At 48.2% G+C, this 141,251-nt stretch overlaps 1 protein-coding gene across 1 annotated transcript; it reads right to left on the bottom strand.

The window, feature by feature from the left end:
- Positions 1 to 37,637: 37,637 nt before the first annotated feature.
- On the bottom strand, positions 37,638 to 136,139 carry LOC142574327 (uncharacterized). The gene is made up of 13 exons (XM_075683439.1): positions 135,901 to 136,139; positions 113,976 to 114,153; positions 107,910 to 108,038; positions 106,563 to 106,694; positions 95,239 to 95,308; positions 93,611 to 93,730; positions 92,247 to 92,363; positions 71,565 to 71,693; positions 64,949 to 65,011; positions 54,851 to 55,040; positions 51,191 to 51,358; positions 42,226 to 42,363; positions 37,638 to 37,875 (listed from the first exon to the last, which is right to left on the bottom strand). Exons 1-13 carry the CDS (start codon positions 136,114 to 136,116, stop codon positions 37,708 to 37,710), a joined length of 1,818 nt encoding a protein of 605 aa, XP_075539554.1. The 5' UTR covers positions 136,117 to 136,139; the 3' UTR covers positions 37,638 to 37,707.
- Between the last annotated feature and the right edge of the window lie 5,112 nt (positions 136,140 to 141,251).

Raw genomic sequence — 141,251 nt, 5'->3', positions numbered from 1 at the left:
GACATGACGATTACTGTTGTGTGGCAAATATTCACCCCAAAGGGTGTACATCTCCCAAGACCAACTCGACGTATTGGCAGGCTGCGCTACAAATGCACTGGGTAAGTGCTGATTTTCAAAGAGCGCTTTTCACACTAACGATCTGGCAGCCTGTGCCATGAATTCTGCGGATGTTCGCCACTCTTCAACGAACATCTGAGTATGTGCCACTGAGTGTGCTATTCTCAGCGTTTGCAGGTATCGGCGCGCCACGCTTCTTGTCTTGGAGGCCGCGTGCAGACTTCTTGCACTGCCACTAGATGGCGCAGCGCATTGAGAAGCGTGAGGTGATAACTTATTTGTTCTTTAGCAGCGTGTTCAATGGGGCTGGTTGGTTCATCTTTAGAATAAAAACAGGAACAGCGCAACACAGGACGAGCGAGTAAACAGGACATTTCGCTCGTCCTGTGTTGTGCTGTTCCTGTTTTTCTTTGTTCTTACTCAGTGTATTGAAATATCAATAGCAGAAAGCAGACCGTTGTATGTGGCCTTTTTAGACATTACAGGAGTCTATGACAACGTAGACCGCAACATTTTGTGGGATATTCTGGAAGGGGAAGGCTTAGGTGACGATTGTCTACAGTTTTTGAGAGATTTACCTAGAAAATACAGTTTGCGTCGTATGGGAAAGGATGAGGAGCGAGGAGAAAGTTGATATCAGCAAGGGACTGAGGCAGGGGTGCCCTTTATCTTGGCTGCCGTTTATGACGTACACGGTGTCAGGATTGGGGGCCCAATCCCATCGCTCGTGATCCGTTGTCAAGACTGGAGTCCGGCATGAATTCGAAGGTAGCTGGCGCATGCCGTCGTCCAACTTATCCACGCTGAGGACGTTGATGAAAGGAAGTACTGCTTCTCATCGAGAATGAGGAATATGGGTTTATTTACAGTATTTATATCAGTCAAACATGACTGTTTGAGAAAGTACATCAGTCTGCTTGAGATGACTGCTTGAGAGAGAGTGTCTCAGTCCAACATGACTGCTTAAGAAAAGTGTGTCGAGCATCCGCAGAACAGCAGTTTTTAAACGCTCGGTCCTCCCGCGATACAAGGCGACGCGAATGTTCGTTTAGTCATCGCAAACTAGCCGCCTCTCCGCAGGACGGTTTACACACAAACATGCACACACACACGTGTTCATGGTCCGAGACCGACACCACACGAATTTCATAGAACTCGGAGCCATTCCGGGTAGCGCGTTGTCTTGCGTCTTGGTCGGTGCGTGGGAAGGAGTGTCCGTCGTCGTTCCCGCGGCAGCTCCCCCGCCCGTAGGAGATCAGGTCCGCTTTGTCGGTTTGCACACAAAGCCTGCTTCGTCGAACTCCTTCAGTCACAACGTATCCTAGCTGAAGCGACGGAGAGTGGAGGATGCGCGTATTGATATCGACACAAAGTCGACTTAGTCACGCCGTGGCTAGAGGTTGGCGGCGATTCTCCCGGGATGTTGCCTCCACAGTCGCAACTGGTTGGCAAAACTTTGCACTGCAGCTGGGCGTTCTTAACAGCGCCTCCATGGCGCGGAAAATCTCGACTGTCTAACGCTGACAACCGCTGGGCAGGAAGAGAACGGCTGGTGGCCAGGGGGTGATGTCTTGGCTCGCAGTAACCACTTGTGCAATGATGTCATCGCCCCAAAACATCCAACAAGGACAGGCAACTGCAAAATGAACCCCACAACACGGCTCTGCGCCGAGATGACGTACCTTGGCTCTCACTTTAGACCCGCTAGGCTTAAACAAAAAAAGAACATAAGTGCAGAAACAAAAAAAATGCTTCATTTCGCTATGCCAATTTCTGAAGCAATATCGTGCTGACAAATTCAGCAATCATGGAGTCCTGCTAAATGAGCGGAGATCTTGGCTTAAAAAAACTAACACTAGTAACCGTAAAATTTAGGCGGGACCCTCAAACGCAGAATTCAAATTAGCCTGCTCAAACCATCCGCATTGCTATGCAACTTTCCCTTCTTATATCCAATGGAGAAGTTGTACTCTTGGAGAGTGAGGCTCCATTGGAGCAAGCGGCCATTTTTGTGTGACATTTGATTGAGCCACGTCAGAGGACAGTGGTCGGTCTCGAAGATGAACTTCGCTCCGTACAAGTAACACGACAACTTCTGGGCGGCCCAAACTAAACAAGCGCATTCCTTCTCTGAAGCGCTGTAGGCTTCCTCTCTTACATTTAGTTTATGGCTGGCATAGAGGATAGGATGTTCCTCGTTATCGTCGCCGACCTGACTAAGTACCATGCCCATACCTCTGTCGCTTGCGTCGCATTGAACTATGAATTCCTTTTCGTAGTCTGGTGCGCGAAGCACAGGACGAGAAACCAATAGCGTTTTCAAACTTTGGAAAGCGTTCTCTTTGTCCTTATCCCAGTGTACGTTACTCGGAGCTCCCTTTCGGAGGGCGTCCGTTAATGGACTTGCCATTTGTGAGTAATTCGGAATGTACCGTTGATAGTACCCCACAAGTACCAAAAATGAACGAAGGTCGGTTTTCGTGCGCGGCTGAGAAAATTCTCCCATCGTAGCTATTTTCAGCTCGGCCGGCAGTCTCGTGCCCTGGCCGACAACATGGCCCAGGTAAGTAACCTGCGAACAACCAAACCTACACTTTTCCGCTTTCATCGTTAAGCCGGCTTCCCTCAACCGTGAGAACACCTGTTTGAGGTGCGACACGTGTTGTTCCCAGCTGTCCGAAAAAATTGCTACATCATCAAGATAGGGCAAGGCGATCTCCTGCAAGTCTTTTAGGACAATATCCACTAACATAGAGAAGCTAAACGGCGCGTTCTTCAGCCCGAAGCTGAGTGCGAGTGGGCGAAAAGTGCCTACAGGTGAGATGAATGCGGCATAGCGGCTGGCACTTTCTGAAAGGGGAACTTGCCAGTACCCCCGCACGAGATCTATAGTTGAAATGTATTTAGCAGCGCTAACTCTTTCAATTCGTTCCTCAATGTTGGGTATCGGGTACAGCTGATCCCTAGTGATGGCATTTAACTTCCTGTAGTCAACACACGGACGAGGGTCCTTGTTAGGGGTTTCTACCAGTATTAGCGGTGACGTGTAGTCACTCAGCGGGCTCAATAACTCCCAACTCTAGTATGCGCTGTATCTCTGCCTCCATAATCTCTCTCTGTCTTGGAGACACCCTGTAAGGCTTTGATCTTACTGGTTCGGTTGATGTCAGCTCAATTTCGTGCGTTATTAGTTCGGTTATACCCGGCCGATCGCTGAATCTGTCGAGATATTCCCCTAACACCTCTTTTAGCTCATCTAGCTGCTCGGGTCTTAGAGCGTGCGAGCTTACCGAGTGTGCAAGTACTTCTAGGCCGATTTCAGAGTTGGAGGTCGCCCTATACTCCTTAAACTTGGTACTAGTGCCATCCTGCTCTTTGATGGTATAGTTGACGACTCCGCTCCGCTCTACATACGGCTTCATCAAATTACAGTGATATATCCTCACTTCCTTCCTGCGACCGGGCATTTTCAGAGCATAGTTAGTATCTGAAAGTTTGTGCAACACTTTAGCGGGCCCGTCCCAGTGAACTTCAAGCTTGTTCTTTCTTGAAGGTTTGAGGACCATTACCTGGTCTCCGGTGTTAAACGTGCGAAGCCTCGCATTCTTGCCGTAATAGAATTTGGCGTTCTCTTGAGCTACTCCCCTGTTCTTTCCGACTAGTTCTTGGGTTGCGCTTAGCCGTTCCAACAGATTTAGCACGTATTCAACCACTGCAGGACTGTTTCCTCTTTCGTCGAAATCTGATCAGCGGGTCAAGCGCGTCGGCTTTTATACAGCAGTCGTCGAATGTTCCAGACTAATCGTTCGGACCCGCGTGCCTTCCACAAAGTTCTACACCATTCGCGTCACGCGATGAAATCAGATAACACAAGGTTCGGCGACAACAGACAGCCGGGTAGAAGCATCGATAACTTTCCAGAAACTTCAGATACATGCAGGCGCGTCCCGCGCTGTGCGATTACATTTGTTAGGCGGCGAAATGTGTTCGCCCGATAAAGATAAGTACACGTGTCAATATGCCACAAACGAAAAGCCTCACGGTCCTCTTCATTCACCTATTAGCTACTTTTTACAGAGTGCACAATGTAAAAAGGCTATTCTTTGAATATTTAGCGCCACGGAGAGCAGCAAAAAAAAAAGTCTGGCATTGAGTCGGCGGCGCACTGCTGCCTTGGGAAGCTTCCGTAGCCAACCGGGCCAACCTAGAGTTACTGTATATGCTACCAAAGGTAGCACCTTTGGTAGCATATACAGTAACTCTAGGCCAACCTAAAGCCCCTTGTAGGCTGGATGGATGGATGGAAGGTAGGAGCGTCCCCTTTGAAACGGGGCGATGGCAGTTGCCACCATGCTCAGATTTTTATTTTGCCTTTTATTTTTATCTGTGTTGTGTGTTATTGAATTTCTCGATTTTCTTTAAATACGTCTTCCTACCCTTTTAACCTTATGTCACCTCTCTGCTTTTGAGCCACCAATCCTCCAATCGCCTTTTGCTAATTTCCACCGCATATTTATTTACATGACTATCATCTCTGAACCCTAGGGCCTCAGGAAGGGTGACTGTGGCCGCATCGACATCGGGATTGATACCATCACATTCTAGTATGAGGTGTTCGATCGTTTCTACATATTTACCACACACAGTACATGTGTCTTCTTCTTCGTTAAATTTCTTTTTATAGCTCCGTGTTCTAAGACATCCTGATCTAGCTTCAAAGAGTAGGGCACTGCCTCTTGAGTTATCATAAAACACTTCCTTCCTGATCTGCTGTTTCCAGTATCGATATAGTTCTACACTATGCTTCTTTTTCATTGAATTTATCGAATTTTTACCTTCCGCATTTTTAACCTGTCGTTTAATGCTCTGTCCTTTTTCGTCCTCGTGTCTGGCATACTTACTGGTTAGCTTCCTAGTTCTTTTCCGCCATTGTGAGTCAACGCTCTTTCTGTATAGGTATTTAAACACCTTAGCTGCCCACCCGTTATCATCCAATTTCCTCAGACGTTTTTCGTATAGGATTTTACTCTGAGCTTCCCGTGCTTCGAATGATGCCCAGCACATATCTCCCTGTACTGCTTCGTTTGTGGTTTTCCCATGGGCACCTAGTGCTAACCTTCCCACAGCTCTCTGATTTACTTCTAGTCTCGACTGAACCTCTGCCCTTAAACACAGGACCGCATTCCCGAACGTAGGCCCCGGCACCATTACTCCCTTCCAAATGCCTCTCAGTACCTCATACCTGTTGTAACCCCACAATGCCTTATGTTTCATTATCCCGGCATCTCTTCGCCCTTTTGCTATTAGAGACTGTTCGTGCTTTTCCGTGTACATCTGCCCTTTGTTTATCCATACCCCGAGATACTTGTATTCGGCCACTCGGGGTATTTCGTGGCCTTGTATTGTAAGCTCCTGATCAGTTGTATCGTTGAAAAACATCCCACCGGACTTAGCTGCACTAAAACTGAAACGTAAACTGTCTCCTTCGTCCCCACAGTAATTAACCAGAGTTTGCAAATCTTCCTGGCTATCTGCTAACAGTATAATATCGTCCGCATACATTAAACCCGGTAGTCGTTGCTCAACAACCTTTTCGCCTAATCTGTACGACAGATTATACCTTAGATTGCTTCGTTGTAACCTTCTTTCCATGCTTATCACATAAAGCATGAACAGCAGCGGTGATAGAGGACAACCTTGCCTTAATCCATTGTGAACCTCGACAGTTGTCGTACTCTTGATTCCTTCCCATGTTATTTCAACATTATTTTCTCGATATAGTTCCTGTAGAAAATCAATTACCTCATTACCGATACCTTCAGCTTTTAATATGTTCCACAGGAGTTCCCTGTTCACATTGTCGTATGCACCACTTATGTCCAGGAAGGCTAAATACAGAGGTCTATTTTCCGCCTTAGCTATTTCTATGCACTGGGTAAGCACGAACAGGCTATCATCTAAGCGCCTACCATTTCTGAACCCGTTCTGAAGTTCTCCAAGTATTCTATTACATTCTACCCATGACTGCATTTTTAATTTCACCGCCTGCATCGCCAGCCTATATATAACTGATGTTATCGTAATTGGTCGGAAAGATTTTATGTTCTTCTTATCACCTTTCCCTTTATAAATCAAATTCATTTTACTCTGTTTCCAGCTGTGCGGAATTTGCTTATTTGTTATGGCTGCCTCCAATGCTTTTATCAGCGTTTCCTTGCTTCTTGGGCCAAGTTCATTAATTAACTTGATTGGAATTTCGTCTATCCCCGCGGACGTGCATTTTGGAACATTTGCTTCCGCCTTTTTCCAGTTAAGACTGGTCAATTCTAAACTGTTTTCTATTATGCTATTCTGTGTTGCTCCCTCACTTGGGGCGATTACCCTATCGTCTTTCTTAAATGACTCTGCTATAACTGAACCGATGTAGTTCACAGCGTCATCTCCCTCTAAACAATTTCCTTCGGCATCGTGAATCTGTTCCTCTTTTCTGTGATTAGCTTTACCCAGCCAGCTTATATGGTTCCAGAATTTTCTTGACCCCCCTTTAGTTGCGTCGGGAACTTCAGCCAGCCAGCGATCAGAGGACTGCTTTATTTTAGCCTGGACGAGGACCTGCACTTGTTGTTTCTTTTGTCGATAATATTCCCATTTTTGGCCTATTTCCTCTTCAGATAACTGCGCCCTCTTTGCTTCTCTGTGTTCCCGAGATGCCCACCGTCGTTGTTCGATGGCCTCTCTAATTTCCTTATTCCACCAATTTCGTGGCTTCCCCTTTCCTCTCCAGCAGTTTACTCCTTTTACCTCTTTTATTTTTGTACTAATGAGTAGTTCTAACTGATTATAATCCCACCTTTCCATGGGATGTTTCTTTATTGCTTCCTCTATGCCAGCCGCTATTTGCGCTATTTGCGCGTCATTTAATTTTGCGTACTCTTTTTGGCTTCCCTGCATTTCTCTTTTGAGTAGGGCTCCCAACTGTAGACTAATACGCTTATGATCACTTTCGAGGCTGTACTTCCCCTCTTCGTCTATTTCCATTATTGCTAGCTTGCTATACAATCCCTGCGACATTAAGCAGTAGTCAATGGTCGTTTGTCTGTTACGGGACTCCCACGTGATTTGTCCCTCACACTTAGTTTCTCTATTTACTATAACTAGGTTGTGTCGTTCACAGAAGTCTAGCATCAACTTCCCATTACCATCTGTGTATCCATCCAGATCCTCGATGTGGCCATTCATGTCACCCAGCAGACAAATATCGGCCCCTTCTCCAAACTGCTTTATATCGTCATCGAGACACTTCTCTAGATCTTTGTTCTCTTGCCTGTATTTGTCCCCTGTCCCTAAATAAACTACTCCTAGCCATGCCTTTTTACCGGCAATTGTACCTGATACCCAGACATGTTCTTTGCAAGTTAACTTTATTCTTTGCCAATTTGTTCCTTGGTGTATGAGCATACCTACTCCTCCTCCCTTCCTCTCCGTTGTTGTTCTATTGCTCCCTTCCCAGACGTAGCCTTCAATAAGCGGTGGGTCTTCTAGATCCCTGAGGTGTGTTTCGCATAGCGCGTATACACCTACTTCTTCGTCCTTTAACTGCTGTTCTATTTCTAACCACCTCGCTCTCTTTCTACCGCCTTGCATGTTTATGTACCTGATCCTGGTGTTAAATTTATTTGTAGTTTTCTTCCTGGACCTCCTAGTGGCCATTTTATTGGCGTCAGCCTCTATTGTTGCACTTTCTACACTGTTTCTACCTACCCCTACGCCCTGAGGCGCAGTGGACCCCCTAAAAAAGCTACTGCCCGACCTGCCAGGCGCCAGCCGATCTCGGCTCCTAGCCTTCCATTAAAGTGAATGCCATCTCGTGTAAAGCCTCCGCCAAAGCCTGCTCTATGCACTTCTCTGTTTATGTCTGCCACTTCAAATCCTTTCTCCTGGCTTAGCTTTCTTATTTCACAATTTACAGCCACAACGTCCTTGGCTATTGCTCCGTTCCTTCCTTGCACCTCCGGCACTGTGCATACCACGATCTGGACTTGCTGTGCTATCGCCCTTAAATCGTCAACTCCCTCCGCTAATCTTTCCACTACTTTTGCAGCTTCACCATTCAACACATCATTTAGCCCAGCCGCTACCACTACCAAATTGCGCTCTGCAACATTCTGAGAAAGCTCGCTTTTTGTTTCTCTCAGTACTGCGTCCATTGTCCTGCCTGGGAACGTCCCGACTGCTACCCGCTTATCACCCTTTGCACGCTCCATTATAGCTCTTTTGCACCTCCTCATATTTGAATCACCACCGATAAGTACTAGGGCATTCTTTCCCTCCCTCCTAACTTCCAGGTTGTGCTTATCATTGACTATGAGCTCATTCCTTGGGGTTAGCTTGTTCCCCTCCTCTGCTCGCGCTCGCTGGCGCCCCTGTGGCTGCAGCGTCGCCTCCCGCGGGGCGTGTTACGCTGCTTCGCTATAACTACGCCGATTCACCGGCGGCGAGCTGACTACCGCTTGCTCTGCCACCCTGCCCCCGACTTCGCATGTAGGGTCTACCCTACTTTCTGTGCTTTTGCCACCGGCTTGGTGTCCCGATCCATCATTCTCCGCTGCGCTCGTCTCAAGCGCATCGAGACGCCTAGGTAGCTCTGCTCTCCTTTCCCTCTCTTCTCCAAGCTCGGCCACGGTTCTTACTAATTGCGCGGCCTGCACCGCTTCCACCTTGACCAACTCGGCGACTTTCGCCTGCAAAGCTAACCGCCTCTCCCGCTCCTCCCTCAGGTCTGCTTTCAGCTCCTTGAACTTGGCTGTCCAATTTCCTTCCAGTTTTTGGACTGCTTCCCTGACCCCTTCGCACAGCCTGCACGTAAAGCTTGGCTCCTCCGCGTCTGCTAAGCTCTGGAAACTGGTCTCGTCGAGGGAGCACCAGCGCAGGCACTCGTCGCACTGCACTTGCTCCGCGTCCCCCGCGGCCTTCCCTTTCTTTGGTTTCATCGCTAGGCCTACGTCCTTAGGCTCAACGAGCACGTCCGCCAAACCACTTCGAAGAGCTAGCTGAGATAGTTAAATAGGCCTATCAAATAGGTCCCGCCTAGCACCTAGGCCTAACGAGGGAAACCGCCAGACCTAGACAAAGCCGGTACGTTTACCACGCTTACCACGATTTCAAAATTTGCGCTCCTGCTCCATGCAAAATAAAACACTTCAAAAACATCAGCTAATAAGAAGAAAAAAGAGTACTTAGCTACGAACGAAGTCGCTGAAGCCTCGACACAGGAGCGTCCGCACGCCCAATTACTATTTAAATGCAAAAAACCAGCAAATAAAAAAACAGAAGCAAGCTCAAAGCATGCACAAAAACTTATGATTTCGTCGTCGCCACGGAGCCCCGAAAAGCACGTCCATCCGCCACAAAATCCAAATCCAACCGGGCCAACCTAGGCCAACCATGGCGGCAGCGCCACCTCGCGAGAGGAGACGGCAGAGGGTCACGTTCTCGCGCCGCTCCCAGGCGGAGTTTTACAACTGGTGGTGGTGGCGGTGGTGCCCCCCCTCCTCCCCGAAAAAAAATCCTGGGTACGTGTCTGATGTGTAGTACCTTCGTGCAATGATGAATAATAGAAGTTACGTTTATGCTGTAACTATATATGCTTCAGAATTACCTGCAAGGTATACACTTTTTGTGCCTATATGTGAAACAAGCATCCTATAAAACACAGGAAGAAGTAAATATAGTCGAAAATGTTTTAACGAATAAGCGAAACGTCTAAAGTAAGCAAATTTAAACATTATTTGGATGTACACTTCTTGGAAAATCTGTAGATATGCTAACGCCACATTATTAGAAGTCTACAAAACTGCTTGAAGGATGTTTTTGAGGACTTTTTAAACATTTACTTCGATTTGCCAATATATTCGACATTAGTTATTGCAAATAATTGATAATAATAACCACAAGCGGTCGCACACAACACAGGCCACACAAAATTGGTTCCCCACAAACTCCCTCTGAAGCCTGGCTGTCGCTCCGGTAAAATGTTCCAAGTTTGCAGGATCCTAATATGGTTAAAAAAACGCCGCAGCTGTCCTTAAAGGGACACTAAAGGCAAATATTAAGTCAAGGTAAAGCGATAGATAAGTGGTCGAGAATCTCTTAGGCGTCCATATTATCGCCAACAGAGCCTTAATAATCGAGAAATTGAGGTTAATGTAGGGATTAGAGACTCCGAGATATTCAAGTACTTGCCCGGCGACGAAAGCACTCCTCCGTTAAATTCTGTCTATATAGTCGGATACAACTCAAGTCTGCAGTGAAATTGATGGGATTATACTTACTTGCTCGCTTACTTGTACGGCCGGCAAAATCCTTGAACACATAATCCTAAAACGCATAGTGTCATTCGTAGAAAAAAATAATTTAATTGTCCCTAATCAGCATGGCTTTAGAAAAGGATTGTCTACGACTACTCGATTGAGACAATCCACGACTTAGCGCTTACATTGGACAAATGCAGTCAAACCGATATGATATTCCTAGATCTATCTAAAGCATTCAATCGAGTTTCCCATCCAAAGCTACTTCAGAAACTTATCCACTACCTCGGTGATAACAACATCACCAAGTGGATAAAAAGTTATCTTGCAGGTCGACGACAATATGTATGTTTCAAATACTACTCTTCGGATTGCGGCGATGTGCTATCTGGCGTCCCACAAGGAGCCGCTTTAGCTCCTATCCTCTTTCTTCTTTTTATCAATGATTTACCCATTAATACTAACGCCACAGTAAGAATGCTTGCAGATGACTGTGTTATCTACAAGGAAATAACCTGTCGTGATGATCAGATAACCTCAAACAGTGCACTTCAAAATATAACACAATGGTGCCAAACGTGGCAGATGGTGATTAACACAGAGAAAACAGTTTGTATGACAGTGACGAATAAAAGAGCGCCCATGAACTACCCGTATTATATACAAGGACAGATGTTAAATAAAGTAGAAGAGTATAAATATTTAGGCGTCATAATTTCATTAGATCTTAAATGGGACAAGCAGGTAACAGATATTGTTAATAAATCACTGGCAGTTCTATACTCGTTAAAACGCTCGCTTAGATCCGCATCAATAGATACTTAAACGCTTAGCATACCTGTCACTAGTTCGCTCTATACAGGAATATGGAATAGTATGTTTGTTTCTCTTCCGAAAGCAGTCCATAGCAAAATTTGGAGAGCGCACAAAGGAAAGGGATTAGATTTATTTTTAATAAGTGTCGCCGTCTTGACTCCCCCACAGAACTATTAAGGCGAGCTGAACTTCCCACTATACAAAATCGAGCTCGACTACTTCGTCTTAAGTTTCTTTTCCTTCTTCTTAATGGCAGTGTGAAAATCAATGCGAGTGACTACTTGCTACAGACAGGTACACGTAGTTCTCGAACAAAGCACACCAAGCACTTAACAGAATACAGATTTCACAACGACATATTCAGGTACTCTATTTCCCACATGCAATCCGTGAATGGAACATGTTGCCCTGATGACGTTTTCACCTGCACATCACTCGAAACATTTATCGCCAAGTTATCAAACAATGATCTGTAGCTACGATCTGCACATAGGTGAGCTGCGTCGTACACTGGCATTCTAATTCACTTAGCAGTGCCTTGTATTCTGCCCTGATATAAGCACCTGCTGAATCTTGTCTCTTGCGCATTGCGCATCCAAAATATTTACATTTTCTTTCTTTCTGCTTCTTCTGTGTGCTAAACCTTACAACATGGCGTTTACTACCATTTTTCCCCGCTCCTGTTATAGAAATTGTATAATGATTATAGAGCGCATATTTACTCCCTTGTTCACCCAAACTTATGTATGTCCGCGCCTACTAGAACTGTGTTCTTTTGAATATGTATCCTGCCCCTTACCTGCAACAGCCTCAAACGTGAGGCTAGCAGTATGTTCAAATAAATAAATAAATAAATAAATAAATAAATAAATAAATAAATAAATAAATAAACAAACCCCACCCACGCATTCGTAACCGCCAGCCACCGTTCCTTCGCGAGGCTGCAAATAGTTCGTACTTCAAACTTTCCCTGTTACCTAAACAAGGCGACAACCACAAAAATAAAATTATAAGCACGTAATTTTGTACGTTTTGACTCGTCTATTATAGTGGAAAAGTGATAGCCTAGTTCTTTATTGAACTGAAATAAAACACATGCTTCACTGCAAATCAGTTGGCGGTGAAGTTTGATGACAAACGGGGTCAGCAGTGAAATGAACTGTGCCGCCGACTTTTGAAGTGCGAGAAGCTCAGACTCCATACACTTTGTCCGTGTCTCTTGCAAACCTCATCGCTTCCGCCAATGAAAAGACTTCAAGAATAGCAGATGCTCTGGAGCTATCAAGTACGACACCATTTTGAAATGGTCGAATGACAAAGATTTTGCTTGTTTTTGTGATTGGCTGGTGGAGCAACAATCCTGCGCAATCCGTGTACCCTGGTTGCCAACTGCTGTTTTTGAAGTTGTATCCTACCATAGCATTCAACTACTCGTTGCAAAAAAACAATCTTGTATTGTATTATCAGACGAAATAAAATGCTACTTGTCCAGTTCTATTTCATTTTAGAGCGCAGCTCTTTGGAACCCGTTGCCGCGTTTCGCGTCGCCGTCGGCCTCGCCGTTGTGCCTCGCCGTAACCAGCGCCATAGCCGAGGCCAGCGCGCTGCCGTAGCTGCGCGCGTTCCTGGCGCCATCTCTCGCGCACGGTGCGAGCCTTTCTCTCCCGTTGCCCTCCAAATCCGGATCGCGTGTTCTCACCTATCCTCTCGTCCCTTTCCTCCACTCAGCGCCGTTGCGGTGACTCTCGCCGCTACCGTCCACTCAGCCCTTGCCATCGCTTCTCCCGCTGTCTCGGCACTGGCGCAGTGCCGGCGGCGGGCGCTCCTTGCCGCCTCGGGCGTGATCCACGGCTCTCCCCGCCTCCGTCTCCGCATCGCGTGGCTGTACGGCTCTCAGCGGTGTCTCTCGCTTCCCCGTTAGCGGGGCGCGTTTCTCAGTGGCATTTGTCGCTTGCGCCTGGCTGCCCTACTCCCGCCTCCATTCTAGCCCTATGCATACCCTTACCTGGCACAGTGCCGTTGCGATGACTCTAGAGACAGTTATAGCGTTTCGTCCTCTTACTTCTACTTCCCACCCCAAACTTGTACGGCCACATTGAGGCCTGTATGTGAGTGAATGAGTGTGTGACCTCTACTGAATACCACTGTTCTCCACCCGTTTCTTCATCCCACCCCCCTCTCCGCGGCGGTAACCCACTATAAGATGGCGCGTCGCCGGAGCGCCGGCCCGATAGCGGCGGATCGCTGTGTGTGCTCCCAATCCGAAACGCAGAACCGCCTCCGTTCGGCACTGCGTGTTCTGTATGCGGTTGCCTGGTGTTGAAATAAGGCAGCAGCTGCGCTCAAAGATCGCATTTCTAAGAAGCGTAATCGTCGGCCATATTTTTTAGAAAAAATAACTCATTGAAATTACCCTTGGCAAGGACGCGGGCGGTCGAAAGGTCGTTTTGGCTCGACTTCGCGCCGCCCACGCTTTCGTGTTTCAGTAATTTCGTTATCGCGTAGTGCGGCGCTGGGTTTGCTGGCTCGCGAAACTCGCACAAACTACAAATAGCAGAGAATCCAACTTCCATGTGATGTCGCAGGATGCCCGAGTGGTCTATGCCAATTGACCGAAAAGCAGCTGCAGCGGCGAATCCACCGCTCTGTCTTGGCTCGGTGCCACCGTCTGTCGAGTGCTGCTTTACTGACCGTATGCAGCGTCATCACTTCCTTCACCACTCCCCCGGTTAGGTAGCGGGAGGTTTGAAATTGAAAAAGGCGTTCGAAACCTGTAGATGCAATTTTCTCGTAAACTAAGTCGTTTCTTGGCACGAAAGAAGCGTTGCGAGGTTTCTGGAATGGTATTTAAACAGTCTATGCACGTCTACTTAGTAAACGAGTAAACTTAGTAAACTTAGTTACTTAGCAAACTTCCCACTATACAAAATCGAGCTCGACTACTTCGTCTTAAGTTTCGTTAAGCCTTCAGTGTCCCTTTGAAGTATTCAATGGAGAAATGCAAGCTTAATTTGCGAAAATCGGGCACTACTTAAAAGAAATTCGCAGTTTCGCCCGAAAGACGAAGCATCGATTGCGATAGCAAATCAGTAGACAGCCATAATAAGAAAGGGTAGTAGTTTTATCGGCCGCGTTAACTTGTAAACACTCGTTTACGAACTAAATAAACAAATTAGCGTGCACAGGCAAGCATGCACTCATCGCACTCGATGATCGCGGACACTCGCTGACGTGAGAAAGCGCGGCAGCAGCAGCGAACGAACTGACCTTGGTGCTGTCTATCGCTTCAACGCAAACTGATCGGCGAGTACGCAGCACAAGCAAATCTACGAGCCGTTAGCCCACCTAGGCTCTGTCCCCAAAGCAGATCGCTTTCAAGAGAAAGCCCGCGCGGCCGCGCCGTATGCAGTTGCTGCCGAAGTACAACGCCCCCTCCTACTCCCCCCTCCCCCCCCCCCCCCGCCCTGGTACTTTGCGCGCGATGAAAGACGGCGCGCTTCCTCCCTTGAGCGCGCGAGATAGCGCCGCGATCGTCGGCTCACCCTCGCACGCTTTTACTCGCACATACAACATACGGCGCGCGGCGACTGTGTTATCGCCATTGGATTTAATACGGAACATCACGGCGACGACAGACATGCACCTGGAGTGTACATATAATTGCTATCGCAATGATAACCCCGAACACCAACATGGCTAACTGTAGCCAATGGTCAACAATATCTAGAATTTCTCGAGAAAGTCTCACCTGTATAATCGTTTCAAAAGTTCATTACTTAGATCTCAAGAAAATAAATCGTGACACTATCTGTCGGAAAAACAAATGCAAGCGAGCGATAGATGACTAGAAAGCGATAAATTGCCGGGACCTGATGGTTCGGGGCCACCTTTTACAAAGCTTGCAAAAGCCGTTTAGCTTATGAAGCAAAAGAAATGCCAGCATCGTTTCGAAAAACGCACACGGTTCTAATTCCAAAATTCGATGGCCCTGTAAAGTTCATGTTATTAAACTGCTACTGCCCGATAACGGTAGCGAATACGGATGAAAGCTTTAGCTAAACGATTGCAGGGCGTTATTAAAAGCATAGTAGGTTCCTACCGATCACGTGGCATCAAGGGGCGTAGCATCGGCACGAATATTCAGTATCGCACAAAGCATTTTTCAATGCTGTAATTCATATGATGACCGATTAGCCATGATGGAACTAGACTTAAAAGAAGCTTTTGACAAAATCAATCGCGAGATTCTTTCTTAAATACTAAATCATGTGAAAGTAGTATCTGTTATTTTAGAAGGGGTTCAAATGGCTTATAATAATTGTTATACAATTATTGTTGCCAACGAAACCCAGGTAGCACACAAAGTCTTGAAAACGTCGTATTAAGGGATTCAACGTCTGAAAAGGATTTTTGACCAAAATCGACGCATCAAAGACGTTCCAAACAAGATAGCTTAAAAACGAGGGGTGAATACGTTTTGATAACGTTGGAAGCCAGACAGCTTAAAAACGAGGGGTGAATACGTTTTGCAAACGACTCAAAACGCCACGCCACGGCGCGTCAGCCTCTTTAGCGGCTTCTACAATATTCAACAACCCATCAACGCGATCCAACCTTGCGCAAGGTGGCGATACCGTCGTCAAATCATGTGACCAAGGTGGCCACGTGATTCGTGATGCCGGGCAGCCGGGCGAGCCGGGGCATAGTCGCGTCGTCATGGCGTCGTCACCGCACCGCACTCGCATTGCGCTGTGGTGTGTTTGCGGCTGTTCTGAACGTGCTGCCGCTGCCCTTTGCTATGTAAGTGTTGCAGTGTTTTGCTGTCAAGAAAACGATATTCTGTGATCAGTTTGGGTTGTGCGATATGTTTGTGTGGTTTTAATTTGGAAATCAGTAGTGTTTTCAATTGTTATTTGATCAAGGCGGCCACGTTATTCGTGAAGCCGGGCATAGTTACGTTATCGCACTCGCATGGCACTATGGTCTGTTTGCGACTGTTCTGAATGTGCTGCCGCTGCCCTTTGTCATGTAAGTATTGCAGGGTTTTGCCGTCAAGAAAACGACGTTCTGTGATTAGTTTGGGTTGTGCGATCTGTTTGTGTAGATTAATTTGGAAATCAGTGGTGTTTTCAATTGGAGGGCGCGGAGTGGAGGGCACTAATCAGCTCTTCAAGTTCACTGTCATGTTATGTGAGGCGCCTTTTCACTGACGCTGTAATTAAGGCGTTAAGGGCAGTATAAGGACGAAAGTTAGAGGGACGAAATCGTGCCTGTGTGTCCCTAGCGTCGGGGTCGGCCGCTATGCGTGATCCTAACAAGAAAGCATTTTGCAGAATGCGAAGAAAGGCGGCAAAATTTGTCTGTGCGCACCTTGCCGATCTCCGCAATAGAGCCATCATCGTGGTATTTTAGTCTCCCGTTTAGCAAGAGTGTTGCAGACAAGGGAACTGGTTCAAACAGGCTTTTTTTTTAATGATTCACTACTAGTGCGGTATCCCAAAAGGTGAGGTCAAGTGCTCACCCTATTTTCTTCCCTCGCGCTACAGCGCACTGACAGAATTTTGCGTGCACCATACCGTGCTTTTATCGTATGCGCTTCAGGTTCTCGATTGTGTTTTCGCCCCCTTTACCCACGTGATGGGTATTTCATGGTATTACCGGGTACCACATGTGTCCATATATTGTGTCCAATATATGAAACGGCCAAATTCGATTTTATTTGACGCCTCAAATGGTAGTAATGTATTGAGTCCCTTGTAGCTTTGTGCTTGTTATCAATTTTACTATTTGGCGAATGGATACAGCATGTACGCTGCATAACTCGCTTGTGGATACTGCATACGTGAGTCGAGTATGCCCTTGGTATAAAATTAATTGTATGCTATAGGTAGTACGATTGTTTGCAGTTTGGGACATGTGTCGGAATGTACGCTGTGCGCCCTTCGCGCTTTACGGCGGCCTGCCGAGTTCGTGCGGGTGCCATGTGTGCGCATGGAGTTCGCGAAGCGCTCTCGCAGTTTTTTTTAATATATATATACATGTGTTCTGTTCGCGCGCTTCGCACAACAGGGCATGTCGCAGTTCTTTGTCCTTGTGCAACACATTTTCCTAGCGTACGTCTGTGCATTATTTGGTACCGGGGCTCTTTTAGCCGCTATCCAGTCCGTTACAAATCGAATTTCTCGGTCGTGATGGCTCCTCTGCGCAAGCTACGAGAGTGAGCCAGTCGCATCGATAATTTCGATCCGGATAGTGTGACACCGGTTTTACACATGGCTCCCACATAGGGAACACTTTAAGTTCAATGCTACTGAGAGAAGAGCAAGTTCATATATATGCCAGTGGTGGTATGTGGGCAAGTGTTTCTGGTGAAGCCAATACTTGTGCATTCAAAACATTTCAATTACCAGCGTAGTGCATCAATGTGTCTACTTCGACAAAATAGAGCACCAGTGCAGATATCTGAACATACCTGTCCAGGGCAGCAAGTGTGTCTAGATTGAAACCACTACCAGCATGTGCGGCAGTTCTATTTCCAGCAGCGGGACTGCACAATAATCAGTAGGGTGCTCTCAAGCTGTTTATCTATGAAGCTCTGCCTGGACTGTGTGCCAAATATTTTTGGACGTGATAGTGGGTGTGAATTGGTAAACATCAGTGGAACTGTGCCTGGACTTTGTGGCAAATGTTTTTGGATCTGAAAGTGTGAGTGAACTGGCAAAGAATTTGCTCTGGGCTACATGTGTTAAACGTTTTTCTCATTCAGAGTGCTTTTTTTTCCTTTAGGAGACTGGAGATGTGCGCAAAGTGGGACATGTCAGTGTGCTAATTATTGTATTTGCTGGCTTGCACATTATTCGTTGCAACTTTGTTTTTGCCAGAGAGGTACAACTTTGCCTCTTGTAAAGGGCTTTTTAGATAAAACACTTACTATTTATTATGACCATTGCTTCCTTTGTTACACAAATGCAGCTTCCAGTGCATTCCAGTTTATTTCCATGTTTATGTAAGTTTCTAATATGAGGCTTGCATATTCATTTCTCACGTTCTGGAGTGGCAAGATGCAGCATTACTGTCTCATCGTTCGCTGTACTACAGTAGTGTTCACTTAATTGTTACACTGAATCCCCCGTTTAAGTATTCTGTACTAATTTCACTTGATTGCTTTTTTGTTGTATGGTTATTTTTTTCTCGCCATTACCTTCTTTGATATATCCTAAAGGCAGTATTTCCAATTTTGCATTGTTCCCATTTTTTTTTTATTTCTGTCACAGGATTGTTTTATGATGGTATGCGGTGGTATTTCTTTTTGTGCTCTTTTCAAGCTTCTAGATGATTGGTAACATTGCTTGGAGGCAGTTACCATCCAATGCATACTCTTGCATTTTTCAGTCTACTTCTTCCATTCGCTCCGATGTCACTTCTGCATAACTCTAGTCCATCTAATAGCACGCGCACTTTACTATGATAAATTAGACACTTTAGTACACTCCAGGTTTTTCTGTTAATTTTTGTATGTGTACTTGGAATTTTGTTTATGTGCTAGTGAATGTTCACTTTCGAGTTCATTACGAATCCTTTCTGCGACTTTTGTCATTGTTGATGTACTTTTATTTCTATTTGCATTTCTCACACAGTTTGTTCGAACCTTGCATAAGCATTACATTTTAATAAAGTGTTCTTGCTTTGTCACAATGTTCTCATTTCATGCACTCTTGGCATGAAGGGCTTGGTCTGGCCACCTGCCAAGACGTGGCCATTTGTTCTTTGCAGGATGTCATTCCCATTATGGTTGTAAGCATCGTAGCTTACTAAAGGCGGTATTAAGGATTTATTATTCCTAACAGGCTCATTTTCGTGCCACTTGGTAGACGATGCGCCGGCCATGCGGGGAACAGTGCTTGGCACTGCGCCATGGCTCTTACAGTCAACACGGACGCTTCTACTCATCTGGGGCGCGATTGGAGATCGTTGTTCGAAACACCCGATCAGTTTCACCTAACGCAATTGGCCTAGGCCGTGCCAACGGGTGCGGCTGACGACATCTGCGCGGCATAGGCCAGTCGCGTGAGGCGAAACTAAACGCGTGTTTTGAACAACGATGTCTCATCGCGCCCGTCACCCGCGAAAATTAGCTTCAGATGATCGTAAACCTTTCAAGACCGCTTCTAGACCAGCTTTTTGATAACGTCCTAAAAACGTTTAGAAATTGGTTACGAATAGTTTTAGCAAAGGGATTACTTGTGTCTTTCCCAATCCTATTTCTAGACCAGCTTTTCGAATACGTCTTGCAGACCTGTTCTAGATCGTCTCAAGAAAGCAATTAAGCCGGACATTAGCAGAGATATTCGACGTTTTCCCGCCGAAGTTCTCTCATTCGTGTCTTCTTTAACCCGTTTTTATCGTCTTGGATAAACGCTACGAAAACGTTACGTATCTCTTTTGTGCTACCTGGGAAGAGTGACTAACAGTTTGCAAATTTTACGCTCCACAAAACAAGGAGACCCAATATCCAGTTGGTTATTTGATATTTATGTTGAGTGTTTTTTTGCATGAAGATAATACTAAAGGAAGAAATACTTAATTTCCGTTTAATGTAAAGCGAAATTAAAATTATTTATTATGCGGACGATAGAGCTGTTTTTTGTTGTGATAAGAAGAGTATGCAGAACGGCAAAATGTATTGATATGTCATAAACAAACTGGTAGCGCTGTAAATTATGAAAAATGCGCGGGCATACGGCGTGGTTTTGGGGAAACCAGACCTGAGTGGTTTGAGGGTATGCATTGGACTTGCTCACCCGTTAGGTATTTTGGTGTGCCGGTTGAACACTACAGGGATCTGAAGGACTTTTTTGAATCAGCGGACCGCACGAGCTCGAGAAAAGACGCAGAAGTGGGGTACTGATAGCCACCTGTCGATATTTTGCCGTTCAACAGTGTGTAATCTGTTCACTGAATCCGAGGCGTGGTACATGATACACATGTTAAGTATGTCTCGAATGAGCATGCAAAAACTGCATATAATGCTGGCAGTTCTCGTGCTGGGACCAGTGTGGGAACGCACCAGTAGAACTAATTTGTTATTTCCAGTGAAAGATGGTTGTTACGTTTAGCACTTGACCAGGTTTTTTTTCTATTTTACAACACACTATAAATAATTTCAATCAGCAACACTGCAGTCGCCAACCGCATTTTGGCTTTCTGGAAGGAGTGTTCGTGCTCCGAGGGCCAGTAGATGGGGGGTGGGGGATAAACTTTTATTGCAGAACCAGCACTTTATGATGGCCGGGCCTAAGCCTCCCATGAGGAGACGTCGAGGGCTTTCCTTGCCGCCGCCTCACGGGCGTGCTGGGTTGCCCAGCTTTGGTCGTGGAGGGCGGAGCTCCGCAGAGCCTCATGCAACCTCGATGAGAGGGTCGTGGTGTTAATATGTGTGTACTGTGCTGGGCACTCCCACAGCATATGCGGAAGCGTAGCCAGGTGAATGCCACAGCACCGGCAGTTGGGGGTAGTGTAAACGTCTGGGAATATAAGGTGGAGGCGGGCGGGTGAAGGGTACGTGTTTGTTTGTAGCAGACTCAGGGTGGTAGCCTGCGCCCGGCTGAACTTGAGGTGAGGGGGGGGGGGGAGGTTCGGCGACTGAGGTAAAAGACCTTAACGAGATCGTTATAAGTGGTCAGATTGTCCCTGGTGTCCAACTAATCTCCACTGACTCCGGCGTGGTTGACTAGGCCTCGCGCAATGGAGTGGGTTAGCTCGTTGAGATTGGGGAGGTGTGAGTGGACAGGGCCCGCATGGGCCGGGATCCATGTCAGGGAGATCATGCTGTCATCAGAGTGTGGTGCCTAGCAGAGGATGCGAAAAGCTTGGGAAGAAATGTAGGCGTTGTATTTTAGTCACGACGCAGCAGGTCTGTACGCGGCTGAAGGACTAGCGCACATAATGGTATGAAGCGCCTGTGAAAATTTGAGCCCCAGAAACTCGCGCAACTTTCGGAAGGAGGTTGGAGAGGGGAAGCCCTCGACTGCCCGCACCCGTGATTCCAGTGGCTTGATGCCCTGGGGTGAAATGAGATGGCCGAGAAAATTCAGGGCTTCAACTCCGAAAATGCGCTTCTGGGGCTTTAGGACCAGGCCGTCTTCATCCAGTGGCTCAAATAGAAGGCGAAGGTGCTCTTCATCTGTGCGACTTGCAACGAAAATGTCTTCAAGGTAGACGAAAATGAACAGGAGTCCGCGCGTAACCTCGTTCACGAACCATTGAAAAGTTTGCGCCGCATTCTTCAAACCGTAAGGCATACGAACGAACTCAAATAGGCCAAATGGAGTAGTTACTGCTGTCTTCGGACTTTCACTGGGTTCAACGGGAATTTGGTGGTACGCGCTCATCAAATCGATCTTGCTGCATATTTTGGAGACGGGCGCCAAAGTCATGTACGTGTAGAAGGGGATACTGATCCGGAGTAGTGACGGCATTCAGAGCTCGGTAATCATCGCCAGTCGCCATTGTCTCTGGAACCTGATGGAGACATTTGCTGAAGGAAGGACGAATAACACCGAGCTGAAGCATGTGTTCGAACTCACGGCGGGCTTCTTCCAACCTCCCTTGGCCGCGCGGCGATAGGTGGGCCGGTGGTGGGGTGATAGGATGCGTCACCTTGTGTCTCGCAAGCAGCGCATCGTTTCGGGGCTTCGTGAGTTGCGGGTACTCGGCAAGTACCTTGTCGAACGTTGGGACCGGCCGAAACGTACGGATGCCAGGTGAGGTGAGGTTGGATTGCAGGCCACATAAATCGAGGGATGCCACGTTATCCTTTAGGCGCCCATCACGAACACTCACATCTAAGTTGAAATGGCCGAGGAAGTCTGCTCCCAGTATGGCAAAGCTGACGTCGGGGATCATCAACAGGCACCTGTGCGAGCGCCGGAGTTCGATGTCTAGCGTTATTAGTCGGTGCCCATATAAGACGAGATGGCAGTGGTGTTCAGTGCGTGGGACGTGGATGTGGACTTGCCGCGTTGGCGATCTGCGGCCGTGGCGGGAGCGATAGACAGCTCGGCTCCGGTGTCGACGAGGAGGCGGGTGCCGGTGATGTGGTCAACTGCGAAGAATAGCCGGCTTACTCGAGGGTAGATGTCGCATGCCACCGTTAGCGACTGGCCGGTGCGTTTCCCGTCCACGAAATTGGCTGAGTGCAGCGACTTGCTTGCTCGCGAAAACGATGGTGGTGCCAGCACAACTGCCGTCGCGGGTCTCCAGGTCCACTGCGAGGCTGTGAAGCCGAATGGCTGCGCCGAAGTTGGTCGTGAGTGTTGCTGCCAGTCATCAGCTTCTCCAGTGCACTGGTAAGGCGGCCAACTGTTTCCTTCAGGCGCGAGAGTCGGTCTCCGGGCTCCGAGATTCTCGCAGCGGCGATAGGTAGCTGTGCCGAAGAAGAGCATTCGCATATGCGGTCAACGAGTGCAGCTAGACAATCGAGGCTTATTTCGTCGGAACCCGCCAGTACCATGCGTGCGGACTGTGGAAGGCGTTGCGAGAACAACTCGCCCAAAATTGGAAGCTGGCTCTCGTTTGCCGAGTGGTCACCCAGCAACTGACGTAACCGGTGCAGGGGTTGTGACGGTCGTCGGCCACCGAATTTCTTGAAGAGGAGCTGTTTGTGCCTACTCTGTTGCGATGGCTCTAGGCGCTGCAGGACCGTGCGTTTCAGGTCGTCGTATGCGGTGGCGGAAGGCCTACCCACTAGCAAGTCGTCTATGCCATCGGCGATGTCGACGATATCTATGGCATCGGCGGGGATAGCGCGGCGACGACGTGCAGGTACTTTGCTGTCTGTGATCTCTGCAATCAGTGACAAGAAAACTGGGGGACGTCGTCCTCTGCAATGGGGGACCCAAACCCCGCCCAGCAGTTGGGTCCTGAACAGCCAGTTCATTATAACGGTGACGTGAGTGACCGCTTCGACCTCAGAATGGTCCAGATTGAGTCATCTGATGGCTCCTCTACTGATGAGATGGGCTCGGACAGCGATTTTACCGTGGTGTCAAGCCGACGTCTGAAGAGAAAGATACGAAGAACATCACCGACCAGTCGCCAGGCGACGAAAAAGGCAAGTGGCAAGCAATCACACACTATTGCATATGTACCAACAACAACAGACAACCTCAACTCACTGAACAGGCAGAGCCTGTCGGAATATTTTGAACGAACTGCCCATGGTCAAGTAGAAGAAATACGTATAAACGCTCGAAAGAACATCCTCTCGGTGGAAGTCAATACACCGACAATACTGGAGACACTGAAAAATATCACTCAGTTGGGAAGCGTCCCTGTTCGCGCATTCCCCACATACGGCAAGGAAGCGACGACAGGCGTCATCTACGATGTGGACATTGATATTACAGACCCTGACCTGGCCAAGCTACTATCATCGTCGGCTCCTGTGCTCAGCTTTCACCGTTTTGGACGTTCCCGATGTGTGAAATTAGTGTTCGAATTGGAAACTTTGCCAACACACGTCAAGGTTGGATATGTGAGGCATCCGGTACGTCCTTACGTGCCGAGGCTTTTACACTGTCACAGGTGTATGAAACTTGGGCATGTCAGTGCAGTTTGCAAGAGTGCAGTAACATGCAAATGATGTGGTGGACCTCACGGAGACAGCAATTGCAACGTTGCTGCGAAGTGTCCAAATTGTTCTGGTGCTCACGATGCAACGTCAAAAGAGTGCCCAAAGATCAGGAAGGAAATGGGTATTCTGAAGAAGATGGCTAGAGATCATTCAACGCACAGTGAAGCGGCAAGGGCTATCCGCCACCGCAGGCGTCGTTCACGACACCGACATCAACGGGACCGCAGCCCTCCTAGCGTTGGAGGAACGACAGCTCAAGTGCAGCATGTACCCCCTCCTCGTCTCAGGAATGAAGAAGCACGTGCCACAACGCCTTTGTATGCTGCGAAAGTACAAGGCGACTCATCATCGGCACCAAACACATCGGAGACTCAGCGGCCCTCATTACCATCCAGGTCTGCGGGAACGCCCTTATGCGCCGCTCCTACACGCACTGAAGAAAATGAAAAGATGGATGACATTGACGTCACGAGTACGTTGAAAAATTTGATGGGCTCCATGCGCAGGATTCTTTCCGGCCTAAATATCCCGGCTGCCAAGGCTGCCGCAGCTGCTTGAAGTCTTGGAACCACTGCTAGTGGTTCTTCACTAAGCAAGTATGGCGATAAAGAACGGATGCGTCAATCGCTTGTTGTGCAATGGAATGGTCGAGGTCTGCGTGGTCGTTTTTCGGATTTCCGACAGCGGGTATTTAAATACCAATTTCCAGTTATTGTTATCGGTGAACCTAATATGGTTTCTTTTTTCCGTATTTCTGGATATGTCCAGATGTGGTCTCGTAATGACCAAACCTCGAGCAAAGTATTAGTTTGTATACGTCACGACCTGGTGTATTTCAGACATGACGTCCCATCGCATACTACTAATGATTACGTATGCCTCACCATAAAACAGAGATGTCGCACGGTTACAGTGATTGGAGGATATACCCACCCAAGAGCGAGGATCGATTGCTCGCACCTGATGTCTCTGCTGCAAGCATCGCAAGGTCCTCATATTGTGATTGGTGACTTTAACGCGCACCATCCCCTGTGGGGTAGCACTTCGATGAATTCTCGTGGCAAATATTTGGCCGACTTTATGTGTAGTCGGGGACTAAATGTGCTCAATGACGGGTCTCCTACATTTATTCGTGGCACGTCCTACAGCAGTTGTCTTGACCTAACGTTTGTATCAAGGAGCCTTCTGTCTTCAGCATCCTGGTCGACGGATCTAGAGACTCATGGTAGTGACCACCTCCCCACTTACGTTCACTTTAGCTGGTTTCGCTGTTCAGCCTCACGTTGCATTCGTCAAAAAGACTGCATTTCATTTAAGACCTCTGTCGACAACGCCTGTCAGAGTATGACATCTCCATCCGAAATAGAGGACATCATTGCCTCTACCCTCGGGACAAAACTAGAGAAGTCAGCATACCGAGGCACAGATCATCGGTCGACATACAATATGAGGCCCTTCGTGCGATCCGTCGCCGCGCGGAACGGCGATACAGAAGAACAAAGTCGCCGTCACATCTTTCGAGCAGTCGCCGAGCTCAACGACATGTTCTTCGACATCTGGAGAGGCTTGACAGACAGCGTTGGAGGGCTTTCTGTGGATCCCTAGATCCAAGACAGCCTCTATCTAAGATCTGGCGGGTCATACGAAGTCTCCAGGCAACTCCACAACAAAGACACAGATTCCATGCAGTGGCTCTACATCAACGCCGGACCGAATTGGAGGTTGCAGAGGACTACTGTAAACTCATTGAGGACGCATCTAATGCAATGACTTCATCCCTTGTCACCATCGCATCCCCGTCACCTGATGAGAGACTCGAAGCACCGTTTACGATGCAAGAGCTTGACGATGCGCTTTCGGTTTCTCGACGCTCATCGGCACCAGGACCACACGGAATCACGTACGCTGCACTCTGCCATCTTGGCACCCAATCACGACGTCTTGTATCTTCTTATAATACGACGTGGGAGACAGGGAATGTTCCAGATTGTTGGAACTGTAGTCGAGTTGTAGCGCTGCTTAAACCGGGAAAGTGCCCTAACGAGCTTTCCTCCTACAGACCGATTGCCTTAGCCAGCTGCGTCGGCAAAGTAATGGAAAGAATAGTCTTGTCAAGACTGGGATGGTTTCTAGAGAGAAATAATTGCTTTCCTGATTTTATGCACGGATTTAGAAGAGGCCATTCTTCGATTGACGGAGTTATCGACTTGGTCTCCACTGTTGAACAGGAAAGAAGTCGCCGTCGGTTAGTTGGAGCTGTTTTTCTGGATATTAAGAGTGCATATGGCAATGTACTCCATTATGCAATCCTTGATTCACTGGAAGATTTAGGCATCGGTGGTTGACTATATGCATGGATTGTTAGCTACCTCAGTGGCCGCACGGTGTATACGCCTCGTGCACCGCCTATAGAGGCGCCACTGAAAGCCACCTAGCGGACGCTTCCAACAGTACACGCGGGAGCAGTAGCAGACGACAACACTTTGCAGCAAGGATGGCTGCGATTTCTCCTTTGTTCGAGTGCCAGGCTGCTTCTTCTGCGGTGACAGCTGTAGGGAAGATGCTGACCTCTGTGCGAGCGGGTATGAACACGATGTTACCGGTGTTTGGGACAACATGGTCCACATACGTGCAAGGTGTGTCCCGCAGACAAACGCCATGAACCCCATTTACATGACGTGGAGCTCATGTTCACTAGCCAATAAATTTTGTTGAGTGATGCGATCTCTCGATGTTTTTTTTTTTAATTCTACCCTTGCCGCAATGCTGCTTCTGTACCTGAATAATAAGCACCCGTCGTTAGTGCAGACTTATATCAAACAAATCCGCACGGTGCAATCTCTGCATATGCCGTTGTGATTTTTCTGCCGATGAATACATGTAACATCGCCGAATAAGTGCAGTCAAAGTCACCTCAAGAAGAGTAATTGCCAATTTATTGATGGAAACGCGTGCACTAGCCAACGAAGTCACCAAACACACGGGTTAATAAAAGCGCGTGTTAGTGCTGTACCGCCGATGCAATTCTGCTGCAGACGCCGATGAACTACCGTTCCCGCTGCAGTTTGTGCAATTTTAAATTCCCCAAGGGAGCTGCTTGGAAAGGTACAAAGCTAAAGACTGACTAACTTTTCAAAACTGTTTTTATATTACTAGAGAGAGATGCCACATGATATATTTAAAGGCAGAGCAGCACCAGTCAAAGTAGATGAGCGCTGGCGGCAAGGCCCGGTTTAGTCGTCTGCAGCGTAAGTATAAGAAAGAATTCAGTTGACTACAAAACTCACATGCAAGAAGGGACTACGTTGTGAAACAAACAAATCACTCGGCGCGTTAAGTTTGCTCAGGCAGCATCGAGGTGTGATGACTTCCCAAACGGGACGCGAACTTTTCAGAGAGAAATGGAACAAAAATACCATATGCAGCAGCTATTAGCAATTCTCACCTATTTTCTAAACACATTTCCAAAAACGCAAACGATATCTAAAATGCCCTCGGGCGAAAAGAATAACGCTGTTAAAGAAGCACTTCCTTGGTATCATTCCTATAAGACAAATCGTGATATATACACTTTACAAACAAGGCAGGGTGAAAACTTCGCAGCTCAAAAGAATCGACAAGAGTTATGCATGGAGCAACTAGCAACAGTTAAACATATGTGAAGCCACGCATAAAATAGATGTAAAAACATGAAGTGCGCGACAGCTGGTGCAAGGATTAACCGCGCCACATGAAACCAACAATTTCAGTTCTTGCAAACTTCAGTAGCTTTAACATACAACGCAATGCGCTCGTGCAGCCGTGCTGCCTAGCTAGCTCAACGCGGTAAAGAAGCGGAAAACAATATAAGCGGCAAACAGCATTCCGAACTTTAGCGAAATGCCTTTAAACCTCATGCTACACTGCAGACGAACTTCGTTGCTCACGCGTCTAACTATGATCGAGTGGAAAAAACCACCGACGAGACAAAGGAAAGGATGAGGACAAGAAATTTCCCTTCGAAGCGACGATCCATTTTTGCTACCGTTGCTCCTGCTGATGAGGCTTTGCCGGGAATGATTAGAACCGTATCGCCAGCACGTTTTCACCGGTATATTTGAGCCCCCCACCCTGCAACAATTCTTCTTCGACATTCCCTGAAGCTGTGGCCACCCCACACGTGCGAATGGTGTTGCCTATCTTGCTCTGAAAACGTGAATAAGACAGAGAAGCACGATCAACGACACAACAAACTACGGCGCGCGCCAGGCTCCTCTCCCGCGTGTTCTGCGCAAGGCCGCTACCAGTGGCGCGTCCGTCGGCGTGTACGGCGCGTATATGTCGACAAGTGATGGCGACACCGGAGAGTACCATATACATCGAGGTGTTCAACAAGGGGGAGTTCTCAGTCCAACTCTTTTCAATGTTGCATTGATTGGCCTTGCATCCGAACTTCCTAGCACGGTGAAGATTAGCACATATGCCGACGACATATGCATATGGGCATCTGGAGTCAGCCGTCCCCAAATGCGTGCTAGGCTTCAACATGCAGTGACAATCACAGCTAAGTATCTTCGGGCCTCCAACTCTCAACAAAAAATGTTCCATGATTACATTCACACGAAAACGAATGACGACGTATCCGATAATTGTTAACGGCGTAGCGATACTTGCGGTTACACACCACAGATTCCTTGGCTTAGTCATAGACCGGGGATTATCTTGGTCAAGACACGTCGCCGCACTGAAGTCAAAGCTGAAGAGTTTTGTTCACGTCCTTCGCGTCGTGGCAGGAACAAGATGGGGCCCCTCGGAGTCGTAATTACTCCAATTGTACCGAGCACTATACGTAGGGTATATAAGGTACAGCATGCCGGCGCTCTCAAGCATGGGACTTAGCTGTGTGCGCGCGCTGGAGAGCATTCAAGCTCAGGCATTGCGCACATGTTTGGGCCTTCCACGATGCACGTCAACCAAGGTAACAATAGCGGAAGCTCGTGCTTGTCCTATTCGGCTATACTTGCTCTGCGAGCCTCTTCGAATGTACCTTCGCGTGTTGACCCGACACAGGCACCAAGCATCCTCTGTCATCGCTCCCTACCACACATCCAGGTTCCAGCTTTTCAAGGAGTATATCGCGCCATCAGAGTGTTTTGCCGTCAAGATTTTCTCCAGACTGTATTCCGAGAATACCCTCGTGGGTTCTGCCTAAACCTGTCGTTACATTGCAGGTCCCTGGAATTACTAAAAAGTCATTCGTTGCATCTATTGGCCTCAGGTAACTCACCCTGTTGCACATTTCTACAGAATACGGAGATACTGTACACGTGTATACCGATGGCTCTGTCACACCATATGCCTCCACTGCTGTCTTCGTCATTCCACATATGATCATCGCTCGGCGGTTTAAACTAGACCATAGCTCAACATCAACTGCCGCAGAACTTGTTGCTATCCGGGAGGCACTTCGATTTCTCTCCGAGGAGCCTCCTCACGCATGGACGATATTCTGCGATTGCAAGCCAGCTCTGCAAACGATTGACTATGTCCTCAGACGGGGCCCGTATTATTCTATGGCTATAGAAATTACAGAGAGTCTCGGCCACGCAACTAGAAATGGCCACAATGTCACCTTTCAGTGGATACCCTCACACTGTGGCCTGATCGGGAACGAACAGGCAGACGCTGAAGCGAAAACTGCTTTAGATAATGCTTGTGAAGTACGCATTCCGTTCTCACGAACAGACACAAACGCCCTACTTCGTCGCGTAAACCGCAACTCTACGTTGGAACACTGGACCCAACCAGATCGACGACACAAGCGATTACACAAATGGGACCAAGAAATGAAATTTTGTATGCATCACAAGTTCAAAAGAAGCCACACGAGCATGGTGCACTGGATTCGCCTTGGTGTCGCATTCACCAACCGTTATAGAGACAGGATAGGTGCAAGTGATACTAGTGCACCGGATTCGCCTTGGTGTCGCATTTACCAACCGTTATAGAGATATGATAGGTGCAAGTGATACTAGCCCAAACTGTGAATGCTGTGAGGTGCCAGAAACACTTGAACATATATTTTGCGTGTGTCCCGCGTACGCGCAAGAACGACAGCAACTTGTCTCTTCCATTGCAAAGATCCATGAGAGACCGCTATCGGACGAGTTTCTTTTAGGTCCTTGGCCTAATGCAACCAGCGCAGCCCTGGTAACAAGAGCCGCTATAGCTTTTCTCCAAGCCACTGGGCTGGACGCACGGCTTTAGAGATGCCACAACTCTGTGAATTTGTATATACGCATCTCTTCCTTATACCATCATCACTCATCAGCCCTTTCCCTCCCCGTCCCTTTTCCCCAGAGTAGAGTAGCAGGCCAGAGCATGTTATAGCTCAGGCCGACCTCTCTGCCTTTCTGTAAATAAATTTCTCTCTCTTCGGAAGTGATGCGCCAGAGTTAAAAACAGGCCTCTACCTGCATCAACCAAACTCGGGTATTCTTGGGCTACAACTTGCGAAGCTGAAGTTCTGCGGCGATGGCAGCATATGTAATCGTGGCGTTGTCTCCCTCAGCAGGAGTAGAACCAGCGTCATCCATGGCTAGTGTTAAAAAAAAAACGTAAATGTCCTGGGTCACTACTTGATGGGGGCTCGGTTTAACGGAGTCAATGAATAAACGCTTTGACAGCTTGAGAACGGAGAGACCTGTCCTTGTTCAAAAAATTGGCAGTGGCTTAGCTCGGCTATATGCCAAGATATACGTAGCGAAAGCTAAGGCATAGCTTGTTTAGCTTTGGTTAATCTTGATCGCAAGTCCAGGTTAGTCTGGTTGTCTAGCTATGTTGCGGCCTTTAGCCAGTCGTTCGGCGCGCTGTTCGTCTGTTTCCTGGGCGATTAGTTTCCTCTTCCCCTCGTTCCGATGTCGATTCCAGGCCTCCTGCTTAGCAGAATTGTCGCCGTCCATACTGCCGCGTAAACTGTTGTTGCTGCGCACGAGAGCTCTCCTTTTCAATCCTCCCACATGTTATCAGGCATGCGATGCAGCTGGCGCAGTGATCGGAGGCGAACGTAACGACGAGGAACGCGGTGTGACGAGGAACGCGGTGTGATGTCATGTGCCTCCTCAGAGCACGGCCACGGCGAAATCGCAAGTTCGCGGCCAGTAAAGTTTTCGCTTTAAAATAAAAGCAGGTTTGCCGAGTGGCTGTGGTGGCGCCCCAGTCGGGCAGCTGCCTAGCTTCTAAGAAAGATCAGGGGTCAATGACCCTTACGGTTAGGCAGGGCGAGGTAAACTGCATTTCCGGAGCGAGGGGCAATAGCCCCCACAGCTAGGTGACGGACAGCGGCATGCTACAGCAGCATGCGGTGGGTCGTAGCTTGCGACCCCCCACCGCATTTCTATGTCTATATATTTACCCACAGCATTTTATATGCCTATATTTACAAGTGAGCTGCGAATCGCAAAAAAGGCTAGTACTTCCTTGGCGTGGCTAAAGCTTTCGTTCTCTGCCCGCTCCCGTACTTCGAATGCGGTCGACACATGTGATCCATCAATGAGCGTCACACTGGCTGCAGCGCAAGTCTTTCCAGTGGTGGCCCTCGCGGCCACGCACACAAAATAAAAGACAGGATAATGCTGCAGCTTAATTTGTTTGCTTGTTCGTGTCTCTTCCTTGTCGTGCTTGTCTGTTTCTTTTTTGCGCAGTATCTTTTTTATATGCACCATGAGCCAATTAGCCCGGCAACAAGTTTTATGGATCAATCAGCTCTGACCGACGTTGCGCGGCATGCATTTTGCACATCAAGCGCATATCTCACTGTGGTGGTGGTGCAGGCACACACCTTGCACGAACATTAGTAAATGCAGCGTTAACATCGAGGGCGTGCTATGGCATGCGCTGCTATCAACTGCCAAAGGGACAGAAAGCCAAACTTGAAAGTTAGCACAGGGATGCCATCCGCGTCTTCACCACACTACCTAAACATACCCGCGTAGGACTGCACAGGTATCCCAACCTTCCAACACTTGAAATTATAAACGCTTGCAACCAGGGACATGATGTGAGAAGAGGATGGAAAAAAGAAGGGCTAGAATTGCGGCGCTACGAGAAGCAACTCTCCTAGGCAAAATGCGTCCCATCTCGCGTGCCACCATGGGTTGTAAAAACGTTTATTAAAACAACCATAAGAAGTCACCATAGGAAGACGTATGCGCATGCGCGCCGAAGCTGTTGCCCAGAGCCACCAGTAAAGAGGGCCACAGCCAGAAGAGAACAAGTAAGGCTAAGGGCGGTACGCATCAACGGATTGTTATCCACACTTCCATGGCGCGGGACAAAGCCTCAGAAGTGGCAGCGCACGCGGCAATGATGACCCGTGATGGAAACGTAAAGCAAGAAACAACTATGCTCGTTCTGTACAGATGTTGAGGAGCCTTGCCGAGCTCGAACTACAGGCGATCAAGGTCACGCTTTGATATGTCGCACTAGGCTTAAAAAAACACTGACATCAATCAGACATAACGCCGCAAGCGCCGCAGCTTTATTGCAGCCTGCGTCCGTGTGTTCCGCTGCTCACGTGTCATGATGACCATGGCAGTGCCGATGAAGGCACGATGAAGATGACGATGAAGTTGGCGCTACATCACTGGCACGATGAAGATGACGATGAAGTTGGCGATACATCACTTCTCCCCCTCTTACAGGTCCAAGCGTTCAGGAGGCCGTCGCTGTCGGGTCGATCTTCGTAACGGTGGCGGGCTATCCGTCTGGGCCACTTCCGGACTATGTCGCGACGTGATTGGAGTGCTATCTGCAGGGTTTACGGCTACCCTCTGTGTCGAGAAAGAGTCTGAGACAGTTCGACGTCTCACCTGGTCCAAGTGTCGCCGCTGAATTCCTTTCCCGGAATCAACAGTGACCATTCTGGACCCCAGTTGATCTCGCACTACTCCTGGTATCCACCTGTGACGACTTGTTCGGAAATCGCGCATCCAGACTGGGTCACCTGCCTGAACTGGAGATCCTCCAACTCGTGGTTGGATTTCTGGTGACCTTTCATCGGGAGCAATACAGTCCAGTTTTGTCCTTATTTGGTACCCCAATAAGAGTTCCGCCGGCGACTTCCCATCCTTGACGGGCGTTCGGCGATATCGACATAAAACCCGCGCTATGCGTATTCTGAGGTCTATTCCGGGGTTCTTCTTTAGTCCTTCCTTGAGCGTACGCACAGCTCGTTCGGCTAACCCATTCGACTGTGGATGATAAGGGGCTGTTGTGAGTTGTTGCACATTGTTCCGTGCCAGAAACTCACGAAAAACTTTGCCCACAAATTGTGGTCCGTTATCAGAAACAAAGGTTTTTGGAAGGCCGAACCGTGCAAATATTGATCTTAGCGCGTTGGCCGTGGTTTGCGAAGTGGCAGTTTTCATTGGAATGGCTTCCATCCATTTCGTTTCCGAGTCGACGACGACTAAGACCATTTGTCCGTCCAACGGGCCTGCGAAATCTGCGTGCAGCCGGCTCCACCTTTCCCCGGTGGCTGGCCAGGCCAAAGGTATCTGTGCTGGTGGCATCGCTGAAGCCTGCGCACATGTGGAACATGAGTTCACCAGTCGCTCTATGTCGGAATCCAGTCCCGGATACCAAAACAACGTTCTCGCTGTGGTTTTCATGGCTGTCATGCCGGGGTGTGTCTCGTGCAAAAGACGCAACACACGCCTTGCCGCTGCCAAGGGTAGAACAATGCGATGTCCCCAGTACACCAAATTATGGCTGACTGTAAGCTCTGTTCTTCTGTTGAAGTACGGCCGGAGATGCTCATGGCCCTGCGGAAGATATGACGGCCATCCCTGGGAAATCCATTTTTTAACCTGCAGAAGGCTGGTGTCTCGATTAGTCAGATGTTCAACCTCGCGGGCACAAAGCGCTGTTTCCTCAAGAGAGTGGGCATACAAAACGTACTCGTCGGCAGCAAAGTCCCGCGGCTCCTCCATTACTGGCAAGGGCAACCGACTGAGGGCATCAGCATTGGAATGGTCACTGCCCTTCCGGTACTGCAATGTGTAGTTGTAGTTGCCAAGAAACAAGGCCCAACGCTGTATTCTTGCGGCCGCCATCGGTGGTATGGCTTTACCTGGATTGAATAAACCAGTAAGAGGCTTATGGTCTGTTACTAAGACGAACTGATGTCCGTACAGGTAGTCTTTAAACCGGGCGACGCCGAATACCAGTGCCAAAGCTTCTTTTTCTAACTGCGAGTAATTGCGCTCGCTCTTGGTAAGTGTCCTGGACCGGAATCCGATGGGGTAGTCAACACCATTCACGCGGTGCGACAAAACGGCCCCAATGCCTACTGGTGATGCATCGCACTCCAGCCGCAGTGGCTTATCCGGGTCGAAGTGAGCCAGAAACTTGGAAGCCACAATTGCCTGCTTAACTTGCTGAAATGCTTTCTCCTGTTCCTGGCTCCATTGCCACTTGACTCCTTTGGATAAGAGAGCATGTAGCGGAGCTAGCATGGTGGCCAGATTGGGCAGGAACTTGCCATAGTAATTTATGAGACCGAGAAAAGCTTTCAGCTCACTCACCGAGGTGGGCTTTGGGGCTTCAACAACTGCTTTGATATTGTCGTCCTTCGGTCGCAGACCCTTCGCGTCGATACGATGACCGAGAAATGTGACTTCGTCTTGCCGAAACTTGCACTTTCCCTTGTTCAGTCGGAGACCATACTCCCGCAGCCGCTGCAGCACGGCTTTGAGCCTAGATGAATCATGTTTTTTCTCGGCGATGATAATGTCATCCAGGTACACCTGCACTCCAGGAATATCCCCCAGCAGTCCGTCCATTCGCCTTTGGAATATGGCTGGAGCAGAACTTACGCCAAACGGTAATCTGTTAAAACAAAAAAGACCCTTCTGGGTGTTGAGGACTGTTATCTTCTTTGCTTCCTCATCCAATGGCAACTGGTTGTAGGCTTGACGCAAATCCAAGGTCGTGAATACTTCGCCACCGTTTAACCTAGCAAAAATGTCGTCCACTCGAGGCAACGGGTATTGTTCTACCACAGTGGCCGCATTCACAGTCATACGGAAGTCTCCACACAGTCGGAGGGACCCATCGCCCTTCAAAACGGGTACCACAGGGGTTGCCCATTCAGCGGTTTTTACCGGCGTCAAAACGCCTTCCGCGACCAGCTGATCCAACGATTCAGACATCTTATCTCTGAGAGCGTAGGGTACAGTACGGGCCTTAAAGAACCGTGGACACGCGTTTTCTTTCAATTGAAATGTGACCGGTGGTCCTTTGCACAGGCCGAGTCCCGGAGCAAACACGTCGGCATATTCGTCAAGCAGCTGTTGCAGACCTGTGCTGACAGCCTGTATTCCAGCCGGTTGCAGATTCGCTACCACATTCGACAACATTGCCACTCCAACTTCATTAAATGCCTTGATAGTGTCTCTGCCGCACAAAGATGGTCCGGAGCTGTCGACCACTATGACAGTACCAGGAATATCTTTCCCGTCGCACGTAGCGGTCATGCTAATCTGGCCGACAACTGGAAGTTCTCCCAAGAGACAAGAGAGCTTGAGCTGTGAACTCTCCAACGGAGGCCAGAACTGCTTGTACTTGCGGAACACCGTTACGGGAATGACGCTTACAGGTGACCCCGTGTCCACCAACATGGTGAGCGGAACGTTATTCCAACTGATGTCCTTGTAAATAGGCTTAACCTTGCGGATACTGGCTGCGTGATGGAGAACCGCTGTAATCGTGTGCAAGGCGTCGTTGTCGTCCGGGCTTGTGTCCGCTCCGGCTGCCATGGCGTACGAACCCTGGCGCCGTTGTCTTGCTGGATAAGATCCCTGCCGACGGTCACTATTTGTGCTAGACAGGCACATCCGACGTAGATGTCCTCGTTTTCCACACCGGTGGCACACCGCGCGAAGGTGTTTGCACTCATCCTCAGCATGCGATTCTCCACACCTTCCACACACGTCGCGTTGTTCCGGCTTGGGAAGTCGCTTCGAGGAATGGCTCTTTTGTCGGGCAAAATGTACCTCTGAGTGCGCCGAGGTCATGCTCCTGGCATTTTCAACAGCTCTCTGTGCCGAGACAGCAAAGTCTTCAGCCTCTTCTAAGGTGAGCTTCCGTCGCGTCAGTAAATGGCGCCGAACGTCTTCATCCAGCACTCCGCAAACGATGCGATCCCTCAACATGCGCTCCAATGACGTGCCGAAGTTACACTTCTCAGCTAGGCGTCGAATGTCCGCAATGAAGTCCTGAGCAGCTTCCCCGTCTTGTTGCGAACGCATGAAGAAAGCATAACTTGCAGCAATCTCGTTGACCTCCGGAGCATAGTGATCTTCCAGATACCCGACGACTTCCTCATAGCTCAGTTCATTCACCTTTTTTGGTTGACACCGGCCCTGCACCACACGCACTGCACTGTCCGTGAGCGAAGCGATGAGCAGCGCTCGCTTCTTCGTTGGGTCCACGATGCTATGAGCCTCAAAGTACGCCTCCAGGCGAACGCGATACGTAGGCCACGTACCTTCTGCATCGGCAAATTCCGGTGGCCGTCCAGCACTCATGCTGACGCGGGTCTTCTCACCTAGCGACGCTAGCCTCGTCGCCACTGATATGTCGCACTAGGCTTAAAAAAACACTGACATCAATCAGACATAACGCCGCAAGCGCCGCAGCTTTATTGCAGCCTGCGTCCGTGTGTTCCGCTGCTCACGTGTCATGATGACCATGGCAGTGCCGATGAAGGCACGATGAAGATGACGATGAAGTTGGCGCTACATCACTGGCACGATGAAGATGACGATGAAGTTGGCGATACATCACGCTTAATCGACGAGAGTCGTCCATATACCCCCTGGCGAGAGAGTTATGTGTATACAGACTATACGGCCGCGCTGAGAATACTATCCCGTTTACAAAGCATAGGCAAGACTCCATACTCCGTCATGTATCTCCCTAAGATAGCAGAAAAAAAAAACTGCGACTCGGGTTTCGGTGGACTGGGTACGGGGCCACGCGGGCAACCAAGGCAAGGAGGCAGCCCATGCGCTGGCGAGCGAGTTGATGCATTCTCACTCTTCTGGTGCAGTCCAAACCCTACCTGCTCCCTCCTCAGCAGAGAGATCCAGATCGTGAGCAGGATAGAGCATTTGCCGCGCTACGCAAGAGGATACGGGAGACAATCGCACTTAACGAACACCTGTTACCGCAAAGCCTCCCGAGATGCGCGCACGCTCACAAAGCCCGCAGCGGCTTTGCGCTCACTGAAAACGCGCTCGACAAATGGCGTTCTTACATACCAACTTGACGAAACGCATGCAATTGCAGCCATTGAGCGTGAAAGGCTCGACGTGCCAAGACGGACACCGGTCAACTATATGTAGGCCGCATGCTCTGGTGTTGTCCAGGACTGCAAGACGCCCATAACCGCCGTCGTAGCACTGCAAGAACTCTGTCGAAATCGGCCTATCCGCCCGCGGCGATGGCCATGGCTACCCTACAATCCCTGTGAGGCTTCACTCTGGAGACTGGCGAGGCCGGCCGTGTCTATTATGGGACGGGGAGAGACTTCGCCGCCGGGGTCGTTGACTCGTCTTCGGCGGCCGCGGCGGTGGGGTTCACTCACGCCCCTCCTCTTATACCCATCCCACCTTCCAGCGTAGGAAAGAGCGTCATCTCACTTGGAACAAAGTTCATTCATTCGTTCATTGAGCTAGTTTCTTTTTGTTTTTAGTTTGCTTTTATTGTCCCTTTCAGATTTGGTGCTTCCAATATATGGGATAGTTTGTATTGCGTGCAATAAACACCGTCATTGGCTGCATCAATCGCTACGCGTCATCTGTGGGTGAAGAAGCGACGCGCGTGGCGTGATGCGGGGCGAATCTAGACGCCGTGCTCGTCGTCAGCACCAGCGAACAGGTCACTGGCGTTGTGTCCGTAGCGGGCCACCTCGACCGGTATCGTCCAGCCGAGCAGCCGGCTGCCCAACGTGTTGGCCCCGAGCAGGAGCGCCAGCATGGCCGACACCTTCGTCAGGATACCCGGCAGTACCTGCGGCCGGTGTGGCGTTGAGCCATGTGAACAGGATCACTTAGGCGCCTCTTAAATGTGTGCCCATTTTTCAACAACAAGGAGGTGCGGTGGACTATTTGTGCCTACTCAAAAAACACTCGAGAAAGTCCAAGCCACGGCAGCAACAATACAGTAACATTGTTCGTTGCTAAGGCAACAGGTTCTCAAACTCCTAAACTGCGAACAAAAAAAATAGAGAAGGAACAGTAGTGAACATGCTACGCAATCGAAAAGAACACGACGGGACAAAGATGGAATTCGCAACTGATATTTTATTACGAAAAATGGACACACGGTGGTTTTAAGTTATAATTGTAGTCCTTGAGCTAGATTATTCATAAAAGCGGAAATTACTTGCACGAGAAACAAAGACACATTCATCTAACGAAACAAAAATCACTAGTTAAGTTAATGATTAGTTACTTTACGGCACAATTTGCAATTTACGATTGTGGCCGGGGAGCTTGCAAGGCGTATCCACTTGGAATGAATTTCCAGAATGGCACCAGTTTGGAGATATCCGCCATCAAACTTGCGGCAAAAATGCACTATTGTTCCACTGACTTCTACAGCAAGGCTGTATATGGCTGCGGTTCCATGTATTTTTCGTCTGCGTCAACAAAATCCATCATCAAGGGGTCATACGCAAGGAAAAAATGCAATGGCTCATAGCCCTGTAAGGCAGAGGCTACAAGCACTCAGCAAAGTGAAACGAACAGTGCTTACATTCTTTCTCATCACGCATACAACATAGAGAACAGCATGTCGAAAACTGTCATCATTTAATTAATGGATTATAAGCAATGGCTCGTAGCCCCGTAGAGTTAATGGCTACAAAACATGTATGTACATTTGTCCTCTTTGCTCGCAAGATGAGAATGCCAGCGACTGTGGCGACGGATGTCTGTGTCGCACAAACGAAAGACGGAATGGTTTTTATACACTTGTGTATATATCTCCACTCGAGCGATATCGAGAAGTTCATGCCCAGGAACCTTGCATGGGTTAGCTGTGATGACACTTCCCCTTTGATCATCGTTGCAGACTTCAATGTGGGCATTTCAAAACCAAACAAGAAATGGTTCGCTCAGTTTGTGGTAGAAGAGTTTGGTTTGGTGTGCCCAGACCAATCCAAGTCTCTCAACTACTCAACAGCGGTTGTGTATAGATTTAACTTTGACCACAGTTCTGTCTAAGGTTGCAACCGAACCACTCAGTGTATACCGCAGTAATCACAAAGCTATCGCCACTGCCATTACCAAATGATGAAAATAAATACATTTACCCTTGTCTAACCCCGTGTGATGTGCTATAGCTTCGGCTGGTCATCCACCTTTACTGAGTGGAATGGATAAATTTTTGTTGTATATTTCCTTAAACTTGAATAAAAGTGTCATGCTTACTACTCCGCTCGTTTCGACGCCTTGGCTCTTACACCTCTATCTAGCAGCAGTGGGTCCAAAGAATTGTTTCAGTTTTGTTAACAAAGCGCTCTTTTATGCATTGAGGCACAAAAGTAACTGTAACGGCCACGTATTGCGTCTCACACTTTGGGTAATACAGGGAAAACACAGAGAAGGCGGGAGACGGAAATTGAAGACGATGAGCAAAAGGAGAACAAGGTAAAAGCGAGAGCCAATATTTCGACAAGTGGACTTGTATTGTTCAAGTCCATGTCGAAACGTTGGCTCCCGCTTACGTTTTTGTCGTCAATTTGGGAAATAATATCTCAAAACTGGTGTCATCTTTGAAATTTATTTCAAATGAATACGCCTTGCAAGCTAATCGGATATAATTCGTAAATTGTAATATGTGGCGTAAATCAATTAGGAAGCTAGGAAAAGTTTGTAACTTGGTTGAATATGTGTTTCGATTTTTCGTGCTAGTAATGTCTGCCTCTACGAGTAATCCAGCTCGAGAACGACAATTACGCCATCCGCCATAAGCGATCTTGAAAATTTCCGTAAAACTCCGCACATAGCTCCATCAAAGGGATAACATTAAGGCCGAGAATGTCGAGCACAAGACCAAGAAAATACCTAAAGATTATGCAGATTGAACGCACGTGTTACAGTTTATGTGAAGTGGTTAATGAAATGCTATAAATTCGCCCTGCGTTATTGGCAAAAACGAAACTATAGCGCATGCGCATGCGCACTCGTGCTACGCAATGTGTCCTCTTAATGACGCCGTGTTTCTTCATTACTTATTTATTCCAAGTGTTCCGGCCGCTTCATGCTGGATACCCCGTTGTGGGTACGGGCCATATAGCCTGGAAACCATCGTCACGTTGAACCCGCTGTGATCATCTCAAAGAGTTGGTTGGTGCTGGCAGGAGCGAAATATACGTGCAATTGTTTGCCGAATTGGCCGCATATAGAAACGGGTGGCTGTGCTGGAGGACGGATGTTCGAATACCGCTGGCGGCCGCGCTTCTTTATCGTCTTTTAAAGAGTGAGGAGGACTTTACTCGGCAAGAAGCCGACCTGCGACCAACCTACGGACTCCAGGTGAAAGCACGGAGTGGTAAGCAAAGAAAGCTTCGTTAAAGAAACACTAACAAATTAATTGCGGTTACCCTCCGAACAAGGCACATGGACAAGACATGCGTAACAAAATGGAAGGAAAAAAAAAACAAGAATATAGACGACGCTTTGTCCCGTCGTGTTCCTTTCATTTGTTCACTGTCTAATTATTTTTTTATGCACGCACCAAGTGGCCCTTGCTGTGTAGGACCGATAAAATTCAGTGCGCCTTGCCGCAGGGCGGCGGCCTGCCGAAGAAGTCCGCTATTCTATTTTGTCGCGTGCGATCACGAGCGAATGTGCCGTTCAGCATAGCATAAGTGCGTCACCGTGTGCGAATCGCTTCTGTCGAAACACTGAGGCGATCCGTTCGTTTTCAGTGCGCAGTGTTCAAGCGCCGGCGCGTGCGCGTGTCCCCAGACTGCGTCCCTATTCCCTATATGCTTCGCACCCTTTCGCGCGCCGTTTTACAAACTTTTGCGCGCCGCTTTGGGACTGCTCGAACGTGACGATTGCGTATTAGCTTAAAATTGCAATTAAATTCTGGGATTTTGACGTACCAAAACCACAATCTCATTATAAAGCGCGCTGTACTGGGCGACTCCGGATTAATTTAGGCCCACCGGGACCGGGCCCACCGGGACCGGGCCCACCAGAACGGCCACCTAAATCTAAGCAGCACTAGCGTTCTTGCATTTTGCCTCGATCGAAGTGCGCCGCGAATGGAGCCCGCAATCTCGTGCTTAAGTGCGCAAGGCCATAGCCGCTAAACCACCACGGCGGGTTCCTTTGTTTAGTGCTCGACAAAAGCAGGCACCTCATATCGCGGGCTGCCTCCATTTCAGCGAGTTACGCACACCGAGACCGTCGGACGGAGAGCTGAAATAAGGCAAGGAGGGAATAGCGCGAAGGGCCTCGCCAGAAATTATTCAGATACTCCGCTGGAGTTGTCTAAGTATGACTAAGCATTGTGCCACTTGCTCATCTCCAAAGCATACGACGCGCCGTATGTTGTTTACCGCGATTGACGAAGTAGCAAACGGTTCATTAATTGATTGTCTTTATTGGCATTGTGATCTGCTTTGCCTCTTGATCCGACCAGCATGAACCCACATCAACTATTATCGGTCGTTATCAACCTTATCGGACCCGATCCGATCCTTAACAACCATTATCAGTCGCTGTCAACCTTATCGGACTCGATCCGGCCCCTTTCAGCCATTATCGTTCGTTATCAACGTCACTGGAATCGATTCGACCTTTATCAAGCCTTATCGATCGTTCTCAACCTTATCGTTCTGGTTGCGACCCTTATCAACCACAATCGTTCGTTATCCGAATTGATCTGAGCATTATAAGCCCTTATCGCTCTTTAGCACCTTATCTATCCCCGTCAAGCCATTATCAACCGCAATCAGACCCATATAACCCCTCACCACTCCTTATAATCCTTATCAACTCTATGAATGCTTATCTGTTCAGATATATTCACTTTCTGCAAGCGTGGGTGTTTAGCCCAGTGGGTAAGACACTCGGCTTCTCAGCGTGGAGCCGTAGGTTGGAAGCTCACCAACGCCAGCGCTCTTTCTTCGAATTTATTCTGTTTTCTTTCACGGAACGCACGGTGTTTCGCCTCACGGACGGACGGACATATTTCCGGGGTGGCTCGCCTAAGAATGCTTACGCATTAAAATGTTGGCAGTTTCGCCCGAAGCTGAAGCATCGAAAGCAAGCTTTGTTTTGCAACAGCGCTCACAGACACGACGCAAAGACGGAGAAGGCAGCGGGACAAGCGCGTCCGTACCGTGACGTCAGGTTTCAGGTTGGCCAGGTCGTGCACGATGGCCATGGTGACGGACGCCGTCGGCAGGATGACCCCGATGGACGAGGCGGCAGTCAGCGGCACCGCCAGGTAGGGCCACGAGCACTTGCGCTGCCGCGCCTGCGGCAGCAGAGCGCGTACAACCTTTTTTGTTTCGCGAGGACTCGACACCACACAGAAACGAGGTAGAGCGGAAAGACACGTAGCAACGCTTATTTAGTCGCACAATTAAACCGCACGATTTAACTATTTCTTTATTCAAGAGGACAACGAAACGCACAATTATTGTTACAGAATGAACGCCCCGGTATGAAGGTTAACCACTGTTACTGTAGAGAATGTACAAGCAGAACACTGCTGTGTGTTGGCAGTGTTGGTATACCAACTTGTATGACATTTTAACGCCAGTAGACAAGGACAGAAGGGAAACGTAGGAAACACGGTTAGTTAACTTCAACTGTTTGTTCTCGGGAAAAATTCGTACATTTATGCACCATGCACCATCGCGCCAATCCTGATAAAGGATGTCGTACACTGCTCCTTCCTAAAGGGCCGTCTTTTTATCGAGCAGGTCGACAGAGGCACTGCTAACACACTATTTGTCATATCGCGCGCGTCGTAGCATCTGCCTTTCGTCCTTGCCTTCTGCCTCTAGAATGTTATCCACAAAACAACATGCTGTTCTTTTACAGGCAAGTATACTCGCTACCAGAACGCACTTTACACCTCATAAGTGTTTTTTTTATCCCTGCCGATGACGAGTTGGTAGAAAGCGAATCGGCTGTTAGTCTAATTGAAATTTCTGATGAGCCTCTCGACAACTTTTTTACATCAGATAAACCGTTCCTCGTGTTCTGGCGTCTATGAAGCGGGAATCTTTGTCGTGTGCTTGAGCACGTGAAATACTTACAACGGTTAGCTCCGCTGAACGTCTATTACAATGGCAGGATAAGCGCAACAGTTCGGAGTAAGCGTTTTGACGACTTAAAATCATTCAAAGGTGGTCGGTTGCTAAAACCAGATGTAACGAAAACTTATACTATTACCGCTAACATTTTTGCAACCGTATTACCCACGCACCCTGTATACTTTGGTGCCGTTGTGTGGACGACAGAAGCCATTACTCTCTCATTCGTGTGTCGCGCGTACAGATGGCGCCGTTGTCACGCCACGCGCGACGCAATCGGAGTTAAATTTTGCGTGGCGTTCAGAGAGGCGTGGCTCGGCAGTACGTCTGTCGATCAGAACGGGAGTGGTCGCGTTTGAAAGAGCTCACCGTGTCGTAGTAGGCGTAACTTATCAAACTCGAGCTGGTGCTCATCGGAAATTATAAAGGCCCAGAAGAGTGCAGTATGTTGCCAAAATTTCGGACTTGCTCGATTACGGCCCCTCCGCGCGAGACACGTACGGTGCATAAATGGCGTGAACAGATTCGGACAGCCAGACAGAAGGATATACAACCCTTCTGGCCACGTCCGAACGTTTCCGTCTCCACAGCGATCTCAAGGACAGGGGATTGAGGCAAGCGCTGGAGCCCCAGCCATCTACGAGTGCGACGGGCTCTAGCGGTGCAGGGCAGGCCCGGGTGCCATCACTGTGTATGCGTGTGGAGGGGGACGGGGGGGGGGGGTGGTAGGCAATTTTTTTACGCTACTGCCCAAACAGCTTCTGCAAAACAAATGGCCCACTACGAATAGGGAGTGAGCAGGATCGCAAAATTAAACCAAAGACCTTCACTAGTTGTAACATAAGTTGGGAGGAGGAAGAGGAGGAAAAAACTTTATTTTGCAAAGGAATTTGGGACCTCCCAGGCCCCCTGGGTCCCCGCACGACCCCACTGCACTCAAACGTTCATGTTTGACATGTCCATGACGCTGGCAGCCCGGTTAGCGGCGATCTTCTGCCTTGCCGGGTCAGTGGAGCGTAGTGAGGTCTCCCAGTCCTCCCAGGTTTGGAGTGGTACCGGCCCGCCGGGGGGAGGAGAAGCCGGGCAGGCCAGGAGTATATGGGTGAGGTTTGCTTTCGGCGCATTGCACAGAGGTCAAGAAGGGGGGATGGGTCGGTAGTGGGATAGGAGGGATGGGGTAGGTAGCGTGCGCGTTTGCAGGCGGCGCCATAGGTGTTGCTCCCTGGTAGTGAGGGAAGATTGGGGGGGGGGGGGTACCGGGTATATTCGCCTCTCGGCACGAGCATTCGCGATGAAGTCAGCGAAGGTACACGCACGCTCCCTCGAGAAACCCCCCATGAGGTCCGCCTGTGCCCGGTTTCTCGACCCTCGGGCTAAAGAATCGGCGGCCTCATTGCCAGGGTTTCCCGAGTGCGCGGGCATCCAGATGAGCTCAGCGCTGCGGGAGAAGGGAGGGTTCTGGGTCAGTATGTGGAGGGTGGCAGGGTGAACTCTGCCCCTAGCATAATTTAGCAGTGCAGCTTTAGAATCACTCAAGATGTAGGTAGCATTGGAGCTGCCGAGCGCTAGCGCTATAGCGATCTCTTCCGCTTCCTCTGAGTCTGTTCGCGGGGGTAGTTCCTGTATTAAGGGAGTGTTCGGTGTGTAAGCAACCGCTGTGGCTCCGTGCTGATCACATGCAGCATCTACCCATATTGCATTCTGTTCATCGCCGTATCGTTTATGAAGGGCTGCTGCTCTGGCTTTTCGTCGCTCACGGTTTTGGTCGGGGCGCATGTTACAGGGGAGCGGTCGAATGCGTAGCGTTTGACGAATTGCCATGGTAAGGGCTTTTAGGGAGTTATGATTAACAGGAATGTTAACTTGAAGTTTAGAAAGTATATGTCTTCCGGTAGGGGTGCTGGCTAATCGGAGATATTGTGCCTGTAGGTGTGCTTCGGTTAGTTCTTGTATTGTGTCATGCACACCTAACTTCGCCAGGCGTTCGTTACTGGTGTTTTTGGGCAGACTTGGTAGCTTGCCTTGCCTTGGTAGCTTGACTTGGTAGACTTGATAGCTTTGGGCTGCCTTGGTAGCTTGCCTGATTAAAGAATTTATTGTTTGGGTTTCGGTTGCATTGAGCCTAAGATAGGGGCAGAATACAATACTTTACTCTTGGTAAAAGCTTGTACCACTTGCAGAGTATCTGATTCAAGCAGACCGTGAGCTTTATTTGTTACTCTGCGTATTAGCTGCGTGGTGGCTGCAAGTGTACTCTCTAAACGTTTGATTGTTTCGGTATTTCTGCCATCTTGTTGCAGGTTGAGGCCCAGGATTCGAATAGTATGGACCTGTGGGACCTCTCTATTGTGCACGTAGATTCTGATAGGAGTATGATACGTTTTACCCTTTGGCGGGATCAAGAAAAGCTCAGATTTCTCCGGTGAGCAGGTGAGGCCTACCTTGGTGACTTCGTCCTGTATTAGCATTGCGGCTGTTTGCAGTGTTTCTTCGATTTGGGCGTCTGATCCATATGTAGTCCACAGGGTGATATCATCCGCGTACAGAGTATGGTCAAGATGGGGAATTTGCTGCAGCTTCCGTGCGAGCGGAATAAGTGCTGCATTTAAAAAGGAAAGGGGACAGCACGGAGCCTTGCGGTGTGCCCACATTCTTTAGAGTGTAGCGGCATGTACGAAGGTTATCTACGCACATGCTGGCCGTTCGGTTCTGCAGGAAAGCCCTTATGTAGTTGTATGCTCGTTGGCCAACACCTAGGTATAACATAGCTTTTAGGATAGCCTCGTGGCTGACGTTGTCGAAGGCCTTCTTCGCCAGTACCGCTTTGGTGTGCGTAGGTATGAGGGGGTCCAATATAGCTGTCGTGAGTTGAAGCATGGCATCTTGTGTGGATAGGCCAGATCGGAATCCAATCATTGAGTGTGGGTATTGACCGGTGTCTTCCATGTGGCTGTGCAGTCTAGCTAGGATGACTTGCTCAAAGAGTTTGCCTAAGCTAGAAGTAAGGGAGATGGGGCGCATATTTTCTGGTGTAACAGGTTTGTGGGGTTTGGGTATTAGAATAACCCTTCCATGCGTCCACTCCTTTGGCAGTGTGCCACTCTGCCAATGCTTGTTGAAGATACTGGTAAGTTTTCGCAGAGAGTTGTCATCGAGGTTCCTAAGAGCGGCGTTTGTTATGTGATCTTCGCCTGGCGTGGTGTTGCGGAGTCTATGAAGTGCTGCTCGGACTTCTTATATAGTTATGTTCCTGTCCAGTTCAGTATTTGGTGGGCCGGCGAACTCCGGTAAGGGATTTGAAGCGCCCGGCGAGGTGTGTAGGCTCCTGAGTGTCTTTAGTAGCGCCTGCGTGTCGTATTTATGGTTGTGTGTTAGTCGGGCGACGATATTTCTAGTACGTTGTTGACCTTTCATGGGGTCAATTAGATGTTTTAAAAAGTGCCATGCTCGAGCGGTACTGAGATTTCCTCTGAGGCCTTCGCATATCTGCTGCCAATTCTGCCTAAAAAGTTGTTGGCTATAATCCTGAATTTGTTTTGCAAGCTCAGATATCTTGTTTTGGAGCTTCTTATTGCATTTTTGCTGAACGTATCGTTTCATGAGACTTTCATGTGCTTCTATCATATGGGCCAATTTTGAGTCCATAACGGGGACTTGTTGTTCTGGGCTATATTCCTTGGTACACGCCGCTTGGTCCTCGAGGACCTGTGCTGTCCACGTTCGCGCGTCCACCGGCCCAGTTTCTTGGTTTGTTTCCCTTTGTTTTCTGAATTTATCCCAGTTGATTAACTTATGCTTTATTCTTGTACGAGACGCTTGGGGACCTGAGACTTGAACTTCGATAATATAGTGGTCACTGCCTAAAGTATGTGTTGTTCTATTCCATTCCAAATTCTTGATGCGTCTGCCCATCGTGAGGTCCGGACTTGTGTCCATCATTCCTGTTGTACTTTGTCTGGTGGGGCAATCGAAATTATTGTACACCGTGAGCTGAGACTGTTGAGTTTGTGTCATAAGAACCTCCTCTCTGCCGGAAGTTTTCTGGTATCCCCAGTCGATGTGTGCGCAGTTAAAGTCTCCAGCCACTATGAGTGGTGTTTTATTTGCCTCTGCGGTTATTTGCGCTATTAGGTTAGCGCAGCGCGTTGCTGGCATGCTCGGTGGATTATAAATATTGGCGATGAGCAAGGAATACTGTTGAATGTCGACTGGGATTACTTCAAGGACTACGTTTTGGACTTCGTGTGGGAATGTAAGTTGTGTGTGCCTTATGAATCGCTTGATAAAGGTGGACACAACTGGAGCAGTATCATTTGGTGAGTGATAAGCAGTATATCCCGGGAGCGAAACACTAATTTTAGGGTCCTGTAGCAGAATTAGGTCTGGTGGGTGTTCCTCATTTAGTATGAGTTGGATTAGCGCTTCTCGTTTACGACGTATGCTACGACAGTTCCAATGCCAGAGTTTTAAAAAGGGAGGAGTAGTCTTCAATTTAGGTGAATCACCTGCCATTTTGCTGGCCAGAAGTTTTGGAAGTGGAAGGGGGGTGGGTGATTTGGGGTAGGGACGCCGCCTGCATTTGGTTGGTTGTCTCCACCACCATTAAGCTCATTTGTGTGCTGAGCTGTGTACAGAAGGTATCTAATTTGTTCTCTAAAATTTTGAAGCGTTCGTCAATGAGGCAGTCCATACGAGTTTCGAGTGCTGGAAATCGAGCCTCGAGTGTTTGTAGACGATTTTCTCGGAATTGCTGAAATTGAACGCGCATCTGCTGTTGAAAGTCTGCTAGTTTCGCTGTTAATTTTGCCTCAAGTTTGGCTTCAAACTGAGCCTCCATCTCAGCTATTTTGTCTGATGGTTCAATCTCAGCTGTTTCGTCTGACAACGGAAGAACTTCTTTTCTTTTTTGTAGGTGGTGTGCAGGTTGAGGTTTCTGCGGGACATGAACTCTGAGTGTCTAGGGATAAAGGGTGACCAGGAAGTGGGTGCAAGGGCTGGGTGATAGTTTGGGTAATGGGTGAGGGGTTAGGTTGGGTGATGGCCTGTCGTAAGCCTCTTACCTCCTCTCGAAGGCGGGCCAACTCCTCGTCCCGGGGGGCTGATTTACGGGCGATTCGTTCTGCCCATGTGAGCTCCTGGGGGGCCTTCGTGGGGGCTGATGGATTCCACTCTAGGAAATCTTGTGAATGTAGCTGCCATCTTCCGGTTGTGCTCTTGTTAACTGAAGGCTTGGTTGTTTGTTGTCGCTGTGTTGCTTTGCACCATCCTGTTCCTGTAAGGTGCTCGCCGCAGCACAGGATGCATCGGGGCACGCACTGACGTCTTCTGTCTTCGCCGTGATCTTCGCCACATCTTGGACATCTCGGTATTTTCTCTTGTGGGCACACATCATGTCTGTGTCCTGGGGCGCGACAGTTCGTGCAGGCCTCTGGTCGCGCCCTATATGGCGTACACAGGTGCACTCCCCCAAAGTAAATAATTCTACGGGGTACGGGTCCCTGAGCAAAGGTTATAAGGATGGACTTAGACTTGCCCATGCGTATTGCTAGTAGGATGTCTGCTTCTGGATTTCTCGCTTGTAGATCTTGTAGAAGCTCTTCTTCTGTTTCATCCCAAAAAGCATTAGCAATCACGCCTCGTACTGTGTCCGCCGCAGGGACTATGTACGCTGCAACCCCATACGCTTTCGCGTTTAGGGTAATGTTTCTGATTTTAACCAGGTTGAGGGCTATTTCCTGGTTAGTGGTGGCAACTGTGCACGTGTTGTTCGTTGGGTGCAGGCGTAGTTGCATTTCTTCTCCTATCGGTATCTTAGCCGCTTCGCAGAGGCAGCGCAGCAGCAGCTGCGGCTGAATCTTGGGTAAGAAGAGGCCTCTCTGCGAGCGGAAAACTACCTTTATCGCATGTTGCGGCAATGGAGCCATTTGGCGACTTCTGCGCGTGACTTGTTGCGTTGCACGCATCTGCGCCGGGTCCGGGCGGTACCTCGGACGCCACGTCGACGCGGGGAGCGTTTCGGTGCGTTCCTCACATGCTTTCTGTTTTCTGCGTACCCCGTTCATATCCTCCCTTGGGGATTTTGATTGGGACTTGCCTTCATAGGTTCCGATGATAGTGGTCCAGTCTGCTGGGATGTAGTCCTCCTCCGGGAGGGTGGTTCCTTCGACGTGTACTTCCGTCATTCTGGGCTCTCGGCGCCTGGCTTGGCGCGGCCTGTACGGTGTGTCGGTCTTCTCTGGCTGATAAGTCGGGTTTGCTCGGCGATAGGGTCACCAAACTTGCAGAGTGGCCTCCGCGCACATTTCGGTAGTAGTACAGCAAGGTTGATGAAACTAGGTGAAGATTCACTAAGCGCTGCTTTTACGGAGCCGCTGGCCGTTCCGTGAAGCGTCTCCCCGAAGCGAAGAGGACCCAGCGGCCAGTCACGGGAGTAAGGCGGTCGGTGGGAAACGGCGAGAAGGCCGCTTCCCATATGACTCCCGGCAAAAGCGGCCCGGGCAAGGGCGGTCGGTGAAGGTCGCGTCGTCTCGGTGGTTGCGGAGCGCGCCGACAACACGTCCGTTCACTTCGGCCGACCGATTGGAGCTTTCATAAGTTGGGAATGTAAGCTTTCCGTAACCGTTAGTGAGGCGCGGCGTAAGCGTCCCTGGGTGAAATACCGTCTTTTGCGTCAGCTTTATTTTGCGGAAAAAAAAAACTGCTGAAGTTTGAAAGAGCGTGTCCAACTTTGTAGAACGTGCTGGCACTCGCCAGACAAAGGAGCGCGAGAAGTGGTTGGTGACGTGCCCTAGAACCTTCTTTTTTTTGTGCAGTCTCCAACTCGCAATACACCAATGCTATTAAATATACCTGAAAAAAAAAAGTTTGAATATAGGTATTGTGGTTTCACGTGGGAGACTGCGCAATATGTTCCTTTTTAATTAATTTTATTAGGGCACTGTATTATATGCGTGTATATTATCGTGTTATGTATGCCATTATTGTGGTATATATTGTAATACTGATGAAGCAATTGCGATGACGAACCCAGTCAAGGTGAAAATAACACAGAGACGTGTCGGGACCCGTACGGGTTCCTTGATCACACTAAAAGCGGGCAAGAGCCGCAAGTCGTTTTTATGCCAAAATTTGACGTAGAGAACGGGAGTAGTTGGCAGGCAGATTTCCATCAGTCCTCTTGATACTGTTGTCCGTATTTGAATAAATATAGATTATAACAAGAGTCGCGTCATCAGATTCTTTTCCTTAGCTATTACAGCAGCGTTTTCCCAATCGATGCGGTGACCGCGATTATCGGCGTGTTCCGCAAGGGCGTTCGAGGCTTTTTTTCTCGTTGGAGACGCCCCTTTGGTGCTCTTTTATTCTGCTCGTGAATTTGCCGGTTTCGCCAATGTAACTGCAGCTGCACTCAGCGCATGGTACCTCGTAGATGACACCGGGGTAATTCTTGCTCTCAAGCCGATCCTTTAACGTTAAGAAGCTGATTTCTCAGCTTGTTGGATGGCATGTGTGCTATTCTAAGATCGTATCTTGAGAATACGCGGCTAAGAGCTTCGCTGACGCCAGGCACATGTGGGACGCCAGCGCACTTCGTGAAGGACTTGCCTTGAGACGGCTTGGGATGGAGGACACGAGCTTGCATTTTGTTAATAAACTTCTTGGGCTACCCGTTCCTGGATAATTCGTGACGCATTGTCTTCAGTTCGTTCTGCATTTCGTCGTCATTTGAGCAGATGCGTGTGGCCCGCGTCACGAGAGATGAGACGACGGATTGCTTGTGCCAAGCCGGGTGACATGAATTCAAGTTTAAGTATCGGCCGGTATGAGTCGACTTCCTATGCACGGCAAATGAGTGTCTCGCTCCACTTCGCCGCACGAGGATATCAAGGAAGGGGAGGGTGTTGTCACACTCGCATTCTTTAGTAAATTGTATGGCTGCTTCTGCTGAGTTGAGAAGACGCAGGAGGCGTGAAGCGTCCTGCCTTTGCACAATGCAGAAGCAGTCGTCGGCGGCGTACAAGTGGCGTGCTGTACACTCACCAGAATGGCCGCGGCGGGCAGCAGCAGAGCCACGGTTTGGTGCGCGCCCAGGAACTCCGTGAGCAGGCAGGAGACACTGGTGAGCGCCAGCTGGATGACGACGGGCCTCTGGCCGCCAAGGGAGTGGGCCAGCCGGACAGACGCCGTGCCGGCAGCTCGAGCGAAGCTCTGCGGGGGGTTTATGACCAGGCGGATCAGGTCAGGGTACGCATTTGTGTGGAAGAGCGGATTTGTGCGGGTTAGGTGAAGCCTACATGCAGATAAACGGCGGTCTATTGGAGTAATAGCAAGGCTGACAATGGCAGCTCGGAGACTTAGTCGACGGCGCCTGGAAGGTTATAGATTTTTGCTGAATATGTTGGGGAATGTGGGGACATGGCCTGAATTCGGTTGATGTGTAGAACAAGCGCAATTTGAAATGATTAATTTGTCGAAGGGCTCTCTTCCTCAGCCATATTGTGGACGAGTTAGATGGTTAACATCACAAAAAACAGACATATCTCAAAGGGGACGGTTGGAAAAAGGAATCGGATGGCTAGTACGCTGTTATGCGATTCCTTTTTCGTCCAGTGTTCCTTTCAAGCTGTTTATTTTCTGCATACATAATTAGGCTCGTGTATAGCGATCGAAATGGTCGGATTTTGCGTTTATGACGTAGTCTGTGGTCGATTATTTGTATATGACCGTCATTTTTAATTGTGGTGGCCAGAGTGTGCCAGAACAACAAGCCTCTATTAACATACGCCAACATGGTCGCACTGTCGGGTTCAAACGGCTCAATATACCGAAATACCTCTTAGCTAAAGTAAAAAAAGAAAGTTGGAGAAGAAAACAGCTGACCTAGAAAACTGAAGCCGCAGACAGAATGTCGTCTTCTACAGTGTTGAGGGCATTGCCAAGTTTGAAACAGAGGACAAATCAGAGCATCTCTTTAAAGATATTCTTGTAAAACTAATCGGGATATTGAACTGAAATAGACTGAATGGGCGCACCGCGTGGGAAGTTAAAACCGTAAGGTAAAACAGGCACTAATTGCAAATTTTTTATCATTCAAGGATAAACCAAGGATCATATTGAACACCAAGTCAAAGATGTTCCTACAGTGTCTACCAAGACTAATCAGCCGAAATGCGCGCTGTCAGGAACAGGTATGGGGATGCACTAAAGTTAAGAAGGCGGAAGAAAATAATAAAGTAAGGCTAAGCTTTAATGGGTTGCTCATAAACGGGAGGAGGGGGATTTCGTTGGGATACGGAAAAAGAAGTGGTTGTCCCACTCTCGAAGCCATGTCCCACAGATAAATATGCAAGACAGGAAGACAGGGATCCAGTTGTCCTATTAGCTAACTGTAGGAGCATAGTGAATAAAGTGGATGAAGTTATCGGTCTAGTTGAATCTCTGAAAGAAGATATCGTATTGGGCACCGAGTGCTGGCTCAACCCATTAATTACTGATTGTTAAGTATCTACGCGAGACTATGCAGTCTACCGCAAGGATAGGTACCGCCTTGGCGGAGGCGTTATTCTGCTTTGTCATTCGACGCTACAATTTTGTTCACTGGATATGGATCACAGCGCTATTGTGGGGCAAAATTATTCAATGTCAACTAATAACTCCACGTTCGTTGGTGTGGTTGACCGACGCCGAACTCACATACGGGCGTGTTACGGGATCTGTATGAAGCTTTTTCTGAAGCTTCTGGCGAAGCCATCTTACTAGGCGGGGATTTCGATCTGCCAAACCTGTGCCGTGGTGTGATAAATGTCATGACATTGGCACTTGTAGCACCGCAAATACCGAATTGAGAAAAATTCACCGACGATTAGGATTGTCCCCACTGCGAAATTCGAGCGCAGCTCTATATGTGTTTTTATTTAGAGATATATTGGCTAGCGCGCACAATTTGTCTCGTGTGGGACGTTGCAAAGCGAAGGAAGTATGGCGCGACTGCCTCGCTAATCGGAAGATCACGAGGGAGCGCGTGGGTGACGCGTCGGCGCGATTCACAGCAGCCGCCGCAGACAAATCTACGCTCATGCAGAGCATTGTTCCCATATATGGTATCGGTGGCGTCATCGGTGAACAGACGACCGGTCGCTACTCTGGCACCATTTCCTAGCCATCGTCGCCGCAGAGGCCATTTTGCCCCGCACTACGCTTTTCTTCTCACGCTTTCGCCATACCCTGCTCTTCCGCTTTCCGCCTCATGGTTCCGCTGCCCCCTCCTCCGACGTGTTCCTCCTCGCGCTCTCTTCGCTAACGCCGTCTTTCATCACCCGCTGCGCTCCGGGTTCGCCCTTTCATCCTTCGATGTGCTTGTTCACTCGGTTACGCCGACGCTCGCCGCAGGAACAGGCGCCTAAGAGCTGCACTCTGAAGGGTTGTAGACAGATTTGGCCTGTTGCAATACGTGGACGAGCCAACACGCGGAAATATTATTTAATATTCGCTGTTTTCTAGTTGACCTTACTTAGTCAGCTGTACCACAATCATACCAAGAACCACTCATCTGTAGTTGCTACAGTTAAAAGCAAATATCAGCGGTCGATATTTAATGAGAATAGAAGAGTGTTCTTCTACAATAAGGGAAACTATCAAAGCATAACCGAGAAACCTTTTGACTACCTGCCACTTTTTGAATGACTGGCTGAGGAGACGGGTTTACCAGTATTCTAGGGTTAACCTTCAAATGCATAGTGGTTGAACTTACACACATGCACTACCTAACGTACATTCTCCCAACATAAAAAGCGTAAAAAGCCTTGGGTAAGGACCTACCATCTTAAGATTACCTAAAAAAAGAAAAGAAAGTGCTTTCACAGTATAAGAGAACAAAGAGGGACGTTCACTGTGAGAAAATGGTGCACTCGACGCGGGAATATAAGATGAACAGTAAGATCGCAAAAGAAAACTAAAGCCTGAATGATAGATTGAACCCTAATAAAAATGAATGTTGCTTTTTCCTTCCCACAAACTTGAGGGAATGTTGATTCAACATGTTTTCTGTGATGTATCAAGAGTTATTGAGCGCGCACAAGATCTGGCCAAAGATATAGGTTTGCCGTGAGCCGTTATGGAACGGAGAGCATAAGCGTGATAAAGCAAAATTCGAATTGTGAATCACCGTCTCTGGGACGAAGCAAATTAAGGTTAAGCCTGTTTGTCCAGATAGTGAAGAATAAAGCTCTAATTATTAAAGAAATATATATAAAAAGAACCATCGTACTTTTCGAAACGAAATGATCATGTTCTAAAAATGCCATACCGGCCCCGGATGCACCGGTTCTCCGACTCCTTTTTTCCGATCACCATCGCACATTCGAACAAACTGCCTAAAGTACGGGTGTGATGCGAACGTGTTAAAAGAAATTAAATTAGATTATGGGGTTTTACGTGCCAAAACCACATTCTGATTACGAAACACGTCGTAGTGGGGGGGGACTTCAGAAACCTGGACCACCTGGGTTTCTTTAACGTGCACCTAAATCTAAGTACAGGGGTGTTTTCGCATTTCGCCCGTGAACATGTTGGCTTGTTTATATCTATGATGTAAACCGCCTGCTGGATCGCCTAGGGCAATGCAGAATAATTCTCGAGTAAAGAACACGAAAAAAAACAAAAGAAACAAATATGGCGACTCATCGGTGCACCGGCCCTCACCGGCCAGGCGGCGTGCGCGGCCAGCTGGCATCCGACAAGCAGCAGGGCGCCCCAGGGCAGTGTGCGCACCACACGCTCCACGGGCGGTGCGACTCGTCTGCCCAGCGCCCTCGGCTGCGTGAACACCGACATCCAGCCTAGCAGCGGCACCAGCACCCCGTAGTCGGTCACCAGCTTCTCCTCCGACGTCCTGCATATAGCGAGCAGGGTATAAGCACACCTAGGAGAGCAACCTAACTGTTTCCAGTGAATGCAACGCAGTCATCCACTGAACGGCCATCTTTACATGCCAGGCCGTTCGTTCCCTTCTTTAGGGCTTTTTCCACGCGCACAAGACAGATGAAACTCTGTAGTCTGGACCTACACCTTCCACCCCATACAAAAAACTCAGTGCCCTTCCGCTCTGTGAAGAAGGATGAACACCGAAGATGTGTATGTGGGCGCCTTAATGGCGAACTGCACCTCCATCGCGGGTCGGTCCGGTATTGCACTATCTTCGGGATCGGCCCACGTATGGGGGGTGCTTAACGTCTGCTTCACCTCCGCCGCGGGTCGGGTCGGTATCACTATTTTCGGGATCGGCCCACGTATGGGGGCGCGCTTAACGTCCGCTTCACCTCCGCCGCGGGTCGGGCCGGTATTGTCACTGTCTCTGGGATCAGCCCACGTAGTGGAGTTTTTTGCTTACCACGGCAACGACACGAAAATTTCCTTGGACGGTAGAGGTATACAGCTTCGCTGTAAAACCTGCGTTTCTGCGCGCACCCCCGCCCCCCCATGCTCTTATTCCACCTGCAAATAAAATAGACGCAGCTAAAATTTACACACAGACACACACACACACACACACACCCACACCCACACCCACACACACACACACACACACACACATATATATATATATATATATATATATATATATATATATATATATATATATATATATATATATATATATATATATATTATTACTAATATGGATGAGATAGTTCAAGTGGCTGAGGAGTTCTATAGAGATTTATACAGTACCAGTGGCATCCACGACGATAATGGAAGAGAAAATAGTCTAGAGGAATTCGAAATCCCAAAGGTAACGCCGGAAGAAGTAAAGAAAGCCTTAGGAGATATGCAAAGGGGGAAGGCAGCTGGGGAGGATCAGGTAACAGCAGATTTGTTGAAGGATGGTGGACAGATTGTTCTAGAGAAACTGGCCACCCTGTATACGCAATGCCTCATGACCTCGAGCGTACCACAATCTTGGAAGAACGCTAACATAATCCTAATCCATAAGAAAGGGGACGCCAAAGACTTGAAAAATTATAGACCGATCAGCTTACTGTCCGTTGCCTACAAAGTATTTACTAAGGTAATTGCAAATAGAATCAGGAACACCTTAGACTTCTGTCAACCAAAGGACCAGGCAGGATTCCGTAAAGGCTACTCAACAATAGACCATATTCACGCTATCAATCGAGTGATAGAGAAATGTGCAGAATATAACCAACCCTTATATATAGCTTTCATTGATTACGAGAAGGCGTTTGATTCAGTCGAAACCTCAGCAGTCATGGAGGCATTACGGAATCAGGGGGTAGATGAGCCATATGTAAAAATACTGGAAGATATCTATAGTGGCTCCAAAGCCACCGTAGTCCTCCATAAAGCAAGCAACAAAATCCCAATAAAGAAAGGCGTCAGGCAGGGAGATACGATATCTCCAATGCTATTCACAGCGTGTTTACAGGAGGTATTCAGAGACCTGGATTGGGAAAAATTGGGGATAAAAGTTAATGGAGAATACCTTAGTAACTTGCGATTCGCTGATGATATTGCCTTGCTTAGTAACTCAGGGGACCAATCGCAATGCATGCTCACTGACCTGGAGAGGCAAAGCAGAAGAGTGGGTCTAAAAATTAATCTGCAGAAAACTAAAGTAATGTTTAACAGTCTCGGAAGAGAACAGCAATTTACAATAGGCAGCGAGGCAATGGAAGTGGTAAGGGAATACATCTACTTAGGGCAAGTAGTGACGGCGGATCCGGATCATGAGACGGAAATAATCAGAAGAATAAGAATGGGCTGGGGTGCGTTTGGCAGGCATTCCCAAATCATGAACAGCAGGTTGCCATTATCCCTCAAGAGAAAAGTATATAATAGCTGTGTCTTACCAGTACTCAACTAAAAGGGTTCTACTCAAATTGAGGACGACACAACGAGCTATGGAAAGAAGAATGATAGGTGTAACGTTAAGGGATAAGAAAAGAGCAGATTGGGTGAGGGAACAAACGCGAGTTAATGACATCTTAGTTGAAATCAAGAAAAAGAAATGGGCATGGGCAGGACATGTAATGAGGAGGGAAGATAACCGATGGTCATTAAGGGTTACGGACTGGATCCCAAGGGAAGGGAAGCGTAGCAGGGGGCGGCAGAAAGTTAGGTGGGCGGATGAGATTAAGAAGTTTGCAGGGACGGCATGGGCACAATTAGTACATGACCGGGGTTGTTGGAGAAGCATGGGAGAGGCCTTTGCCCTGCAGTGGGCGTAACCAGGCTGATGATGATGATGATGATAAATATATACACACACACACACACACACACATATATATATATATATATATATATATATATATATATATATATATATATATATATATATATATATATATATATTCGGATTCGGAGTCTCGCATCCGGCAACATCGATGCCTTCAGGTAGCATATGTGGGTTTATTGACCAGTTGCCTTCACCCAAAAAAAGATCATGTTCTCGTGACGCCTGCGGCAACAAGGATGTTCCACGTCCGCCGCCAAGGTCTGTGAGCGGTGGCGCTGGCTAACACTCCCAGGGTTCTACTAGTACACATAAATACCCAAGAAAGTGGATGGGGAAAGAGCGCCGCGGTAGCTCAATTGGTAGAGCATCGCACGCGAAATGCGAAGGTTGTGGGTTCGGTTTCCACCTGCGGCAAGTTGTTTTTTCATCCACTTTAATTTCCATTAATTTATCGTTTCTTCATTCCATTTATTAAGCACAAGTAATTTTCCCTTTGTTGTCCTTGGTGTCAGTGTTTGTTGGCTATTCATGTTATGACCAATAAATTCGGGCCCCTCGGTTAACCCCCTTTCTTCTCGTTTATATATATATATACCTCGTGCTCAGCAGCCCAACGCCATAGCCACTAAGCAACCACAGCGGGTGACGCACGCTCTAGGCACACATTTAGTCAGCCATAACCGTGGAGCCGCCGTGGCGTCGGGGAAGCGTGCTTGTCTCACACCCCGGCGGGCTGGCCTCGATTCCCACCCAGACCGAAATTTACGCAATTTTCTTTTCAAAGGCATTCATATACTTACGAGCCTCCCTGATAAATATGACGTCAATTAGAGTATTTCTTGATGTGGCTTTAATCTCTGCCGTCGGCTAGCTTTGCTACCATCATTCGGTCACGCCGCCGACTACAGCTTGATTTTCGCGTACTGGGGCATATAATGCTTTCGCATTAAAAGTGTAAGTGTCACAGTGGTGAAAACCTATGCGCACCCTTAATTTTGGCCTGCAACTGGTGCTCAACACTGGGCGTACGCATGCACTTTAACCACGCCGGGTGCACAACTGATCCCTCACGATCTGGCACCTGACTTGGCAGTCAACTGTCACAAAGTGCGTGCCCGTGCCCCTCTCGAGTTGGCCGCCATTGCCGCCGTAGCCGCAACGCCGCTTGCACGGCGATGGGGGAGAGCGCTCCCCATTGGTCCCGAGCCCGCCGGACCGTTTCGTCACGTGGCTAGCAGGAGCGTGACGAGGGACGAGGCGAGCGTACAGAGCGGTTTGGAAGACGGAGCAGCGTGGCCGTGCACCGGGAGACAGCTGAAGATGTGGTCGGCAGGCTGAAATCTCCAGGTCGAAGTCTTCACCGGTCGAGCGACAGACGGTGCAAGTCTGTCAAGATCTTCGGCAGCAAGGTACCAGCAGCCCGACACTCTTCAGATCGGGATCTCGGCAAGCACGCCACAGATAAGCCTCGTGTTCCAGCCCGCTCTCAGAACTTTCCGCCGGACTCTTTTTTTTAATCGCGTTTCATCTTTCGTTTAATTATTCATCGCGTGTTAATTCTTCTATGTCTTGTTAGTGTAGTGTCTGCCGCATTTATTGTCGCGTGTATTTTTCATTTGTGTCGCGTTTTTTTTTGTTATTTCGCGAGTGTTAGGAGTTTTCACGTGGTGGGCTTCATGTCACGCGAGTGGCGTCAGGGCGTGCGTTGTGTGACCCGCACGCCTTCCGTGGGCTAGGCCACACTGCTTGTAGCTTGTATATTCTTTTTTTTTTCATTATGTCTCGGACATGATTTTATTTTATTAAATTGAGTGTGTGTTGTACGTCGCCCTCCGTCTCATACCTCTGGTTCACGGTCGATCAGGCGTGGACCTTATCGCCGGTCAGCAGTCGAACCCTCAGTAAACGCACGCGCGGTGGGTTTGTTGTCGCCCCATCCCCTCCGGTTCGGAGAGTGCGAATAGCCCACCACCAATCCTTGACATCCACCCAGTCGCAAATGCACCGCTGTCCTCGTTCGTGCGCTCTATCTTTAAGTTGGCCAGACATGCGGCCGCAGGAGCTCGCTGCTTTCTGAGCAATGAAACTTCGTCGTTGCGTTAGCGTTTATCTTACTTTGTTAAGAGAGTACGCGCCCTCTCAACATGGATATATGTGCGCTAACGACTGTGCTTCTAACGAAAGCTCACAAAAATTACTATGTTCGCCCACCACCACCGCCTTCTTTTCCTGTGCTGGCAACATCTACGGTAACTATACCCTAGTGTTCTGCTGCGGGGGTACTCGTTCGTTGCGACATGGATGACTACTTAGATATAGATGTCTCTTTTGACTGCACTATCTGCTCGCGACCAAGCAATGAATTTGCCGTCCCACGCTCCTTACTGCGCTCCTATACTCCTGCATATGCTGTCCTAGTGTTAAACTTATCAAACAGCCCGCTGCGCCTACACTCTGGAACTGTGTTCTCGTCCGGGGTAGCCTTTCAGCTCTGCTCCGTCCTCGCAACAGTACAACATTGTGCTTCTCCGTTGAATGGCGAGGACTCCGTCGACTGGAATGTGTCCCATTTCGGCTCAAACTAGACGTCATCCGAGAAGTCCGATGTCCAAGCATTGCTAGTCAAAAGTGTAAAATATGTTAGAGCGTGGTATCATATCTCGCTCCTTCAGTACTTCGTTGTCTCCAGTAGTTTTCATGAGAAAGAAGGACGGCACTACTCGATTTTGCGTAGCCTACTGTCGCCGCGTAAGCAGCATTACCAGGCCGGATGCACATCCTCTTCCCCGCCTCGACGCCGCCTTATATCGGCTTCACTGGGCCATATTTTTCACTACACTCGACCTCCTCTCCGGCGACTTGGGGGTCGGGCTTGACAAGAACGGCGCGGTAAAGAATGCTTTTATTACACAGGACGGCCTGTACCATTTTAACCGCCTTCTTTTCGGGCTCTCTAATGCACCTGCTACGTTCCAGCGACTCACGGACCGACACTTGAAGTCGTCGATGGCGTTGGTGTACTTAGATGACATAATTCCTTACGCTGCCACGCTTTCCCGAACACCAAGTCGTTTGGAGCTCGCCTTGCGCACTCTAGATGACGCTGGGCTCCGCATAAAGCCTTCAAAGTGTTCCTTCGGCTATTCAGAACTTACCTACTTGGGTCATGTTGCGAGTGCCCACGGCATCAGCGCTGACCCTTCGAACCCACTAGCTTTAGCAAGCATTCCGCCTCCTACAACGGCCAAAAAAGTTAATTTTACCCTTCGTTTCCCACTTCCGCCGTTTCATCCCTGGCTTCGCCGTTCGTGCTGCGCCCCTCAATTAACTTATGAAGAAAAATCGGGAGTTGCATTCGGGTCCCAACCAGGAATCAGCCTTCCAGAACATTAAGGTGGCCCTGTGGCAACTCCACAGACACTCGCACACTATCAAGAGGACGCCCGTAGCATCATCCACACTGACACCAGTGGTCAGGGCCTTGGAGCGGTTCTACAATCCGACTCCGAAGGGAACGAGAAGCCCGTTGCCAATGACAGTCGTCGCCTCAGTGAACCAGAGAGTCAGTACCACGATTCAGAACTTGAGCGCCTCGCAGAAGTCTGGGCCATTGAGAAGTTTCGGCCTTATATCTATGGAAAGGATTTTACTATTGTTACATACAAAGTAGCGCTGCGCTGGCTCCAAAGAAGAAAATACGTAAATGCGAAAGTTGCCCGGTGGGCCCTCAAACTTCAAGGCTAGAGCTTCACGGTCGTTCATTGTAGTGGTTCTTGTCACGAAGACGCCGACTACCTTTCACGCAACCCTGTCGTTACTAACTACTGTGCGCCGGCGTTTGCAGTACTCGATCTCCGAGCAGCACAATCAAACGATACCGAAATCTGCGACATCGTCCAGCGCCTCTCTGGTGATACCAGTACACCTAAGCGCCGCCTCGAATCACTTTCAGGCAGACCGAGATTGGCATCCTTTATCATCGACGTACAGGAAGTGACCCGTACCTACCTGTGGTATCTGTGACCATGCGACCATCCATACTTTTCATGTGTCACGACGCCCCCTTTGCTACCCACCTCGGTCAGGAGAAGACTCTGGCTCGCGGTAAGGAAAGGTTTTGGTGGTCTGTCATGCGCGCCGATGTCTGCCTGTACGTGTCATTTTGCACCATCGGCCCTTAAAACCAAGCTCCCCTCCTAACGAACCCATAGATATCGAGAGCATTGATCATATGGACCCGTTTCCTTGCAGCAAGCATGACAACAAGTTTCTCATTGTGGCCACGGACTACCTAGCTAAGTGTGCAGAAGTTAGAGCCGCCCTGATTCTGCAGCCGCTCATGCCGATACCTTTATTAACGAATGCCTCATATTCAGGCACGGCAGGCCGAAGTTGCCATTTCCGACCGTGCCACGACATTTATGTCGTGCGCTTTCAAAACTTTGTATGAACATGGAATACGAAACGCTGCAGCGTCACCTCAACGTCCACAAACAAATTAACAAGGTAAACGCACCATAAAAGACACCATTTCATCCTACATCTGTCCCACACACGACGACTGGGATCACTACGGCGTAGATGCGGTATTCGCTCTAAACACGTCCCAACAGGCAGTCACCGGCGCCACACCGTTTCAGCTACTCTATGGGAGGACGCCAAGGTTACCGCAAGAACCCCTTCTTGGCTTCGAGACGTCTCTGTAAGAACGCCCCGCAACAGTGGACTCGAGCGAGTCCCTTTAGCCAGGCTCGCCTTCGAACTCTGCTAGCAATACTGCACCCCCAAGCGCAATTCGATATGTCTTCTCAGCAAAGTTTTGCTCGCTCTTTCCAACCGGGCGATGTATAGTTTGACGGGCACTGCATTTACCTCGGCGCTGCGAAAAATTCTTACCCCGTTTTTCTGGCCCATATCTGTGTTGTGGAAGCCCTGGGTCCTGTGTCGTTTCGTTTAGTCGCGATTACCGAACTTGATGACAATCGTCGCAAACGCACTTTTCCTACTCGTGCCAGCCAGATGAAGTTTGAAGTCCCTCGTGAAACCTGTACTGAACTCCTGTCTTACTCCTGTGCGAACTCGAAGGGAGAGAGGGCGGCGAGTGTAACGGTAGCGAAGAACGCCCCAAGCAGAGAAGGACAAGTGGAAGGATAGAGTAGCAGTGGGTCTGGGGAATGTCATCATCATGATCAGCAGCAGCAGCAGCGGCGGCGGCGGCAGCAGCAGCAGCAGCGGCAGCAGCAGTGGTAGCAGCAGCAGCAGCGGCAGTAGCAGCCGCCGCCGCCACCGTCTGTTTTATCTCCACTACAGGACGAAGGCCTCTCCCTGCAATCTCCAATTACCCTTGTCCTGTGGCAACCGATTCCAAGTAGCGCCTGCGAATTTCTTAATTTCGCCAACCCACCTAGTCTTCTGCCGTCCTCGACTGGGCTTCCCTTCTCTTGGCACCCATTCTGTAACCCTAATGGGCCACCGGTTATCTAACCTACGCATTATATGACTTGCCCAGATCCATTTATTTCTCTTAATGTCAATTATAATATCGGCAATCCCTGTTTGCTCTCTGATCCATACCGTTACGCCTCCATAACGCGATCCATAACGTTACCGAACGTTACGCCTAACATTATTCGTTCCATCGCTGTTTGCGCGGTTCTTAACTTGTTTTCTAGCTTCTTTGTCAGTCTCCAACTTTCTGCCCCATATATCATCACCGGTAGAATGCATTGATTGTACATCTTTCTTTTTAATGATAATGGTAAGCTTGCAGTCAGGATCTGACTGTCTGCCGAATGCGCTCCAACCCATTCTTATTCTTCTGTAAATTTCCTTCTCATGATCAGGGTTCCCTGTGACTAATAGATCTAGGTAAACGTACTCCTTCACAGACTCTAGAGGCTGACTCGCGATCCTGAATACTTGTTCTCTTGTCCAGCTATTGATCGTTATCTGTCTTCTGCATATTAATCTTCAACCCCACTTTTATACTCTCCCTGTTCAAGTCCTCAACCATTTGTTGTAACTTGTCCCCAGTGTTGCTTAACTGGACAGTCTCATCTGCAAATCTAAGGTTGCTGAGTATTCACCGTTGATCCTTACTCCTAAGCTTTCCCAGTTTAATAGCTCGAATACTTCTTCTAATCATGCGGTGAATAGCATTGGAGAGATTGTGTCTCGTTGTCTGACCCCTGTCTTCATAGGCATCTTCCTACTTTCTTTGTGGAGAATTAAGGTAGCTATGGAACCTCTGTTGATACTTCACAAGATATTTACGTAAGCATCCTGTACGCCTTGCTTACGTAATGCCTCTGTGACTGTGGGTATCTCGTCTGAGTCAAAGGCTTATCGTAATCTATGACAGCCATATAGAGAGACTGATTGTACTCTGCGGATTTCTCGATTACCTGATTGATGACATGGATTTGATTCATTGTAGAGTATCTCTTCCTGAAACCTGCTTGTTCCTTTAATTGACTAAAGTCCAGTGTTGCTCTTATTCTATAGGAGGTTATCTTGGTGAATATTTTATATATTGGTAGTAACCTAATGAGCCTATAATTGTTTAATTTTTTAACGTCTCCCGTATTGTGGATTCGTATAATGTTGACATTCTTCCACTTCTCTGGGACCCTTGAAGTTTTTAAAGAATTATGTCTAGACCATATTTCAATAAATCGACTGGTAGTCATCATCTCCTGCCGCTTTTCCCCGTTTCATGTCTTGCAAGGCCCTTCTAACTTCATCGCTAGTTATAGAAGGAGCTCCTCTAACCTGTTTGTTACTACTTTGAATGGAAGTATCGTGGGTGCTTTGGACGCTGTACAGGTCAGTATACAATTCTTCCGCTGATTTCACTAGATCTTTGAGATTGCTGATGATATTACCCTGTCTACTTCTCAGTGCGTACATCTTGGTTTGTCCGATGCCTAGTTTCCTTCTCACTGTTTTCAGGCTGCGTCCATTTTTTACTGCTTCCTCAGTTTTTCTCATAATTTCGGATATCCCCTATTTTCTCCTTGTTATTTAGTTTTGACAATTCCACGAATTCTATCTGATCTCTTGAGCTGTACACTTTCATTCTTTGTTGTTTCTTTATTAGGCCCTTTGTTACTTGGGAGAGCTCACCTACTGGTTGCTTTGGGATCTTACCTCCTGCTTCAATTGCTGCTTCTGAAGCCACCCTAGTTATGGTATCATTCATTGCCTCTACGTCATCTTCATCTCTCTGTTCTAATGCTGCAAATTTGTTTGAGAGTGCCAACCTGAACTGGTCTGCTTTTACCCTTACTGCGCCCAGCTTGGCCTTAATATATATATATATATATATATATATATATATATATATATATATATATATATATATATATATATTTGCGCATAAACGACATGCTCTAACGCAATAGAAACATGCCGAGTCCGCGCAGCTTTTGTCGCGTTCTCACACACTCGTTCTTTGTTGTGCTACGAAACAGCACATTTAGCGAAAATGGTGGAGATATTTCAGTCTGTCGCATTCAGCACACTGTGCGTTTGCTGCGTACCTGAGAGAAATGTTGAACATAACCCAGAGGGCCAGGCAGAGAATCGGGAACAACTCGTAGTACCTGCAAAAGAGGGATTACAGAGGCGTGCCAGAGATTTTTACCGCAATCGGGAAGCAAGAACAACAATTGGCACGCCGCAGAGCTCGCGCTTCACAGCAGCTCGCGAATCATGTTATCTTTATGAGCATAAGCGCAAAATGATATTTGATACATATGGCCAGATCGCACGAGCGTTGTACTAACACATCGCTTTGTTACTAGAAGTTTCGGCTCTAGCTATTCCAAGCGACATCGACCGCAACAGTAGCGACGAAGAACTAAAAGAGTAAAGGAACGTGTAACGTGACGGAGGTGAACCTTCCCTTTCGTTTGAATACGTATTCGAGGAGATACCTAAAATTTATGTTTTGCGCACAAACTGTAGCGAAGTGTATAGGCTGGGAAGATGGATTTACTTTTAGGGGAGGGTCTATAAACGTTTTCTAGACATGACATCAGCTGCTGCCCTGTAATTGTAATTTACTTTGCCTTGTCTTACTTTATTGGCGTTTTGCGCTTCGCACACTACGATAACAATAATGTTTCTGCGGCATGCATTTCTTGCGTTTTTGATGATTGCGCAACGAGATGAACGCGATACATTCCTTGGATTGATTCCTTAGATAAACTGTACACCCTGATTCACGTGCTGCGAGGCCAGGGTCCAGACAAGTTGCACTAAGGTTACTTCTCTTTGACCACAGTTTTGTTTTTCTGTGGAAGAATTACGGCGACCATATCATCGAAAATGCTGTCATCAGCCGTGGCGCCACCCGTCGGGACCTGTTGTCTGGGATCCGCATTAAATATGCATCAGGAATGCACTTGGAAGGCCGTCGCCCGTGTAAGCCGACGCATTCCATCCCCGACAACTAGCGCCCTGCAGCCCAACCAAGCGGCCGAGAATGCAACTAAAGCTGTAGCGGTCGCTCCTACTGTAACCCGCCTGTCGGGGCAGGCCGCACCTTGTTATTGCGATAACAGTTATATGGAGACTCCAGGCGGATTTCTGCCGTCGCCGTGAGGTTCCATGAGTGAAAGCGTGTGAGCGTGAGCCGGCGAACGCGGTTCAATCTCGCGTGCACGAACTAGGAACGCGGCCCGGATGCGTGCCCTCTCCTGCAGCGCGAGGCAGTGGAATGAGGCGAGGGAGGAGGGGCGTTTTTCTCCGGCGGCTGCTACGGTGCCTCGCGCCACGGTGCCCAGCGCTTCGTACAGAGAGGAGACAACCGCGGCGCCTATTGCAGCGTTGCCACGCGAATCGCGGACGCCGTAGTAGACGCCTTTGGCGGACGCCGCAGGGATGCGTTGCCGGCGCTCGTGTGTCTTGAAAGCGGACTGCGACGTGGCTATAGTGCCCGCTCGCGCGGGTGTCATCTTCAAAGCGACCAGCGATGTTTGCAGAGTGCGTGTAGTGCTGGTAGCTTCGTATGCGCTGTGTTTTCGACATTTCGTACGCGCTGAAGCGAGAGATGCGCTAAGGTAAGTTCAATTGCTGCTGTGGGCGCAATTTCTCACTCCAGCATTTTGACTACGAGTTTCCGCGCTCATCGTGCGAGATGTGTTCATGTTTACCTGTGCTGCTTAATTTAGTTAAAACACATTGACGGGCGAGTTGGTTTGAATCCATGATAGAATGTGTCATCGCGACTGAACAATGACGTAGAAAGAAGCAGACACACAAAGACCGCGTTGTCTCCGTGTTTCTGTTCTTTTATACGTCTTCGTTGAGTCACGCTTACGCATTCTGTCATTGTTAATTTAGTTAGTAAGCGATTGTTTACAAGTTTATACGGCCGATAAATCTACTATCCTTACTTCATACAGCAATCTACTAATTTACTAATCTGCTAATCGGTGCTTCGCCTTTCCGGTGGAACTGCGATTCTTTTAAAAGCAATAGCTTTACTAACCTCGTCAAGCCGAGTTTCGCCGTAGCAGTCAATGTGACCTTCATTTGACAGCAGCTGTACCGTAGCCGTGGCAACGCTGGAGGCGCATGCGCTCTCCGCATCTGGGTCGTCGCCTGACCACGTGGCTCACGGCGCGCCTGGCTAAAAGGAGCACCGCGATCGCCTAGTCAGTGCGATCTTGACCACTGATGAGTGCGAGGGCGGGCCTCTCTGAGCGTTGCGCGAAAGCGGGGTTGGCTTTGAGCCGTCGTCGCCAAGCGGCATCTGACCACCCCGCGTATATTGCCCGGCGAACTGCTTCACTGGAGAGGGTCCGGAGTGCAACAGGCGTCGCACCGTCGAGATTAATGTAGCGACCGCGTTCGCGCCCTGTCCGTTTGTGTTTCAACGCTGCGCATGTTCGCGGCGTCACTTTGCATGTCTAACACTTGCGCTTTCCCTGTGGCACAACAGGCGTCGCACCGTCGAACGATGCGTGTCTGCCCAAGCCTAATCACAGTCATGTCTAGCCACCTACCTAGACACAGCCGTCATACCTGGCTTAACGATGATTGTGTACTTAAGTATAATAATTACAGCTAAATGAAATGTTAACCAATTGAAAGCAAGACTGAACAAGGCTAAGCCAAGTATTCGCTTTGCATATCCAGGGTTGGATGAGTTAAGCCGCAGCCAACTTTCTTTATAGCGATAGCAATTATATGGACACTTCAGGTGCATATTGTGCCGTCGCCCTCGCCGTGAGGTTCCGTATAAAATCCAAGGGCGATAAAACCGTCGCCGGGCGCCGCATGCTGTGTGAGCGAGTGAAAGCGTGTGACGGTGAGCCTACACACAGTCCAAGGTTCTTTATCGCAGATGTAGGTTAAGACTACACAGAACTTCGCCACGTCATTTTTTCCATATGTTTTGGTGCAGCAGAGACACTTGGTTAACGTGACTTGTTTAGGGCAGTTGGGTGGATCGGGCTCTCGCAATTACCCTCTTCTGCGCCTCGGTTTTTCGTGCACACATTTTGTTGTGATGATTTAGCATGCATGAAAAGGACGCTCAACTGCTTTGCACGTGCACCACGAAGAGTAAACATCACCCTGTCCAACCTAGCTGACGAGGCGGGCAACGCGTGGCATGGACGCGCAAGAAAGCGTCTGCTTGCTGTGCTGTCTCGTGCTGTCTCGTGTCCCCCTTCTTCGTGTGTTGTTTTATTCGGCGCCGTCTTTGTAATCATGCTTAACCAACTAGCCCGCCAACACATGCTCAATCTGCTTCCCGCGAGTGGGCGTTTCGAGGTGCGCACGAGGTGCTTTCGCTCAATTCTAAGGAGCCGCATGCCTCGCGGTGTCGGGTCACCGTTGCCTCTCGTGAAAAAAAAAATTCCGGCTTCCAATATTGTCACCGCAGCCGCCGGGCACGCAGACAGGGAGGTTTAAGCGCTGGAATTGCGGTAGTCAGTGGCCGAGTAAGATCCACAACAACCAATGAACGCGGCATTCGCGTTCCTGTATAGCATGTCCTGCGGTGTCTGCTCCTCTGTGCTTGGAAGCCCTATGACAGCGATAGACCACGTGGTTGACGTAAGCCAATAGAAGGGCAGGCGACGCGGGGAAAAGGGTTCTGATACCGTAAAACTAGTTTTTTCTAGTGGTTCTATGGGCGGAAAGCTACAGTGGCCATCTAGTAAGCGCAGAGTCAGTGACACTCGGTAGCTCGCCGAGTCTTTTGGAAGCCGATGCGGGGCCCATGGATCGATCGATGGACTCGTTTTTTACCTGAAGGCTGGGATGCGCATCGATTCTCCAGATCTGTGCTTCTTGGTAAGAACTGGGTAGGGGAGCACGACATCGTGCACCATTACACTATCTTTGTCAAATCTCACTTTGCTTCATGAAGAGTTTTCCAATGCCTTCTTCAACTTTTTCAACGCAGTTCCATAGCTGCACCCTTTGGGTCGTATCTTGCCACACAACAATATTCGTCATCTGTCTTGTCCGCATTTCCTTCCTTTAAAGGGAAGCTGAAGAGTCTGTCGAATTCAATAAGACGCTCATATACGGATGCGGGAACATTATAAACCATGTAGGTAAATTTTTGGGGTTTTTTTTCAATTAGGAGCGACGTAATCGTTGGTTAAAATTGCGCTGTAGCTCCGCCCCCCGTCGAATGCCGCGCGCTGCTGCTGACGATGCGAGCGGAGACCGGAAACCGCGGTGTCGTGACGTCAACTCTAGTGTTTTGTTCCTTCGCAGCCTGCGCGACCGTGCCTGACCGTGCTTGTTTCTGCGTGCGTGCCATCGTAATCTGCTTCGATCGACCCTGCATTCCTTTGTTGGTGCGTCTGCGTGTATGTAGAGTGGTCTCACGTAGCCGACGGAATTCGCCGCCTTTACGACTTCGGTTACGAGTAGCGTGCGGATGGCGCACAGATGAAGGTCACTACACGTACTGCATGAACCGGGATGCTTTTCACGCGTTTAAACCGTCTTTGTAGATTGCCGACAGCTTTGGACAGCGCACAAATGCCGACGATCGCATCCCCGCTTACGTTCCACGAGGAGGCATGCAGGAACACAACACTACAGTTGTTTGACCGGAAACGAGCTCGCTAGATTGGCGAAAGATCGGCGAGATCACTAGATCGCTTTGCAAAAAACATACTCACCAAAGAGCATTTCCAACACGAGGAGATACCAAGACTTCGCTTTCGTTCGCGTCGAAAGCACTGCTCGCACCAGCATCGTTTGCTTCTTCGAGAGGCCGGCTCTTCGCAATCGGCTCGTACAGCTAGGGAGTAACGCCGAACTCCTCAGAAAAACGCAGTCTCTCTAAATTTTCCATTACCTCTTATTTTTCCATTACAGCACCAAACTACCTGGCACCGCGCTTCATGTGTAGCGGCAGCGGTCGGTCACTAGAGTTGACGTCACGAGGCGCCCGACCAATCACAGGCGGAAACGAGACGCGCGAGCTGGGCGTGTCCGCTGCTGCACTTTTCGTCGAAATAAAATATATTTGCGCTTTCTTTCGCTCAATTTCGATACGATATTCGAATTCGGAGGGTTGAAAACCATTATGTACACATGTTCGCTCATTTTTTCTGTTAAACCTTTCAGCTTCCCTTTAATGCTGCGAGCTCGGTACTTCCAAGTCACGAACGGCATGCGCATTATCAACACGACAGAGCGTTCTCGACAGGAAAGTAGCCAGTGCAGCGTTTTCAAGAAAGGAAACTTAAGGAAGACAGATGACGATTATTGTTGTGTGGCAAGATACGACCCAAAGGGTGTAAATTTGTTAAAGAATGTGGTAGCCATTCCGTAACATCTGTTCAGTACGCCGCCTCTTAATGCACCTCAATGCGCCTTCACCCACCCTAATCCACCTTCATCGACCTTAATCCAGCCTAGTCCTCCTTTATGCACCTTAATTGCGAGGGGGCCTCCACATGTCTGTACTCCTAAAACCCTTTCATCCGAAAGTGCGTCAGACGGTTACACAGCACAGTCGAGTTTTCTGGCTCTCTTCTGCATCTTGAGCTTGCCTTAGTTCTGTGCAGTTGCTCAAATTTCGAACTCTATTACACGTTCTAGGAGGTTTTTACAGCTCATTATGCCTTGAGCATTCTACGCTTTCGAGGATGCCTAGCCCATTTTTCCATGTGCCGTTTCATGCGTAGTTTATTCAATATATTCGTAATATTAATCTTCCAAGTACAATTTCACTATTTGATATTCCGAAATGCATTTCATTTTTCAAGCACAATGCGGAGCTGAGCATAGCGAGAAATTGGGCTACTTGGTGCTCGTTCGTCTTGTTATGCGCGGAGTACAACTGAACACTAAAAACTCAGTGCCCTTCCACTCTGTGAACAAGGATGACCAGCGAAGCTGTGTATGTGGGCTCCCTAATGGCGAACTCCACGTCCGCCGCGGGTCGTCCCGGCCTAGCACTATCTCCGGGGAGTTTCTTGCTCACAACAACAAGAACATTTCCTTCGAGGGCACAAGTATACAGCTTCGCTGTGAAAACGAAAGAAAAACGAAACGAAAACGAAAACGAAACGAATGAGGGACGGCAGCGTGCACACTTCCAACTGTTTAATGTAACTTAAAGATCTGGCGATGCTATCCCCTTCGCGTGATTTCGAGTGGCTTGGTATGCGCGACGCGTCAAAGGCCGAAATGTATCCTGGTTGACTGACTGAAAAACATTTATTTACAGAAGTTTTGTACAGGGAGGTTGCGGGGGCTGTCCTTAAGGGGCTGCCCCTGACAAACACTAGGCGGGCTCCCCCTTACAGAAGCCCATTGGCATCGGCCGCCGCCCGGGCCCACTCGACCAAGGCCCGTTGGGCCGTCAGGTCAGAGCAACCGAGCAGGCCTTCCTCCCAGCAACGTGCGAATATATCGAGCTTGGAACAGCGGCAGAGACGGTGTCAGCCGTGTGCTTCGACGCTGCAGAGTCACGCGAAACGCCATAAAAGCGATCGTATCCCAAAGAGCGATAGTATGGTGGCTAGAGTAGCGACAGCTTCTACGCGACGAGACAAGAGCACAGCGACATGACAAATCCTGGAAAGAGCAACTTTGAATTTGATGCACACAGTTCTCTTGGTATTTTGGCAGCACTAAGGGATATAAGAATGAATGAATGAATGATCTTACCTCTGCAAGGATGTTTGTTTCGCGTCAGTGGTGTACCGCAGACTAGACCCTTCGGCTGCGACACTTCGGCCAGCCTCGGCGACGGCAGCGCAAAAGATCCTGGCTGATTTGAAGTCCTCTTCCGCGTCACTGGGCAGATAGATGACAGACCGCGAGGGAATGAGTGTGGCAGGAAACAACACAGACGCGCGGTGCAAGAAAGCGCTGCCGTAGATGTTGCAGCCGCAGGGTCCACCACAAAACAAATCTGGGCGTCTACTCTTACACTAAAATAAATAGAAAAAACGCTCTTACACGAGTTGTTCGTGAGAGCGACCAATGAGGCGGTTAACGTTTCATAAGTGCACACAAGTTTGTAGGGATTCCGTGATGGAGGGCTCCGCATTAATTTTGAGCGGCTGAGTTTCATCATTGCGCACCCCAAAGCAGGTTACGCGAGCGTATTCGCATTCGGCCTCCATTGCGATGCGGCCAGCGTGAACGGGGATCGAACCCACGACCTCGTGCTCAGCAACACACACTCCATAGCCACTGAGAACCCGTTGCGGGTGTGGACACGTCATAAGCGACGACGGCCGGTCCATGGCATAGAGCACTTACGAATGAAAAAGCTATGTGAATTCAGCCCCTCGAGACGGCTCGGCGCGTTGTGACTGCGAATATATCCGCCCAGCCAGAACCTTAGGGGGACGTCCAACTTCCAGAATAACTGTAGTTCAGTCGTGTTGAGGGCGTTGACTGGCCAGTGTTGTATACTAGAAAGAGAATATCGTATTGCTGGTGGAAAAGAAATTGGCAGTTTGGGCGGCGGGAGTACGAAGCATTGACAGACATGAATAGCAAGGTTTGCCATTGCACCTGAATTCTGTATCTGTATATATTCTGTATATAATTTGTATATATAATTCTGTATATAAAGTATCTGTTCTGACAGGAACATTTGTCTGCCCCAGAAATTCGGTGTATCTTCCAGAAATTATCTATGCGTGTGAAGTTGAACTATTGTTAATGCTTCATATTTGCTATAGTACAGTTTAGTGGATTCTTAACGTCCCAAGTTTCCTATTTCACACAGTGCCCGCTTTCGAAGCCTTTGAAGAGAGTTAAACTTGATTGTGCAGTGATGGACCAAGTTAAGAAGCAGTAAGTAAATCGAAGATGTATCGCATAAGATCACTGTAAGGTGTTGTGTTTTACATTTATTGGTTGCATATATTGCAGGTAACGCGAGGAGTATCGTTTCTGAGAAGATCTACATGCGGTAACCAATAGACGTTTTCTTGGAATATGATTCCCAAGAAGTTGACTGTTTATGAATGTTCGAAGTTAACTTTTTTCAAACTGTAGATATATAGTTCCGGATAAAATATCGTTCCTGTGGGTTTTAATAGCAAATAATTTGTCCTGTTTATGTTTCACTGCAGTTTATTGGCGTTCAGCCAAAAGTTCACTTGCTCTAACTCAATGCTAGGTTGCTGTACCTGCTACGTGTCTGTACCTGAGAAGAACACGTTGATATCAGCCGCGAATAATGCTGTCGCGTATTGTCACGTATAATATTGACAGTACAATATTAGAACAGCCTTAAGTACTCAGAATACCATTAACGTACAGTAAATATAACAATTAATCATAAGATGTACCCTTGTGTCACCCTGTATTTAAGCTACTGGAATTTCAGAACTAACACCGGTTATTGCTGTGTGCAGCGTTCTTGATGTGAGGTAGCGGATAATTAAATATAAAGCGACGCCAAAGATTCTATAAGGATCTAGCTGTTTTAAAATATCATGGTATTGCACGCAATCGAAGGCTTTCCTGTAATCGTGAAAGATAAAGTACTACGAGTCAGCATTCGCTCTGCTACGTAGTCAAGAATTTGTTCCTTTAGTTTGAATAAAGCGGTTTCCGAAGAATTACTCTTGCAGAAATCATATTGATCACGTGCTACTATATTATACGCGTTTAGGAACACGGATATCCTTCCGTTAATAATTCGCTCAGCAATTTTCTATACAACAGAAAATACATAGATTGGCCTGTAGTTTGTCAAATCATTAACCAGGCCACGGACAACAGACATTCGGGCTAGCTTTATTTTATGTGGGAATACCCCGTTGGAAAGATTATAGGTATGTACAAGAGGTATGCTTGCAATTTCGCGGACGGCCTTCAGAGGCCTCACTTTTATCTCATCTGCACCAGAAAGAAGCACATCGCCGAAGTGCTCTAAGAGGACGCGACTGAATGCATGTCGTTGGTAATAGTTTGAGCATGTCACAGTATTTTTTTATTGCGGTAGCAACTATATGGACACTATAGGCGCATTTACACTGTAATCGTCGTCGTCGGCGTGATGTAGCGTATAACGTCCACGTGCGATAACACCGTGGGCGCGCGCCCTATGCTGTAGGGGCGAGTGAAAGCGTACGAGGGCGAGCCAAGGATGGCGGCTCGATCTCGCGCGCGCAATGGAGGAATGCGCGAGGGGGAAGCACGCCGTCTTACGAGACGTTCATTTGAGGGATCGTCACTCGTTTGTGCACAGGCCCGAGTGAGAGCGGGCGCGAGAGGGAAAATCTGGGGGCTTTTGCTCCTTGAATATATCACTCTGCCTAGGCACCTAAGGAGGAGATTTCTTAGCGCGTGTTGTATGCGTTTGTCCCCTAGACATACCGGCATTGCGGAGTGCGGTCGAGTTCTTCGCCGCTGGCTGCCCGCGCGATGCTGCAGAGCGCGCACGCCCCATTTGGAGATCGCTGTGTCTGAAGGGGCAATGTTCTGACTGGTGTTGCATAAATCGCGGGTCGCTTTTTCGTATGGACGATAGCTTGGACTTTTACAAGCACTGCTCCAGGAGGGTACATGTAAACGGAAAACGGAGGACTCAGGAGAGCACCTGAGGTTATATTAAAGAAGGCGGCGCAGGATCTGGATCCAGGGCAGCCAAGTGGTAGCGGGGGCGTCAAAGCTGGAAGCAGGGCGGCCCGTAGTCTGAGGCCGCGGAGCCCGAAGCGTGCCAGGGGGTGTTCGCATAAAAAATGCGTCTGCGATAGCGGACAGCCGATCTTATACACCCCTTGCAAGCGCAGACATCGGCGGCGTCCTGGAGGCGTCGTTCGGTGTCCCGGAGGCGCCGCCAATAATGCGACATAATGACACGTTGTTACAAGTATAGTAAAAAACACGATTGAATAAATATAAATAGGTCCAGTCGCCTACTTGCGACGCTAAGTTCAGCACCGCCGCGCCCCGTGAAGTCTGCAACACCAGTCAGAACTTTGCCTTTGAAGGTACGCCGGACAGACTTTCTCGCGCCTGCGGCGCTGGTGCTGGGTCAGTCATCGTCACCGGCGGCCTTTCAGCTACTTGCGTTCAACCGCTGTTGCTAAGGCGCTGTGCTATGCCTTCTATATTTTCAATATATGGGGCCCAGGCTCTACTACAGTTGCTACTGCTCCAACAGAACCATCTGTGATGTTATTTACAAGGTACATGGCCGTAAGGTGCGAGAAAGCTACAATCCGCCACGACTGACTTAGCCCGCCGCTTCACCTATTGTACCGCACCCGCAGCCAGCGTCCGAGCGTAAACAAACTCGACCCACTCCGCAATGCCGGCACGCCTTGGGACAAAAGCCTACAACACGCGCTAAGAAGCCTCCTCCGTAGTAAAGCTCCTCCATCCACGCTCCATTCACGCGCAAGAGCGGCGGTGGCGCGTGGATGGAGGGGCTTTACTCTGTGTTACCTAGGCAAGGTCATACATTCAAGGAGCAAAAATCCCAGATTTAGAGTCACTGGAAAAATTTCCAGAGTACCGCATTCGTTTTCCCCGTGCCGCCGACGCGTTCATTGGCCCAACCGTACCACGTGACTTTGGGGTACCACATACCTTCCAAGCGCCGGGCGGGCCGGCTGAGTTATGCCCCAACCACTGGCACGCGCTGGAAAGCTTCGGCGCGCGCCGAAGGGTCAAATGCGTCAAAGCGTCGGTCGGGAACTCGCTGAAGCGGAACGTCGCGCAGCGATTATGTCTACTGCCGATGCTAGAAGTTTGCCGACGCGCGGCGAAGCTGCGCCGGCGTGCACCAATGAGAGGCTGCGACGCCTCGCAGGCGTCAACCAATCGGAGGCTGCGGAGCCTCCGGCTGCTAGGCCTGTAATGGCCGACCGTGCGGAGACGCCGGCACCAACGATCGTCCGAGTTTTTTGGACGCACGACGCGCGCGACAGTGTTCCTGAAAGACAGTGTTGTGATAGTAGGCCGACAACGACACGATCAACCGACCGACGACCGTGGGTTGTGGCAGTGCGACGTGGATCCGAAGCGACTTCAAACGACGCCGACTAACCAACCTGCCCACTGGGTTCCGCCGGGCTCGGTACGATCGTCTGCTAAAACAGCCAACCGAATCACGATTGCCGCAACGCCTGTGCTTGTTGCATGTGCATATTCTTGTGCTCAAAACGAATGGAAACACGTTTACGAGCTCCGAAGTCTGGATAATCAACACTCGCCTATTGCCGATGTTGTTTACGTTACGCGTAGGCCTAGCGAGTCCATCGAGTTCGTAACTGGCGAGTGAACGAACTCACCTGAGAAACTCTGTCGAAGGAAATGAATTTTCAGGTCCGTTTGGTGCTGCAGTGATTTAAAATATGGCACTCTTGACTTCGTGTGACCTGTGATGTGGTGAATGAACCGTGTCGAAGTTGGGTTGGTCAACCGCGGCGTGTTTCGTGAGGTGTCGGTTGACTCAAGTTTAACGGGCAAGCTCTGCGCTGTTTCCAGTGGTAAAGATAACTTCCGAAAGCGAAATACACTAGTTGCCGAACTATTGGAAGTACTTACATAATCAGCCGTGCCGCCTGTTTCAGCTGACACTGCGCTCTTCTATTCGGCATGTGAATCCAGTTCAGTACAAGTTCACTGTACTCATTCACTCACTTCTTTCTAGTGCGTCCGTCTTTTGGGCTAGTCGGGCATAAATCGCTCGTGAAGCGATCAAGAACACTGACGCACTGAAGCATACGTGACAACGCAGTCATGTTTGAGTCAGTGTGTCGTTATAGTTGAGCACTGCAAAAAGAAATTATCTGTTTGCAACGTGTGCCCTGTGTGCAGTGCATAGCAGGACCTGCATCATGCAAGACCTATGCATGTAGCAGCGTATACCACGATTGCTTCGATGCCCGCTTCAGAAGCAGCAAGTACTGAGTCAATGAAACTGTAATTGATTTTTTATCTCACTTTTTGCTTATGGAAAGTGTAGATGGTGTGAGTGCATTGTGGGGAAGGTGAAAAGGTGTCATCAGTGTTTTGTGCAGTCAGTATGCTTAAACTGCTGGAATCCCTTCAGCCTCTACTAAAATGTTTCTTGCTGCGATACTATAAATTGTAGTCAGGACAAAGATCTACTCAAAACCAAGTTACTAATGCATCTGCGGAGAATGTGTTTGATTAACAAGTTAACGCTTCCACAACAACAATATGCCGATGCACAGCATATGTGCTTACAATAAATACATTCCGTAAAGGTGAACGACTGGGCCTACAATATCAAACTTTGTAGTAGCACTGTAAAAAGGGCTGCCATGCGTATCAGCTACAACGAAAGTGCTGCACGTCCAACCTTCTTCCTTGGAGGCACTTCTATAAAGACTGTTCGGGCCCTTCCCATTCTGGGTGTAGCATTTAGCTGTTCTCTCAACTTTTCCGCATATGTCACCAACACTGTATGTAAGCACCGGCCCTTTCTTGGGTTTGTGTCCCGTGTCTCCCTTCCCTGATGACCTAAGGTTTTCCGAGCACTCTACACTTCTATCATTCTGTCACGATTTGAGTACTGCTCATCAGTATAGTTCCCGTACCAAACTCGTGACGCTAACAAGCTTAAGCTTGTTCAGCGCCGGACAATACGCACCCTTTACTCCCGTGTTTTCGGTTGTCACAAGCTCATGCCAGCCTTCGAGGATTGCCTCAAACCCCTCAAGTAGCACACCCTGCAACACCAACGCAACATTGCACTAGTCTATACTGCAGGGTGTTTGACGTCTCTCTGGACAGCACTAATCTTTCTTCAGTTTGTCTGAACAAGCGGTCAGCACAGCCTGAGCCCTCATCACGCCTCTATGGCCCGACACCACAACTCCATGATTATATCTGGCATGCAGAGCTTTCTCTCCACCCCCCTGGCGATTTGGATTCTCCTTCCTTGGAACCAGACTTCATTGGCACTCCTGTGTGTTGTGCACCTGTCGAATGTATGCGTGTGTGCCGTGCTGTGTTATTGAGCAAGTGTGTGTGCACGTGGAGGGGAAGGAAGTGTCTTCTGCATCCTGCAAATTCCTGCTTTAGATGGCTGGTTATCAGATGCTCTAACATACAGGCATCAGCCTTCTTTTTAGTCTAGTGTGCAAAGTTACCACTAATAATAATAATATTATTATTATTATTAGAATCATCACTTTGACCACATTGATTGTGTTGAAGCCAGCGTGACACATAATTAAAAATATTTCTGGAGCTTTGTGGGCTCTCTCTTCTAAAAGGAGTGCCAAAGATGTACGTCTTCTTCATGAACATAGTGGTGTTGTCTCGAACACTGCTGATGCCTTTGCAGAACATTTCTGTTTGCTACATCGTGTGAAATATGCTTCAAGTAACCTTCCTTTTCAGTCTGGCACAGTGTATGCTAACAGTCAATGAAAACCTCGTTTCCAAGTATATGAAGTGCCTTAAACTTTCCCTTTCTTGTGGTGTTGATGGCATTTCCTCCACAGAGCTTACCCCTTTGAGACGCTGTCTACACAATTGGGCACAGCAGGACTCTTAAATGCTTCCAACACTATGGCATTAAGTTATATGCACAAAACGCACCATGTGAAATTTTGATACACCCTACATGATGCTCCACTCCTTAGGGTCGATGAAAGATCTTGGTGTGTACTTCGACAAAATGCTAAGCTTCTCTTCACATAGATAATTACACAAGATGCCCTTCACGCTCTTGGAATTGCATGCCGTATATTGCATGATTTCCACTTACCTGTTGTGTTTCTGAAATTCTGCTGTGTGCCTCCAACTACTAGAGTATGCCTGTGTAGCAGGGGGGTGCAATGAGCAAATCTAATTCTGACCTCATTGAACGCATCCAGAATAAATTGATGTCTATCTTCAAGCACCACTTTTGCCATTCTGGCGACCACAGTTGAGCCTTCTCAAATATACTTCAACTCGCACCTCTAGATTCAAGTCTTAATTAATCGCACCTTTTGTTCCTGTATAAGGTGGTCCATGACATTATACATTCCTTAAAGCTTCGTGATCATATGCATTTGTTTGTGCCGCAACAGTATACCAGGTAGCATTCCACATTCGTAGCCTGGGCTTGTTACAAGATTGTGCTAATAAGACTCGACTCCAAAACATACTTCAGAGTTCATTTCCTGTGTATTGTGTATCTGTAGATGATCACGTAGGATTAACTTCCTTTTACTTTTCCGCATTTCCGTTTTTCCCTATTTGTTTCTCTATCTTCCATTTTTTTGTCTACTACATTCATGTTTTCTCTACATTTTGTCTCACATAGTGCTCGTTAAGTGCACCAGTACAAAGGCTCTCTAGCTGTTCCTGGGCACTACAATAAAAATTTGAATGATTGATTATTATCGTAGTATAAAATTGTGCTTTTTAAGTATGTACTAGTATACTATTTTAGTGCAGTAGCTTTTGTACAATTAAAAAAAGGGCATGAATTAAGAAGAGAGTGAGAAAATGATAGATGAAAGGTAGGGAGGTTAACCAGGACTGAGCCCGGTTGGCTGCCCTACACTGGGGAAAGGGAAAGGGGGACGGAAAGATTAAAAGGAGAGAAAGTCCACTGGGGATATCAGTCGGTCACTTCGTTTGGATCACAGACGCTGACTCAATCCGATATCTTTCAAATATCGCAGCAGCGCTTTTGTGGCCTTTTGTAGCTACGATATGCGAGGCCATGGTCCCAAGATCTTGTTCAAGATGAACGGCTTTCCATCTAGCTGATTGAGAGCTCTGCAGAGGTCTTGCCTTTCATCTTCAAAAGATGGGCAGTAGCACATTAGGTGTTCTATGGTTTCCTCGACACCGCAGGCATTGCACTCGGCGCTATCAGCCATTCCAATGAAAAATGCATATGCACTGGTGAATGCGACGCCCAAACGTAAGCGGCACAGCACTGTTTCCTCATTTCGCAGAAGACCTGGTAACAGCCGCAGTTGCATAGAGGGATCGAGGGAATGCAATCGATGTTGAGTGAATTCAGGTGTGTGCCACTTTTCCAATGTCAAAAGAGTGCGCTAGCTTGCCTAAGTGTTGGGCTGCGTTGGTCCGCGATAAAGGTACAGAAACGAGGGTTGCTCCTTCGTGGGCTTTCCTAGCAGCTTCGTCAGCGAGGTCGTTGCCGGAGATACCGCAATGACCACGCAGCCACTGAAACACGACGTCGTGTCCTTTCATGATCATGTGATGGTGCATTTCTTGCATCTCCGACACGAGTTGTTCACATGACCCGCGATGAAGAGATGACAGGAGACATTGTAAGGCCTCCTTTGAATCGCAGGATATTGCCCACCGATTAGCCGGTTGGTTATTAATATAATCAACGGCACCTCGGAGGGCAACAAGCTCCGAACCGGTCGATGTTGTCAAGTGAGAAATCTTGTATTGGATGCTTAGTGATCGTGATGGTATAACCACTGCGCTGGTGAAGCTGGTCTGAGTGGAAGAACCATCCGTATATATGTGGACTCGATCAAGTAGAAAGTGTGCAAACAATCCAGAGCTGCTTGCTTCAAGGCCAAGGTAGGCAGGACGGTCTTCTTTCTTATCCCTGGAACCGTAAGACACACTTGAGGTTGTTTTAAACACCACAAAGCTGAGGTTGAACGTGCTGAGGGTGTGAAGCCCGATGGTAAGGAGGCACGATGGATGCTGACCTTGTTGGAGAAGGACGCCTGTGGTCGTCGTTCTGGCATGAATTAAGAAAGTGCAATAATATGCTATGTGCCTGATCATATGCATTGTGCTATTAATTTCTTCCGAGTTTTAATAATGGCTGGCTACTTACTGTATGCAGTTTTGTGCAATAAAATATGCCACAGCAATTATTGCGTGCCTCGCTGAACAAATTGAATATATCTTTCTCAGTCAAAACATCATAGCAGGCTGAAAACAATAAACTGCAATTTTTCTTTTTGTGGTGACGAAGTGTATAAATTGTGAAAATAACCTGTTTATATATTTCTTATACTATGCAAATGAGCTGCTCCCATGCATTCGAATAAGTGCTTCAATAGTACGACTTGGCAAAGGGCAACGAAAGACTCCTATTAAAACCCTCTAATTCTCAAGCTTGTATTATCTGACGGTATGTCATTTCATTAATGTAAAGAAAGGCAAACTTGATATGTGGAAACCAGTTACAATAGAACATGGCCCTTACACTGTGAAAATGTTTTGTAGCAATACACTCAATGTGGAGGCCTCCGGATGCGGTGTTGATGCATCAAAACAATCTAGAATAATAGAGGTGCTCCATTGGCTAGATTTGGCAGAATCAAGAATTGGGGGGTGAGAAGATACGAATTACATACATTTTAGCTATTCTTTTTTTTTTTTTTTGTGAGTGCTACAGGTGTTTCAATTCTGTTTTGCTGATTTTCTCAGAACCCACTTTTTCACGTTTCTCTCATGCACCAACAAGCATAATTATATTGACACGGATGCTTTATCTGTATCCGGTTACCGTATTTCACCGTCTAAAAAATGTTAATCGTTATCGCTCGGTGCAGGATGCGCCTGAACGTATCGGAAGTTTCGCGAATGTTATCGATGGTTCTGTCTGTTGTCGACGAACCTTGCTGATCTGATTGCATACGCGACACGAATTGTGTTGTAGTTTCTGGAAGGCGCGCGGGCACCAGCGAATAGGCTGTAACGTTCGACGACTGCCGTATGCAAACCGACGCGCTTGACCCCCAGATGAGATTTTCTACGATTGCAGACATTGCTCGCCGCTATCGTTGCGATTGAGCCGGCACTATTTATTTACCGTCACTACTACGTGGCAATATTTCCAACACAGATTTTTTTCAGTTATACATTGCACGCCTAATTCTTACATAGTTGGCTGTGCAATAAGCTACCAAAAAATGAAATGGTGCAACAGTTTTTGATATATGGCATCGTCGTGCGGATGTTCGCAAAGCGATCTTGCAGACAGACGACGCGCGAGCGCTGATGTCGATATTTTGTACACTATTGTTACTTCAAAAATAAAAAAAAATGTTGCGACAGGTGTATATTCATTATTCAAACGTGTTTTTTATATCCAAAAGCACATACAGATCACTAACTTATTGTTTCAAGCTTATTTTACAGCAGGCTGTTTTAGGCCGGACTTTGACGGATGAAGACGGAATAGCCCAGCAACAGTGCGCCGCAGCCGAGGAGCGAGCTTCGGCGCAACGCTTCGGCGCGCGTCGGAGCTTGTCTCGAGTGGTTGCGCGCCCTTTGTCTCCAGCCGAAGCGAAGCGACGCGTTCGCTTGCCAGCGCGCGCCGAAGCTTTCGGCGCGTGCCAGTGGTTGGGGCATTAGAGCGCAGGCGGCGCAGGTTCCCTACATTTCTTTTTTTTTTTTTTCGTGTGTGTGTGTTCCGATTGTCGCGCTCGCGTTTGACTGCAAGGGAATCATGCCTGGCTGCTGCGCCTTCGGATGCAGCAACCGAACTGAGTCTGGAAAGACATTTTTCTAGATTCCGACCGGGAAAAATGACCGAGAGCGTCGTTCTGCGTGGGTACACAGAATCGGCCGAGAGAGCTTCAAGCCTACAAAAAACACCCGCGTGTGCGACGTACAAGTACACCTTGCTTGTGCTTTTCGGCACTGTTTTAGAAGATATTTAAGCGAAGTGCACGCGGTGTTAGCGATGCTACGAAAATAGGAGTTCATTGCGAAATCGTTCGCGTCTTGCACGCTTGACACGGGTACACGTGTACGCGTTTGTTGCTCAACACACGCGGCTATTCCGTGCTCGTGGCACGCGAAGGCACACTTGTCGCGCGAGAATTCCGCGTCCTCGCGCGAGAATTTCACGTCCTCACGTGCACCAGGTACTCGCATGATTTCTCCGCGTACGTGAGCGCGCTCTCGCCTCGAGTCACTCGACCAATATGGCACTTGTTTTTCGCAGATCGTGACGATCGCAGTCAATAAAAACATGGTCAATACCAGGCCCACGATACTTCCTTTTTTACACTTATCCTTTGCTCCTTTATACATACGCATTTCGGGCTTGAAACCAATGGCCAGGTGATATTCACAACACATGCTTCAAATTTTGAGCTTGTAAGCCGAGCACATGCAATGAAATGAAGTTAGCATACAGATTATGTTTTATCTTGAAATTCTACGGTGCATACCCAAATAATGTCGTTGATGCATAAAAGAAATGCAACACAACAGAACACTCAGTAGCTTTAGTTTCACTCTGTCACTATGCATGTTACATAAGCCGCTCTAAAAGCACAAGAATTGTATACATCGCCTATGTAACTTAGAAAAAAAAATGCTGCGTCACGAGCGGGCGTTTCTGCTTTTTTTTTTTTACGCAGGCAGCAAATCTTGGCAGTCTAAGAAAACAGTCATAAATAAGTTGAGAAGAGTAGCTGCTCATGGGAACGCACTAGACAGCCGCGTTCATAAATCGCAATGTAGCAAACTCTCGCTCATTAGCAGCACAGAAGTACATCATATACGTTGCTGTAATCACGCAAGTGGCTCGTATTGGCCTTCTACAAGGTTTAGTGCGCAAAATGGTCATCGAAGTTGGTTTTTACGCCCGCTGTGCACAGATCGTCTTACGATCATGGCCAAACACCGGTGCGCACACGGCAGTCGCAGTGTGTCGTGCGTATACGGCTGACGAAGTCGCCCGGCAGAATCGAGAACTCGCGGTATCCGTTTAGAAACTAAATTAAATGTATCCGATTTAGCTTGTGAAATTATACAATGAACGTACGTGCCTGTGACACTGTCAGGTGTTAGTTTCCTCCTGCCTGGAAACATTCAATAGAAGCCGACGGCGGTCCACGATGTTCATGCCCAAAAGCACAAGCTTGCCTCATTCCGGCTCGAAGTGACGAAATGTTTCCTTCGTAGCTCGCTCCACGGAAGGGAGAAAAAAACGCGTGCATAAGCTCCCGATAGCAGCGCTAAGCTGCTGCCCACAATCGTAGCACAGTTCCAGCAGTAAATACGATCGGCGTGCAAAACAACCACCGGGTGCATTACTTCACACAAAATAATATTTTATTTTCGTTCTTAGCAACCATTATCTCCGGGCACAAAATATTTGTGATTCAGTAAACACTACCCGCCGTGGTTGCTCAGTGGCTATGGTGTTGGGCTGCTGAGCACGAGGTCGCGGGATCGAATCCCGGCCACGGCGGCCGCATTTCGATGGGGGCGAAATGCGAAAACACCCGTGTGCTTAGATTTAGGTGCACGTTAAAGAACCCCAGGTGGTCAAAATTTCCGGAGTCCTCCACTACGGCGTGCCTCATAATCAGAAAGTGGTTTTGGCACGTAAAACCCCAAATATTATTATCAGTAAACACTCAACCCGATGTGTCACCGAATATTAAGCTCTTCCAACACGGCGGCCTTCCCGCGACGCATTCGGCTTGGAAGGTGTATGGCGGTGGCCGCTCAATGTTGCCAGTCAAATCCCGACCTTTGCGGTACTCTGAAATTTTTTCCAGTGACTCTATCAGTGGACTCTAGCCAGATTGTCTCTCTCGCGCCCTCTAATACTCGCGCCTGCGCACGGAAGACTGGCGATCCCTCAAATGAACGTCTCGTCGCAGACTTCTACCGCGCGTTGTGCACTGGGGAGAGGGCGGTATGTAGTACGCTTCCTCCCCGCCAGTGCTGAGCGCGGTCGCGCGACTCTTATATTGAAAGCGCTCTGCGATGAGTAGAGTCAGTCAGCCGTGCAGTCACGCGGGCCCTCCCTTGAGAGCGATCTGGGATGAGTACAGAGTCTAGGTAGGCCGAGGGTCATAACTTCGTGTGCGCTATGTTCTTGCCGCTTAGTTCGTGTTGAAGCGAGAGGCAGCACGAAGGTCAATTCGCTCGCTGCTACTGCCGCTCTTCCTCGGGACAGCGTTTTGACAACGAGAGCCCGGAATCATTGAGGGAAATGTGTTCATGTTTGTCTGTGATCGCGTGACACTATGCTTGTTTATTTAGTTAGTAAGCGAGCGCTGGCAAGATTATTCCGCCGATAAAACTAGTATCCTTACTTCGTACAGTTGTCTGCTAATTTGCTGTCGCAGTCGATGTTTCGCCTTTTGGACGAAACTGCGTCTTTATGTATTTTTCTTAATTGCATACTTAGTCAAAATCGATTAGCCGAATACACAAGCATTAAATTCAACGAAAATGTTTCAATTAGAAAGTTGTAGAGCGCTTCAGCAAACAACTAATTCAGTAGCTTCTAAATTCATACCTGTTACGTAATATTTTTTTCTGCATCTTGAAAAAGCCCGCAAATTTATGAAAACGAAGAAAGCACGGTACATGCGCCCTTTTCTGCGTGTATAAGCATATATTATACAAATTAACTGTTCGTTTGATTGAAATGCAGATACAACCTTGGCCATCGATACCTTTAGAAATGTAAAGTGTTAGCTTTGGCTGTCAGCGGCACTGGCTATTGCTCCCGTGGGCCAATGTTGTACACATACAAAAGAACCTAAGGAAATGTACAGCAGGATGGCTGCCTTAGCTTAATTGGAGCAGCAGGGCACGCGCAATGTGGAAGAATGCGGGTTCGATTCGCACCTGCGGCCAGTGGTGTAACAACATTTTGAGTGGGGGGCGCGCTATATATATATATATATATATATATATATATATATATATATATATATATATATATATATATATATATATATATATATATATATATATGCGTGGACCCTGGCCTAGCTGGCAAGTTAGCATTGTAATGCATACCGCCTGGGATCGCTCTGCCGTTGCTATCCTGTCGGCACTGATGCAACGACAACGGAATCTGTACTACTGTAAACCTATATATAATTTTCCCTTTGACTTCTGCCGTACATGTTCGTATGCTTTGCCACAAAGCTTTACACAGACGATTCCTGCCAAGGGGAGCGCAGCGAGGAAGCGCGCAGGGCGGATGGGTGGTTTAGCTAGATGGCCGCACGTTCTTTTATTTCGTATGTGAATGAAGCGTTGATTTATTCTAAAATATTCATTGGAGGTTATACAGATGTCGATGTTCATGACTGGGCGGAGCATAGTCACAGCGAGCCCAGGTGGCACGTACTGTGAAGATCACCTCCCTCCATAGGGATTACTCGATTTTTGACAAAGTTATCTTTGTCAATGACAGACCTGCTTATCAATCACACATTATGAACCATTACAGTCTAACGACGTCAAAATTTTCTGAAGTGTGTCGCTGAAGGGAGTAAAGAAAGGTCACTAATATTATCGCTAGACTTGTCAAGTAGATTTTAGGTGCTTTGGAACACCCTAATGTAAGCTAATGCAATGCAAGTAGTTTACCTAGACGTTTCATTTTTGTCTAATGGCCGTGCAGGTGAACAAAGTCAGTGAACTTATCAGCAGGGTGTAGAGGGTTTCACCTTTACTAATGTATTTAATATAGTGAGGGCGCATATTCGTAGTTTCGAATGTGAATAGTTGATGTGTAATATTGTAATCGTATTTGAAAATGATCTATTCGGTATTTTCGAACATCGAAACTAATCAAATATTTTGCAGCAACTGACTGTTAGAGTCGGGTTACTATTCACCTGCGGAACAACAAAAAAAATATCGAAAATTACCACAGGTAAAAGTACGACAAAGTCTTTGAAGCAATACAGAAACAAAATCGCCAATGCGAGCTTTGTTTTCTATTTATGGTGGAATGCGGCGCTGGTTAACATATTCAGGTTAGAACTTGTACACATACATAAATATCGTATCGGGGGGGGGGGGTATCTTGATCGCTGTTAATGAAGAGTTTCCTTCCTCAAGTGTCCCAGTCATGTCAGCTCTAGAAGTGGTGTGCGTGCGTATTACCATTGACATTAGGGATTGCATTTTTTGCGTGTGTTACAGACCCCCAACTGCACCCCGCTCTTTCTGTGATGAACTTCATGACGTCTTAAATAATATAGTTACGCGATACCCCACGTTGCCTTTTTTTCTGTTAGGAGATTTCAACCTTCCAAACATATCATGGCACAGTGGTACCGCCACTATCACAAAAAATTCTTCGGAATGCGCACAGTTTCTTGGTGTTTGTTCGGATTTCAACCTCGCACAACTTGTTGATGAACCTATCCGTACTACTGCAGTTTCCGCTAATATCCTTGATCTCATTTTTACTACTACACCTGATCTGGTTTCCAAACTTACATATATCCCTGGTTTAAGTGACCACTTGATTATTCATTTCACTTTGCGTGCGCATGTTTCTAGTAAAAAGAGCTTTAATGTTGTTCGCGATTACAAGCACGCCGATACGGCTTCTATCACGGCAGAAATGGAATCATTCACAGCCGCTTACATCCCCGGTTTTGACGAACGCTCAGTTGAGGATAACCGGCAACTTTTCAAAAATAAACTACTATCTTTAATTGACAGTTATATACCTCAACGAAAGATACCCTCAAACACTAGATCACCATGGTTCAACAACTCTCTTAAACGCCTGCGCAACAAAAAGAAACGGTTATTCCGCCGGGCTAAGCAATCAAATCTCCCCGCTCATTGGTCAACGTACCGTCAAGTGGAAACTGAGTACATCCAAATGTCTAGTAACGCTAAAACTACCTTCTTGAATGTTACACTGCCCTCGTTTCTTCAAACGAGTCCGCGCAAGTTTTGGAGTGTTGTTAATGGCACTAAAACAAACATTGTACTCTTAACTTACCCTGATGGCACCAGTGTTCCACCTAATCAATATTGCAGCGTTTTGAATGAGGCGTTTGTCTCTTTCCTTAATGCCAATATCATCGTCGATTTACCGAGTGCACCAAGTTCAAACTTCCCTGTGATGGATCCCATAATAATTGACTGGGTTGGTATTAGCCGGCTAATCAATAATCTGCAGATTTCGTCTGCCAGTGGGCCTGATAGTATTAATTCAAAAATATTGAAATGCACTGAGGTGTTTTCATCTGTTATTCTTTCTAAAATTTTTGCGCAGTCGTTGCAGTATTCTTCGCTCCCGCGTGACTGGAAGAAAGGAAAGGTGGTTCCAGTCCCAAAACCAGGCAATGCGCATGCTCCCGAAAATTACCGTCCCATTTCATTGACAAGCACCTCATGCAAACTTTTGGAACACATCATTTACTCTCATCTTGTTGAATTTTTGGAAACCAATTCATTCTTTCATTCCTGTCAACATGGCTTCAGAAAAATGTACTCGTGCGAAACCCAACTAGCTTGCTTTACTAATGATCTTTTTGCTGCATCTGACAATAACCTTGACGTTGACTGTATTTTCTTGGACTATGCTAAGGCCTTTGATACCGTAACACACGATCTACTAAACCTTAAACTCGATCAGTTTAACATTGATCCTTTAGTATTAGCCTGGATTAAGGACTTCCTTTCCAATCGAACTCAGTACGTAACTGCCAATAACGCTTCCTCTGCTTTTTCATCAGTTACATCAGGGGTCCCGCAGGGATCCGTCCTCGGGCCTCTGCTCTTTCTAATTTATATTAACGATCTCCCTGATTGCGTGAAATCGTCTTCAATTAACCTATTTGCTGATGACTGCGTAATATATCATAGGATTAGTGACCCCGCCGATTCCACTAAACTACAAGAAGACCTTAACAATTTATCTAAATGGTGCAATGCGTGGAACATGAAACTAAACGTAAATAAATGTAAATATATGCGCATATCACGCCGCTCTAACAATACTGACACACGCATGTATTTTCTGAATAGCGCTCCTCTCAGTCAAATTAATTTTTACAAGTATCTCGGCCTTTACATCACTCACGATCTATCATGGCACAAGCATGTTGAATTTATAACTTCTAACGCTAATCGCACGCTAGGCTACCTACGCAGAAACTTTTACGCCGTTCCTGCATCTTTAAAATTGACGCTTTACAAAACACTCGTTCGATCAAAATTAAGAGTATGCCTCGGCCATCTGGGATCCCCCTCAAGAATCACTAACCCTCTCCCTCGAAGCCATTCAGAACCGCGCGTGCCGCTTTATACTATCTAATTACTCTCGTCATGCTAGCGTAACACTCATGAAGCAAACCCTTAACATACCGGAACTTTCAGTACGTCGTGCATACAGTCGCCTCTGCCTTTTCCACAAGATTTACCACAACCCGGTATTAAAAGTAAAACTTCTTACTCGTCCTTCCTACTTTTCCTCCCGCAGCGATCACCTTCATAAAGTTTTCGTGCCATCTTGTCGCACGAACGCGTACTATTACTCTTTTTTACCTCGCACCTGCAATGACTGGAACCACCTCCCCGCATCGGTCGCTACTATTATAGACTCATCGGGGTTCAAGACTGCTGTTTTCCATGCCATCTAAAAAAAATGTTTTATTCATTCATCTGCATTTTTTTTTCTATGTATATGTACCACTCCTTTCTGTAGCGCCTACGGGCCTTGAAAGTATTTAAAATAAAGAAATAAATACATAAATAAATAAATAAATAAATACTCAAGAATGTGAACGTGGGACCAGCCGTCGGCCCCGCATAATTCGTAGTGCAACGCGAGCGTAATGCGGATGTTGTGTTGATTTTCCCTTCATTTTGTTCTAGCTTGAAATTTTTGAAGTTAAATAAAAAACTACAAATAATTTCCTTTATGCATACCTTTTCTTCATTACTTGTTCGTTTCACATGGCTGGGACAAATAAAAATGTGCGCGCGTTCTTACAAAAATGGCGCCCTTACAAAATCGGGCCCCTCGGTTACCCTTCTTTTCGTCCAATATATGACAACCGGTTATCTTTGCTTCTGGTTTGACAATTAGTCTTTCTTGCAGTCTAGTGTCTACGGCACACTTATAGTTAATTAGCTTTTTGTTTTCCTTTTCCGTTACTTCTGATGTTTTTTCAACAACTATTTATTTACCATTTTTGAGCAGGTAGTCATGCAGCAGCCTGTCATTCTTGGAAAGCTTGCTTGCCGCCAGGCTCTAAAGGCGCCGTTGCTATTCGCGAAGTCATTTTATGACAGTTGTAGTGACCATGCGTTTAAAACGATCCTAGTTGTCCGCTATAAGTGAATGCCTAATCAGTAATAGTGTGTTACCTGATTACAGCGAAATTAATATTCCTTCTGTAAATATGCGTGTATGCGTTTGTCTTTTCCATATCAGATTCGATAATCGATACTTATAATTCGTATTCGATTGGTTTTCGAATAAGTCTATATTCGCCCACCTCAAGTGTTTACATAACGAATTACGACAGTTTAAGTCTTTTCGTTATGATACTTTCAGACTGGAAGGTTAGAAATACATCGCGATTAAATAGAACACATTAAGTAACGTAGTTTTCCTAGCATGGAAAGCGCTTAGTCTACACTATCTCTAGATTTCTTGTGCTTCTCGACGTTTGCGGTATGACCAACTTCTGTGGAAGGCGCTTGGCCGCATGTTTTTAACACGACGATCACAGTTACTCAAGCTTTAAATAACTGAAATACTACATATTCACCTTTGATCTACCTGACAACCGTCGTGGAGTAGTGATTAGCTCGAAAACGGTGAAAAGCGGTGAAAAGCGGAAGCGGTTTTTTCAGACGCGGGTGAACGAGCTCAGCCGTTCCGATACTTACGCATTTGTTTTACGCATTGGATACGTCGTATTCATCTGCTGTGTTCTAAATCTGAACAAAAAATTTATTTCATTTGGATTTGGTAAATTAGCTGTCTGATACGCTTGCTCACGCCTACCAATCGAATGGATTTAATGACACCACTGAACCCGCAGCATTTAAATGCATTGAAATAGGCTTTGTAAGTAATGAAGAAACATCGATTTTGTGACCACAATGTGAAGGTTATGACGACCACTGTGCTGCGAAGCACAATCAGACTGTGAAGACTACCAATGTGAAGGCAACCACAGCTTAACCGTAGTCGCGGACCGCACGCGTCGTACAGCGAATTTCGGCGGCTTACATGTAGTTTCTGAATAATAAATTATGTTTCATAAGGTCGTTTTTGAAGCAACGTTTGTAGCTTCTACGTCGTTTAAATATCGCCCATTGTTCATTCAAGTCGCTACAAAAAGTACTGATTGATAAATAGAAAAGTGTTTTCGTAAACAGACAAGAAAGACGCTATAACCGAAGCTACAATATCGCTGAAGTGGCAACACTGGTGAAGTACCGGTAAATTATAAAAAAGATTAGCTGATTGTGTTTTCAAAAATGGTTAGTTTAGATAGCTCCAAGAAATACTGGATGATGCAAGGGATGGTAGGTTAATCTTGTTTTGGACTACCCGTTTTGCAAGACGCGTAACACAGGCAGCTCGCAGCGCGAAGTACCGTAACACTTCTGCTTAGTGCGCCCGGCCGAGCGTCGTCTGCTACAGCACCTGGCGGAGAGGCCCGGATGACAATCCTAGCCACCCAAGCGGAGGATACGTTATAACAAAAAATGTAGTTGTGTGGGTGCAATTCTGAGAAGAAACTTGACATCACCTGTCTGTTGTTTGTTGGATTTTCCAGTGTGCAGCCGACAGTGCCCGCTTTCAAAAGTGTGTATATCAGTATAGTCAGGCGGGGGGGGGGGGGGGCAGAGCAAGTGGCCTTGCTTGCCCTTTCATCTTTTGATTCTAGAGGGGGAAGAAGCATGCCCCGCAGCCCCAGTAGATAGGCCTATGACTAGGATGGTGTCACGCGCGCACAGGCAAATATAAACATATCTCGCTCGATGACCACGAGCTCTCGCTGTCACAAAGCTGACGTGATATAGGACGCCGGCGGCGAGAAGCGAACGTTTCGCGCTGGCTCTCGTTTCACGGTGAGACATACTTCTACGGCCAAATGCAAGCAGTCCTGAAAGTACCGGGAACCTCAGTTGCGCTATTGACGTTTCCAGTATCACAGACCAAGTAGCCCGAATCAATTCCTTGATCAAATCTTGGAATATTTCTGCAGATGTCTAGAGGCCAAGAAATTCACCAGCTGGAACCGAGTACACTATGTGAGCTATATACGTACCGGTGATGGGTGTCCTTAAGCCAATGTGGCCGAGACTCCGCGTGCAGCTGGCTGAGAGGCCAGACATTCATTAAGAGGGCTTCTGTAAAACGGCTTGCTGTAGACTCGAGTGATCTTGGTCGAAACTCCAGGCGCCGTGTTTCTGGCTTTCAAAAGCGTTTGTGTGTGTGTGTGTGGGGGGGGGTTCAAATGGTCTACTTTGACCCCCATTTATGAGAGTGGGGGAGCAGGCGCCCCGCCTCTCCAGTTGATACGCCTATGCCTGCGGCAAGTTTGTCTTCTACGCTTTCGTTTCCTTTTGCCTCATTCTGCTTGTCAAGCGAGCGTAGCGTGTAACAGCCCCTACGTGAAAGACATGCGTGCTCACTAGTTTTCGAGCAGCACCCTGGCGACGTAGTAACCGAACACGGCGCAGGAGGCGGCCACTGCGGGGAGCACCACGCACTGCCACTGGGCCGAGCTGAGGCGGCGAGTGTGGGGCACCCTGCGTGCGTAGACCCAGCAACGAAAGGCTCTGCTTTAGCGTCAGTCGGCGACACGTAGTTCTGCCAAGTCAAACGTCATTTAATCGACGGGATAAAGTGGTCTCGTGCAAACGAAGGAAACCACAGCTGGTCGGTCAGAGCAGTGGGTGCGAGCAGAGTGGGTGCGAATATTAAAAAAAAAAAATTTGCGTGTTTCAAGTTAGCATAGACTATAAGGTTGAACGATCGTATTAGGCGCAACATGTAGTACATATAAACTATTTTATTCAACGTCCAACTAGTCGTACCACAGGAAGCACCAAACAAGTTCCTAGATTTATCAAGGTCCAGCATCAAAGTCATCAAAGATCAGGGTCCTAGACATCGGTGTCCTACAGTGACAGCAGCCACTATTGCGACGCATCATCTGACGGACTAGACGATTTTAACACACGTGCGCTTCCCACTTCAGAGAAGCTCCGTTTGTGAAGATTTCCCAAACGCACGGATAAGAGAAACGAATGTGCTTCCGTTATCCGCGCGTTTGTGTTTCTTGATTGGGCTTTTATTGTGATCCACTAAGACAACTTTTTTTGGAACATGTAAGAGCACTACCCGGTGGGCCGTTCAATATGGTTGTGCGGAAGTGGCAGAGCGCCCGTGTCGCATTCGTGTGGTTCTTAGTTTGAAACCCAACTAACGATTTTTTTCGTTCACGTTACCCATGCGTTCGAACGTTATGTTACAGGGAGCGCCGGAATTATAGCTTGCACAGTACAATATAAAAATGTTTTCGATATAGAGACGACCAATTTAGTGAAATTTTCTTTGACTCTACTATGTAATTAAATGGGTCAACAAATATGCTAGTCTCACCAATAGCTGTTAGAGGTTGGAGGGTTAGAGGTCGGTCGACAATATGCAACAACAGAAAATGATCCGCTGAAACCTCTGACCGAACATGAAACAGAATTGGGACATAGTTGTTACATTAGTCCAGACTGGGTTCCCGCGAATGGAAGTTCGATTCTGCGGCTGGAACAAAAGCTTCAAGTGGCAGGGGTGTCTTGGAACCCAAGGGTTTCCACTGCAAGCTATTCAGAACATTGCACCTTGCGACAGTACATAAAGGTATACTCGCACTAGCTTATAAAATATATTTCAGCGCACTCTTGAAAACCTAAACGTACATATTTCGTTCAGTCACATTGTAGCCGCTGGCAAAACATTCTTTTTTACTTGCTGACAGTGGTCGTTTTGCACCCACCGTCGATCGTAGTCGATCATGAGGCGGTACTCCGGGCTACCAGTGAACGTCGTCATGGAGACGAGAGAATGCACCAGTAGCGTGCTGTACAGCAGGTAGCCCTCCAACTTGGTGTAACGCCTGCATGACGAAAACAGCGCAATCACACACGCTGTACGTGAAAACGCCGAGAAATGAACTTTGAATTAGCGCGCGTTGTGTGATCGCAGGATGAGTTGACTTAATGGTGCACGAGGAGTGTGCAACGCTGGACATTTAACGCAAATGCACTGACGGGACTTTAATTTTGCGACAGGGATGTGCCTCTCCGCTGACGCATTGGTTCCTCTTTTCATGAAATGAGAAGTCGTGAATAAACAATGAGGAGTCACTCTCACGAGGGTTCCGACCCCTTAACGATACGACTGCAAACTACGGCAAAACACGTTCAGGATAACGATAGGCTCTGCAGATAAACCTCCGTCGCACAAGAGCCATAGTTAATTATTAAACCACAATATTCAGTTCTAGGACAGCTAGCGAAAAATGTCAACGATAAAAGGCCTGCCGTTAGTACTTTTGCATACTAGTTGCTATTCGGGCATTCGCGGCATGCTGACACAGCCGAAACCCAGCAAAGGTGGTGACAGTATCAATAAATCGACAATTGGACACCATTAAAGAGGTCTATTAGGTGACCAAGAGAAGTAGGCTTCGTAGCTGAAGAAAAAAATATCATGGGCTGAAGGTCTAACCATCCACCACTGACAGCCGAGATCTCTGGCTCGGAAAAACAAAGGACCAGATGTTCGATCCTCAATTTTCAATATTTTTTCAATTCATCTTTCAATTTTTTTCTTCAGTTAAGAAGTTTGTTTTTCGATTAGGGTAGTCCCTGTGGGACTTTGCGTTGGAGACTGGCGTGGCCAGCCAGATCTAGGCCTTCAGGGTGGGGCCTGGTGTCGCTGCCTGAGGCAGGGAAGTCCCTCAGAGTAGAGAGGTTTAGGTTAGGGGATGCAAGCCACACCCAAGTGTTGGAGAGCGCGAATCACTGAGTGTATCAAAGAACTCAAAGCGAGGACAAAAGAGCGCGAAGGGTTAACAACACGATTGGGTTGCGGCTTCAGTATCCTAACCTTAATAGTATCCAATGCCTCGTCTTCAACAGCGGTGGTAGTGTTTGCCCTGTCACTTTTTCTGTATGTCCTTGCCGATGTCACTTTTTCTCTATGTCCTTGCCCCAGCATAGGTCACAGAGCTATCGCATCTTCAATGAAATTTATTCTTTCAATAATTGACGGATATGTCGACTAGAGGTCGCTATCTGATTATTTGCTTTAATAAATAAGTCCGGATTATTTGGGCAGTCAGTGCGGTGATTCAGCGTTCAGAGAAGGCATTGGGAACAAGCTGCATCACAAAAGGGCCCATTGTGAGAGGTGCAGAAAAACCCGAAATGTTGCACAGCAAACGTATTGTATTATCAAATGCAAGCAGCTTATGTCAAATTCCTTCAAGGAAGATTTCAGAAATAATGTGTGCAGCGTTCGATATGCTCGTATATTGCAGTGAAATCTGCCTCTCGCCTGAACACGATGCCAGAAAATAAAAAGCGATGCCAGAAAATAAAACGAGAAACACATCCTTACGAGCTGTGCCAGAGGTATATCTCCATGAGCTGAGGGTTGCCAAGCACAATCGGCTCCAGGAACTCGGCGTCTGAAAGGAAAGAGGGATGCTTAATTGCCGTACCGCAAAATGTGGATTCACAAATATCGAGATTACAGTTTCTAAAGCGCAGTCAAACCATCTGCGCACGATTGTTTTGTAGCGTTTTATGTAAAGGCGAAGAGAAAGGACATAACGTCGTGGCTTCTGAAATGGAACGCCCGTTAAGAGGAAGCTTTGGCTCGGGTGCTCCTATCTAAACACACGTAAAAGGAAAATTCGTTTTTTTCGGCAACCACTGCACCAAATTTGACGAGTTTTGTTGCATTTAAAAGAAAAACTTCAAATCCAGTGACTGCTGACTTCAAATTTTTAATTTTTTTATAGAATCTTTATAGAAAATTGATAGAAATTGAAAATTTTCAAAAACAAACCTATCAAGTTTAGAACTCTTTAACTCAGCAACGAAAACTGATAATACAATTCTGTGAATGGCATCTAGTAGCACATCTAAAGCGGACAAAATTCATATGTTACACATAAACTTTTAAAAAATTTGGTAGTATGAAACCACACCTTTTGCAGAACCCTTGTACACAACGTAACAAATTCACGTAAGATGTAAAATGACATATCGAATTTGTCCGCTTTCCATGGTCTCATGGATGCCTTTTACAGAACCACGCTATCTTGTCTTGATGCAGAGCTATAAATTTGTAAACTTCGTGCTTCTATGTTTTTCAAACTCTCGAATTTTTGAAAATTCTTGTAGCAAAATTCAGGACATAAATCGAAATTCCGCTTCCAACATTCACTAGAGTTTAACTTTATCTCTGAATGTAACGAATTTCATTAAAATAGGTACAGGGGTTATCTCAGAAAAACGTTTTCGCGCTCTACATGTATTTGAACAGGCCGCGTGGAAGTTGGGCCCGAGCTGAAGCTTCCTCTTAAATGGCTAAATTACTTTTTTTTATACCGATAGCTTTCTTTGCCCACTTCCCATTACGTCGGAGGATCTGTCCCGCGTCGCTCCCTTGAGGATTTAATAGCCAGAGATAGTTTGCCGGAAAGCAGCAATATCGGGGGATGGCAGTCTCGTCAGGCTTGACGATTGACCGAGCGAACGCTCCCGACCGGCGAGTGGAGTGCGTATAATCACTTCCAGGCTTGTCGCCACGCTGTCGCCATCGCGTCATCATTCCGCCGTTGTTATGACGTCCTGTCGTTGGGGTCACGCACACTCAGGCATCACACACAAGTGGACGCGTCAGCAAGTCTGCACTACGAAGCCAACGCTTGACTTAGGCAATGCTCTTCCGGCAATTTCTGGCAGTCTTTTTATTCTCAAGGTAAAGTGGTGGTGATGTCGCATCATCATCATCATCAGCATCATCATCAGTCTAGTTAGGCCCACTGCAGGGCAAAGGCCTCTCCCATACTTCTCCAACTACCCCGGTCATGTACTAATTGTGGCCATGTTGTCCCTGCAAACGTCTTAATGTCATCTGCCCACCTAACTTTCTGCCGCCCCCTGCTACGCTTCCCTTCCCTTGCAATCCAGTCCGTAACGCTTAATGACCATCGGTTATCTTCCCTCCTCATTATATGTCCGGCCCATGCCCATTTCTTTTTCTTGATTTCAACTAAGATGTCATTTACCCGCGTTTGTTCCCTCAACCAATCTGCTCTTTTCTTATCCCTTAACGTTACACCCATCATTCTTCTTTCCATAGGTCGTTGCGTCGTCCTCAATTTCAGCAGAACCCTTTTCGTAAGCCTCCAGTTTTCTGCCCCATATGTGAGTACTGGTAACACACAGTTGTTATACACTTTCCTTTTGAGGGATAGTGGCAACCTGCTGTTCATGATTTGAGAATGCCTGCCAAACGCACCCCAGCCCATTCTTATTCTTCTGGTTATTTCAGTCTCATGATCCGGATGCTAGAGGCACGACCGCCGATGCATATCGCGGCAAAGCCAACCCAAAGCTTGATCGGGACTTCTCAACCGAAGAGGTGCGCACGGCGCTTCAGAACCTAAACAGCAAGTCAGCGCCGGGGCCGGATGGCGTAACTAGCAAGGCACTTAGAAACCTCGACGAAACCTCAATCGAAACCCTCACAGAGAAAATCAACAAAATCTTGAGGAATGGAGCACTACCAGAAGACTGGAAAACGGCCCTTATCGTGCTCATCCCAAAGCCTGGCAAGGCGCCCAACATCAATAACCTCAGACCTATCTCGCTGACGTCTTGCGTCGGCAAGGTAGCCGAGCACGCGGTCCTAAACAGGCTCTCGAAACATCTCGAAGATAGAGATGTCTACCCCGCAGCAATGATCGGCTTTAGACCCGGGCTATCCACCCAAGACGCCATGAAGCTCCTCAAGCATCAGATCATTGACGCAGACACGAGAGACGCGAGAGTAATCCTAGGGCTAGACCTCGAAAAGACATTCGATAATTTATCACACTACATACTCGACACGATCTCCAACCTCGACCTCGGCACGAGACTCTACGCTTATACAAAATCGTTCCTGAGCGACAGAACGGCCACCCTCCGTCTAGGGGAAATCAAGTCCCAGAAATACAAACTCGGAGGCAGGGGCACCCCGCAAGGTTCTGTCATCTCTCCGACGCTTTTTAGCCTTGCGCTAGCTGGCCTAGGCAAGAAACTGGATCAAATCGAGAACGTCAAATACACGATATACACCGATGACGTAACGCTCTGGGTCCCCGGAGGTAGCCTGGGATCAATTGAAAGCGCTCTGCAGGAAGCGATCGACGTGATCGAGGAATACCTCGCTCCCACCGGCCTGCGATGTTCGCCTGCGAAGTCGGAGCTCCTCGTCTACAAACCATCGAGGAGCGGTCCCAAACCAAAGAACGAAATCAGAGACACACACGTCATTACTCTCAGAACAAAAGACGGAGGAACCATTCGACACGTCAGCAAAATCAGAGTCCTTGGGATGTTCATTGAGAGCAACGGCTCTAACGCCGCTACAGTGGAGAAGATCGTGACAAAGTCGAATAATGCATTGAACCTCATACGACGCGTAGCCAACAGACAACACGGCCTTAAGGAAGAAAATCTTCTCAAGCTAACACACGCCTTTGCGCTATGCCACTTCACCTACGAGGCGGCCATGCACAGATGGAAGGTAGCGGAGAAGGACAAACTCAATGTACAACTGAGGAAGCTAGTCAAACTAGCGCTGGGAATCCCCAAGAACACCGAGACAGAGCTCCTGCTGCAACTGGGGGTACACAACACACTTGAAGAAATCGCCGAAGCTCAAGAACGGGCTCAATGGACAAGACTCTCTGGAACCAAACCGGGTAGAGACATCCTAGCCAAACTAGGTCATGACACCACAGTAATCGAGAATCTATATCAAAGCGTTCCGACGGACACACGCAACTTTTACACGGTTCGCCCACTGCCGCGGAACATGAACCCGGCGCACCATCAACCCAGAAGGCTGGCACGCGGATCGTTCATCATGCGCGAAATACGTGATAAGAAGATCCTAGCCTGTTTCGTTGACGCGGCACAGTACCCAACCAGGAAAGCCTTCGTTGCCACCACGATCAATAAGCAAGGTCAAGTGAGAAACGCTCTCACAGTCAAGACCCACAAGTCCGAGATAGCAGAACAGGTTGCCATTGCACTCGCGCTCACAGACCCGACTACCACCCACGTCTACAGCGATTCACGCTCGACCGTCAAAGCCTTTCAGAAAGGAGCCATTGCAAGACAAGCACTACAAATAATCAATAGATCCGCACCGCTGCAGCATCACACCATCTGCTGGTTCCCGGCACACCTCGGAGAGATCGAGGACGCCCCTCGCAATCTCAATGAGATGGCTCACAGGAGCGCGCGAGACCTCACCTTCCGCGACGCCCCCTATTCTGGTCGTGACCATCCCAGCGAGAATCGGGACCCTCCCTCCACATATAACGAGATCATAAAGCACTTTTATCTAGACCGCAGAATAAACAGCACACCTCACAATAAGCTCACCAGGCCTCAAGCCCTGACGTTCAGAATGCTTCAAACAAACACGTACCCCACGCAGAACAGACTCCACCACTACATGCCTGACCTATACAAAACATCATATTGCGAAAATTGCCATAGAACACTAGACGTACATCACTTGCTCTGGCCGTGTGGTCGGACCCACGCAAACAAGGATCAAGACTCCGCCAGGCTACAAGACGCAATACGCAGCACGGACATGGCGCAGCAGCTCTGGGCCGTCCAGCGAGCCCACGATGCGGCCAGGGAGTTACAACTCTCGGTCCCAACGTGGGAGCAGCCCGCTCTATGGGACCTTGCGCCCCGTAGCTCGCAGGACCTTTCTATAAAGTTACTCCATCCATCCATCCATGATCCGGATCCGTGGTCACTACCTGCCCTAAGTAGATGTATTCCCTTACCACTTCCAGTGTCTCGCTACCTATCGTAAATTGCTGTTCTCTTCCGAGACTGTTAAACATTACTTTAGTTTTCTGCAGATTAATTTTCAGACCCACCCTTCTGCTTTGCCTCTCCAGGTCAGTGAGCATGCATTGCAATTGGTCTCGTGAGTTACTAAGCAAGGCAATATCATCAGCGAATCGCAATTTACTAAGGTATTCTCTATTAACTTTTATCCCCGAATTCTTCCCAATCCAGGTCTGTGAATACCTCCTCTAAACACAGTGTGAATAGCATTGTCGAGATCGTATCTCCCTGCCTGACGCCCTTCTTTATTGGGATTTTGTTGCTTTCTTTATGGAGGACTACGGTGGCTGTGGAGCAGCTATAGATATCTTTCAGTAGTTTTACATACGGCTCATCTACACCCTGATTCCGTAATGCCTCCATGACTGCTGAGGTTTCGACTGAATCAAACGCTTTCTCGTAATCAATGAAAGCTGTATATAAGGGTTGGTTATATTCTGCACATTTCTCTGTCACTTGATTGATAGTGTGAATATGGTCTATTGTTGAGTAGCCTTTACGGAATCCTGCCTGGTCCTTTGGTTGACAGAAGTCTAAGGTGTTCCTGATTCTATTTGCGATTACCTTAGTAAATACTTTGTAGGCAACGGACAGTAAGCTGATCGGTCTATAATTTTTCAAGTCTTTGGCGTCCCCTTTCTTATAGATTAGGATTATGTTAGCGTTCTTCCAAGATTCCGGTACGTTCGAGGTCATGAGGCATTGTGTATATAGGGCGGCCAATCTTTCTAGGACAGTGTTCCCACCATCCTTCAACTCTGCTGTTACCTGATGCTCCCCAGCTGCCTTCTCCCTTTGCCTAAGGCTTTCTTTACTTCTTCTGGCGTTAACTGTGGCATTTTGAATTCCTTTAGGCTATTCTCTCTTCCACTATCGTCGTGGGTGCCACTGGTACTGTATAAATCTCTATAGAAGTCCTCAGCCACTTGAACTATCTCATCCATATCAGTAACGATATTGCCGGCTTTGTCTCTTAACGCACACATCTGGTCCTTGCCTATTCTTAGTTTCTTCTTCACTGCTTTTAGGCCTCCTCCGTTCCTGAGAGCCTGTTCAATTCTATCCATATTATAGTTCCTTATGTCCGCTGTCTTACGCTTGTTGATTAACTTAGAAAGTTCTGCCAGTTCTATTCTAGCTGTAGGGTTAGAGGCTTTCATACATTGGCGTTTCTTGATCAGATCTTTCGTCTCCTGCGATAGCTTACTGGTTTCCTGTCTAACGGCGTTACCACCGACTTCTATTGCGCACTCCTTAATGATGCCCATAAGATTGTCGTTCATTGCTTCAACACTAAGCTCCTCTTCCTGAGTTGAAGCCGAATACCTGTTCTGTAGCTTCATCCGGAATTCCTCTAGTTTCCCTCTTACCGCTAACTCATTCATTGGCTTCTTGTGTACCAGTTTCTTCCGTTCCCTCCTCAAGTCAAGGCTAATTCGAGTTCTTACCATCCTATGGTCACTGCAGCGTACCTTGCCGAGCACGTCTACATCTTGTATGATGCCAGGGTTCGCGCAGAGTATGAAGTCGATTTCATTTCTAGTCTCACCATTCGGGCTCCTCCACGTCCACTTTCGGCTAACCCGCTTTCGGAAAAAGGTATTCGTTATCCACATATTATTCTATTCTGCAAACTCTACTAATAACTCTCCTCTGCTATTCCTAGAGCCTATGCCATAATCCCCCACTGACTTGTCTCCAGCCTGCTTCTTGCCTACCCTGGCATTGAAGTCGCCCATCAGTATAGGGTATTTTGTTTTGACTTTACCCATCGCCGATTCCACGTCTTCATAAACGCTTTCGACTTCCTGGTCATCATGACTGCATGTAGGGGCATAGACTTGTACTACCTTCAATTTGTACCTCTTATTAAGTTTCACAACAAGACCTGCCACCCTCTCGGTAATGCTATAGAATTCCTGTATGTTACCAGCTATTTCCTTATTAATCAGGAATCCGACTCCTAGTTCTCGTCTCTCCGCTAAGCCCCGGTGGCACAGTATGTGCCCGCTTTTTAGCACTGTATATGCTTCTTTTGTCCTCCTAACCTCACTGAGCCCTATTATATCCCATTTAATATCCTCTAATTCCTCCAATAACACTGCTGGACTCGCCTCACTAGATAACGTTCTAACGTTAAACGTTGCCAGGTTCAGATTCCAATGGCGGCCTGTCCGGAGCCAGGTATTCTTAGCACCCTCTGCTGCGTCACAGATCTGAACGCCGCCGTGGTCAGTTGCTTCGCGCCTTCTGAGGACTGAGGGCCGGAGTTTGTTGTATTCATATAGGAGGTTGTGGCCAAGTACTGCACCAGGGTGGCCAATCCTGCTCTGGTGAGAGAGTGCGTTACCGGTTCTAGTCACCGGGATCAGGCCGCACTCCAGGCCTGTTTGTGCAATTTTCTCAATGCACCATACTTGCTGCCTAACACGCTCAACTAAAGAAAAAAAATCGTGTTTCTTAATGCACTATTGCATTCTGAAGAGATATTGTGGAAATCTCCTTCTCACTGTGTCTGCTATTCTTACTTTCGAATCGCGTGTATGGAGAGTGCCAAACAGGTTGTGCAAAACAATATTACCGTGCCAACACCACGAATACCTGGGCGAACTATAGCTCCACTAAACGCAGCAGGAAACCTACCGTGTATATTTCTAAAATTCTCACGTTTAGCTGCAGTGTTCTCAAAATGCGCCCAACAGTACTGCTACCGCATTAAAACCACGCAACAAATTTTTTTAGATGTCGTGACCCTTCGTATCGTCTGGCATAGCGCTGCTTAAGACAAGGCTTATTGCCGTCTCACGTTCTACCACCCACAATCCAAACAAATCACTGGGTTCGCCGGAAGAGGGATGCTCAAGGTGACAAACACGAGACCAAACGAGAGGATCTTGTTTGGCAAATGTTCATCCCTACGTACAATGAAATACGAACCAGCCCTTTACCATACACACTGCTTGAGCATACAGCCCCAGCTTGCTAGCAATAGGAACTAAGACCAAGGAGAGCAAACATGTGAAACAAAACGCCAAAGAATAAATACCAGCGGGTGTAACGGCTCAGCTACGACGTGCGGTTACCCTAATTCGAACGAAAACCTAGAAGCGCGCTGAAAGATGCGAGATATCATAAAGTAGGCAAAAATATTGTCACACTCTGCCTGCGCTGAACAATATAATTTTGAATGACGAAGATTAACGTCCGGTCTGCGGCACGCATCGCGTGAGCTTACAAGCGTGAAACGTGTGCGCGTGAGTGCGAGTCATTGGAAGTGTAGGTAATTGTACATTATTATTGTGACAGAGGTTTTACATACCAAAGTTAGGATCGAGATCACATGGGCAAAAGGCTAGATAGCGATAGATGCAAATCAAGTCAAGCATGTTAGAGAACTATTTGTTCCCGCCCCGTTTAAGAGAGGATGCGAATAAACACCATCTTCATCACGCCACGGTTTTGTGGCACGAAGTGCCTCTTGAGCTCGTCTACCATCACGGATTTAGCATTCGCACGAGCGCACGAGACATGCAAGCCAGAGAGGAAATGTTACTACGAAGCGACAAAATACGTAATAAAAAACAAGAGAAAAATACAACGAAAGCAAACATTATGGAGTCCCAACGCAAATACTGGAATATATGCGATGCGGAGATTTAGTGATCCGGCTAGTGAAATGGCTTTGCGAGTAAATGTGATGCGTAAAATTATCATCCGCGCTACATCTAATCTCAAACAATTTTTCTTTGTTCCCTTCAACGCTCACAAGCTATGGTCAAATGCAAACACCAAATTAGGCGGATGCAGTGTGAGGCGTCGACGCAGCGATGTAACGTGGGCTAAGGCGATGTATGTACTTGTCGAGGGGAGAATGGTGATGACACGTGGTTGCAAACAAGAGTATGGCTCATGCTATGAAGGATTTTGTCCACAGTGGCACATACCCGTTATGTAGGATTGGCCAAGAATGGGCACATACCAAATGGCCGGCTTAAGGGGCGGTTACCCCAAATATTCGAGAATTAGGAAGATGAAATAAATCGTTCATTAACATGCGCTGTACCATTAAGAGGTCTGTGCGCTCCTGGAGATACCCATGAGCTGACATAGTATGTACAGGTTTGGCGCGATTTGTGTAATTATGCAGCAAATTGTTGGTCGTGAACTGGCACAAATTGTGGGAGCGTGGCCGTCGTGTCGATCGGGCAAAACACTGAAAACCGATGACGCTAACCAAAACCCGGAAGAGTTCGCTGAAACAACTTCGATTAAAAAGTCGCAGTTTCGAGCGAAGGGCGAAGCATGGATTGCGATATCAAATTGGTAGGCAGCTATAATACGAGGTAAGGATAGTAGTTCTGTCGGCCGTATAAACTTGTAAAGATTCGCTAATTAAATTAACAAGCGTGTTGTCACGCACGCACAAGCAAACATGAACACACCTCACTCGATGACCGCGTAACTCGCTGTGAAAACGCTGGAGTGAGGGAGCGCGGCGGCAGCAGTGAGCGAACTGACCTGCGTGCTGGCCCTCTCGCTTTAACGCGAACTAGGCGGCGAAAACACAGCGCACACGAAGCTATAGGCACTCGGTTCACTGTCCCACTCGCAAATTGCTTTCAAAACATGGCCTGTGTGGCCGCGCCATACGCAGCAGCCACCGGAGTAGAACGTCCCCCCCTCCCCCCGGTGTCTTGCACACGACGGACGACGGCGCGCTTCCTCCCCGCTTTCCTCCCTTACGTGTGCGAGATACGCATGCTTGCACTCACACATACAGCACACGGTGCGTTGCGACGATGTTATTGCCATTGGACATTATACAGAACATCACGGCGACGCCGACGGTAGAAATGCGACTGGAATGTCCATAGAATTGCTATCTAAATAAACAAAACAGGGAAACCGTTGGGATGATGACGAACCGTCACATGAGCAGCTAGAACCGCGCCTTTCCGCGTGTCTGACAATATGGGAAGGAAAGCCCAAGGAAAGCGTCTAGCGAATCGTAACTTCGTTGAAGCAAATCGCGTTCGAAATATTTTTGCAGGATTTCATGGGGGGGTTGTGCCTCTTGCTCTTGCATGCTCGGAACTTGGTGAGGTAGTATTGCCGAAGAGCATGGTATGAAAATGCCAGGGTGAAGTCATGGTCCACGGGGGTGGACAAAGTACAGCCACTGTCCTCTGGTGTGGTCCACAATTTTTGCTAGAACTTCGCTGCAGCATAGGGGCCGGCTAGAGCCACTTGTCAAAGCACCCGAGGGCTGCGGCTACAAAAAATTGGCTGCACTTGCGGCCCTGTTTCTTATAACCGGTGCTAGAGAACCCAGAACCATACCACCTCCGCATCATTTAGCCTACTGTCGTCGTTGCGATAGCGCTATAGGCCGAGGGCGAGCATGCAAGTATTCAGGCCTGATACTGTGTGCAGGATGCGCGGCGTATTTTGAAGTCGAAACATCCACACAATGCTAAAACATCGACAGCGCCTGAAATTGCATATGTACACTGGCCTACATCAACTAGCGCCATGTAATCCAAGCCGTTATCGAAGCCGATTTCAGTTTAACAGCGTTGAAAATGAACAGTATTCCGAAACAGCGCTGGAAGAAACTATGTAAAAATGCGGGATCAGAGTACTTAATTTTGTCTCACATCGCGTTGCCATTACTGAAACTGTCATTATTTCCTTAATTACTTCGAGCATCCGTTGTATTGGCCAGTGATCGTTGGTTTATGTAGAATAATTTGAGCTGAAAAGGTTTGATTAGGGAAACAGTCTTTGCTTAACTGGGTACTGGGCATTTAATTTGTCGACGTAGAAAATGGATCCTGGTTCATTCTAGCGGTGCATTCCCCGGCTTTCTTCGGTGTAGGCAATCGTAACACCGCATTGGGCTCCCGGGCAGCGTGATAATACTTGCCGTCAAAATTGCAACAGTGTGAGGCGTGAGCAAACAATAGAGACAAAAGACGACAATGTCGTGTCGTCGTCCTCGCCATCGCTGTGATACCGTAATCGTCTTCGTCATTCCATCGACGTCAGGTGGTCATTCTACTTCGTCATTGTCAATCCGTCATCGTCATGCCGTCCTCATCATTCAACCTTCGTCATCGAGATTACGTCATTGCTGTGCCGCCTTCATGCCGACGCATCGTCGCCAAATCGTCTTCTAAGACAACGCAGCTCGCAATATTTAGATAGCCGGCCGCGGCGGTCGCATTTTGATGGGAATGAAATGCAAGAACGCTTGCGTAATTCTATTTAAGCCAGGTGCTCCAAATACTCCGTCGCCATTCGCTACGGTTTCCCACACTAACCACGGTGAAGCTCCGGAACCTTAATCCCGATAAATTTTAAATTTATGACGCTCGCATTGCAATAAAATTGACATCTCAGCAGATTTACGCCACGAATCTTTTGCTCGATTGAGGCTACCATCCCCCGGCGGTTTCTACCAAAGCTCTTACCGCTTTCTTTGTGTTTCTGTAAAGGGATGTCCCCGTGAACACGCCGGAGACAGCATTTTGAATTTCTTTCTTTTTGTTTTTCCAAGTTACTATTGTTGCCGTTTGTCATAGGCTGGTACAAAAGCCGCTGTCCCGCTATCGCTTGCTACATGCATGAGCCTCTGCGGGGACAGATGGTAACGAATACATTCTGAGAAAAAGAATTCTTACAGAATGCGGTCCCTGCTCGTTGCACTGCGAGCGACTGCCAGAATTAAGGAGTACGCGCAGCAACTCCAATGGAGCGCGGCTAAGCCAATGGAGAAACGCTCACGCTCGTCGTGGAGCGTGCGCTTGATCCACTCGGGCGACGACTCCCCCGGCGCGACGATCCGCTGCGAGGCCACGTCGTCCGTCGGCTTCTCCGGTGGAAGCAGCAGCTTGATGCGCGACGTGCGACGGGGCCCTGCAATGTGCGGAACAGGGCCGGTGGAACGCTCTTCTTTTTTTTTTTTTTTGCTACGAGGAATCGACACACACTAATAGCAGGCAACGCAATAGACCTGTGAGCACGGCAAGGATGGGTGCCACTCAAGATTTTAAAAAGGCGCATCTTGAAAAGGACGGAACATACGGTGCGAACGCAAGAACGAGGTCGCACGCTCTACCGTACTCTATCTAGAGAGCACCCATTCCTCTTTTGACCGCGTAATTTTAAGCGCGTAAGCATTTACCTGGTTCCTTTCCGCGCATTTTGCCGATTTTCTTGCGCAACACTTATCAGGTGCTGCAACATTTTGCTCGTTGAAACACGGTTGCAACACTTTTCTCACACTCTTTGTTTGCCCAATTTTTTCGGAACGAAAAAGGGCGAATTTTGTCGGAGAATGTGTCAACAACGTCACTTTCAAGGTCGATATTTCTAGGTCAATTTCAAGCTTTCAAAATCGCAGAAATTGCTGTAGTGTCCTTCGGTACACAACTGCAACGTAAGTAAATAGCGTTCTCCTTACTGCACATTTTCCACACGTTATCGTGTTCTAGTGCATGGATTACGCACGTAATGTCAACATGGTTTATTTGGCGAGTTTAACACACGTAGTGTTAACGCATTCTAAAAAATACCGCTGACCAACACTGAGGCACCCGTGGCTATCGCTTCAGTAGGAATTGTAATGGCTACATTGCCGCTGTCGTTATTTGCAAACAAATGCTGACCAATGCTTTCCCTTCCTCTCAACTCGCGTGAATCGCAACTTGTAAGTTGCTAGACTGTGTAGTTTCCGAGATCGTTCGGCAATCCTGGTGTCCGTAAACCTGAATTCACATAGGCCTATCCAACGCTGAAGGGGTTGAGTGCGCCTTGCGAGTCAATAAAAAGGTTAGGGCTACGGTATACTTGGCAGATGTGTTTAAATTTTACATCCCAATTGTCACTAAATGGTGCTATTTAAACGCAATGCCAGCTGGTTCTCCGGATACGGACACCCAATAATATTTCAGACAGTGATGACTAAGGTGCGGCCACTCTGAAATGTCGCTGATGCCTGGGTAAATACATAGACACAGCGAAAACTGAATGCCGTTTTTGGAAAGTCCTAAAGTCCGAGCGTGGCAACCTCCACGGCGATGGAGTTCCGTTTTACACTAGCAGATACGGATGTGACACGCGGAGACTCACCAGGGATTGGCGGCGTTAGGTTGGGCGGCACCCAGTTGGTTCTCGAGCCCGACTTGGCTTGCGCCGCCGGCTGCTTCACATCCGGCTTCAAGTCGAATCCGCGCAGCAGGCCACTCGATTCCTCAGTGTCTGTGCACGACGAATGCAAGCGTGTCTCTTTGGCAAAGGAAGGTGATGGCGTTCATAGAAAGTGGGAGAACGTAGGAGGAAGTAACTTCTGTCTAAAGCTGTCGATTTCGCTGTGGCGGCTGGGCATAAGATCCCACTACAAGAAGTTCTATCATGGCGACAGAAATTTCTGAGGTGTTGACAATGATACGGCTAAAAAGTGTTTAAAATTTTCCTTTCGTTACAACTACGACAACGACAACCTGCTGTATTCACTTCCCTGTAAACCGTAAAGGGAGGACCCAGCACGGTAGTAAAATGGTAGTTCACGCCCTGGCCATTTGCTTAATTTATGATCAGTCATTACTTGGGACAATAACTTATGTTGTGGCGTCGACCTTGTTCTTGGCTTTTCGATTTAGTTTCATTTCAAGAGTCAGTGATAAAACAATACCACGATCTTGAAAATACATGACCATTCCGTAGAAATTATTGGACGAGGGTTCTGCAATCCACGCGATAAGGATGACAAGTAAGATTACACCGGGCGAGAGCCACCGTTCATAATATTAATTTTCATTATTCGGCGCTGAAGTTGAGCTCTTGTTGCTCCACGGATAGTGGGAGACTTGAACGGAAATATTCGACACCGTCTTTCGGACTGCTTGAATGCCACGACATGTGAGGCAGTCACCGTGAATATGTTTGTTTAGAGGTGACAGGAGTCTATGGCAGGTCAGGTTATTTCTTGGGCACTAATTTTGGGCTGAAAGGTGGCTACCAAAACATGCAAAAGGCTTATTAAAGAAAGATAAGCTCCATATCTGGGGAGACTCCACTCTCTGATACAGGGACGTACTGGGCGAGGACATTTCGCAATAGCAGTTCGCAATAGCAGCCGTTGCTTACGGTGAGTGCAAATGGCATGTGCTGTTCGACGAGCGGCCTCTTTGTGCTACAGTACCAAACAAGTCTAGAGTAGTACCGACACATGGCGAAGGCGCGTTATCGGTACCATAGCACCATGACCGCGTTCTCGCCATGTGTAGGCTCTGTTTGGAAATTATTTGGTCTTCCTGACAGTGTGTGTCGCCACATTTTGCTCGACCACAAAATTGGTAGCTAGGCACAGCGTACACTGTGATATAATTTACTCCGTTAAATGTGCAAAAGGCTGTTAATGTGTCTATAACTCACACCCATAGGGTGTCTATTATATAAATAACACCCTAAGGGTGTGTGTTATAGACAAATTTACACCCTTTTTCACTTTTAAGAGTGTAAATTATTTTACAGTCTAAACAGCACCCGACCTCGACGGAATAATGCTCTTGTAGAAGTGTACTGGCTCCGCTTCAATGTTGGAAACATTTGTCAGCTGTTTCTTAATGTTCATCATTAAGCCACTGCTTTGCCGACCACTTAAGGGTCCCTTTATTTTAGTGCGCAACATCGTGAACGGGGTGGTTAAACAAAGCATTCGGTGATGTCCTATTCGACAACCACTTTGTGAACGCTTCCACACCAGTTTCCTTCGCGAGCCTTTAAACGAAACGTTGACGTAACCGGAGCGAAGTATGTCAGTGAAACATGATTATAGAACACTGTACAGCTTCCTGCAGCCATTCCATTCTCAAACGGTTGCTTCCAGGCTACGTGAACATCGTGTTTAATGCAAGGTCCATCTGAATAGGTCGCGAGGCTTGGAACGAAAAGCGTGCCAAAACCTTTTGCCAGATATATTAATTGGTGGTGCAGGATTCAAGCGCGACTAGGTGAAAGGGGGGGGGGGGGGGACAAACACTGACACGAGGAAACCTACGTAAGAAAAGAAATAATCGGAAATGTTTAATTAGAATACTGTAATACAAGTTATTCCGATTCAAACAGTTTCGCTGTACTTTTATAAAGCAACAAATGTTAATTTTTGCTTCTTTGTAATGTATTAGTTCTTTCTTGGTGACTCGTACCAATCAGTGATTCTGACCGCCGGACTAACTGGCCTGTGCAAGCCAGCTATGATGTTGTGCGCAATGGCGTTGCTCACTTGATCCCTGCGATTTCGTCCGAGTTTTTTTTTTTTTTAATTTCTTTGCGTGCTTGTGCAAAGTGTGGCGCGCTCTTCACTTCAAATTTTGCATGAACTGTAGGGGCACGGCATTTATTGGCGAAAGATGTGAGCGCAGGTTCTTTTTTATCGCGCAAATTCCCGCTGTGGTATCCGAACCGCTTGGTCTCACCGTGACGACAAATGCGGAGCGGTCCGCGAAGATCCGTCGCGCTGTGCTTGTTCGCTCTCCGTAACACAGGCTCTGAGTGCCCTCAGACAACCAAATTAGTAAGTCTACTGCTTTCTAAATGATAACGTGGAGCAATGTTGTCTCAGATGATAACTGTTGGATATCAAAACATGGTGTCGCATGGAATTGCGAATGATCCTGCGAGAAGGCTTCGCATATGTTGCTATACATTACGACTGCGTGCTAGCCATAATGTTTTTTATTCATACAAACGTTTGTTTAGTCAAGTATATTGGTTGTACTATTCTAGAGGAATAAACGTGAAGTTGCTTTTGAAATTTCTGTAGCATTGTCATTGATTTCTATCGTATTCGCTTACCTTCCTAAGGAACCTATTGGAGCAATTACCGTCAATAACAGGGTAATTATGTTCACGTTAAGACATATACCACTGCTATAGTTCAATTACACGCTGGCGCTTCAGCTGACATGAGTCGCAAGCTCGCGTCAGCCTCAAAAGAAAACTGATGGCGTAGCAGTCGAAATGCCGGACGCCAAAAAAGTGCTACCATTCGCACCAAGCAGCATAAGATCTCGACGTCACTTCCATTTCCGGGTGTGAATGCGTACTTTTTTTTGTTACCGTGGTTATCCCCACGACCCAGAGATGGCGACGGTCACCACACGCCGCCATTTTGTTGACACATGGACTCCTATTAAAAAAAGTTCGCTACCAGTTTACCTTGGTTTGCAGCTGCCATGGAGTACAGTGACAAACGACCCATTGCCCGCGATATCAATAGGCGCGCCGCCGCAAAACGTTCCACGAGCTCTTCCAGATTTGGACGTTCCCTACACACCACACGTAGAAAGGAGGCGTTAAACCTAGACTAGAAGGGCCTAAGCCTAAACTAAAACGGGGATAGCAAGCAGTATGAGACGCCCTTGTAAACACCCAATCAGTGAGGATGGAAGGTGACTAAGGGAGACCTAAAACGAGAGCATGCGCCACTCGTGCATAAATTACGCATGCAGGCGCACACATCTCCCCCCTCCCATCCGCTGCCTGTGAGTGCATTAACGCGTTGTTTATGCCTCGCCGGGCACCGCGCAAATAAATTAAGCGGAACCTCGCTGAGCTACAACTGTCGAAGATATGCGTAGCGTTATATAGCGGTCGGCGTGGTGAGGAATGTGTATATATGTCAGGCAATGTAAGTATGTGCATCTCTCTGCTCATACCCCCCCCCCCCCCCCCATCACGCATATATAAATAAATAACGCATACTACATGAGCATTGACCACGCATAGCACATTCCGCACCACGCCGACCGCCATATGATGCTACGCATATCTTGGGCAGTTCCCGTTCAGGTAGGTTCCGCTTAATTTGTTAGTTTAGGGACCAAAGTGTGCACGCAGGCCGCTTTGATTGCGTGGCTCATGCGTGCATTGCTTCTGCGTTGCCACCCTGTACGCACAGGCAGCGAGATTTCTGCGCTCTCGCGACTCGCTCGGCCCGATGTCTCAGTGGCTGTGGCACTTCGCTGTCGAGGTACGGGCTCGACTCCCGGTGGCGAATGCCGCATTTCGACGTAGGCAGAATGCAAAACCAATATTGTACAGTAAACTCTCAGTTGTACCAACGTCGGTTTAACGAACATTTCAGAATAACGAACTTTTGGAAAATCACCGGCAGTTTTCCTATGCGTTCAATGCAAAAATATTTCAGTTCAACGAATTTCGGAATAGCGAATATTTCGGTTGATCGAACTTGATCAATGAGCCAGGGCTCATTTTTGAAATCAGTTCAACGAAGTTTTGCGCTCTGCAGTGCTGGCGTAGCCGATGCCCGCCGCCCCCAAATCGCCTCTCCAGCGGCGGCTGTGTGTTGTGTGACTTTGAGCTGGTTACCTGTGCTCAACTATCAGACCTGGAAATCGTTTCCAGTGTTCGTCCAGAAGAAGAGTGCGACGAGGAAGATGCAATGGCAGAGGCAGATTCAAATCCAGTAATTTTAGCCGAGGCTGTAGGATGCCTTGGGAAGTTGCGAGACTTCGTGTCCCAGCTGTGCCAGAGGAAGTGCACTAAACCATAGACTCTCCGAACAGCTTTGTTACTTCTTGCGCTTTAAGAACACCAGTGCAAATGAAACTTAAGATTTTTTTTTCAACATGAGAAAGACAGCAATGTAACTGTTACGAACTTCGTATATGTTGATGTACATAACTCCATCAATTGCATTTCCCACATTTGACACTTTGACCCTATGCTAGGGGTAGGCAACCTGCGGCCCGCGGGGCAGTATTATGCGGCCCCCGGCACAATGAGAACCCCCCCCCTCCCTCCCCCGCCACCCCTACCCTTGTTGCTTCCTATCTGAAGGTCGACGTGGCTGTTTATTAGTGAGTTGGCTAAGAATGTTCAGCACCAAAAGTCGTACTGAGAGAGGTCTTTTTTTTTTCTTGTAACCTAAGTTTGTAAATTGCAACTTTGTGACATGCGTGCTGAAAATAAACATTTCTATCCCAGTTTTGTCTGTTATTGTCGATTCGCCGAAATTTCTCTTTGCCTGCAAAGCATGTCCCCCCTCCCCCTCCCGATCTGTTGTCCGGCCCCCGCCGTGTCGGCTTCATGCAACTCGGCCCTCCACCTTAAAAGGTTACCGACGCCTGCCCTACGCTGTTCCATATTCTAGTGAAAATTCAGTTTAGTGAACGTTTAGTTAGGTGAACTATTTCCTTGAGGCCCTTGAAGCTCACTCAAATGAGAGTTCACTATACGTATATTCAGGTACACGTTAAAGAAACCCAAGTGTTCGCAATTAATGAAGAGCGCATCGTATTAGGCCTGCTTAACCGTTCGCGCAATAGGCAGGCTTAAGAGGAAGCTTTAGCTCGAGTGCTCCTATCTAAATACATGTAAAAGGAGAATTCGTTTTTCTCAGCAACCACTGGACCAAATTTCTTTAGGTTTGTTGCATTTAAAAAACAAACTTAAAATCTAGTGACTGTTGGTTTCGAATTTTTGAGTTAGATTGTCAATTTTTTATTAAAAATTGGCAAAAATCGGAAATTTTCAAAAAACGAAACTATCAAGTTTACAACTCTGTAACTTAACCACTAAAAATGATAATACAATTCTGTGAATTGCATCTAATAGTACATCTAAAGCGGAAAAATTGATATGTTACACATGAATATAAAAAAAAATTTAGTCATAGGGAAATACAGCTTTTGCAAAACCGTTGTAACCAACGTAACGAATTCACGTAAGATGTAAAATGACATATTGAATTTGTTCGCTTTGAATGATCTAATGAATGTTTACAGAACCGCGATATCAGTTCTTGATGCAAAGCTATGAATTTGTAAACTTCGTGATTCTATTTTTTTCTAACGGTCAAATATTTGAAAATCGTTTTAGGAAAATTCAAGCCCTAAATCGAAATTCCGCTTCCAACAGTCACTAGAATTTGACTTTCTCTTTCAAATGCGACAAATTTCATCAAAATCGGTCCAGGGGTTATCTCATAAAAACGTTTTTGCGTTTTACATGTATTTGAATAGGCCGCGTCGGAGTTGGGCCCGAGCTAAAGCTTCCTCTTAATTCAACCGTATATGGCGTACAATATGTGCTAGAACGAACTGTGTAGCCCAACGTTAGTCCTACGGGTGAGATGGCGGAAGCGCTGCAAGGTGCTCTGATTACACGCACCCTGCTGATCGGTGTCCGGTGACCTTGTTCTGTGCCGCCGCGTTGGAAGCGGGCACTGCTCACGGCAGATGAGCCGGGCCAGGACGCGGCGCTCCGTGGGCTTGAGCTCGCGCGTCACCTTGCGGAGGAGGCAGCGGCGCTGAATTTCCTCGAGGGGCCCGGACCGTAGCAACCGTGTCTGCGACAATGCACACGCGCATGCTGCTCCGGGCTTGGGCCAGTCTGATGTGCCGAGGGTGCGAGAAATTCTATAAAGTTTCTCTCTCTCTCTCTCTCTCTATCGCACGCTTCTCGGACATAAAACTACTGCGCGAATGAAGTGCGAAAGTTGGAAAACAGAGATATGATCATATCCAGCTTTTCCGGACACGAGGGGTTAGTTCGCGTGAGTGCCACCACGCGGCGTACTGACCTTAAACATTTCAAACTTCCTGCGGTGACGCGTGATGACGTCAACAAAAGGAAAATAAAATAATTAAAAGCTATCCCTGCGCATTGAACTTTGACACAATGCTTGTCCCGCCGGCGTTATCAGTGTTCTTGATAAAGCATAGCCGCTCGTCGCCTGGAAATGACTTATCGTCCTAAGAGCGTTTAGTCGCGACGAGCGATGATGGATTCTGGGCTTTTGATGCGGCTCTTTCTTTCTTTTTCTTTTTTGATGCTATGGAGCAAACAAGCTAGGCTAACCATCAGAAGCACTCCGTGGCAGCCTTTCTTCAAGTCCGCACACACTGTTAACGTCCGAACACCGCACAGCGTCTACGAGAGACGCCGTCGTGGACGGCTTCTTGCCTTCTTGCCGTTCATCAACCTCCGGGTTTCCCTGTCACTTGTATCCCATTTTGACGACTACAATCCCACGGAAGTTGGTAACGACATAATGTCCATGGCATTAAAGCCGTTTAAATTGATTCTGCCGTGGAGACGACAGCCGCTTTTGCTCACTGTGAATGCAAATATTGCATTAATGAGCGCCATTCTTAAGCATATAAATTGATAGTCTAAGAAATTATGCGGATCTCACGTATGTGCGAATTGATGTAAACGAAGCTTTCTGTGTTCTTTGTTGTCATTGTCGTACGTAATCTCCGCATAGTAGTCAGACACCCTGTAATGAAGTGCTGTCAATGTTTGCCTGATTACGCCCGCCATTGTGATGCAAATAAATGTAACTTCAACTCATTTTCTCAAATATAAACGCTGATTGAAACGCTGACGTCATCCTGAATAATATCATCAAGCGCCGTAGTGCTCGATCTTATGATGCCCCTATTGGCAAAGTTATTTTCGTGTGTTTCTTTTTTTTTGGGGGGGGGGGTGGCGATGTGCTCTTGTACCGTAGAAACGTCCCTTGGACGTCTCTAATGTGCTCGTTTTCATGCTCAAGCACCCAATGAAAACAGTCATCGCTGCAACTCAAGATGTCCTGGTGGCAGGCCACCATGGCGTGTCGCGCAAGTATGACCGCTGATTCATTTGCGTTGGCATATACTGTTTTATGCGTCATACTTCGCCACATTCATTTTTCAAACTATGCCAGAGCTCGTAAAGGCCGGCGAACTCACTAGGTCCGTTTCCTCTGTTTACTTCCGCAAAGTGTGCATCTATCGCTGTGGTTACCAAATATGCCCAGCGGTATGCTATTACTCAAGCCTTTCTGGCGACCTGAGCAAGTGAAGTGGCAGGCTTTCTTCAACCGGCGTCAACGTTCAATACGGCTATCGTCAAGTACTTTGCGCGGACAAACAGTGATTTTTTAAAGAAATGGCATAAAGATGATATATTTAGAGGCCATGTCGCTGCCAATACGGGCCAGCACCACGTATCGACGAAAGGGCATCACACTGCCGATGCATGCGGCAGGTTACTGAATGATGGAAAACAGGAAACGCAACTTATTAGACACAGAACACCAGGCACCCACCACCATGAAATTTTTTTGACAACAGCGACACACAACGGCGGACTAATATACTTCTTAAATGGGTTTAATTTTATTTTTCCTCGCAGAACCGCAAGCACAGGGAGCGCCGCGCCGTATACCGCGGCCACGTACTCTAGCCGCCCGCCTTTTCCTCTAACAATATGGCCGCCGGCGGCATCACGCTGTCCCGTAGGCGGCGAATTGAACTGTCACTCCAGAAGTTTAAGTATATAACCCCTGTGCATAGAAACGACAGCATGATTGCTAATATATTATTGGCTGGGATATCTTTGGCACGAAGACCAAGACGGCACCCTGTCTTCCAAAGCGTTCTTACGTTTGCGTTCGCGTCTGTCTTGAAGCAACGCGCATCGTAACATGCTGCACTGGTGCTTGTGTTGAGCGTATGTAAGGCGAGAAACGCTGTTCTAAAATGTATGTTCTCTAACTTGTGCAGCAAGCCCATGTTTATAGTATTCCCGCAATAGCAAGAGTCCCGAGTATCGCAAGCGTGAAGTTATAGTCGCAACTCCAAGCGACAGCGTAGTTGTAATCAACCGACCCTGCCAGTAAGGAATGAGCGTAGAGGCATGGTTGATGAATAAGTAATTGCCAAGATTGGTTTTCAGCGAACATTTGTTACCGAGAACGGCGGGTGCTTATACTACCGCAAAGGACGGATGCTGGGCGGTGACTCCAATCATTTACTCGCCACATCACACATCAACACTGGGATTCAACTGGTTTCACCAACTCTGGCTTATATTCTCTCGACCCTAACCTGCGACTACGCCTGCCACCCGGGCTCCAGCTTTTCCTTTTTGTCCCCCGCTTCATTCCCAATGTGCCGAGACGTGCTTTTACTGATGCTTGCTGCTCCTTTTTCTCAATAAATGAAGGCATTCATTAATTCATTCTTAAGTTGCTGCAGGAAATAGCGTGTCTTCATCTCCATAACTACCCTGTCTCTCACCTGCACTGTCCCATCGCAAACAATGTTGCTGTGTTGCAAAAGGCTGGGCGTCACATATACAATTTTCTAGGAATGGCCAGCAGCGCGGCGTGCAATTTTCGGTGGGTGACGAGACAGTATTTAGAACGCCTTCTCTGCCACATCCACACTTAGCGCTCTGCTCCGTGAGCTACTATTAGCTGCTAGCACGCCGTAGGAAATGAAAGAAACCTATCTGGGCTGGTCGGGTGCAGCTCATTTCGGATTCGTGATGCGTCGATTTAAAATATATATTTCTTATCTAAGCCTAAATGACAGCGATATAGGCGATGTGAGTTAGGGTAGCTCGTTGGTTTGGACTAACTGCGCTCTTCATGCAGCACTTTCGTCTTACGCCTGTTTTCGAACGGGAATGAAAGGCAGGAGGGTAACACGCCTTCCTGAAATGAAGCATTTGGAAAAACTCTTTGTTTGACGGTTGGACATATGTCAAGGGCCCCCGATATGAACCATGCACTTGCAAGTCGGTATCAGCTTGCAAAGGGGAGCTCAGATGAAACGTTGTCAAGCCGCTATAGGCTTTTAATTCTTATAAGGATATCTTTATTGAAATTCCTTAAGATGAGGTGAAAGCCAACTAAAAGCATTTAAATTTTCTGTGTTATGAAGACCCCCCTCATGTTAATAAGGTTACTGTCTTTTACATCCTCCTAAATTAAAAAGTGAGTTATGAATAACAAATTGTCGCGGTAAATGTGTAAACGCAGACGCCAAGAAGAGTCCTAGTCCGTTTCCCAGTATTCACTCTTCACTGAAGATGGAGAACGTCTTTACTCTCACCCGTTGTAGTGATGTGAAGAACAAAACACTTCCAAAAGAGTGAGTCACGAATATAACATATTATAAAGGGTGAGCTTGCGCTGAAAAACACTCAGAGCACAACGATGGCTGCGCGCATAGTGCTTCCTCTCGATCTCATCCACAGATCAAGACCTCGGTCCATGAGATTGGAAAGCCCGTACATTGCAGCGCAATCTCGGGTCCTCAAATGTGATGGAGAACGTGCGCCAGTATTCGCGTCGCGCGCGCAATGTAATAACGCTCTTTCGCTATTGAATCCGTGACAACGTACTGGATATTGGAAACACGTGCAGGTGCGTCTTGAGCTAACCTATAACTTTGGAACAGTGATCAGACGCTAAAATAAGCTCCCCCTCCCCCCCCCCCCCAAAACAAAGAAGATACAGTTGCTTTTAATATTAGCTGAAACATAGTGCTCGTGGTAAAAAGGGCCCCCAAGGACTGCACAGCGGCACCGACGTGCAGAAAATTCAACAGCTAAACACTTTCCAATTACTGGTATTTATCAAACCAGCATTTCGTGGTTTTCAACGTAGCCCTGTAGTCCAGGGGCCAGTTCCACCACGGTACTGTGTCGGAGCTCATATTTCATGTCAGCATTAATTGCCGCAAAATCACAGCATTTTTTCTTTAGACCTTAACATTAGACAGTCAAAATACATGCACTGAAACCGTCATCCTAATACTTCAGTACTTTTTGTTCTAACGTACATGTCCGCACTGATCCATATGTTACAAAGTACTGAAAATGTTTTCAATGCTTTCCCACAGGCAGCTGTTTTTATTCCTGATGATGGCACGAAACCAAGCCAGATGCCACCAGCGCTCAGAAACCTAAACAGGAGCGTGGACAATGTTCTCGCACACCCTGTGTGATGTACCGTAGCACAGAGAATAGTCTATTGTAAAGGCAGAAGTGCATGGTTGGGCACATGTGCTTAAGAGGAAGCTTTAGCTCGGATGCTCCTATATAAATACATGTAAAGGCAGAATTCGTTTTTCTCGGCCACCACTGCGCCGAATTTGACGAGGTCTGTTGCATTTAAAAGAAAGACATAATATCTAGTGATTGGTGGTTTAATATATTTATTCAGGTCGCCAATTGCTTATTAAAAATGGGCGAAAATCGAGAATTTTCAGAAAACGAGGCTATCAATTTACAACTCCGTAACTCAGCAATGAAACATGATATCACAATTCTGTGAATTGCATGTGATAGTAGATCTAAAGCGGAAAAATTGGTATGTTACAGATGAATCTCAAAAAATTCAGTAATATGGAAATGCAGATCTTGCAGAACCCTAACACACAACGTAACAAATTCGTGTAAAATATAAATTGACATAGAGAACTTGTCCGCTTGTAATGGTCTAATGGATGCTGTTTACAGAAACACGGTATCTGTTCTTGATGCATAATTTATAAACTTCGTGCGTCTATTATTTACGAAATCTCGAATTTTTTGAAAATTCTTTTCACGAAATGCAGACCCTAAATCGAAATTCCGCTTCCAACCGTCGCTAGAATTAAACTTACCCTCTCAAATGCAACAAATTTCATTATAATTGGTCCAGGGGTAATCTCAGAAAAACGTTTTTGCGCTTTGCATGTATGGTCACGGCATAGGAGCAGTGTTAGCACAGCACCAGCGTGGACATGATCGCGTTATAGCCTACGCCAGCCGACTTCTATCACCCACCGAGCGCAATTATTCAATCACAGAGCGCGAGTGCCTCGCTCTTGTGTGGGCTGTTGCGAAATTTCGTCCATAGTTGTACGGACGCCCCTTCTGTGTCATCACTGATCACCACGCTCTCTGCTGGCTATCATCGCTCAAGGACCCCACGGGACGACTCGCTCACTGGGCGTTACGCCTGCAAGAATATACCTTCTCCGTGGTATATAAGACGGGACGCCTGCACCAGGATGCCGATTGTTTGTCCCGCTACCCCGTCGACGAACCGGCTGATGCGGACGCCATCGCTTGCGTTTTCTCTGTGTCCCAGTTGCTTCAAATCGGCAACGAGCAACGGCGCGATCCTTCATTACGAGCCCTCATCGACCGTCTAGAGTCAACTCCTGGCGACGCCTCTCTCCAGATGTTTCTCCTTAAGGAGGGGGCATTATACCGCCGCAATTTTGATCCACACGGCTATGACCTTGTGCTCGTCATTCCATCGCACCTGCGTTCGACTGTCCTCCAGCAACTTCACGATGCTCCCGTGGCTGGACACTTGGGCGTCTCGCGCACATACGACCGTGTACGCCGTAGATTCTTTTGGCTGGGTCACGCCCGCTCCGTGCGGCGCTACGTTGCCGCTTGCGAGCCCTATCAGCGCCGGAAGAATCCCTCCACACCTCCAGCTCGATGTCTCCAGCCGATCGACATCCCACCCGAACCCTTTTTCCGTGTTGGTCTAGACCTTCTTGGACCATTTCCTTTCTCGGGCTCCGGAAATAAATGGGTCGCCGTCGCTACCAATTATGCTACGTGGTACGCAATCACCAGAGCCCTCCCGACAAGTTGCGCTACTGACGTTGCTGACTTTCTGCTCAATGACATCGTTTCAGTGCACGGTGCTCCGCGCCAATTACTCACTGACCGTGGCCGCAGCTTTCTGTCGGCAGTCGTCGAGGACATCCTCCGCTCCTGCTCGACAAAGCAGAAGTTCAGCACGTCCTACCACTCACAGACCAACGGCCTCACAGAGCGCCTCAAGCGGACCATCACCGACATGCTTTCGAAGTACGTTGCGACCGACCACCACGACTGGGATCTTCACTTACCATATGTGACGTTCGCATATAATGCATCGCGTCACGACACCGCCGGCTGTTCACCATCCTATCTCCTATATGGCCGAGAACCCGCGTTGCCCTTGGACACATTGTCGCCCTCGGCCACACGTTCCGCCACCGAATACGCCCGCGACGCGATCGCACACGCCGACCACGCGCGCCAGCTCGCCCGCACCCGTCTCGAGGCCTCACAGGAGCATCAGAGAATCCTCTATGATTCCCACCATCGTGACGTGCACTTTTCTCCGGGTTCTCTGGTGCTTCTCTAGTCATCCATTCGACGTGTGGGCCTTTCCGAAAAGCTGCTGTCGTGCCACACTGGCCCTTACAGTGGGGTACGACGAGTGACCGATGTCACGTATGAAATCATCCCCGCCGATCTCTCAGCGTCATCATCAGCTGCAAGTGACATCGTTCACGTGGCAAGACTAAAACCATACCACACACGTTTCACCGCGGATGTGTAGATTAAGCACCGGGACGGTGCTTCTACAGCCGGAGTTAATGTTACGGAACAGCCGCCACAGTGTGGCTGCACTGAGGAGGATGAAGACGACGTGTGTGCCGGCTTGATATAGCGTCGCCATTTTGGCCTCCGTGAGCTTCCCTGTAAATAAATTGTAAATAGTATTCGGCTTGAGCTTCACGTAACAATATGAATAGGCCGCGTCGAAGTTGGGGCCGAGCTAAAGCTTCTTAAGCTCATGAAGTTGATTTGCGCCAACATAACCTGTCCGTACTTTCATACTTACTTTATAAGGAGCCTACCGCACCACCAATATGCCGGCTGCTTCTAAGTGCAGCAAACAGAACTATTAAACCAATACAAGCAATGGCGAGATCATTTTATCATGCGAGTGTTCAGATTTGTAACCTCTGGATGCGGAGTAAGTTGAGAAATTGTGTGCATAATTAACAAAGCTACGTTAATTAACTTTTCAGTAATTGATCTTACATGGCTAAAGAAAATGAGCAGCTTGGAGCCCGTCCTCGAGATTATGCAGCCAAGCGAAGAAATTTCGATGAAACAGGCTTCTGTAAGAGGCATGCGAACAAAAATTTTCTAAGTAAGCGCTCTTAGAAGGCGTAACTGACGCAGAAAAAGAACATATGTAAATTCAAAGAACATCACTTCAAGACGGGACACAAAGGAGAAACCACACGCAAACTGCGCTAACAACTTGAAGCGCTGTTCTTTCTGTGATAATGAAGCAACTAGCACGTCAGTCATTACTTGCAAACCCGCAAAGTCAACCTGACCGCACCTAGCCTTTTGTGACGCTGTCATCAATAGTATGGCCCGGTGAGCATGTTCTTTGTGGCCGGCCAGTCCGCTTTCAATTTTTATTCGCACTGTTGTTTCGAAGGCAAGCAGTTTAAATTCTTATTGTCAATATAGCAGCGAACGTGTGCCGCCGAAAGCTTGATTGGTCGCAGAAGCGATGCATGACGCGATGATCGTGCAGATATAGCGCGTCGCTGGCATCAAGACAATGCGCCGCCGCCGAGGAAAGGAAGATAACAAAAGTGAACAGCTTGGTAGCTGCTCACGGAGCCGTGCCGATGGTGACGGCGACATCGTGAAGAAATCTGAGGCGGCTGTATTGACGGCTGAGGCATTCATTTTCTTTATTTCTTTTTTTATATATAGCGAAGCCGTTAAGAGGAAGTTCTAACTCGGGCCCAAATCCTGCGCGGCCTATTCAAATAGATGTAAAACGCCGAACCGCTTTTCTCAGATAACCGCTGGACCGATTTTACTGAAATTTTCTGGATTCTAAAGAGAAAGGTAAATTCTAGTGACTTTTGGAAGCGGACTTTCCATTTAGGGCCTGAATGTTGTTACAAGAATTTTAGAGATTCGAAAGTGCGAAAAAGATAGAAGCACGAAGTTTACAAATGAATAACTCCGCATCAAGCATAGATATCACGGTTCTGTAAACGGCATCCATTAGTTCGTTCAAAGCGGACGAATTCGATATGTCGATTTATATCTTACGTGAATTTCTTACGTTGTGTACAAGGGTTCTGCAAAAGCTGTATTTCTATACTACTAATTTTCTTTTGAGATTCATGTGTAATATATTAATTGTGTCCGCTTTAGATGTACTGTAAGATGCAATGCACAGAATTGTGATATCATTTTCTATTGCCGAAAGACAGAGTTGTAAACTTGATGGTTTCATTTACCGAAAGTTTGCGATTTTGCCAATTTCCAATAAACAAATGATGACCTGCATCAAAAATTCGAAACCAACTGTCACTAGATTTTACGTTTTTCTTTAACGTGCTACAAACCTTGTGAAATTTGGTGAAGTGGTTGCTGAGAAAAACTAATTCTCCTTTTACATATATTTAGATAAAATCACCCGAGTTAAAGCTGCCTCTTACGGGCTACTTACTCCACTATCGTGTCCACGTGTAGAACGACATCCCGAAGATAGTGCAATACCGACCCGACCCACGGCGGCGGTGAAGCAGGCGTTAAGCACTTTCTATATGTGGGCCGTTTCCGAAGATATTGCAAAAGCAACCCGACTCGCGGCGGCGGCGAAGCAGGCGTTAAGCACTCCCCATACGTGGGCCGATCCTGAAGATAGTGCAATGCCACGCCGACGCGCGACAGAGGTGAAGCAGGCGTTAAGAACTTTCTATATGTAGGCCGATCCTGAAGATAGTGCAATACCGACCCGACCCGCGGCGGCGGTGAAGCAGGCGTTAAGAACTTTCTATATGTGGGCCGATCCCAAAGATAGTGAAATACCAACCCGACCCGTGGCGGCGGTGAAGGAGGCGTTAAGCACTCCTCATACGTGGGCCGATCCCGAAGTTATTGCGAAAGCAACCCGACTCGCGGCGGCGGTGAAGCAGGCGTTAAGCACTCCCCATACGTGGGCCGATCCTGAAGATAGTGAAATACGGACCCGACGCGCGGCGGGTGTGAAGCAGGCGTTAAGCACCACCCCCCCCCCCATACGTGGGCCGATCCCGAAGATAGTGCAATGGCGGCCGACCCGCGGCGGTGGTGAAGCAGGCGTTAAGCGCTCCCCATATGTGGGCCGATCCCGAAGATTGTGCAAAACCGACCTGACGCGCGGCGGCGGTGAAGCAGGCGTTAAGCACTCCCCATAACGTTCCCATTAAGGAGCCCGCATACACAGCTTTGCTGGTCATCCTTCTTCACAGAGTGGAAGGGCACTGAGACTTTTCTTATCCGCGTTTGTCCTGCATGCGTCTGCGATGAAAACAAGAAGCAGGTATGCATGGAAAATATAAGCTGGCGGCGGCAGGTGGTAGCGCAGATGTTAGCATGCCCAGCCCCTGCACGTACTTATATCTGCATTGACATGAGTTGGTGGCAGTCAAAGCGACCAAAGCTCTCCTTTTTCTGCGCGCTCTAGCGATTGTGAAACTAAGGATGTGGTTAGCCTGCCCAGCCACTGAATGCAAATTGCAGCAGTTACGAGTGGTGGAATCCCGCTGGGGCTGATTGTGGAGAAAGCTTCCTTTCTCTGTCCGCTCTCGCGATGGTGAAGCTAAAAATGAGGAGGAGGTCTGACGGACACAACATTGATCGTCACCATAACATAATAAATGGACGACCTGCGGAAAGGGCAAGGCACACCAAGGTTTTAGCACTTCACTTGTCCAACAGTAAAGCGCTACAATGGCTAGTATGCCCTCATGGGTATGGTCGACCGAACTGCTCCTCACTGCTAACACTGGACTGACACTAAGAAAATGCTCCGTTCGCAGACACCTCGCTACACTGAAACTAGCAAAACAATATCAGTTTATAAAAGTGCTTGTGCCGATTATCTGGTGTCCTTCTTGTGTGTGTGGAGGGCATAAAGGGCCTGGCAATAAAACGGTAGTATCGACATTTTTGCTACAGTTGCACACAAACAAAATTCGTTGAAGTGATCGCACAGCGATCTACCAGCCGAGAAGACCAACCCGCAAATAAAAGAAATATCGCTGGTTTCAGATCTCCCAATGCACTTTGCGCTTAGCTACCAACTGTAATATTCTTTTCTGTGCCCTTATGAACGAGGAAAACTCCACATTGCTACAATATCAACAACAGTGCACAAAATAGACTCGATTTGAAGCTGTGACCACGCACCGCACTTTTGTACATTTAGCCCATGTAGTATTGGGGCAACACGTTTGAGAAAAATGATTAGGTTTTCGGTCAAAGCACTGTGACAGGTGGGAAGAAATCGTTGTCATGCCCGGTTGAAACAATACCAACTGAAATATTATTCACTTATATATTTCTTTTGAAAAATCACTATAACCGTTTATACATTTCCTTCGTATGAGTTACATACTAGCTTGCCTCGTCAACCTCAAAAATGTATTCTCTTTGCAGGAGAAGGCCTTCCTGAAAAGCGACGCAACATAACAGTAAAACATCCAGCAAGGTTCCTATCCAGATATATTAGCGAAATTGTGTACTGAGAGCGTGTCGACTAGCGTGAGATTGCAAGTTGAATTATGATCGTTGTAAGCTTGTGTTGCGTCTAGCACGAGCGAGTAGTGTTAGCGATGACATTGGTGTGAAAATGGTCAGCTCGGTCTGCGATTTGTTCTTGTGGATCTCCACATTGCACGTCGCAGTCGTCACGATGAGAGCACTCCTGTGACATTATTAGTCCAGTGGGCTGGGAAGGCCCGAGTGATGGCTCACCTTGAGGGGTATTGGGTAACAATTATTAATATACGTACTTTGGGATGATGAAAAGGATGCAGAAACACCACTGGTGTTGTCTAACTATTCGTAAACAGGCCCCCAAATTTCTATTAGCCCACCCCCAAGTTTAAAGTCGGCCACGCCCGATTTTCATTTCGCCCAGCATTAAACTTCAAGTTGGCCCAGTTCCAAATTTCAATTGGGCCACCCCTAATTTTGAATTTGGTTCACCCACGAATTTCAATAAATCGCCCCCAAATTTCGAGTCGCATCCCACAATTTAGGTTGGGCCACCCCCATATCGCCCTTAAATTCAGATTGGCCTACTCCAATACCACCTGCAAATCTAGGTTGGCCCACCCCCATATCAGCCCCAAACTAACGCTGGCTCACCCCTCGGTCACCTCAAATTTAGGATGGCCCACCGCAAATCACCCCCCAGTTAAGGTTAGTCCATCCATATGTCGCCCCCAAATTCAGCTTGGCGCAGCCGCACATCACCCCCATGGTTAGGTTAGCCCGTCCCCATGTCACCCCCAAATTTATGTTGGCCCACCCCCATATCACCCCCAAACTTAGCCTGGCCCACCGCTCTATCACCTCAAGTTTAGGATGGCCCACCCCAAATCACTCCCAAATTTAGGTTAGCCCACCCCCATATCATCCCCGATTCAGCTTGGCCCAGTCCCATATCAGCCCCATGGTTAGGGTGGCCCACCCGCCATATCACCCCCAAATTTAGCTTCTCGCACCCCCATATCATCCCCAAATGCTGGCTGCATCGCTCCTCGGAAGTCCCGCTGAAAGGTCGGTTCCTTCGCTCCTTTTTGCCGTTTTTGCTATTCAGGCACTGATTAAAGGCCTCGTGCCTTCGCTAGGCACGTCAGCTGGCCGCGAGAGGCCTTTAATTCGGTTTTTTCGCCCTTCGTAGCGGCTGGCGGATTCGACCCTTCGGTTCATGGCTCATACCCACTAGCGGGGTATGGCTGATACGAAGGTACCTGCCGCGGGCGTACCGTCTGGCAATGGCAGTAATGCACCCTCCACTGACGACTCGACGCGTTCGGATGGTTCTGTCTTTGACGTTGACGGCGATCACTTACTCGCAGATATCCATATCAGCTCGCAGGAAGCGGGTGCGCCTGCAGCAGTGGGGCGCGGTCCGGCAGCTGGATCTGCTGGGTCGCTCGGCGCGGCGGCGCCTGGTTCGGAGCGTGGCTCAGTTGATGCTGCGCTCACTGCTGCCTACCACCGCGCGGTGGGCTTCCAGCAGGAGATTACAGACGTCCTGTTCGACAGTACTTGCAAGGTCACCAACTGCCACAGGTCGCAAATCCTGGGGCTGCTGAGGCAGCTGATGCGGGAATGTGCTGATTTGAGAGCGGTGGCCGCGCGGCAGTGTGGCCGCGCTGATGAGCTCGGCGATCTGATGGGGTGTATGCGCGGTGCCGGCCCGGTAGTACGCCCGGAGGCTGCCTCCCTGGTGCCTTCTGGGTTGACTTATGCGGCGGTTGCTCGGACCGGGGGGCCGACTAGTACTTCGACGCCACCTCCCAGTGCTTCAGGCCTCGTCCATGTGGGGTTGGCGCCTGCCCCGGCAATCGCTTCTGCACTGGCTCCTTCGCAGGCTCCGGCACCCAAGCGTGAGCATGCTCACATAATGTTTTTAACCCCGCTGGTTCCATCGCCCACTGCTGCGCAGGATGTGTTCCGCCTCCTTAAGAGCAACATTGACCCTATCCAGGCGAAGTTAACTGATTTGACGCTCCGTCGAACACCTCGCGGTGTCACGGTTTTATCAGACGACCTTGATACCTTGCAACGTTTACAACAGGCGATAGAAAGTAACATCACAACCAAGATCGCTATGTCTGTTCGCCTGATAAATCGTCGTAAACCACAGGTCAAACTTACGGGGGTAGACCCTGACATTCCGGCTCATGCGCTCATTGATCAGATCAACCTGCGCAACACAGACCTAAAGCTTGACCCTTCGTCTTGTGCGGTGCGCGTCTCGTTCCGGGAGCGTTCGGGAAATTTCTCCCACGTCATTGCAGTCGATCCTCCGACGTTTCGGACGCTTATGAGTCGCGGGCGTGTCGCCGTGGGGTGGACCTCAGCGACCGTGGTGGAAGACCTCCACGTGCCTACGTGCACATTTTGCTCCACTTATGGTCACCCCCGGAGCGCGTGTCCCATACGTTCCCAGCCTGAGTGCGCGGTGTGCACGCGCTGCGCGGGGCCGCACCTCGGCGAGCGGTGCACCGTTCGCTTAGGAGATGCGGCCGTCTGCTGCAGCGAGTGCAAGCGTGGAGGAAGCTCGAGCGCTCACCCTACGGGCTCACCGGCCTGCCCGCTTCTTCGGGCCAGGATAGCCCGTTTGCGGGCCCGTACCGACTATGGCTGAGCGCGCTATATCCATCTTTGCGTCACTGCTTGGCTGTCCCCTGTCGCTCGCAGTCGCCTACGGCGTTTGCTGCTGTGCGCCCTCTTCGAGCGTGCGGCCTTCGGCGTGGCGGGCTGGCGCGGGATCGTCACGTATTTTTCGACTACCTTCCTCGTTTTTCCTTTGCTTTTCGTTCTCCAGGTTCACAGTTTTTTTGCGCCTCTTTCTCTTCTCCTCTTTCCTGTTCGCCAGATCTCCGCTTGTGCGGGTGATTGCGGAGGTGGGCGGGGACCTGTTGTGTGTTTGGCATTCGACTCTGAATAGTGCCATTGGAACACTATGTCCTGGCATCTTCAGCGTGCGCAGGCCTCTGGTTGCACGTATGATTTGTAGTTTGCACTTCCCATATCTCAGACCTTGGTTTCGTCTGGCTGCACTGGGGCTGTTGCTCCGCCATGCTTTTATTGAACATGGCTGATTTGCAGCCATTCAAATTCATCCAAGCTAACCTTGCCAGCAGCTGCGATGCTACTAAGTTATTATTTCATCGCATGCTTGAGCATGACATCACGTTTGCTTTGATATCGGAACCTCACACACGCGGCAATAGAGTAACCAATGTGCCCCCCACTCTCTACACTTTTAATGCCAACGACCATCCCCGTGTGGTCCTGCTGGCACGCGCTTCGAGCCTCCAGTTCTTCCCAATTTACGTATCACAACTGGTTGTGGCTATACAATGCGAGGGTGTGGGAGTTTCTTTTGTCGTTGTTGCTGTATATGCGCCGCCTCATCGTCCCCTTGAGCCCGTACTGGATGAATTAAACCAAATATTCGTGAAACATCAATCTTACAGTTTTGTCTTGGGTGGTGATTTCAACGCGAAGCACGCGTTATGGGGACCCGCCTCAGGGGATGACCGCGGCGCGCAACTTGCTCAATTTGCGTGCGCTAACAATCTCCACATTCTAAATCTTCCCGACTCACTCCCGACTTTTGAGACGCCCTATGCCCGTTCCTGGATAGATGTGACCTTGGCGTCTGTCTCATTAGTCGGCGGTGGGTACAGCTGGTCCGTCTTGGACGCGGACACATTCTCCGACCACCGCTACATTGAGTTCACGTTCAGCGCTGCCGCGTGCGTGCCTGAGAAGCGCCTCACTAACTACGCTCGGGCGCAGATTTTGGAGCTTCTTAGCCGCGAGTCTTGGTTCCATCGCATTAGTCGCTACCGCCTTTCGCCGGCTTGGGCGCTCGATGCCGCGATTGAGCGTTTTTATGATACATATACCACCTTAAGCCAGCGGTACGCGCGCAGGCCACGGCCACATAGTGGGGGTGCCAAGGCGTGGTGGACGCCTCAGTTGACAGCGGAACGGTCCAGGGTGCGCGCGATGCGCAGGCGATATCAGCGCGTACGTGACCCCGCCTTGCGTGAGGTGTTTCGTTCACAGTACGCGCAGGCGTTCGCGGCGTATAAGCGCAGCCTTCGTTGCGCACGGGCTGCCGCCGATCGCGCCCTGTGCTCGGACATCACGTCGCGCACCCTCTTCGGCCGGCCTTTCCAGTCGGCGTTTGCGAAGCTCCGCCCTACAACTTGCATTCCCCCGCTTGAGACCTCCGAAGGCGCCCTTACCACCTCTGTCCAGGCGTCAGCTACCCTTTTACTAAGTACGCATGTTGCGGTTGATGATTTAGTAGCGGACAGCGCATACCATAGCCGCATTCGCGCGATCACGCGATCTCCTTATCCTGAGGTGCCCAACGATCACCCTTTTACGCTCCCTGAGATTGAGCACTCCCTTCTTCTAGGTAACATGCGCGCGGCGCCGGGGCTGGATGGGCTGACGGGCATGTTTGTGCACAATCTCTTTCGGATACATCCTACCTCCTTTTTTCACATCTTCAACGCCGCTCTCCGCCTGGGGCACTTTCCCTCTCACTGGAAGCAAGGCCGCATTATTTTTATTCTTAAGCCTGGCCGCCCCGCCCGTCTTCCGTCATCCTATCGTCCACTCGTAATGAATTCCTTATTCGGTAAAGTTCTGGAACGTCTTCTTTATTCTCGCCTTTATTATTTTCTTCATTCTTGCAACCTCATTCACGAAAACCAATTTGGATTCACTCATGCCCGAAGTGCACCTCTGGCCCTATACGCCCTCAAGCACCGGCTTAGTGCTCTAAAGGCCGCCAAGACGCCTGCAGTATTGATTTCCTTGGATTTTACAGGCGCCTTCGACAGTGTATGGCATGATGGCGTATTGTTTTTTCTTCGTAAGCATCGCTGCCCGACGAACCTATATCGCCTCCTCCAATCCTTTCTTACAGATCGGACGGTCGTCCTCCGCTGTAAGACTGGGGACTTAACGGCTCGCCCTTCCATCGGCAGTCCCCAGGGTTCGCCACTTAGCCCTCTACTATGGAATTTAATCATTCATTCATTACTCAGTCTCCCGTTCCCACAGGGCGTCCATATACAGGCTTACGCTGATGACACAGTCGTATTGCTCTCTGGCTCGTCGCGCTTGCAATTGCAGGCTTTAGCGGAATCTGTCTTAACCTTGATTTGCGATTGGGCCCGGCAAAACAAGGTCAAAATTAGCGAGTCAAAATCTTTCTTTGTCTTCTTCAACAACGGGCACATTGGTACTTCTAAGCGCCGTCCGTCTATTCGACTGGATGGCGCTTTTCTAAAACATCAGGACCACATTAAACTCCTCAACGTGGTCTTTGATAACAAACTAAACTTTCACGCCCACGTTGATTTTCTTAAGACAAAAGCCGAGATATTGGTTATTCGATTATTAACTTTTGCTCGCATGCATTTTATGCTGCGCCCAGTACTTTTGCATCGTTTATATAGACAGGTTCTGCTGCCTGCGATTGCATACGCGTCCCCTGTATGGTGGCCGCCTTTCCCGACCACACATCTGCAGGCGCGTGTCCTGTCGGTGCAACGGTCGTTGTTACTCGCATTAAGCGGCGCCTACCATACCACCCGGACTTCCGCCCTCCAGATCTTAGCCCGCTGTCCGCCTCTTCCGATTGACCTGGACCGCCTCAATGAGGAGTTCTCTTTATTCACGCTTCGCCAGGTCACGCACTTTGGGTGCGACACGTTTCACCCTACCGAGGTTGCCTCTTCATTTACTCGTTGGATCCATCACCCACGCGAAACCTGCCGGTTTATGTTCACGCGGCTCTCCCCCGCAGGAGCTGCTCGCATCGCCACCCGCTCCGCTTTCCACGTCTATACTGATGGCGCGTACACGAGTACTTCGGCGGGGGCGGCATTTGTTGCATTTAACCCGGCTGGTCGCCTGTCCGCCGTCCGTAAATTCCGGGTCATCAACGCAACATGTGCGTACAGCGTCGAGGCTGTTGCCTTCGCCGAGGCGCTCGCGTACATAGTCTCGTTGCCGGCCAGCGCTCCCGTCCATCTTTACACTGACTGTCTCTCCTTATTGTCCACCCTGTCGCATCTTCGAGACACTGACTCCTGGATATGGGCATTTAAGCGGACCCTCACCTTGCTTGCTCGTCAGGGCCGGCGGATTTACCTGCACCACGTCCCTGGCCACCGGGGCGTCGTGGGCAACGAGTTGGCAGACACTGCTGCAACGTCTGCGGCTCGCACGGGACTCCTTCGCGTTGCGGCGGCGTCAGTTAATACGGTGCGCGCATGTTTCCGTCGCATTGCGTGGTTACAATGGAGTGGCTACTGGCAGCGCGAGGGTTCTTCCACTCACCTATACCCCTGGGTTCCGAGTGTCGACGACATTCCACGCTGGTTTCGACCTCCTAAACTTCTTAGCCACTTGTTTACTGGCCATGGTCATTTTGTTTCCTATCTTTACAGAATCAACCTCCACACGTCCAACGTGTGTACGTGTGGCGCTGTGTGCACGGACGTATCACATTACTTTACCACCTGCCCGAACACTGAGCACGTCGTTAGGGCGTTGTGTGACGACGCTCACGTGCAGTCGTTGACTCCAGCCAATTACGCGAGTCTATTGAGATCTCGCCGCTCACGAGCTTTCCTTCTGCGTCTCGCGCGCCTGGCCGTCCTTTCTGTTTCCCCTTCCTCTCCTCCTCCTTCTCGTACTCCTGACGGTTCATAACTCGGCCATATCATTTCTACACTATCTTCATTCTTTTCATCCATGTTGCTTTTGCATGTTTGCTTCTGTGAATTGCACTATTTCAGCCTACAATTGGCGGGGTTTCCCCGTGTCAGCTGGCTCTAGCTACATGCCTCATCATTCATTTTGCTAGTTTCTTTTTTCTATCATTCGTGGCTCCACCTTCTCCCTTCCTACATGATGATCTCTGGCTCTTTGTATGCACTCCGGCCTTTCTTACTCTCTTGTTAGCCAAATGCGCAGGCATTGTCTTAGGCTCCACGTGCCTGGCCGTCCTTCCTGGCCGTCTGGGAGATGCCTCATCTGCTGCCGCCACCTCTCATCTTCCGCCTACACGTGCCCCGGGCGTCGGTCTTTGCACTTCTAGGCGCCTGCTGCTCCCGTCCTGCTGTATTCACCACCGACCTCCAGACGTCATCGCCGTCACCATCACATACCCTCCCGTCTCAACCCGCACTCCTTGGACGTACCTGGACTGGGTAGCAGCTCAAGCCGCTGGCTTCATTCCTCCCGCCCCATCGTGTGACCCTCTTGCCGGGTCCTGCTGCTCACCTGCTTGCCTCTGGCCTGCCCTCGACAGTGACCGGTCCGACCTGCAGGATCACTGACCTGCCGTACCGGCCTACCGTGGGGCAGGCTTGCACATGCTACTTTGCTGTCCTCAATAAAACTCGCCCGTGCTGCGGCTAGCAGCCGGAGTGGTGGGTGGGTGGTTGGGGGGGGGGGTTTGTTGGTTCTTGTTAGGAGCATGATTTTCATTCTGCGCTTAGCTACTTCTCTTCTTCTTCATTCTTGACTTTTCTTCTCAACTTCTACAGGCTTGCCTCCGTTTTTTTCTTTTCCTAATTGGCTTTTCTACAAATTTTCTTTGGGATGGCATTCGCCTCCCCTATTCATTTATTTTGATTGGTTTGCGCCTGCCATACCTAGCTGGTGGTGCGGGCTTCCCCACTTTCTTCTTCTTTCTTTTTCTTTTATAGGGACAAACAAAGCCAAATCCAGTCCGGTCCACCCCCCATATTCTCTTAAACTTAGGCTTATCCACCCCATGTTTTTATAGATACCAAGTGAATTTTCACGACACGTGTTAGAAAAATCGCTTTTGGGAACAGTGTTACGCCATCTGTGGAGATTCGAGATAGGCATCAATCGAAAGCAGAGTCTCCGTACTACATACGCTGCACTGGGTATTACGATAGACGCCGTAGTCTTATCAGAGGCATCGTTCTTGCCTCGAAAATCGAGTACAAATTTTCGTCGGTTCCATAGGCTTCGATTGTTAAATTTTTAACCGCTGTGGGAACAAAATTCTTACATGCCATAGCGTTTGGCTCGTGTGGATTGTCTTCCAGAACACGTCTGTCACCTGCCTTTTTCAATAATCGACCTGCAGCTTTTGTTATTGGTGAAGAACCTGCTCGTTCCATTGAAAACGCGCTAGCTTCGTGCAGGGCCCGCTTGGGGCGCTAGTTCGTACGTGTCCAGAAAAGTTGGATATGATTTTTACTTTACAGTAAGGTTGGCCTCGAAAATACTAATCATGGCGTCATGGCATTTCTGTGACGCCATGACACAGAAAAAGAAATTCCTGACGTCGTGTAGCCGTAACGCTAGCTAGACGATGTCGTTCACAAAAAAATAACAATAATAAAAAGTCGCAGTTTTGACCAAAAGGCGAAGCATCAATAGCAATAACAAATAAGTGCACAGTTATGCGAAGTAGGAATATTAACTTTATCGGCCGCGTAAACTTGTAAACATTCGCTTACTAACTAAATCAACAAGCATGGTGTGATGCGCGCACAAACGATCATCAACATATCTCGCACGATGACCGCTTTAACTCGCTGTTAAAACGCTGGAGTGCAGAAGCGCGGCAGCAGCAGCGAGCGAATTGATCTTCGTGCTGCATCTCGCTTCAACGCGAACTGAACGTCCAAAACACAGCGCGCACGAAGCTATCAGCTCTCGGTGAACTATGTACGCTTCAATAAAAATTGGTGCTGGGCTAGTTGGTGATGCATTCTTTCAAACTGATGACACGACGACGAGAGAACGCTACTGACAACTGGTAAGTAGTTGTCAGTAGCGTTCCCTCATCGCCGTGTCGTCTTTTCAACGTGTATTCGTCCCTTTTAGCGCTACCATCAGCTTTAAAGTATGCACCCACCGCACACCGCTTTCAAGATGGGGCCTACGCGGTCACACCATATGTAGCAACCGCCGGAGTAGAATGCCCCCTCTCCCTCTCCTCGCTCCGGTACCTTTCGCGCGACAAAAGACGGCGCGCTTCCTTCCCGCTTTCCTCCGTTGCGCGCGCTAGATTGGACTGCCATTGTCGGCTTACCGTCGCAAGCCTTCACTCGCACCTACAGCATACTGCCCGCGGTGATGATGTTATCGCCCTTGGACTCTATACGGAACAGCATGGCGACGACCACTACGACGGCATAAATGCGCCTGGAGTGTGCATATAATCGCTATAGCAATAAAATGGTAAACAAAAGTTCTGCGCGCACTTCTAGCTGCGCTGGGGCGTGGCAGTTGCCGCAAATACAAGAAAGGAGCAAAGTAGTGCATAATGACGTCAAGACTCATCCACCTGCTGGGTACATCAAAACCGAAGCCTATTCGTAGGAACAAGAGGAGTGTTTACACGTAAATAGCACTAGCAGTAAGATGGCGTAAATGAGGAGTTTCAGTCTCTCTAAAAAAGGAAAACATCTATACGTGTATTGCGAATATAACGGGAAGTGATGCCGCAAACAAACTGGAAGCGACACATGAAAGCTGATGACTGGGTCACGGGGCTTTATTTATCGTTACTGCGAACTGCCGTCGCCAAATGAAGTGAAAGGACGAGTGCTAACGTATTTGTCACTGCCGGCGAGAATGACTCAGTCCTTGTGACAAATACTAAGCTTACAGGACACACGTCGATGCACAAGTGCCTGTGACACAATACGCCAAATCCTTTTACCGATCCCGCGGCGATGCACCGCGTGACTTCGAAGACGGCTCGCTTGACGCTCCTGCGCTACGTCGCCTATCGCCAGGCTGATTGGCTGCGATTAATACGCCGTAAATACATTGATGCGGCATGAAGAGCGTTCTAAATCAAGTGAAGAAAGACGGGGCGAAAAGCACAGTGGCAGCTCTGAGCCCGCCGCTATTGCAAGAGGCGAAGTGGCAGCGGGCCCGGAAAGCACTACAACACGGTGAAAAAAAAAAGAAGGAAAGAAAGCAAAGACGTCTTATATTTGTGTCACGAACCCAAATATAACGGGTGACGAGTTTAAAGGATCGAAAATACTAAAGAATGAACAAATCTCTCACTCTATCCGTGCAAATACTGTAATAGAGAAACTTCCCATTCAGGGCGCTATGACGCTTTTTAATGTATTTATTGCAGAGTTTAGAGTGGGTTTGGACGTTAACTTAAAGGGAAAAAAAATATTACAAGCTAAAAATTTCGTGTTAGAAGGGAAATGAAATTTCGCTTTGGCTAAATAGAATATAAATAGCTAGTATATACTAATGAAAACAATCTTGGCAAAGCTGCGGGGCTAGTGGTTGTATAATTTTCCTATTAGCAGCCTCTAGACTAAGCAGACGCGCGCATCTGGTAGTTCTTGGTTGCTAAGTCCCGGATCGTAGCCTCCGTAATTTGCCTAATCTCGGAAGTTTTGCCGAGGAGCCGCGCGTTCTAAGGTCATGCGTAGCGAGTGCCAAAGGTGCCGTTTACTTTAAGGCATAAGCCTTTAGTGGCTCATGAGTGTCCGGGCGCAGTCCGTGGTGGACGCAGGAAAGCGGTGATCACCTGCGAGGGCAGCAAGTAGAGGAGGCGCCATGCCAGTAGCGCTGTGCGAGCGGGCGCGTGGTAGAGCGCGGACATGCGCGTGGGGGTGCGCGCACATCGGCGACAAACTTTGCAGCCATATGGCTGCGTTTGCATCCCATGATAGCGGCCACGGCGGCGTCCGTTCGCAGAGCAGTCCAGACAACAGAAACAGAGGCAGTCATAGATAGGCTTTCGTATATCGCAGTTTAGCTCAGCAAAGTGCCCATATATTGTTTTTATATGTATACAACGTTTTGCAAAGCTGGGCTTATTACGTAGTGCAAAATTTTGTCGCTGCTGGCCCCCTAACGACCTCACCAGTTGCGAGCAGACGGCGGCCAGGAAGAAGGTCCCCAGGGCCGTGCTGGCGGCGCTCAGCAGCAGCGCCAGCAGGCCGGCCGCCACGGCCAGCGCCAGCGCCATCTTGCACACGCGCACTCCCGCCATGGAGAGAAGGCGAAGCGCCACTTTCGCCACCAGGCTGCTCGACTCTGTGACGCTGCCGCACAGCAGCGCCGCCGCCACGAGCCGCATCGCCGACAGCCCGGCGTCGCGAGACGACTCCTGCAATGGGGCGTTTCGCCGCTCGTCGCTCGAGCGTCGCGCGCGAAGCCAACTTGCTTGCGTACGCGCGACTCCTTTTTAAATTTTAGGCACGAAACAAACTTGTTCTTACACGTGCGACTTCTTACTAGACTTTATGCTCGAAGCAAACTTGTTCTTATACGTTTGAGTGCTTGCTAGGATTTATGCTCGAGACAAAGTTGTTTGTATGGATTTGCGTCCTTGCTATACTTGAAGCACGAAACAAACTTTTCTGATACGTGCGGCTCCTTTCTATACTTTAAGCACGAAACAAACTTGTTCTTATACGTGCGACTCCTTGCTAGGCTTTATGCTCGAAGCAAACTTGTTCTTATACGTGCGACTCCTTGCTAGACTTTATGCTCGAAGCAAGCTTTTTCTTATACCTGCGACTCCTTGCTAGACTTTACGCACGAAAGAAATTTTTCTTATACGTGTGTCTCCTCGCTAGAATTTAAGCACGAAACAAACTTGTTCTGATACACGCGAGTCCTTGCTAGACATTATGCTCGAAGCAAACTTGTTCTTATACGTTTGAGTACTTTAAGAATTTACGCAAGAAACAAACTTGTTCGTATAGGTTTGAGTCCCTGCTTGACCTTCAGCACGAAACAAACTTGTCTGTATACTTTTCACTCCTTGATTGACTTTAAGCTCGAAGCAAACTTGTTCGCACGTAGGTTTGAGGCAGTTTCTTTTGTTTCGGTATTGCATTGTAATGTAAATTGTAATAAAAAAAAATGTTACTCTCTGTAAAGGACCGCCGGTGCAATGCACAACTGCAGCTCACCGGTGAGGCCAACGGCGGCAGCAGCGCCAGCGATGGCAGCGCCACCGTCTGCACCGGGACGGCGCGTGATGTGTACAGCAGCGCGGAGCAGCACAGCGCGTAGACCAGGCGGAACTGCAAGCGAGGTTGCTACATTGAGCTGCTTGGCGCAAAGTATGGTACCAGTCATGTTCCTTACCACGTCTGGTCATTTTGAGCTGACAAGCGGCGTGCATACAATGCGCGCTAAGAATCGCGTCTGCTAAGTATGCCATAGCTACGAGCCGCGGAAAGAGCTCAAATTTCAAACCGAACGCCATTTGCCTTTCTTCTCGCGGCGGCCGCGCTCCAAGCCGGAGGATTGACGTCTATGTGCAACCGCGCCTACGTACATGTGTCTGCGCTGTCACGTCGCTCATAGTGACACACGACTTCGTGAATTATTCAGGGCAACATATGCCATCTGTGTAATCTGTTGCTCCAACAGACGAATTAAAGTTTAGAGAAATAATAAAACACAGAAACCGATTGTCTGCGTGTTTTTGCTTTACTTCGCACCGCAGCATGAAAGATGTACTTCGTTTTGTCTGCTTGTTCCCCCGTCCTGCTGTCGGGCGCGCCGGCAACGAAGCTATGTCATTTTCTACCCTGTTCCAAGACGCGATCGCGCTCTGTGATTCGCTTGCGTCTGCCTCAGTGTTCGTGTAGCGCTGACTTATACCGTTAGTCAGGTGTTCTCGTGCATAGTGTGCAAATACGTGCGCTGTGCGAAACGAGGCAAACGCAACAGCTCGCGCACGACGGCGTCAGAGGAAGTGCGCCGCACAAAAAGAAAGCGAAGGAAAAAAAAAAGAAGACGTGCCCCGTGACATATGCGGCACGCGATCATCGAGCTCCAGTATGGGAGAACGCAGGGAACGCATTTCGCATGCGGAGTATAGACGGGCCAAGCGGAAAGAGTGTCGTTGTGGGCGGTGACGTTCACCTCCTGAAATCACGCGTTCGCGGCACTGCAATATTTATTAACCCGGCTAATAAGGGACCCTGAAACGAATTTGACGATATTGTACAAACGTACCGAGTCGTTAGAGTAGGTCCTTTTGATCATTAATTAACGCATCTATGTGCTCCGCGTAAAGCGTGTAATTTATCATAAAGTATTTTATCATAAAGTCATATTTAAAACTGTACATCGCTGCCGATCGAAGCGCATCGCTCGGCTGAATTTTAAGCCGCCCCTACCCATTGACGTAACTTGCCCCAATGAAGTTAGTTGGGCGAGCTATCGGATTTGCGGTCCAAGCCGCATCATCAAAAATTTTTTCAACCTTATGGTGAACAAATCTTGTTCGTAATAGTTGGAATGTTAGTTAATTTGTTTCTATGAAAAGAAAGTAAGAGAAAAAGAATGCACAAGAACAATTTCTCACTACACTTAGCACTTCCGGCACACAGGAAGCGTAGTCTGCTTGTGTTACAACGTGCTCCATTTTGAGGAGAGTTCCGCGGTCAGAGTCGGTCTCAGTCTTTTCGTGAGCACCATGATTAGTCTTTGGTGCGTTGTGGGCTGCAAACGTAGCGACTGGCAATATGTCAAGCCGTGACATCATGTCCCTCTGCAAGGCAGCAGACGAGTGGACTGGCTGCAGTGCGTCGGACTGCCACTATCCGATCGGCGCCAGGTTTTGCGCGTTTGCGGCCGTCACTTTACACCGGAAGATTACTAACGCAATAGCGTTTCGCGAGTCCCGTATTAGGGTAAACGCAAGCGTAAGGGGGCAGGGCCTGGCCGTTTAACCGCGTCGTTTCACGGGATGCGCAGAAGCGCAAATGTGAATGGTCTGCACGGCGCAGCCACCTGGTGGCACAGAACTAACCACACACAGTATCAGTAACTAAATGTATTCCTCTTTTCTGCTGTAAATTTTTCGCAGGAGTGTAATCGTTAACGTGTTTTTGTAAATGTTTAAAATGTTTTACACTTGGTTAGGGCAATATTAGTGCCTTTGTTTGGCTGGTTAAGCTCTGCACCAACAGGTGGCTGGACCGTGCATAGCGATGAGGCCGCTCGCGTACCTCTACGCTGAAGTTTCTTCGTCAGCTTGAGTTAATGCCTCCAGGCATCCGTCGAAACGCCCAGCTAGCCTGTGGTTACCGGAATACCAGACACGTTCGGCGTTGCGACAGAATGCTCGCAACGCACACTGCTTCGATAGCTCTCACTTGGGGTCGACTGCCAAGCAGCTGGCGGAGAGTTTCGAGAGGCTTCGCGCGCTCGCTCCTAGAGAACCGGAAGTCGATGACACGACGTGCCATCATGACGCAGGGCCAATGAAGGCGGAGCTTAGCCCCGATCACTCGGCGAACGAGTTGAGGAGAAAATGTATGACTATGGAGGAGGGTAACTTGTAATCGTCCATAATTCTCTTAATACGAGACGCTTCACACAAATTGTGGTGCGAATGATTAACCTTAGCTGTGCCCTACGCGTCTACAAAATTTGTCCGAACCGTTTCAGGGGCCCTTTCATGAACCAATTGAAAAAGAATTCTTGCAGCAGAACGCTCCCTAGAGGGCATTTAAGAATTTAGAGCATATAACCAAAGCTTGCTATGTGCCCTGGTGGAGGATTCTTTAATGGAATACTTATGTGATAATTATGCCACCTGTATTAATAAACTAACTGTCCACAAGCAAATAAAAACGCTCTTGTCATCAGAAAAGCCTTGGTGAGCCAGGAAAACCGAGAATACGGAAGAATGGTGGCGCCGCCGCCCAGTAGAATACGTAATAGCTCGGTGTGATGTCAGAGATTTTGATGGCGTGTGCTAGGGGCCTAGTTAATTGTATATCGTGAAAAGAGGGTGATATATTCTGAAGGAGCTAAAGGCTGACTTGGCAAATTTCGCAAACTTTCTTGGTGCCAGCAAGTCCCAGATACGAAAGTATACATTAAAATTTGTGACGTCACACTGACGTACCAGCGCGGGTGTTTACGCGTAAAATACAACAAATTTAACTTTAACCTGCATTTTGTCATCTATTCATCGACGCAATATTGCGAAATTAACGAGAATCGAGCTCTCAAATAGTTCATTAATTTATAACTGAAATAACGTTTCTCTTTAGTGTCCCTTTAATGATATTAAAATCGGTGCACGGACCATGAATAAGGAAGGCAGGTACATGTTTTAAGTTCATTCTTTGTTTTTTCTTGAGTCCTGAACTGTGGTCATTTAGTGCACGCTTCAAGAAAAAAATAGCAATCAAGCTATGGCTAGCAATCAAGCTATGCTATCTTATGAGGTAAACAGGCAACGCTGCAAACGGTGTTATTGGCTGACGGCTTCCGGAGTAGTGGGGTTACGCGGGGTAGTAAGGCAGCTTGGACACGCAGCCTCTACAGAGCTTCCCTTTGGCATTGCGCCAATTCCGTCGCGATTTCATTACGCGCCAATGTTTCTCAGTCCGAGAAGAAAGGAGTGCGGGCGCGAGAAGAGGCAGACGGACAACACAAACGCCAGCGCAAACACGGCGTTTGTGTTGTCCGTCTGCCTCTTCTTGTGTCCGCGTTCGCACGTCCAACTTTTTTTAAAGAAGACATGAATGCCTAGCAACTAGCTAAACTATCTGCCTTTCTAAGTTTCGTAATGTCTCTCGAAGGCAAAACTGATTGAGGTAACCTTTGAGGCTAGGTAGCGGTCTCAACGCTGATAGAATCAGCTTGAGCAGCCATTGACGCAAACCGCGAAAATTAAGGTCTCACGAAAAGTACGCCGTTGGTGGTAGCATTTTAGCAGCCCATATTACCTGGGGAGCTTTTCAGCGGTCGAGTAGGTGCTTTTTGAGCGCTCCAGACGGGTTCGCAGCAGGATAAGCGCCACAGCCACGAGACTAGCATCAGTGGTACAGACCCGAAATATCTCGAAGCAGCGCTGATTTCTCAGCTTCAAATTGAATCGGTCGGAGCAGCTTCGTCACGAGAGTGGTCGGGTGGCCCATTTATCAGTAGGCTGAAATTTATAGGGGTGTGCCAATATTTTTGGAATACTTTTGGAATATTTCAGAACGACGACTGCGCCCAAGTGAAGATGCAATCGAAGAAAAAAGTATGGTAAAATTGTCATGTCGAGTGCATAATATATACATCAAACATGAGAACTTACATAGGGGATCGGGATACGCCACACAGGCTGCACGGCGATCATTCGCCCTCTCGGAAGAGTCCTGTACATGTGAAAAAACTACTTGTCTGCTTCTAATGCTCCATTTGTGCGGTTAGTTAACAACGCTTCATACCGTACTATGTAATGAC

This window comes from Dermacentor variabilis, chromosome 3, assembly GCF_050947875.1.
Source record: "Dermacentor variabilis isolate Ectoservices chromosome 3, ASM5094787v1, whole genome shotgun sequence".
NCBI lineage: Eukaryota > Metazoa > Arthropoda > Arachnida > Ixodida > Ixodidae > Dermacentor > Dermacentor variabilis.
The sequence above is the reverse complement of the archived record's forward strand: the minus strand, read 5'-3'. Positions and strand labels throughout refer to the sequence as shown.

Excerpts from the sequence above, each read along its gene's own strand:
- LOC142574327 (XM_075683439.1), bottom strand. The coding sequence starts at position 136,116 with ATGCGGCTCGTGGCGGCGGCGCTGCTGTGCGGCAGCGTCACAGAGTCG. Across the intron at positions 55,041-64,948 it reads ATGTTCAACATTTCTCTCAG|GACGTCGGAGGAGAAGCTGG; the intron begins GTACGCAGCAAA and ends CGCTATATGCAG. Across the intron at positions 42,364-51,190 it reads TGCCCGCCGCGGCCATTCTG|GCGCGGCAGCGCAAGTGCTC; the intron begins GTGAGTGTACAG and ends CTGCTGCCGCAG.